This window comes from Mobula birostris, chromosome 13 (genome assembly GCF_030028105.1).
Source record: "Mobula birostris isolate sMobBir1 chromosome 13, sMobBir1.hap1, whole genome shotgun sequence".
NCBI classification, from domain to species: Eukaryota; Metazoa; Chordata; class Chondrichthyes; order Myliobatiformes; family Myliobatidae; genus Mobula; species Mobula birostris.
In genome coordinates, this window is record NC_092382.1 from 80,756,856 (window position 1) to 80,901,034 (window position 144,179).

The 144,179-nt window shown below is 45.4% G+C and overlaps 3 protein-coding genes and 1 long non-coding RNA gene across 7 annotated transcripts; 3 read left to right on the top strand and 1 right to left on the bottom strand.

The window, feature by feature from the left end:
• Nucleotides 1–18,502: 18,502 nt before the first annotated feature.
• On the top strand, nucleotides 18,503–37,701 carry LOC140207039 (uncharacterized). 2 transcript variants are annotated; one of them, XM_072275360.1, is made up of 3 exons: nucleotides 18,503–18,844; nucleotides 19,504–19,722; nucleotides 34,373–37,701. In XM_072275360.1, exon 3 carries the CDS (start codon nucleotides 34,790–34,792, stop codon nucleotides 36,425–36,427), a length of 1,638 nt encoding a protein of 545 aa, XP_072131461.1. In that variant the 5' UTR covers nucleotides 18,503–18,844; nucleotides 19,504–19,722; nucleotides 34,373–34,789; the 3' UTR covers nucleotides 36,428–37,701. The 2 variants fall into 2 exon arrangements, with proteins under 2 accessions (XP_072131461.1, XP_072131462.1); XM_072275361.1 differs by having other exon boundaries at nucleotides 19,507–19,722.
• A 10,857-nt stretch (nucleotides 37,702–48,558) lies between these two features.
• Nucleotides 48,559–50,352, top strand: LOC140207409 (neuropeptides capa receptor-like). The gene is made up of 2 exons (XM_072275938.1): nucleotides 48,559–48,610; nucleotides 49,442–50,352. The coding sequence occupies exons 1-2, from the start codon at nucleotides 48,559–48,561 to the stop codon at nucleotides 50,350–50,352; spliced, it is 963 nt and encodes a 320-aa protein (XP_072132039.1).
• A 16,295-nt stretch (nucleotides 50,353–66,647) lies between these two features.
• Nucleotides 66,648–104,023, bottom strand: LOC140207037 (NACHT, LRR and PYD domains-containing protein 3-like). 3 transcript variants are annotated; one of them, XM_072275357.1, is made up of 12 exons: nucleotides 103,883–104,023; nucleotides 100,114–100,276; nucleotides 95,920–96,016; nucleotides 93,538–93,969; nucleotides 92,802–92,968; nucleotides 89,614–89,785; nucleotides 89,449–89,514; nucleotides 72,063–73,800; nucleotides 71,385–71,471; nucleotides 71,059–71,229; nucleotides 70,736–70,903; nucleotides 66,648–70,571 (listed from the first exon to the last, which is right to left on the bottom strand). In XM_072275357.1, the coding sequence occupies exons 3-12, from the start codon at nucleotides 95,927–95,929 to the stop codon at nucleotides 70,484–70,486; spliced, it is 3,099 nt and encodes a 1,032-aa protein (XP_072131458.1). In that variant the 5' UTR covers nucleotides 95,930–96,016; nucleotides 100,114–100,276; nucleotides 103,883–104,023; the 3' UTR covers nucleotides 66,648–70,483. The 3 variants fall into 3 exon arrangements, with proteins under 3 accessions (XP_072131458.1, XP_072131457.1, XP_072131459.1); XM_072275356.1 differs by having other exon boundaries at nucleotides 100,114–100,280; XM_072275358.1 differs by lacking the exons at nucleotides 93,538–93,969; nucleotides 95,920–96,016; nucleotides 100,114–100,276; nucleotides 103,883–104,023 and adding an exon at nucleotides 93,212–93,332.
• An 8,602-nt stretch (nucleotides 104,024–112,625) lies between these two features.
• Nucleotides 112,626–120,651, top strand: LOC140207042 (uncharacterized). Its single transcript, XR_011888468.1, has 3 exons — nucleotides 112,626–114,077; nucleotides 114,355–114,561; nucleotides 119,289–120,651. It is a non-coding gene; the product is annotated as an uncharacterized lncRNA (long non-coding RNA).
• The last annotated feature ends 23,528 nt before the right edge of the window (nucleotides 120,652–144,179 follow it).

Sequence of the window (144,179 nt, forward strand, 5' to 3'; positions counted from 1 at the left end):
TTACTAAGCCCTTGCCAAAGAATGCTAAGTTGGTGTGGGACGACCCTTGTTATCTGTGTCCGGGATGAAAACCACTGAGAAGTTACACTGATCACAACTCATTAGTGTTTTTGGCCACTATGAAATATGCTAAGTTGGAGCCTGGTCTTAGAGGATTATTAAAATAACACATATAAGAGGAACGAAAAATGTGATTGCTGACTGTCTGTCAAGGGTTGACAACTTAAAGTTCTCTGTATTAGCCAAATAGCTGATGGACATGTATATTTGTGTGTATCTAATAGTGTATTCATGCCTATAATTTTTACCCCAGTAAAAATCCTTTGAAGGGTAGGGGTGTGACACCTGAACTGTTTGAAGTTTGATGGACAGGTGATACCCCAGCAGGGGGATAAAAGGAACAGGTTCGCTCAGGCACGACACACACCACGACACCACGAGATAACGAGACCCTGGAAGTGCATTGTGCCCCCCCCACACAAGTTGGTGGAAGTTTTGGAAGTCTGGTCGAGGGACCGACCATAGACGCACAGGATGGAAAGGTACAATTGGCGGGAACCTGGTGTGTGTGTCCGCCCTTGCCTGGGTGCCAGGTTCACCGCAGAAGAATGATCGTATCCAGAACGGAGGGGTCACAGTCGGTGACCTCAGAAGACATTACAAAGGGCTCGCCCGAAAGCTAACTGCGAGGAATATCAAAGGTCTGTTTGAATCCCATTTGAATATCATCATTCTCTCTCTCTCTCTCTCTCTCTCTCTCTCTCTCTCTCCCTCCCCAATGGCACAACAGCGATTACTGCCAACTGAACTAAACTGAACTGAACTCTGCATCACTTGAGACTGATCATTTTAACCCTAGACTGCGATAGAACTTGATTGATCCTATTATCCTAGTTCTGTGTTCATGTGTGTTTTGTCATTGCTAACCTGTTGCATTTATATCCTTACTATTAGAGTACTGTGTTACTTATTTCTTTAATAGAACTTTCTTAGTTCCAGTAATCCAGACTCCAACTAAGTGGTCCATTTCTGCTGGTTTGGCAACCCAGTTACGGGGTACGTAACACTGATATAGATGACAAACAACAACAGATTCAGCACTGATCCCTGTGGCACACCACTAGTCACAGGCCTCCAGTCAGAGAGGCAACCATCTGCTACCACAGTCTGGCTACTCATCAAATTTACTATCTCATCTTGAATGCTGAGTGACTAAACCTTCTTGACCAACCTCCCATATGTGCCTTGTTCAAGTCCGTGTAGACAACACCCACTGCATTGCCTTCATCCACTTTTCTGGTAACATCAACAAAAAACTCTTTAAGATTGGTTAGACATGACCTAACATGCACAAACCCATGCTGCCTATCCTTAATCAGTCCACATCTATCCAAATACTTATATATCTGGCTCCTGCACATACATTCTAATAACTTTCCCACGACTGATGTCAAGCTCACCAGTGTATAATTTCTTAGCTTATTTTTAAAGCCTTTCTTGAGCAGCGTAACAACATTGGCTGTCCTCCAACCCTCCAGTACCTCACCTGTCACTAAGGATGATTTAAATATCTGTGCTTGGGCCCCGGCAATTTCTGTACTTGTCTTCCGCAGAGTCCTAGGGAGAAACTTGTCAGGCCCTGGGGATTTATCCATGGTAATTTGCCCTAAGACAGTAAACACCTCCACCTCTGTAATCTGTACAGGGTCCATTAACTTGATGCTGCTTTGCCTCACTTCTATAGATTCTGTGTCCATCTCCTGTGTGAATACAGATACAAACATACTACTTAAAATCTCCCCCGTCTACTTTGTCTCCTCATATAGATTACCATTCTGATCTTCCAGAGTGAGCATATTTCTGTACTGACCTTCTCCATGTTTCTGTGACAGAGAAGTTGGCCAAACTTGATTAGAATCGGAAACTGGCAGGAATGACGACAGAGCAGTAATGGCTGGAGTTTCTGGGAGCAATTCCGGACGTGCATGGTAGATACATCCCAAAGAACTGGAAGCATTGTAAAGGCAGGACACAGCCATGGCTGAAATGAGAAGCCAAAGCCAACATAAAAGCCAAAGAGAGGGCAAACAAAAGAGCAAAAACTATTGGGAAGCTTCTAGAAATGAAGACAAGACAACTGAAAAAAATTGTTGGATGAGCTAAGGGCATGGAATTATGATATTGTAGTCATTAATGAGTCTTGGTAGCACCCAACAGTCTGAGGCATTTAGAGGAACAAAATATCCGGGGCCTCGATAGCTCTTGAAAACCAAGGTTCCCTGCCCCAGTTACCTTTCAACTTTTATTTTGGTGGGCACATTCAAAATCTACATCCTCAAAATTTCACTTCTGAAGGCCTCCCACTCACCAAGTACTCATTTGCCAGAAAACAGCCTGTCCCAATCCACACTTGTCAGATCCTTTCTGATGGCATCAAAATTGACCTTTCTCCAATTTAGAATCTCAACCTGTGGTCCAGACCTCTCTTTTTCTGTGTTTACTTGGAATGTCATAGCATTATGATCACTAATTTCTGTCACCAGCCCTGGATCATTTCCTCACAGCTTATTGTACACTTCTATGTGCTGATTAAGGGCACATTTGACAAACTCCACCCCATCTAGTCCTTTTACAGTATGGTAGTTGGGTCAATATATGGAAAATTAAAATCACTTAATATATCAACCTTTGTTTCTTGGCATCATCTGCGATCACTAGAGAAAAAATTGTTCTTCTAAATGCTTCAGACTGTTGGGTGCGACAGTCCCAGTCATGGCTATAATATCATAATTCCTCTCCCTGAGGTCTGAACAACATCTGTGTTGTGTCTAGATAACAATTTCTCCATCATTGTCACAAAAAACAAAGGAGCTGATTGTGGACGGCAGGAGGAATGGAGACAGGCTAACCCCTATGGACATCAATGGATCTGGGGTTAAGAGCATGAACAGCTTTAAGTTTGTGGCATACACATCACCGAAGATCTCACGTGGTCCATACATACTGGCTGTGTGGTCAAAAAAGCACAACAGTGCTTCTTTCACCTCAGACCATTGAAAAGTTTGAAATGGGGACCTAAATCCAAAGAACTTTCTACAGGGTCACAATTGAGAGTATCCTGACTGGCTGTGTCACAGCCTGGTATGGGAACTGTACTTCCTTCAATCGCAGGAATCTGCAGAGAGTGGTGCGGACAGACCAGCACATCTGTACACGTGAACTTCCCACTATTCAGGGCTGTAAAGAGGTCCTGAAGGATCACTGGGGATCCCAGTCAACCGAACCACCAACTGTTTCAGCTGCTACTATCTGGGAAATGGTACCACAGCATAAACACCAGGACCAGCAGGCTCTGGGACAGCTTCTTCCACCAGGCCGTCAAACTGATTAATTCATGCTGATACAATTGTATTTCTATGTTATGTTGACTGTCTGTTGCACATACTGTTTATTATAAATTACCATAAATTGCACATTGCACATTTAGAGACGTAATATAAATATTTCTACTCCTCATGTATGTGAAGTCAATTCAATTCAATTCACCCTCTCCTTTATCTGTTCTGTCATTCTGGCTCCCACCCTCCCTGCAACTTCAGTATAACTCCCCCACTAGCACTAGCAAGCCTTACCACTAGGATATTAGTCCCCTTCTAGTTTTGTTCCCCTAACTATCGAATCCCGTATCACCCCTTTGACTTTCCTCTGCCAGGTAATCCCCCTAACAGTTTCTAAAGTGGTCTACCTGTTATTGTGTGGGATGGCCACAAGAGTACTCTGCGATGGCTATTGAACCTCATTCTCCTTCCTGACTCTCACCCAGTTTCCTGCGTCCTGCACCTCGGTGTAACACACCTCTCTTTATGTCATATCTATCACCCCCTCCAACTGCTGAACGATCCAGAATTCATCCATTTGAAGTTCCAACTCCGTAATGTTGGAGCTGGATGCACATCTTGTATGTGAGGCTGTCGGACACTGGAGGTCTCCCTGCCTTCCCACCAATATCCCCTGTAATTTGTAATGACCAGTGTGCACAAAAATCTTGTGCTGTGCAATTTTTTGCCCAGTGACAACAACATGTGAACACTGAATTTTATGTAGAGAGGTAGTCATTTCAACTGCCAGCAAATGACTGTCAATAAGAACTTTGATCTCCTCTGGGTTTGATCAAGTTCATCTGCACTCTCACACAACCTATGTAACAGGCCTGTAGCGGTACTGAAGGATTTTCTCACCAGTGCTTTTGCACACTGTATATACATTGGCAGGCAAAAGTTTGGGCAGCTCGGTCAAAATTTCTGTTACTCTGAATAGTAAAGCAAGTGGAAGATGAACTGATCTCCAAAAGTCATAAAATTAAAGATGAAACATTCTTTTCAACATTTTAAGCAAGATTAGTGTAGTATTTTTGTTTTGTACAATTTCAAAGTGAAAAAAAGGAAAGGAGCACCATGCAAAAGTTTGGGCACCCCAAGAGTTTTGAGCTCTCAGATAATTTTTACCAACATCTCAGACCTTGATTAGCTTGTTAGGGCTATGGCTTGTTCACAATCTTCGCTAGGAAAGGCCAGGTGTTACAAATTTCAAAGCTTTATAAATACCCTGACTCCTCAAACCTAGTCCCAACAATCAGCAGCCATGGACTGCTGCCTCTAAGCCCCTGCCTAGCACTCTGAAAATTAAAATACATGATGTCCACAAAGCAGGTGAAGGCTATAAGAAGACAGCAAAGCGTTTTCAGGTAGCTGTTTCCTCAGTTCGTAAAGTAACTACGAAATGGCAGTTAACAGGAATGGTTGAGGTCAAGTTGAGGTCTAGAAGGCCAAGAAATCTTTCAGAGAGAACTGTTCATAGGATTGCTAGAAAGGCAAATCAAAATCCCCGTTTGACTGCAAAAGACCTTCAGGAAGATTTAGCAGACTCTGGAGTGGTGGTGCACTGTTCTACTTTGCAGTGGGGCCTGCGCAAATATGACCTTCATGGAAGAGTCATCAGAAGAAAACTTTTCCTGCATCCTCACCACCAAATACAGCATCAGAAGTTTGCAAAGGAACATCTATACAAGCCTCATGCATTTTGGAATCAAGTCCTGTGACTGATGAAGTTAAAATAAAACTTTTTGGCCGCAATGAGCAAAGGTATGTTTGGAGAAAAAAGGGGACAGAATTTCATGAAAAGAACACCTCTCCAACTGTTAAGCACGGGTGTGGATCGATCATGCTTTGGGCTTGTGTTGCAGCCAGTGGCACGGGGAACATTTACTGGTAGAGGGAGGAAAAAATTCAATTAACTACCAGCAAATTCTGGAAGTAAACATCACACCGTCTGCAAAAAAAGCTGAAGATGAAAACAGAATGGCTTCTACAACAGGATAATGATCCTAAACACACCTCAAAATCCACAATGGACTACCTCAGGAGTCGCAAGCTGAAGGTTTTGCCATGGCCCTCACAGACCCCCGACCTAAACATCATTGAAAATCTGTGCATAGACCTCAAAACAGCAGTGCATCAAGACGGCCCAAGAATCTCACAGAACTAGAAGCCTTTTGCAAGGAAGAATGGGCAAAAATCCCCAAACAAGAATTGAAAGTCTCTTAGCTGGCTACAGAAAGCGTTTACAAGCTGTGATACTTGCCAAATGGGTTGTTACTAAGTACTGACCATGCAGGGTGCCCAAACTTTTGCTTCAGACCCTTTTCCTTTTTTTGTTATTTTGAAACTGTAAACGATGGAAAAATGTAATCTTGCATAAAATATTAAAGAATGTGTAATCTTTAACTTTATGCCGTTTGGAAATCAAGTCATCTTTTACTCGCTTAGCTATTCACAGTAACAGAAAATTTGACCAGGGATGCCCAAACTTTTGCATGTCATTGTATGTGATTTTCTTGCTAAATGACGCTTTAAAAAGTCGGATTTCCAAATATCACTCCCCTTCTTCCCACTTGCAAATTCTCCAGCAACTTTTGCATCACCACAATACACACAGTTTTTGTATTTCACATAAATTCTTCCCGTGAACACTCCCCCAGGTGACTGACGGTAGGATGAACTCAGTGATGGCAATGCCAATGAATATGAAGGGAAGGGCAGTAGTCTGTCTCATTGGAGTCTGGCACATTTATGATGAGAAAACTACTTGTCGCCCAGGGCAGAGGTGTTTGATATTATTATGTACCCAGAGAGAATGGGTCAAAACATGTTCTCACCGGAAAAAAAAAACTCCAGAACAAGAGCAGGCAGAACAAGCAACGCACACAAAATGCTGGAGGAACTCAGCAGGCCAGGCAGCATCTATAGAAAAGAGTACTAATGCTGAGTTCCTCCAGCAATTCGTGTGTGTTGCTTGGATTTTCAGCATCTGCAGAATTTCTCTTGCTGCGGTTACAGGTTGAACGAAGGTGATTTTCTCAACAGCTGATAGAAAGATTTTGTTCTCTTTCTCCGAGTTCCTAATCCTTGCATTTAGATAGCTGGAGCTCAGCTCTGTCTGTGAGATCTATCTGCTCCCATTCCCTGACGTGCAGGAAGCTCCTCGGGGCCCGTGTACGAATCGTGGGACAGAGAGAGAGGAAAAAGACCTGCCCTGTCCCGAGTTTGCGGCCACGGTGTCCGGAGCTCACAGCAATTGAACTCAATTAGAGTCGAAACGGCCCTTATCTGTTCCGATGGTGCTGAGGCCGAATGAGTACTGCGCGCATGCGCAATTATCGGAGACTGCGGCAACCATGACGCCTGCGCATTTGATCGGTGCTGCAAGCGACAGCGAAATTTTAAACGCAAGGCTTTATGGGTAATCAAGCTGCCATTAAAGGTTTCTGCAAACACTGGTTCCATGTCCATACCTCAGTTTTTTTTGTGTGTAGAAAACTCAGCAGCTGTTTTAACGCAGAAAGCGGCTCCCATAAACAATACACTAAATATCAACAGGCATTTCGTGTATCTAGTGCCAAAGTACAGTCCTCTTACAAATGCAGATATGAAACACAAGAGATTCTGCTGTTGCTGGAAACACAGTGACGCACACACACAATGCTGAACGAGCTCTGCAGTTCAGGCAGCAACTAAGAAGAGGAGTACACGGTCTAGGCATGCTGAAGGGGGTCGGCTTAAATGCTGTCTACTTATTCCTCTCCACATTTGCTGTCTGATCTGCTGATTACCTGCAATATTTTGTAGAAATTAACCATTTTGTTTTTCAATTAACCAGGTTCCTAATGTTTCTCATTTTTCATTCATGGCCACATCCTGCTGGTCTGGCTCCTCTTCCTCCTCCTGCTCGTAACCTCCAGACCCCATCTCTTTCTGGAGCCCCAAAGCCCTGATTCATGCTGGCAACTCGTTTGTTTCTGACTCTGCTCCATCGAATATTCACTCGCCAGTCTGTTGTCAGACGTTAGAGGTGCATCGCACCAAACCAGCTGTCTGAGGCACAGTCATTTAAATGAGTGAAAATGACCCAAAATGTTGAAAATAGCAGGGACGAAGGAGCTGAACCAACTTAGTCCAGCTCTGGGGAAGCTCAAGTACTCAGTGAGCTCATTCGTCTTCTTTCTGGAGAAAATCATGCAGGAAATTCATGCAGGTGTATAAGATGATGAGAGGTATTGATCGTGTGAATAGTCAGAGGCTTTTTCGCAGGACTGAGATGGCTAACACGAAGGGGCAGAGTTTAAGGTGCTTGGAAGTAGATCAAGGGAGATGTCAGAGGTATTTTTTTACATAGAGAGTGGTGGCTGTGTGGAATGCACTGCCAGCAACGGTGGTAGAGGCAGATACAATAGGGCCTTTTTAAGAGAATCTTAGATAGGCACATGGAGCTTAGAAAATTAGAGGGTTCTGAAGTAGGGTAATTATAGGATAAATGGGCGGCACAACACTGTGGGCCGAAGGAAGGGCCTGTAATGTGCTGTAGATTTCTGTGATTCTGTGAAATTGAAGGGACATCTCTTCTCCCACGAAGTGATGATTAGTTGCAACCTGTTATCACAGGGAGAGAGAGAGAGAGAGAGGTGAACGGCAGCGATAGATCGTAAAATACTGATATGGAACACAACCATGGGCAGGGACCAGATGGGCCGAGTGGCCTCTCTGGTTTACATTATGAGTGTGGTAGAGACAGGGAGTACCCGAGACACGGGATTTGATACAGAACTGATTTACCTTTCACAGACCCACAATATTAAACACCAGTCTAGTTTAAGGCTAACATCAGCAGAACAGACTGCTCCAATGCTCAGTGACTAGGGTTCAGTCCTGGGTGCGATGAGCAGCCGCAATAACTGCAGAATCTGACAGTAACAATCCCTCATGAACCTGCAGCTGCCTTCAGTCACCGCGATGGTTAAATATTTAACACAGAACTTATTTGAACTTCCTCCCTGATGTGAAGTTGCTGGTGTTGCAGCAGCTGGGATGATTGTGTAAAACTCTTTGCTCACTCCGGACAGAAATGTGACCTCTATTTATTGTGAACTCACTGGAGCATCACAAGGTGGGTTAACTGAATGACTCTCTTCGCACACACGGAGCAAGTGAACGGCCGCTTCCCAGTGCGAAGCTGTTGGTGTATCTGCGATGGCCGACTGAATCCCTTCCAAAATGAGAGCCAGTGAATGACATCACACTGCTATCAACGTCATGGCAATGTATCCAATCAGATGACGGACATGGACACGTGATCGGGCTCTCCTTGTAGCGAGTGGGGCGCTGTCTTCTCCAGCATCTCCGCCTCCACATTCAAGGATCGGCGGCATTCAAGCACTGGTGAACTGACAGATACAGCGGAACTAACGTGATGTTGTGTTTGTGATTCCTATACACAAATCCTTGCCCTTTTCTGTTAAAAGTTTGCAAAACACGCTTGATGGACAGCATTTCAAATTAGTTAATTTTAGTCTCCATGGTGACGTCGAGATTGTTACAGCGAGACTCAATTTAGTTTAAAGGAACAAAACCTCATTTTCTAACTGGCCACAGTTCAGGCATTCAGGCACAATATCAAACTCTCTGCTTTCCTTTCTGTATCAGAATGGATCATTTCTGGCCTTCATCAGTCTGCGACTTGGCTCAGTTTCTCTCTCTCCTTCACGTTCTGAGCATGCGCCACACCTACTAAGATCACATTTTATTTACGCGGCTGCTTCTGGAAACTCTCCGTCCATCCTGGCATTGAATTCAGAGTCAGCAATGTTATTGAATCTCAGGAGTAGGTGATTAGGCTTTCTCATTGGAGATTGATAAAGCGGCGGTAGTGTGTGTCTGGACCGGACCACAGTTGTTCACTGTTTTATGGCCTGACGGAAGCAGCGAGACGTGAAATGTCCCAGTCTATTGATGACGCAGAGAGAGTGGAGCTGGGGGAGGGGAGGCTATTCACATGCAATTTCGTAGCTTTGCAATCAGTTCATAGTGCACTGTGGTGCTGCACTGGCGGGGTCCCATTACTGGGATCAGGGCAAAGTCACTGTGGCTATCAGGATTTTGTGAATAAAGCGCCACTCTCCAACTTAGCAACTCGGGCCGCGGAGCAGGCCTATCGTTTGTATAATTACAGTGCAATTCATGGCATCGTGATAACTAAATACTGTAGCCAACCACGGCCACTCTATCCAGGCCTTTCAATATTCGATAGCACTCGTAAATTTGGCCACACGGCCATCAATGCTGTCATCCGATGCATTCACTTAGAACGCGAATAGAAACGTTACCAACACAGACTCCTGTGGAGCAACACGAATCACCGACAGCCAATCAGACAAGGCTCCCTTTATCCCCACCCTTTCTGACAGGTAACAGGTGACAGATGTGTGACAGTCTCGGCCCGAAACGTCGACGCTTTACTCCTCCTCGGAGAGGGTCACTGTCCTGATGAGTTTACCCAGCATTTTGATTGTTACGCCGGATTTCCAGCATCTCCAGGATCTCTGTATTTGGACTTGAACGTGCACATGACACAAATGCATATTCACATCGCTTATACTTTATTGAACGGGACTAGCAAAAAAAAAGATCGACAAAACAGTTGCAGATAAATTAAAATAAATTAAATAGCGGGAGGTTTGCTCTGTGATATAATCGAGTTTAAGCGGGAGTGAGCGTGATGGGGGGGGTGATGATGTCCGCGGGTGGAACGCCCTCTTGAACAGTCCCGTATCTCTATTGGTTGGTGCTCTAGATTGACATTATCTGCTACCAATGGAAACAAAATATCGCGCGTCATATTACGACAGGTTCTTGGTGTCTGGGAGATGACAGGAGCACGGGTTGCCAGCTCGAGCCCCGGACCGCGGTGCTGACGAAGCTCTGTGAGAGGGCGCGTGGTGCAGTGGCCGGGACCGTGTAATGGCGCAAGAGAGCGATGGGGAGTCTGCAGGATGAGTGAAAGGGAACGGGAAGCTCGTCTTCTCTTCCGGACCGTGCTGCCTTGCAACCGTTTGATTCCGCAACCCCTGCTGGGGTCCGGAATTCTCACTGAAAATGGAATATAAATTCATATTTAGAGCAATATTAATGTTATGTACGGGAAACTAAAAGTTCACACATGCCTTCGCAAACACTCATTCGATTGGTTTACTCCAAATCAGTTGCAAACGATTCTCTTGTGAACAGAGCAATGTGCATACGTAGGCCATTCAGCCCCCGAAAACGGCTACTTCACGCAGTAATAAGGTCCAATAAGAATAATTCAAGTACAAGCGGGACGGCCATTCTTTTTGCTTGTGTCACTGTTTAGACTGGCTTTGGCTCATCGGGCTTAGGGGAGATCAGGTTTGGGTGATACATTGTCTTGTAAGTTACTCTCTCTCTGTCCTCACTTGTTCATTCCTCATTTGTTATGGCAGAGCAGATTAGTGTGAATGGCTCCTGGGCAGGGTTCTGTACTATGTGTGGGATGTGGGAAGTCTGGCAGACCTCCAGATCAACACATCTGCGCCAGGTACACCGAGTAGCGCCTCCCGAGAGAAGGTGTTAAGGAACTGGAGCTGCAGCTCGATGACCTTCGACTCACACGGGATAATGAGGAGGTGACAGACAGGAGCTAAAGTGGGGTAGGACTCTTAGGTTGCAGGAGACAGGTAACTGGGTGGCTGTCAGGAGAAGGTGGGGAAATGCACAGCCACTGTGACCGTTCCCTCATGAATAGTACACAAGTTTAGATGCTATTGAGGGCGACGACGTACCCGGGAGGAGCCGCAGTGACCGGCTGTCCGGCACTGAGTCGGGTGTTGTGGCTCAGAATAACCGAGAGATGAAGACAATTGCAGTGTTGATAGGAGATTCCTCAGTCAGAGGGAAAGCGACGATGTTCTGTGGGGGCGATAGAGAGATTCACATGGTATGTTGCCTCCCTGGGGCCAGGATCATGGGTATCTCGGATCGGGTCCGTGGTATTCTCAAGGGCGAGGGTGAGCAGCCCGAAGTCTGGTGAGCATTGGCAGCAATGACATCGGTAGACAAGGTGATAAGATCCTGAAAAGAGGTTTTAGGGAGATAGTTAAAGAGTTGAGAAACAACACTTCCAGGGTAGTAATCTCTGGATTGCTGCCTATGCCACGTGATGGAATGATTTAACAGGTGATGGCGAGACCTCACTTGGAGCATTGGGAGCAGATTCGTCTCCCTTGTCGTAGAAAGGATGCGCTGAAACTGGAGAGGGTTCAAAGGAGGTTCACAAAAATTATTCTTGGTTTGAAAGGCTTGTCTTAAGAGGAGCGTTTCGTGGCTCTGGGCCAGTATTCACTGGAATTCAGAACAATAAGGGGTGAAATTCTTGATAGAGTGGATGTGACGAGGATATTTCCTATGGTGGGAGAGTCTAAGACCAGTTGACACAGCGTCACACATTGACTGGGTCTCCCATACTCAAAAGGCCTAGATTCGATAGTGTTTGTTAAGTGTGTTCAGAAAAGTTTCCTTCATCGGTACATGGAGCTCCCAATGAGAGAGAGCGCGATACTTGATTCCCTGTTAGATACTGAGACACGGCTGGTGACAGATGATTGTGTCTGCGAATTCTTTACATCCAGCGATCACAACGACATTAGTTTAAAAGTAAGTATAGACCAGGTACGGTCTGCCCCGCGGACTGAAATTCTAAATTGGAGAAAGGCCAATTTCGATGATATCTGAAAGGATATGAGAATTGTTCATTGGGACACGCTATTGTCAGGCAAAGGTGTAATTTTGAGAGTAGCAAGCTTGTATGTGCCTGTCAGAATGAAAGGTAAATATAACAGGTTTAGAGAATTTTGGATTCCCAGAGATATTAAGGCATTAATTAAGAAAAAAAAATGGAGTTGGTTAGCAGGTGTCGGCAGGTAGGGAGAACTGAGGTACTTCTGTGATACGGGAGATGCAAGAGAATGCTTAAGACAAGATCAGGAACGTTAAAGAAGACATGAGGTTTCCCAAGGAGACAATGTGATCTGGGATCCCAAGGAGATTCTACAGAAATGCAAAGAGGAAAAGGAATTGCAAGGGACAAAATTGGTCCTCTGGAAGACCAGAATGTTAATCAATGCGTGAAGCCAGTTGAGGTGGGGGAAATCATACAGATTTTGTTCTGCATCTGTATATATTAGGGAGACGGATGCAGAACCTGCACAGAATGTATAGAAGTGGGGCGAAGCAGATCATGGACCACATAGGTATTAAAGAGGCGGACATGTTGCTGCATTGAGGTAAACTCGGTGGAGAGACTCCCAGGGCCTGCCGAGGTGTTCCTTCCGAACTTGTAGGTGGCAAGTGCAGACATTGCTCGGATTCCAGCAGAGATACTTAAATCATCCTTAGCAACCGGCGAGGCACCGGTGAATTGGAGGATGGCGAATGAGACCTTAAGATATAGGAGCAGAATTGGGGAAATTGGACCAGTGAGTCGGCTCCGCCATTTCATTCTGGGTCATCTAATTTCCCTCTCTGAGCGAGTTCACACAACCATAAAATAAAGGATCAGAATTAGGTCACTTGCCCCATCAAGTGCATGGGTAATGTGTACTGTTGTTCCGCTGTTTAGGAAAGGCTCTCTGCTGACATCAGTCGTGGGAAGAATATTGGACAGTAAGGGACAGGGTCTCTGAGTATTTGGACGGGCAGGGACTGATTGGGGATAATCTTTACAGGTCGTGTCCGACGAATATGATAGGGGTTCAAGGGGAATTTGCTGAGAACGTTGATGAAGGCAAGGAAATGGATGTTGTGTGTACAGACATTAGCAAGATATTTGACAAGGTCCCGCATCGGATGCTGGTCAAGAAAGTTCAGACACTTGGCATTCAATGAGCGGTAGTAAATTGTATTAAGTATTGGCTTTGCGAGAGAAGCGTGGTAGCAATTGCCTGTCTGACTGGAGACCTCTGACTGGTGGAGTGCCAAATGGATCCTCCGTTGTTTGCCATCTCCACCATTGATCTAAGTAATAATGTGGTGAACTCGATCCGCACATTTGCGGATGACACCATGATTGGGAGCACAGTGGAAATCGAGGAAGTCTACTGGATTCCTGCAGGATCTGAATCAGCTGTAAAAATGGTAGAAGGATTTTAATACAGACAAGTGCGAGGTGCTGCACTTCAGAAGGACCAACCAGGGTAAGATTTACACAGTGAATGGTACACTGGGGTGTGCTGTAGAACAAAAGGATCTGTGAATACAGACGCATAATTCATTTAAAGTGGCGCACAGGTATATAGGGGTTGAAATGAAAGCATTTGGCAGGCTGGTTTTCATAAATCAAAGTAGTGATCACAGGAGGTAGAATGTAGTGTTGAAGTTGTAAAAGACGCTGTTGAGGCCTAACTGGGAGTATTGTGTACAGGTTTAGTCATCTACTAGGAAGAAAACTATGAATAGGGTTGAAGCAGTCCGGAGGAAATTTACAGGGATCTTCTCGGATCTGGAGAACCTGAGTTAAAATGAAAGATTGGACCGGTTCACACTTTATTACTTGGAGCGTAGAAGATGGAGGGGGATTTGACAGAGGCATAATAAATAATGAGGAGTACATATAGGGTAAATGCACGCAGGCTTTTTCTACGGAGCAACACACACACACAACGCTGGAGGAACTCAGGAGGCCAGAGAGCATCTATAGAAAAGTGTAAACAGTCGACATTTCGGGTCGAGACTCTTCATCTGAACTGAACGTGAAATGTTTCTTTCTTTCTCTCTCTCTCTCTCTCTCTCTCTCTCTCTCTCTCTCTCTCTCTCTCTCTCTCTCCCTTTCTCTCTGTCTCTCTCTGTGTCTCTGTCTCTCTGTCTCTCTCTCTCTCTCTCTCTCTCTCTCTCTCTCTCTCTCTCTCTGGTAGACTATAGCCTGTCAGTTTGTGAATGTGATCTGCGTGCTGGTCTGTACTCCTGTGAACATATTAAAATTGGGAATCATTCCCTTCCTGGCTCCCATTTTCACTACCACACAACTCCCTGGCTGGTTATAATTTTCAATCAATACGTCACTCCCTCCCTGTCAGCCAAGTTAACCGCGGTGTAATATATAAGTTTCTGCGTCTGCCCCTCCCCGACGGCCATTCCAACAACAGTGCATCTCAAGTTCGCGCGTCAGTCCTTCGATAGCGCCCATTTCCAAACAACCTATCACTCCCCACATGGGTACAATTTCTCGCCATTTGGAATGGGCGTCTTTTCAGAAAGATGCATTTCACAAATATTTCAGGCGCCGTGTTAATCAACAACCCGCTGATTAACCAATGGCGAAGGGGTTTCTTGTTGCAAGAATTGCCCGGATGGAAATACAATATTCAGTTGATGCTAATGTCAATAAATGAATAGTTATAAACCTCTCTGAATCGTACATGGGCGAATGGGTTTGGTTTGTTTTCAAGATGAAATTACGTGCCTCAGAACAGAGAGTCATATGAAACTACAGCAAAAAAAAAAAAAACAGGCCCTTCGGCCCGTCTAGTCAAACCCGAAAACAGTTAAACTGCCTACTCTCACCGACCTGCACCGTGACCATAATCCTCCATATCCCTGCTATCCATGTACCTACCTAAGCTTCGATTGAACGTTGAAATTGAGCTCGCATGCACCACTTGCTGTCACGACCCTCTGAGTGAAAAAGCACCCCAACCCCTGGTTCCCCGTAAACTTTTCATTTTTCAGCTTCAACCCATGCCTTCTGATTGTAGTCTATCCAACCTCAATAGAAAGAGCCTGCTTGCATTTACCCGCAGCTATACCCCTCATAATTTTGTATACCACTATTAATCCTCTCTCAATCTTCCACGTTCTAAAGAATACAATTTTACCCTGCTCAATCTTTCCCTATAACTCAGGTCCCTCAGACCCGACAACATTCTTGTTTTTTTTTTTTTTTCTGTTTTCTTTCAACCTTGTTTACAGCTTTTCTGTGGGTAGGTGACCAAAACTACACACAATTCTCCAAATTTTACTTCGCCACTGTGTTATTCAACTTCAACATAATATCCCATCTCCTGGACTCAGTACGTCGATTTATTAAATACCAACGTACCAAAAACTTTCTTTACGATCCTCTCTTCCTGTGGCACAACTTTCAATAGATTATGGACCTGACCTCCCAGATCCCTTTGTTCCATGACAGTCCTTAGTGCCCTACCGTTCACTAAGAGCTTTCCTGATTGGTCGGACAGAAGTGCAAATCATTGCACTTGTCTGCATTAAATTCGATCGGTCATTTTTCAGCCCATCTTTACAGCTGATGCAGATTCTTCTACAAGCCACGTTGTCCACTATACCCTCAAATTTGGGGCTATCCGCAAATCTGCCGATCAGTTAAGCACATCATTCCAACTCATTGATATAGATGACAAACAACAAATGCCAAGCACTGATTTCTGAGGCACACCACTAGTCACAGGCCTCCGGGCAGAGAGTCAACCCTCCACTAGCACTCTTCCAAAGCGGAATCCTGAATACCGAGCGACTGAACGTTCTCGACCAGCCGCCCATGCTGGACTTTGTCAAAGTCTTGTCGGCAACATTTCTTTCATTCACTTTCCTGGTAGCTTCCTGGAAAAACCCTGTAAGATTAGTTAGACATAACCTACCACGCACGAAGCCATCCTTATGAAGATACAATCAGCAGATATTGGAAATCCAAACAACACATACAAAATGCTGGAGAAACTCAAAATATCGGAGAGCATCTGTACAAAAGAGGACAATCGGCGTTTCGTGCCGAGACACTTCATCGGGACTGGACAGTGCAAGTTTGTCCAAATACATATATATCCAGTCCCGTAGAATAGCTTCCAATAATTTTCACACACTGATGTCAGACTCACCGACCAGTAATTTTCTGGTTTGTGTTTACAGCACTTTGTAAACAGTAGAACAATATCCTCCAATCTCCTGGTACCTCACCTGTCGTTAAGGATGTTTTGAATATCTCCGCAAGGGCCCCATCAATTTCTGCACTTGTCTTCCGCAGGGTCCGAGGAAACATCTTGTTTGATCCTGGAGATTTATCCTTTCTGATTTGCCTCAAGGTGGCAAACGCTTCCTCCTCTGTAATCTGTTCATGGTTCATGAAATTGATACCGCTTTGCCTCGCTTCCATAGGCTCTGCTTCCGTGCCCCGATGAAATGCAGATGCAAATAATTCATTTTAGGTGTTCGACAACTCTTTTGGCTCCACAGATGGATTATCACTCTGGTCTTCAAGAGGTCCAATTTTATCCCTTGCGATCCGTTTGCTCTGAACATGCCTGTCGATTCCTCAGTGATTCTCCTTCATCTTATCTACTAGAGGAACTTCTGCCTTCTTGCAGCCTCCCGGATTTCTTTCTTGAGCTTTCTCTTGCACTTGTACTTTCTCTTGCACTACATAAGGACCGCATGTGATCCTACTTGCCATTATCTGCTTTCTTCTTTTAACCTGCGCCTCAATATCTCTTGAAAATCAGGGTTCCTGCACATGTTATCCTTACCTTTTATTCTGATCTGCACTTGCATGTTTGTAGTGTAAACATGTCGTTTTCGAAGGTCTCACAGCTTCCAATTATATTTTTGCCAGAAAGCCACCTGTCGCAATCCATACCTGCCAGATCCTTTCCGATACCATCAAAATTGTTTTTTTTTTTTCAATTTAGAATCTCAAGCCACCTGTCGGATCTAACATTTTACATACTTACTTTGAAATTATGGGCATCATTGTCACTGGCTGCAGAGTGTTCCTATACACAATCTTCTGTCCCCTGCGCTGCCTCATTCTTTAATAGCAGATTCAATATCGCAGGCTCGCTTATTGGAACCTCTGTGTACTGATGAAGGAAACGTTCTTCGACGCGCTTGACAAACTCTATCCCACCTAGTCCATTTACAGTGTGGGATTCCCAGTAATTATTTGGAAGTTAAAATCACCTACTATAACAAATTTAAGTTTCTTGCAAAGGTCTGCAATCTTACAAATGTGTTCCTCTAAATCCCTAAGACTGTTGGGACGTTTGTATTAGAGCCCTGTTAACATGACCACCTTTCTTATTACTGAGTTCCACACATAACCTCCAGGCTGAGTCGCTGGTGAAGAAGGCGAATGCAATGTTGGCTTCATTTCTAGAGGAATAGAGTATAGCAGCAGGGATGTGATGTTGAGGCTCTATAAGGCGCTGGTGAGACCTCACTTGGAGTACTGTGGGCAGTTTTGGTCTCCTTATTTAAGAAAGGATGTGCTGACGTTGGAGAGGGTACAGAGAAGATTCACTAGAATGATTCCGGGAATGAGAGGGTTAACATATGAGGAACGTTTGTCCGCTCTTGGACTGTATTCCTTGGAGTTTAGAGGAATGAGGGGAGACCTCAGAGAAACATTTCGAATGTTGAAAGGCATGGACAGAGTGGATGTGGCAAAGTTGTTTCCCATGATGGGGGAGTCTAGTACGAGAGGGCATGACTTAAGGATTGAAGGGCGCCCATTCAGAACAGAAATGCGAAGAAATTATTTTAGCCAGAGGGTGGTGAATCTATGGAATTTGTTGCCACGGGCGGCAGTGGAGGCCAAGTCATTGGGTGTATTTAAGGCAGAGATTGATAGGTATCTGAGTAGCCAGGGCATCAACGGTTATGGTGAGAAGGCGGAGGAGTGGGACCAAATGGGAGAATGGATCAGCTCATGACAAAATGGCGAAGCAGACTCGATGGACCGAATGACCGACTTCTGCTCCTTTGTCTTATGGTCTTATGGTCTTACAACGCCTCACTAGTGAAGTTCTACAGTCTGTCCTGGCGGAGCACTGCCATGACATTTTCTCGTACTGGTAACGCTGCCCCTCCTATATTAACCCCTCCCGATCTGTCACGTCTTAAATAATTTGATCCCGAAGTAGGTGTAGCTTATTTGATCAAAGTGTTTGAGCTGAAACTCGCCCTGAGCCGGACAGCCCCGTTCATACACAGGGTGGAGCCCTCAACCCGGCTGGATCAAATTCACAGCCTGGGACTGGCTGAATAAAACGGAGAAGCTTCGCCCCGCTGGTTGCGTCAGAAAAATAAGGAGGAAAAGTGAGATCTACACGGAAATCCAGACAGAAACTATTTGGGAACGCGAGGGAACATTCATACAGCCTCTGTAATTCAGTCTGTGTTTGCTGCATTTGTCTTAGTCCTCTCTCCTCTCTCCCGCTGACCGACCTGTACCAGGCTGGGGAGGAGGTGTGGGACCAGAACTGCGGACTGCCTCATTAACCACGGCTCATCCGGACCTGTCTGTCTGTAATGAGCGACGGACACTCTATAACCGAATAGGGTCGGGAGCAGCAGCGCAGACTGAATTCCGGCGCAGGGTCGGCGCATTTCTCATCCGGGACCGCACTGAACTCCCTCCGGTTTCAACATCAGAGGTACTGCAAATGTTGTCTCCGATTCTGCAAATCCGTGAGCGTGTACAGCGGGGTTCGGCTTTTGTCGGGAGCGGGAGGGAATACAAGGGGAGAAGGGAGCTCTGACACCTTCAGCCAATTAATTGTTGACCAACTGCGTTAAAAGAAACTCGCGCACGGATAGTGATATCTAAAATGTCCCACGGGCCAGGGCAGGATCCCTTCTCCTATTTCTCCCTCTCCCTCTCCCCCCACCCCCCCCCCTCTCTCTCTCTCTCTCTCTCTCTCACACACACACACACACACAGTAGGACCCGATGACAACTACAACAGAAGAGCTGAAGGGGACTCAGAATACCAGAGGGACCGTGACATTTTACTGTTTTACTGATCGAGACGTCGCAGTGGAGAATGCCGCTGATCGATTTATTTAATTAAATCCTAACAATGATATTTAAACTGCAAATATGGGAGTTTGAAGTAAAATTAAGTACTGGAATCTCACAAAGTCTGCTAGCAGTTGTAACAAGTAGTCATTCAGATTGTAGACATTGGGGAACTTTCTTTTCTATATCATAGGGAGATCATTTTTTTTCCGTAACAGAAATGCTTAAATACAATATTAAACGAGTTTTGTGCACAGTTGAAGTGGAATGTAGAACTAGTTTGTTTGGTTTCAGCAGAGAAGCCGCTCCCTGCTCCGAGGAATGTCTGCGTGACGGAATCCGCCCTGCGGATAGGGAGCAGTTGGCAAACAGAGAAATCGCGCTGTCAGTCTCACAGAACAGCAACACCGGCCCCTCCCCCACAGCTACTAAATATCCTTCGCTTGGTTTTCTGGTAAGAAATTGGAAGAAAAATATATCCAGACGGAGACAGAACATTCTTGGTGAATTGAGGTGAGACTAATTCAGCTTCTGATCTTTATTTCCGATCAGCACGTTATCTGTGTTTCGGATCAGTGAATAAGAAGTCATCAGATCCATTGTAACGCTCCTCTGGTGGTGGCGGTGTTAGTGATCCTGCAGTTTTCCGTCTGTACGTGTCAGATTTTCCACAGTTTATATCAAGATTAAAAACTCTTCTGCAACCAGCGGTTACAATTTCAAAGCAAGCGTGTGAAAAGCTGTTTAGCCAACACGAGTTCCGTTTCCAAAACTTGTCATTTCAAATGAATTTATGTTGTATTCTCTTTGAAACTGTTTATTGTAGCTGTATCGAGCTGATCTAATCAATGCCATGTAGAAGCAAAGTCTTTGATTCTGTTCAAGGCTTCGATACATGGAGGAATATGTTCAAACAGTAGAGTAGCAGACGGAATTAGGAGTCCTCGTGCAGGACTCCCAAAACATTAATTTCCAGGTCGAGTAAAGAAGGGAAATGCAATGTTGGCATTTATTTCAGGGGGAATAGAATATAAAAGCAAGGAGTTAAAACTGAGCCTTTATAAGACACTAGGCTGGCCGCACTTGGAGTAATGTCAACAGTTTTGGGCCGAATATATTAGAAAGGATGTTTTGTCATTGGAGAGGGTTGACGAGGATGATTCCTGCAATGGCGCTGTTAACATTTAAGCAGCGTTTGGCAGCTATGCACTTGCAGTCACTGGAGTTTATAGCAACGCGTGGAGAATCTTATTGAAACCCACCAAATGTTGAAAGGACTAGACAGGGTGGATGTCTCTTATGGTGGGGTATCCAGAACTAGCAGGCACACCCGCAAAATTGAGGAGTGACTTTTTAGAGCAGAGGTAAGGATGATTTTTATTGAGCCAGAGAGTAGCGAGTCTACTGCGGTGGAGGCCAAGTACGTGGATATATTCTGTACCGGTCCCACCTTTCCTGGAAGAGAGCCCAATGATCGAATCATCTTATGCCCTCCCTCCCACACGAACTCCTTTGCCATGTATTAAACTGTATAATCTTCCTACTCCTGGCCTCACTGTCACGTGGCACGGGTAGAAATCCCGAAGTCACAACCCTGGAGCTCCTGACCTTTAACTTAAGCAACGAACTCCTCACTTGAGAAAATGGCTTATCACCATTGCATAGGAAACCACAACACAGACGCTGTCCCTGTCTGACTTACTCACATCCGCGTACCCTCCGGGCTCACGCTCTTCCTGAACAGCCCTCTTTCTTCAGTCAGTATCTGCAAGATCATAAAATAAACAACTGAAATGATCTGCTAAAGAGTTCCAGTACTGGTGACTATGTTTTCCCAGTTAAAACACTCTCTTCTTATTCCCTACCTGTTAAAAGGGGGACGTTGATGGCGGAAGCGGAGATAAATGCAAGACACAAACAATGAAGTAACAGGACTAGGTTAATCGAGATAGCAAGGTGAGTCAGGAAGAAACGACGCTGGACATTGACACAGGCGCTGGACGAGACTAGGATTCGGGCCCTGGGCTAGGACGTGGACTAGAAACATGGGACCCGGATGGGAAAATAAGAACGAGGAGCCTGGCATAGGAACACGGAACTCCGAAACCAGAGCATGGACAAGGACATGGAATCTGGGTCTTGACTCAGAACCGGAACCCGGGTCCAGGCTAGGACTCGGGACTAGGATCTTGGAAATGACAGGACGTGGCTACAGGACAGGACGTGGTACTCCAGCACAGGACGAGTTACCACAGCAGCGGGCTGGGCGAGGAACTCCTGGGTGGGGCGAGGAAGCGGAACTAGATGAGGACACGAACCTCAGATTTGGACAGGGTTGGAACACGACGTCTGGAATTGATCTTGGAACACAGGAACACAGAGCCTTAGTCTTAAACTGAACGCTCAGAGCCTTGGATGTGGACTGGACACTCAGAGCCTTGGATGTGTACTGGACGAGGTATTTTTGGGCAGGCCGAGGTACTCCAGGGAAGGACGTGGATCTTGGACTAGGTTTGGCTCGGTTCTTGGATTCGGCTTGTTGGGTGCAGAGCCGGGACTCCTCCTTGGAGCGCAAGGCCGGGACTCTTTCTAGGACGTAGGGCCGGGATGCTTTCTAGGACGCGAGGCCAGGATGACGGCCGAGGCCACTTGCCCAGGGAACTGCTGAGGTACTCCTGGACTGGACGAGAGACTCCTGGACTGGACGAGAACACAAAGCCTTGACTTGGACAGGACTGGAACATGGCACCTGGGACGTGGAACACAGGAACACAGAACACAGAGCCGGGACCCCTCCTTGGAAACAGGACTTAGGGCCAGGGCCTTACACAGTGTCAGGATCCCTCCTTAGGAACAGGACCTAGGGCTAGGACTCTTCTTTGACATGGACACTGAAAACGGGGACACAAAGAGATAGTTCCAAACTCAACGGTAGATAGTTTCTTATCTTGGCGTGGCAAGGCTCCTGTCTCACTCCGGCAGTTGAACTTGACAGGCATGCAGGCGAGGCTGCAGAAGGAAGAGGAAGGGAACAGTCCAGCAGGGAAACTTGGTTTGAGAGGTATTTATGTGCCAGCCCAAAACGGGAATCAGGTGCCTCAATTAAGGCACCCAAAGGAACAAGAGAACACAGGGAAACCCAGAATAAGGAATCGAAAGACCGGACCGTGAACCGGAATGCAGACTTCTTGGACCGGACCATGACACTACCCTGCTCACGTTCACTTTGCCAACTCCAGATATTCCGCCAGATCCGAACCCACTGTGAGGACATTTACATCTCACAGGACGCTGTTCAAATCCCTGTCCCACTCTAATGCAGAGGTCACTTATACCCCACCCCACTTCCTAATCTGCAGTCGCAGCCCATGACGGTTACAGCTGTTTCGAGACCTGAGATTCTGGGGCTCTGTAACAAACACAATGTTAATAACAAGATGCGACAGTAATTAAGGTGAAAAGTGAATTGTTGGTTCCTGAAAGGACACATATCCCGTCTGATCCAATGGACTAGATCCTCCCTAGTTTACAACTTAATTTTCCCTAGGTGATGGAACTACCAATCAACTCACATTCTCCCCACCAAAGTCTACAGTCCCACGCCCTTCCCCCAACTTACCTAACACCCAGAAATCCACCCATAACTTCTACCCACACACAGGCAGATCCCCTTCACCCCAAACCACCACCCAGCTCTGGGAACCGCAAGTAACCGATCCCACAGCTCGGGCTCCGTTGCAAAGCTAAAACCGGCCTCTGAACCGGAGAGGCCGGAGCCTAGAGCCTAGAGCCGGTAAATTTGCTGTTGACACAAAGGTTGGGGATGTTGTGGATAGTGTGGAGGGCTATCAGAGGTTACAGTGGGTCATCGATAGGTTGCAAAACTGGGCTGAGAAGTGGCAGATGGCGTTCAACCCAGAGAAGTGTGAGGTACTTCATTTTGGTAGGTGAAATATGATGGCAGAATATAGTATTAATGGTAAGACTCTTGGCAGTGTGGAAGTTCAGAGAGATTTATCTAATAAGACCCCGGACTGGTCCATTCTTGCCCCCCCGTCCAACACCACACCTATCCTCAATTTGTCTGGACCATTGACCCCATCTCCAGCTCAACAGTCTGTCGGTGTTTGCCCCCAATGTGGTGAATCCCTCTGCTCGCCACCACCGTGGGCTCAGACATTTCCACAAATGAGCCCCTCCTGTTCCCACCGTGAGAAACATCCTGTCCGCTCCCTCTCACATCACCGTTATCCTTTCAATAAAATCCACCCCACCCCCCTCTGCTGGGAATCCTCCCTCCCCGGGAAACTGGCATCAATCCAACGGGCGGAGCGGTCTCCTCCTACCTCTCAGCTATACATCATTCTCCGGCCACAGAGACTCATCACAAACGCCCCTAATTTCTCTCAGGGGAAATTGAAATAAATCAAATACCGTGACATTTGCTCTGTGTTTTGTTCCGCTTTAAGGGGGATTTTGGAGCCGAAGCGGGAGACATCGTCAGTGGTGGTAACGCCCTCTCGACTGGCCCACCTCCGCTATTAGGGGTAAAGAAGTGATTGACTTCTATTTGCATCACTGGGAATAACGTAGCTCGTAAATACTCTGTTGACAGCGGCGGAGGGACTGAGCTAAATTGAGTACAGTAGTACAAACCGTTAAACCCGTCTGAGCGCGGGCCGGGCAGCGCGTTTATGACGTAAAATACCGGACTAGTGACGTCAAATCCCGATGTGCGTCCGGGCCTCCACGTCCTCATCCAGGTCATTTATAAATATCACGAAGAGCTGGGACCCAGAACAGATTGATGAGGCACACCACTGGTCACGGACCTCCATGCAGAATATGACACGTTTGCAACCACCCTTTGCCTTCTGTGGGAAAGCTAGTTCTGAATCCACAAAACAATATCCTCTTGGATTCCATGCCTCCTTACTTTCTCAATAAGACTTGCATGGGGTACCTTATCTGATGCCTTGCTGAAATCCATTTACACTATATCTACTTCTCTACCTTCATCAATGTGTTTAGTCACATCCTCAAAAAAAAAATCAATCAGGCCCTAAGGCACGACCTGCCTTTCACAAAACCATGCTGACTATTCCTAATCATATTATGCCTTTCCAAATGTTCTAAGTCCTACTTCTCAGGATCGGTTCCATCAACTTACCAACTACTGGAGTAAGACTCACTGGTTTGTAATTTCCTGGGCTATCTAATATTCAATGACAGGACCGGCTGGAGGGGCCGAGTGGCCTGCTCCTGTTCCTGTTATCTGTGTGTTTAAAGAAGAGGACTAACGGGCCCCTTCTTCGGCCTGCAGGATTTCCCAGCGGGTGTTGTAACCATCGGTGTTTGAGGCCAATTGTTCCCAAACGGTCATCAATTTAGCTGAGAGGGCAAATTCAACATATCCAAGTCTGTTATCGACAAATAATGTAGAATTATGTATCGTTAATGACACAAAACCGATATTTTAATATTGTTGCTGACAGAGAATTTTATAATTGATGTTCCATGTGTTATCTGAATGCACGTGTCTGTGATGCTGCTGCAAGTCAGTGTTTCTCTGTACCTGTACCTTCCCGTACTTGTGCACTTGGCAATAAATTCAACAGGACCTGAGAAAACGTGGATACATAGAAACATAGAAAAGCATACAGCACAATACAGGCCCTTCGGCCCACAAAGCTGTGCCAATCATGTTCCTATCTTAGAAGTACCTAGACTTTACACATAGCCCTCTATTTTCCTCAGCTCCATGCAGCCATCCAGGAGTCTCTTAAAGGACCCTATCGTTTCCGCCTCCACCACCGCCGCCGGCAGCCCATTCCACACATCTCAGTGAGATCTGAGTAGTGATGATCATCTTGGGACCTCGGTAGTTTGAAAAAAATGCAAGACCCTTTGGAGTGTTGATGAGCACGGGGATCTTGGAGCCCCAGTTCATTGTTCCCTGGAAGTGACTACACATATTGACTTTATTATTTACTACGCATGCTTAATTTTATTATTCGAGGCATTGAGTTCAGAAGTCAGGAAGTTGTGTTGCAAATTTATAAAATTCTAGTTAGACCACATCTGGAGTATATCATACAGTTCTGGTCGACCCATTCTGGGAAGCATTTTGAGGCTTTGGAGAGGGTGCAGAAGAGGTTTACCAGGATATTGCCTGGATTAGATGACATGTTCCTATCTCTCAACATTAGCAGAGATAGGAACAGACAAGTTAGAAAAGCGTTTAAGTGGAGTACGGGGAGTATGGGTATAGCATGAGGTGGAGGATAAATCCTGGCTGAGGGATTGGAGCAGGGGGCAGGGTTTCAGATTTCTGGATCATTGGGACCTCTTTTGGGGCAGCTGTGACCTGTACAAAAAGAATGGGTTGCACTTTAATTCCAGTGGTCCAATATCCTGGAGGGGAGGTTTGCTAAGGATACTGAGGAGAGTTTAAACTAGAATTGTTGGGGGGGGGGGCGAGACCGAACTGAAGAGACTGGGGAAGAGGCGGTTGGCTCACAAATGGAGAAAGCTTGGAGACAGTGTGTGAGGGAGGATAGGCAGGTGATAGAGAAGGGACGTGCTCAGACCGATGGTTTGAGATGTATCTATTTTAACGCAAGGAGAATTGTGAACAAAACGGATGAGCTTAGCGCGTGGATCAGTACTTGGAAATATGACGTGGTGACCATTACAGAGACTTGGATGGCTCAGGGACAGGAATGGTTACTTCAAGTGCCGGGTTTTAGATGTTTCAGAAAGGACAGGGAAGGAGGCAAAAGAGGTGGGGACGTGGGACTGTTGATTAGAGATAGTGTCACGGCTGCAGAAAAGGTGGAGAAGTTGGTAAAAGAGGGATTGTCTACGGAGTCTCTGTTGGTGGAGGTTAGGAACAGGAAGAGGTCAATAACTTGACTGGGTGTTTTTAATAAACCGCCCAATAGTAACAGGGATATCGAGGAGCAGATAGGGAAGCAGATCTTGGAAACGTGTAATAATAACAGAGTTGTCGTGATGGGAGAGTATAATTTTCCAAATACCCATTGGCATCTCCCTAGAGCAAGGGGTTTAGATGGGGTAGAGTTTGTTAGGTGTATCCAGGAAGGTTTCGTGACACAATATGTAGAAAAGCCTACAAGAGGAGAGACTGTACTTGATTTGGTATTGGGAAATGAACCTGGTCAGGTGTCAGATCTCTCAGTGGGAGAGCATTTTGGAGATAGTGATCATAATTCTATCTCCTTTACAATAGCATTGGAGAGAGATAGGAACAGACAAGTTATAAAGGCGTTTAATTGGAGTAAGGAGAATTGTGAGGCTATCAGGCAGGAAATTGGAAGCTTAAATTGGGAACAGATGTTCTCAGGGAAAAGTGCGGAAGAAATGTGGCAAATGTTCAGGGGATACAGTAGTTGTGTGGAATTCTGCACAGGTACGCTCCAATGAGACAGGGAAGTTATGTTAGGGTACAGGAACCGTGGTGTACAAAGGCTGTAATAAATCTAGTCAAGAAGAAAAGAAAAGCTGACAAAAGGTTCAGAGACCTATGTACTGTTAGGGATCTAGAAGATTATAAGGCTAACAGGAAGGAGCTTAAGAAGGAAATTAGAGAGCCAGAAGGGGCCATGAGAAGGCCTTGGTGGGCAGGATTAAAGAAAACCGAAAGGCATTCTACAAGTATGTGAAGAGCAAGAGGACAAGACATGAAAGAATAGGACCTATCAACTGTGACAGTGGGAAAGTATGTATGGAACCGGAAGAAATAGCAAAGGTACTTTATGAATACCTTCAGTATTCACTATGGAAAAGGATCTTTGTGATTGTAGTGATGACTTGCAGCAGACTGAAAAACTTGAGCATGTAGATATTAAGAAGGAAGATGTGTTGGAGCTTTTGGTAAGCATCAATAGACAATAGGTGCAGGAGTAGGCCATTCGGCCCTTCGAGCCAGCACCGCTATTCATTGTGATCATGGCTGATCATCCACAATCAGTACCCAGCCCCTGCCTTCTTGCCAAATCCCTTGACTCCACTATCATTAACAGCTCCATCTAACTCTTTCTTGAAAGCATCCAGAGAATTGGCCTCCACTGCTTTCTGAGGCAGAGCATTCCACAGATCCACAGATCTCTGGGTGAAAAAAAAGTTTTCCTCAACTCCGTTCTAAATTGTCTACTCCTTATTCTCAAACTGTGCCATTTGGTTCTGGACTCCCGCAACATCGGGAACATGCTTCCTGCCTCCAGCGTGTCCAAATCCCTTAATAATCTTACATGTTTCAATCAGATCCCCTCTTATCCTTCTACATTCCAGTGTATACAAGCCCAGTCGATCCAATCTTTCAACATATGAAAGTCCCGCCATCCAGGGAATTACACTTGATAACCTACGCTGCAGTCCCTCAGTAACAAGAATGTCCTTCCTCAAATTCGGAGACCGAAACTGTACACAGTACTCCAGGTGTGGTCTCACCAGGGCGCTGTACAACAACAAGAGGATCTCTTCGCTCCTACACTCAACTCCCCTTGTTATGAAGGCCAAGATGCCATTAGCTTTTTTCACAGTAAGCTGTATCTGCATGCTTACTTTCAGTGACTGATGAACAAGGACACTTAGATCTCGTTATGCTTCCCCTTTTTCTAACTTGACACCATTCAGATAGTAATCTGCCTTCCTGTTCTTGCCACCAAAGTGGATAACCTCACATTTATCCATATTAAACTGCATCTGCCTTACATCTGCCCACTCACTTAACCTATCATAACCTCCCCCTCACATTCCACACTGCCACCCAGATTTGTGTTATTTGCAAATTTGCTAATGTTACTTTTAATCCCTTCATCTAAATCATTAATATATATTGTAAATAGCTGCGGTCCCAGCACCGAGACTTGCAGTACCCCACTAGTCACCGCCTGCCATTCTGAAAGGGACCTGTTAATCCCTACTCTTTGTTTCCTGTTAGCCAACCAATTTTCTATCCATGTCAGTAGTCTACACCCAAAACCATGTGATCTAATTTTGCCCACTAATCCCCTATGTGGGACCTTATCAAAGGCTTTCTGAAAGTCCAGGTACTTTACGTCCACTGGCTCTCCCGTGTCCATTTTCACAGTTACATCGTCAGAAAATTCCAGAAGATTAGTGAAGCATAATTTCCCCTTCATAAATCCCTGCCGACTCGGATCGATCCTGTTACCGCTATCCAAATGTGCATAATGCAATGAGATTACACATAAATATGGAAAAGGAGAGCTCTGGACCACGGGGTGAGATTATAAATTGGAAAAAGGTCAATTTGATGGTATCGGAAAGCATCTGACAAGTGTGGATTGGGACAGGCTGTTTTCTGGCAAAGGAGTACTTGGTAAGTGGGAGGTCTTCAGAAGTGAAATTCTGAGGGTGTCAAGTTTGTATGTGCCTGCCAAAATAAAAGTTGAAAGGTAACTGGTGCAGGGAACATTGGTTTTCAAGAGATATTGAGGCCCCGGATATTTTGTTCCTCTAAATGTGTCACAGTTGGGAACAGACCCAAATGCAAGACACAGACGTTGAAGTACAAGGAACAGCACTTGACTAGAGTAGGGACGTGACAGGATACAGGCAAGGAGCAGGGACAAGAATACAGACTTGGGTTTGGACCCCGAGCCAGAGACTGTACAAGGACCCAGAACCTGGGTCGTGCCTCGGGCTCGGGCCCCAGAACCAGGCATGGACATGACATGACTGCAGGACTGGAGGCTGGGGTCTTGAAACCTGAGGCTTGAAGACAGGCTTGGGGACTTGAGGCTTGAGGCTTGGATACAGGCTTGGGGACTTGAGGCTTGAGGCTTGGAGACAGGCTTGATGTCTTGAGGCTTGAACCTGGAGACAGGCTTAGGGTCTTGTGGCTTGAGGCTGGAGTCTTGGTCTTGAGGCTTGAGGCTGGGGTCTTGCTCTTGAGGCTAGGGTACTTCGAGGCTTGGGTATCAACTCCGAGCCAGAGACCGAGCAAGGACCCAGAACCTGGGATTTGACTCAGGCTCGGACTCCAGAACTAGGCGAAGACAAGACGAGGCTACAGGACTGGACATGGCTTGGGTGAGGAACTCCTGGGTAGGGCGAGACACAAGGACAGGTAAAGGCACATGGACAGGACTCGGATAGGACTGGACTAGGCACGCACTGGACGAGGACATTCAGGAGCATGGAGCCTTGGACTAAAAGAGATGGGAGCATGGAGCCTTGGACTAGGGGAGACGAGAGCATGGAACACAGAGCCGGGATCCCTCCTTGGGAACAGGACGAAGGGCTGGGACTCATACACATAACACTGAACACTGAAACAGATTTCCACACAAATTGGCAGCAAATAGCCGGACCCACCTAGCGAAGGCGAGGACACAGAGACAGTTGTCAACACTAAGTAGCGGCAAACGACCGGACCTACCTAGCGAAGGCGTGGACACAGAGAAACATTTCCACACAACGAAATAAAGTGCCTTATCTTGACTTAACAAGGCTCTGGTCTTGTTCCGGCGGTAAAACTTCAGCGATACAGGCGGGGTCTCCAGGCTTGGTGAGCAGGCAGAGAGTCAGGCGAGTTATCCAAGCAGAGAGTCAGGTGAGGTATCCAGGCAGAGAGTCAGGCGAGGAGGGAAAGTCAAGGAGGGGAACAGAACAGTCCAGCAGGGAATTCCTGTTTTGCAGAGGTATTTATGTCTCACTCCCAAAATGAGAATCATGTGCCCACAGCAGGAACTGGGGAAAACCGGAAACCCCGGAACAAGGAACCATAGACCAGACCATGAACCGGAACACGGACTTTATGGACTGGACTATGAGAAAATGCCTCAGTCTGTTGGGTGCAACCAAGACACATTAATGACTACAATATCATAATTCTAAGCTTGAGCTCATCCGACATTTTTAGTTGTCTTCCATTGGTTCCGAAAAGCTTCCAAATGTTTTTTGCTCTTTTATTTGTCCTCTCTTTAGCTTTTATGTTGGCTTTGGCTTCTCATTTTAGCCACAGCTATGTCCTCCTGCCTTTCCAAATCTTCCACCCCTTTGGGATGTATCTATCACTCACTTCCCGCATTGTTCCCAGAAACTCCAGCCATTGCTGCTCCATTGTATTCGTACAAGTTTCCCCTTCCAATCAAGTTTTGGGCAGCTTCTCTGCAATAGAAATATGGAGAAGATCATTACAGAAATATGCCCACTCTGGAAGATCAAAATGGTAATCTATACGAGGAGGCAAGAGAGATGGGAGAGATTTTAAATATTACTTTTGCACCTGTATTTACTCAGGAGACGGTTACAGAGTCTATAGAAGTGAGGCAAAGCAGCATCAACTTCATGGACCCTGTACAGATTACAGAGGTGGAGGTGTTTGCTGTCTTAAGGCAAATTAGCGTGGATAAATCCCCAGAGCCTGACAAGTTGTTCCCTGGGACCCTGCAGAAGACAAGTGCAGAAATTTATGGAGACCAAGCACAGATATTTAAATCAAACTTAGTGACAGGCGAGGGACTGGAGGATTGGAGGATAGCCAATGTTGTTCCGTTGTTCAAGAAACGTTCTAAAAATAAACTACGAAATAGTACATCGGTGAGCTTGACATCAGTAGTTGGAAAGTTATTGGAACATATGAGCAGGAACCGGATATGTAAGTATTTGGATAGATGTGGACTGATTAAGGATAGGCAACATGTCTTTGTGCATGGTAGGTCATGTCTAACCAACTTTATAGAGGTTATCGAGGAAATTATCAGGAAAGTGGATGAAGGCAAGGCAGTTGATGTTTTCTACATGGACTTTAGCAAGGCACTTGGCAAAGTCTCATATGGAAGGTGGGTCAAGAAGGTTCAGTCATTCAGCATTCAAGATGAAATATTAAATTGGGTGAGACACTGAATTTGTGAGAAGCTAGAGTGTGGTTGCAGATGGTTGCCTCTCTGACTGGAGGCCTGTGACTAGTGATGTGACATAGGGATCAGTGCTGTATCTGTTGTTGTTTGTCATCTATGTCAGTAATCTGGTTGATAACATGGTTAACTGGATCAGCAAATTTGTGGGTGAAACCAAGAATGGGGGTTTAGCGTACTGCGAGAAGACTATCTTAACTTGCAGTGCGAACTGGACCAGCTGGAAAAATGGCTTGAGAAATGGAAAATGGAATTTAATGCTTACTAGTGCGAGTTGTTGAACTTTGGTAGGACCTACTAGTGTAGGTCTTACACAGTGATTGGTAGGGCACTGAGGAGTGTTGTTGAAGGAAGAGATCTGGGAATACAGACCTGACGAAGGGTCTCGGCCTGAAACGTCGACTCTATCTCTTCCTAGAGATGCTCCCTGGCCTGCTGCGTTACCCAGTAACTTTGATGTGTGTTGCTTGAATTTCCAGCATCTGCAAAATTCCTCATGTTTATGTCTGGGAATACAGGTCTATATTTCACTCAAAGTGGTATCACAGGTAGATAGAGATGGGAAGAAAGATTTTGGCACATTGGCCTTCATAAACCAAAGTACTAAGTACAGGAGATGGATTTATGTTGATATTGTACAAAACACTGGTGAGGCCTAATTTGTAGTATTGGGTGCAGTTTTGGTCACCAACAAACAGGAAGATGTAAAAGCAGTTGAAAGAGTTCAGAGAAAATTCACAAGGATTTTGCTTTGGTGTGGATACGGAGTGATGCACCCCAGTACAAGCCAACAACACAAAATATCAAACAATGCACAATGTGCGAGTAAATGATTGGACTCTATAGTTATTTCTTAGTGGTGGGTTAGTAGAAACAGATAAAATAAAGGCACCAAATCTGTACATTTATCAGTTTTGTGCCCAAAAGATTTTAATACGGTGGAGCTCACACCACCGGTTCCATCCACAATGACCATCCGAGCCTCCGGCCACCATCTGAAACGCCGAACCCCGATAGCCGCCGTCCTGGGATGCCAGCCGCTGTGCATACATCCGTCCTCTTTGCTCGCCTCCCGAAAAGACCGCGAACTAGCTCAGCTCACACATACAAGATAATATAACAAACACTCTATTGGTTAGTATCCCCCTTATCTGCAGTTATAACGCAAGCATTTCAGTTGCAGTGACCCATTACATCACTAGGTAACATTACAAAGAAGCTATTTCATCACAACGCTACAGAGACGCCATTTTGTCAGCCTTAATTGTTAACATTACAGTTAATAACCCTACATAAGTATTTAGATAGATGTGGACTGATTAAGTTGGCAGCATGGGCTTGTGCATGGTAGTCATGTCTAATCAAACATCGAGTCTCACGAGGATGTTATCAGGAAAGTGGAAGAAGGCAAGTCAGCGGATGTTGTCTACAAGGACTTCAGCAAGGCACTTGACAAAGTCTCATATGGGAGGTCAAGAAGGTTCAGTCACTCAGCATTCAAAATGAGATAGTAAATTGGATGAGTCAGAGGTTTTGGGAGAAGTCGATGCTTGCCTCTCTGACTGGAGACCTGTGACTAGTGGTGTACCACAGGGATCGGTGCTGGATCTGTTGCTGTTTGTCATCTATGTCAGATATCTGGATGATAACATGGTTAACTAGATCAGCACACTTGTGGATGACACCAAGATTGGGGGTGTAGTGGGCAGTGAGGATGACTATCATGGCTTGCAGTGTGATCTGGACCAGCTGGTAAAATGGCCTGAGAAATGGAAGATGGAATTTAAAGCAGACAAGTTCGAGGTTTTGCACATTGCTAGGACCTACCAGTGTAAGTCTAACTCAGTGACTGATAGGGCATGGAGGAGTGTTGTTGAAGAAAGAGATCTGGTAATACATGTCTATAATTCACTCAAAGTAGTGTCACAGTTCGATAGGGACGGCCAGAAAGATTTTGGCACATTGGCCTTCATAAACCAGAGTACTGAGTAAAGGAGATGGATGTTATGTTGACGTTGTACAAGACATTGTTGAGGCCTAATTTGGAGTATTGTGTGCAGTTTTGGTCACGAACCTACAGGAAAGATGTAAAAGAGGTTGAAAGAGTTCAGAAAGAAATTTGCAAGGATTTTGCCAGGTCTGGACTTGAGTTATAAGGAGAGATTGAACTGGACTTTATTCCTCAGACGTAAAAGATTGAGGGGAGATTTGATAGAGGTGTACCAAAATTATGAGGGTTATAGATGAGGTAAATGCAAGCTGGCTTTTACCACAGAGATTGGATGGGACTACAAACAGAGACTATGGGTTAAGAATGAAATGTGAAACGTTGAGGGGAACGTGAGGGGAAGCTTCATCACACAGACGGTCGTGCGAGTGTGGAATGAGCAGCCAGATCAAGTGGTGCATGCGAGCTCGATTTCAATGTTAAGGGTATGTATAGGTACCTGGATGGTAGGGGTCTGGGAGTGGACAGTTTAAATAGTTCAGCACAAACTAGACAGGACAAATTCTGTGACAAGAACCTGAAATAATAGAAATATTCATTCTATTTCCTTTTAACAGCTATGCGGACCAACCATTCATCTCAGCAGGAAATCTTTACATGGCTTTAATATGTGGCATTTTAAATGAACAGTATATAAAAGAAAATCGCAGCTGTAGATTAACAAAGGGTATTTGTGTGAGACTGTGTCAGTTACCGTGGGGCCAGACACCCATGCATCTTAGTGGGGACAGGGAATAATACCAATGGAGAGAGTCAAACTGAGCCAGGTCACAGATTGGAGACGGCAGAAACATAGAAAAGTATCCTACAGCACAAACAGGCCCCTCGGCCCATAAAGCTGTGCCGAACATGTTCTTACCTGAGAAATTACCTGGGGTTACCCATAGCCGTCTAATTTTCTGAGCTCCATATACCTGCCCAGGAGTCTCTTAAAATATCCGATAGCATACACCTCCACCAATATCACCGGTAGCCCATTCCACGCACTCACCACTCTGCGTTAAAAAAAAACTTACCCCTGATACCTCCTCTGCACCCATTCTCACAGAGACAGGAACAGCATCAGAGAAGTTGATGTCCATTCCAGATACCAGCACTATGTCCAGTTAGAAGATAATTTTTCTCTCCAACTTGGGTTGACCCTCGCTGTAACAGTGCGATGTCAGATCACACTTTGGCGATTAAAGTGATCGCATCTGAAATGTTATCCTTCACCCATTGACGGACTTTGTAATTTTTTTTCCAGGTTAAAAACGACAAGCAATTTGTCTACGGGAATCTCGAACACAACACACCAGTTTTGCTGTGTCTGCCCAGATATTTAAAAAGTGGAACGTTGTATTCATGCATTCGTCCTTCCTGCTCAGACTGTGAGGAGGGATTTATTTGTCGATCCTTCTTGTTTAGACTGGGAAGGGACACGCTCGGTCATCTGACCTACTGGCATACTCGTCATTTTACACAGGGTTCATCTGCTCCGACTGTGGGGACAGATTCACTTGGTCATCTCAACTGAAGGTACATCAGCGAGTTCACACTGGGACAAGGCCATTCACCTGTTCTGTGTGTGGGAAGGGATTCACTTGGTCATCCCACTTATGGACACACCAGTAAGGAGAGTCCAGTCACTCTGCTCAATTTGTGGGGCAGCTCATCTGACCTAATGGCACATCAGCGAGTTCACACTGGGGAGAGGCCACTCACCTGCTCAGACTGTGGGAAGAGATTCACTTACTCTTCCAGCCTACAGAGACACCAGTCACTTCACAATGGAATGTGGCCATTCGCCTGCTCAGGCTGTGGGAAGGGATTCACTCGATCATCTCAAATGAAGGAACATCAGAGAGTTCACACTGGGGAGAGACAGTTCACCTGCTCACACTGTGGGAAGGGATTCACTTCGTTCTTTCAGCTGAAAGCACATCAGAGACTTCACACTGGGGAGAGGGTATTCATCTGTTTGTTGTGTGGGAAGGGATTCACTCAGTTATCTAACCTAAAAGCACACAAGTCAGTTCACACCAGGGAGAGGCCTTTCACCTGTTCAGACTATGGGAAGAGATTCACTCGATCATCTCAACTGAAGGTACTTCAGAGAGTTCACACCAAGGGGAAGTTATTCACCTGCTCAGACTGTGGGAAGAGATTCACTCGATCATCTCAACTGAAGGTACATCAGAGAGTTCACACCAAGAAGTCGTTCACCTGCTCAGACTGTGGGAAGGAATTCACTCAGTCATCCCACCTACTGAAACACCAGTCAGTTCATGCTGGGGAGAAGCTGTTCACTTGTTCAGTCTGTGGGAAGAGATTCACTCACTCTTCCAGCCTACAGAGACACCAGTCAGTTCACACTGGAAAGAGGCCGTTCACCTGTTCAGACTGTGGGAAGGGATTCACTGGGTCCTTTCAGCTGAAGGCACATCAGAGAATTCACACTGGGGAGAGACCATTCATCTGTTTGTTGTGTGGGAAGGGATTCACTCGGTTATCTAACCTAAAAGCACACATGTCAGTTCACACAGGGGAGAGGCCGTTTACCTGCTCAGACTGTGGGAAGGGATTCACTCGATCATCTCATCTGAAGGAACATCAGAGAATTCACACTGGGGAGAAGCCGTTCACCTGCTCAGAATGTGGGAAGGGATTTACTCAATCATCATACCTGCAGAGACACAAGCTAGTTCACAGTGGGGAGAGGCTGTTCATCTGTTCCGACTGTGGCAAAGGATTCAATCGATTATACCACTTACAGATGCACCAGCGAATTCACACAGGGGAGAGGCCGTTCAGCTGCTCAGTCTGTGGGAAGGAATTCCATCGATCATCCGACCTTCGGAGACACCAGCGAATTCACACTGGGGAGAGGCCATTCACCTGCTCAGTCTGTGGGAAAGGATTCACTTTGTCATCTCACCTACTGACACACCAGTCAGTTCACACTGGTGAGAGGCCGTTCACCTGCTCAGTCTGTGGGAAGAGATTCACTCAGTCATCCAACCTACTGAGACACCAGAGAGTTCACACTGGGGAGAAGTCATTCACTTGCTCAGACTGTGGAAAAGGTTTCATTCGGTCATCCGAACTGCTGGCACACCAGCGAGTTCACACTGGGAAGAAGCCGTTCACCTGCTCAGCCTGTGGGAAGGGATTCACTCGGTCATCCACCCTACTGGCACACCAGTCAGTTCATACTGGGGGAGGCCGATCATCTGCTCAAACCGTGGGAAGAGATTCTCAGTCAAATCAACTGAATGTGCATCAGCGAGTTGACAATGGGGAGAGGCCGTTCACCTGCTGAGAATGTGGGAAGGGATTCACTCGGACAACTAACCTACCGGGTTCACACTGGGGAGAAAATTTAAATAAGCTGCATGCTGGATATTTGTCCATCACCGTTGCTGAACGCAATTTTGAGAGTGACTGTCAGTGCTGAACCCTGCAATTATTGCTGCTGCTCACCACACCCAGTCCTGCACCCTGGTCACTGGGCATGGGAGGAGTTTCTTCTGCTGCATATTCACCTTTAATGGGACTGGAGTTTAATATTATGGATCTGAGACAAATAAATCAGTTCTATTTTAAACCATCTCAGATACTTAGTGAATTTATAACACACTTAGTGTATAGTCGACAGTCAACTCAGGCCGCCTGGACCCTGCCAGTGATTCTGTTCTACGACAGTCCTTTTAAAGCCTCCCCTGTTGTTCATCTCTCGCTCTCCCTGTGGTGATGTGTTCCAAACAGTCACTACTCTGTGGGTGAAGAGGTATCCCTCGAATTTACTGCAGACAGAAGAAGACGAGCTGACCACAGTTCTGTCTGACATGTTCTTTGCTCCTCAAATCTCTGAGCTGAGGAAGAATGACATTGGTAGTTAAACTCTTTATTCAGGGTTCATTTCCACATTATTGATCATTTCCCCTGCTTCTAAATGGCTGTAAGAAAACATCACTATCCTCTGAAGACTGAAAGCAGAATGGGAAACCATTAGTTGGATGTTCAACGGAGCTGGGTCAGAAACCACAGGCGGGTCCTCACAGGGCAGAGTTTGGGGCTCTGGACGGTGGTCAGGGTAAAAACGTATGATGAGGAGAAGGGAATCAGCGGCAGGGCGTGACAACGGATGACAGAGTAGCAACATTCGGTTGCTGATTGACAGAGAAAAGAATTCGGTTGCCTGACAGATGAGAAACAAACAATGCCTGTTGTGTTGGGAATAGGTATATCTGTTTAGGGAGCTGTTCCTGCTTGTTTATCCTGTAATATTATATCCGGATGGTTATTATGGATTGTCCTATTAGTAGTAATGTATTTTTATATAGGCATCCATTAGTCTCATGTGACTATGGATGTGCGCCTTGGAAAGTTTCCAGGACGCAGACATGGGCAAGGTTGTATGGTAGACCAGCGGTTGCCCATGGTGCAAGTCTCCTGTCTCCACGCCACCGATGTTGTTCAAAGGAGGGGCATTAGGACCCATACAGCTTGGCACCAGTGTTGTCGCAGAGCAATATGTGTTTAAGTGCCTTGCTCAAGGTCACATACGCTGCCTCAGCCAAGGATCGAGCTAGCGACCTTCAAATCACTAGACGAACGCCTTAACCATTTGGTGACGTGCCAACATATTTTTCTAATTTTTCTAATGTATTGATTATCATATAATTTGTAAGATCTTGACTGTAAAACTGGATCAGGCTTAAATTTATGCTGTCTTTATGAAGTTACGGTGGTCATTCATGAGTTGGTATTTTAAAACAAGATTTTGGTGTATGATATTTGCCAATTGAGTAATCCTCTTTCAAGTATCACTAGATTTGGGAATGTTTATGGTGAACTAGAAATTTGCAAATGCCACTCCATTCTTTAAGAGAGGAGAGCAGCATAAGAAAGGAAATTATAGGACAGTTAGTCTGACCTCAGTAGGTGGGAAGATGTTGGAGTCCATTAACGATGAGGTTTCAGGGTACTTGGAGTGCATGATAAAGTACGGCCAAAGTTGGCATGGTTTTCCTCAGGAGAAATCTTGCCTGACAAATCTATTGGAATTCTTTGATGAAATAACAGGCGGAATAGACAAAGGAGAGGCAGTGGATGCTGTTCGTTTGGATTTTCAGATGGTTATTAACAAGGCGCTCAAGAGCACAGCTCATGGTATTTTATGTCTCTGTGCCTGTTCCCGCTGGAGAGTAGAATGATGTGGGGGGGGGGGGGATGTGGTGGGGAGGGGAATTTCCGAAAACTGAAAACCAGAGACAGAGTGGATGTGGAGAGGATGTTTCCCACAGTGCAGAGCCCAGGACCGGAGGCACACCATCAGACTACAGGGAAATCAATTTAGAAGAGAGATGAGGAGGAAATCTTATGATACTATGTTTATTCAACACGTCCGTGTCTGATCTATGCTTTAGTGCCCAGCCCCTCTATCTCCACGTCAAATGTATCCATCCATCCGCCTTCACGCCCTCGGGGCAGCGAACCTAAAAACAAATGTACACTCAGTTAGACAGACAGATAAACACTTCACTGATCCTAAATTAATTTACATGGAAGATTTAGAATTCCAGAAATTTCCATACGACTCTACAGTATTTAAAATAAGTTGCCTTTTACAATCCGTGTCCGTTTCTCTCTCACTGATCGACGGAGATATCAAAGAGCCCGTCCCTTACCCTCGTTTATCTTCCCGCCAAAATCCCTGGTTTCTATCCCAGTTTACCTCCCCATATATTGTCCCTCCCCTATTCCCTCCAATCTCTCTCCTCGGTCATTCTCTCCCACGCCTCTTTCTTCCCCCTCACTCGCTCCCGTTTATTTCTCACCTAAGTCCATCTCATTTCCCGCCATTTTTTCCTCTCAAGCAACAAACATAAAAGTTGCTGATGAACGCAGCAGGTCAGGCAGCATCCACAGGAAGAGGCACAGTCGACGCTTCGGGCCGAGACCCTTCGTCAGGACCCTTTTCTCCTCTCACTGGTTGTCGCCCCCGTCTCGCTCCCCTCTGTTTCAGGCCTCCGCTGCTTACCTCCCATCTCTCCGCAGTCTGTCTCGCTAAAACTCCAACAGCCTCTTCTTGCTCTCTCTAACTCAGTTTCTCTCTCCCTCTCTTTCACTACCACCACTCAGCCTGTTCTCTCTGTCTCTTTCTCCCTCCCCTCTCCTTCCTCCCTCTCCCTCCCTCCTCCTGCCCTCTCCCACTTCTCCTTCTCTCCTGATCCATCTTCCTCTACCTCTGTCTCTTTCTCTCCCTTCTCTGCTTCATCCGACTCCAAATGCCAGTAAGATCAGATGTCCAAACAAAACAAGGCTACTTATCTTGCGGATGTCATCATCGCACATTGAAAGGGACGGGGTGCTGTCCTGGAATGAACACGGATGGAGATTCAGTGTCGGCGTGGGGGGTGTGGTTTCTAGACAGAAACAGGAGAAGGGAAGTGAGAGTGAGAGAAAGTTGGAGTGACTGGATTAAGAGAGGGAGGTGAGGTAGTGGGAAGGGATGTATTAGGATAAGAGTGGAGAGGAGGAGAGGAGGAAAGGGAGAGAAAGAGGAGGAAGAAATAGAGTGGAAATTGATGTCATGGTCCGGTCCACGAAGTCCACATTCCCATTCACAGTCTGGTCCGTCGATTCCTTATTCCGGGTTTTCCTGTTTTCCCTTGTTCCATTGGGTGCCTTAATTGAGGTAACTGATTCTCGTTTTGGAGTGGCACATGAATACCTCTCAAACCAAGGATTCCCTACTGGACTCTTCCCTTCCCCTTCTGCATGAAGCCTCGCCTGATCCCCGTCAAGTTCAGCCGCCGGAGTGAGACAGGAACCTCACCACGCCAAGATAAGGAACTATCTACCATTGAGTTTGGAACTATCTCTTTGTGTCCCCGTGTTTAGTGTCCGTGTCAAAGATTAGTCCCGGTCCTAGGTCCTGTTCCCAAGGAAGGGTCCTGACTCTATGTAATGCCCCGGACCTAAGTCCTTTTCCCAAGGAGGGGTCTTTGTTCTGTGTTCTTGTGTTCCAAGTTCCAGGCACCGCCTTCCAGTCCTGTCCAAGTCAAGGCTTCGTGTTCTCACCCAGCCCGGTGCTGGAGATTCCTCGTCTGTGCTGGATAGTCCCCATCCGAATCCTCGACAGTTTACCTCAGCAGTCATCCCGGCCCTGCGTTCTAGAAAGTGTCCTGGCCCTGCGCCCCAAGGAGGAGTCCCTGATCCGTACCCTAGATCCTAACCAAGCCGAGTCCAAGAGCCGAGCCAAGCCTAGTCCAAGAACGTCGTCCTGTCCAAGTCAAGGCTTTGTGTTCTCGTCCTGTGCAGGAGTTCCACGTTCAGTCCTGTAGCCATGTCTGGTCCTCGCCTAGATCCGGGTTGCAATCCCGAGTCAAGCCGCAAATTCCGGGTCACTGTCCAGTCTTTTGCTCGGAATCCTAGCCCAGGCTCTTAGTTCCAAGTTCATTGTCCAGTTCCCGCTTTCCTAGTCTTAGTCCTAGCCCAGTCTCGGTGTCCTTGTCTCATCCAGGGCCTGTGTCCATGTCCAGTGACGTATCTTCCTGACTCCCCTTGCTTTCTTGATAAACCTTGTCCTGTTCTTAGTACTTCAGTGTCTGTGTCTTGCATTTGGGTCCGTTCCCAATGCCTCCATTATGAGAGTTGAGGAGCGAGGAGGGTGAAGAGTGGGGAGAAATGGAGTGACAGATAAAGTGAGTCCACTATGGAGAGAGGAGGGAGCAAGATGTTGAGGAAGTTGCACACACTCACAGTGTTGAGGGAGGTCCATTCCCTCTGTCCCACTCACAGTAACTCTTCTAAGGATGTATTTGCATCAACGAAAACAGGATTCAACACGTTGTGACCGTATACTATTCCGAGCTGAAAAGAATGTTCAACCCAGAAAGATGAAGAAATTATCACAATAGAACAGTTATTCTCTCTAGGGGCGGTTACTTAGTCTTAGGTTCTCAGTCATACTTTATTAATCCCGGGGGAAATTGGTTTTCGTTATAATTGCTCCATAAATAATAAATAGTAATAGAACCATAAATAGTTAAATAGTAATATGTAAATTATGCCAGTAAATTATGAAATAAGTCCAGGACCAGCCTATTGGCTCAGGATGTCTGACCCTCCAAGGGAGGAGTTGTAAAGTTTGATGGCCACAGGCAGGTATGACTTCCTATGACGCTCTGTGCTGCATCTCAGAGGAATGAGTCTCTGGCTGAATGTACTCCTGTGCCCACCCAGTACATTATGTAGTGGATGGGAGACATTGTCCAAGATGGTATGCAACTTAGACAGCATCCTCTTTTGAGACACCACCGTGAGAGAGTCCAGTTCCATCCCCACACCATCACTGGCCTTACGAGTCCTAAAATGGCCTTAGGAGCAAATGACACTCACCAGGGGGCGGTCAGGATTCTTGGTGGGGCGGTAACTTGAGGCACCAGACCTGACCGACCGTTAGTAGAGCAGGCACTTCCAGAAAAGGGTGTGGCACTGAAACACAGGAAGAACCATAGCTCTGCAGGCTTTGTGCATTCGTCATCACATCGCGTCTGACACTCGGCAATCTCGTCCGACCATACCAACGTAACAGACGTTGCTGGGGATGCATAAATGAGCAACCAGGGTGCTCGGCATTTCAGCCTGACTCGCGGCACTAAAAGGGCTAAAATAGGTTGGGAAACTCTGCTGTAGAAGAAAGAGTTAACCACTGGATCAGCATAATTGTCCATGGATGGGATCCCCAGGATCTGAACAGAGAGGTGTCAACATAAAGCGTCTGACGCCAGGCTAAAGGTTCGAAATCTCTTCCTAGATACTGAGAGGTTCTTTGTGTTAATACAGGACCAGGTGGTTGACACAAAAATAACAGAAATGCACATTAAAAGAGTAACAAATTCAATACGAAGTGTTATGCCTCTCTCAGGCTCTAAAGCAGAATATGCAATTTGAATGCTTACACAGGCGCCATCAAGTGGAAATAATCATTCACCAAAATCTTGCTTTAAGATACAATCATGAAAGATACTACAGATTACTATAAATACAAATCTGATCCAGTTTTAGAGTCGGAGTCAAACAATTATATTACGACCGATCGGTTACTAGAGATAGGACGATACAAGATTCACGTCCGGATATATTATCACAGGATAAACATGCAAATTACATTTACTGACTAGATATGGGCATTCCGACACACACAACACGCAGAAGCCAAAAAGTGAAAAACACCTGAAATATACTGACGTGGAAGAGGAAAATAAAAGTCTGCGATACATGAACAGGGTATACATTGTCCCAATTGTAATATATACGGCTGCTATCATCCCAAAGTGACTACACGATAACATTAAACAATTAAACCTGCAGGGCAATAATGAAGATCACTGCAATAGTCCAAAAAAATTCGTCGTAGTTCAGAAATCAGTTCTTTGCCCATGTCTGTTCCTCAAGTTTTACCGGTTCTACCTGAGAAAAAAGAAAGTAATATTAAACATGCGATTGTACTGCGCTGAATACAGGAGAGATTCATCGTGCAGTTTGCTCGGAAGGAAATTTTTGATAAATCAGAAAGCGAAGTGACATTTGTCCTTGAAGCAGAGTAGGAATTTTGGTGTTCCATGGAATATTGCACAATCCAGGAGTTCTCTAGTGCTAAACATTTCTCCATTACAGGTTTATCGAATACCAAGGATAAGTGCGTGGTTTACTGTGAACTCGTATAGACTGTTGACTCTCTTTTTCATTTCATTCTGATGCAAAAGATTAAAATAACAAATAAGATGCAATTTTGCTGATTAGGACTTGAATGTCCGCGGATCCTCTCCCGCTTTATCATTACCGAAAGGGTTGTGGCAGTGACAGGGGCTGGAATATGATGGGAAATAAACAGAAAATATAGGGCGAGTTTAATAATTGACAGGAGGTGGATGTCGCGGGCTGAAGGTGTGAATGTGTGTTTGCCTGTGCTGTGTTTCTCTCGGGCTCTAAACCAGTTTTATTCTCCCCGCTACCATGTTCTCCGATTACCGTCTGTCTGCAGTGTCCGGATGGAAATCACTAAAACCACCTCTGAGAAGAGGTTATATATTTTGTTTGTTAATTAGTTGAGTAATCTCAGGGTATATTGTCAACCACTTTCACAAGTTGCAATATGAAGAAGTAAGGCACATTATTTAAACAGAACACAACGCCGGTTGTTGTCAGAACCACAGACGCAGTTTTCCCGGTACAATACTTTGTTTTCCATTTCTGACAACAAATGGCGACAAACCAATCAAACGTAAAGCTGACGGTGAACCAGACAGAACAGTCTGTGACTGCCTCTCCCAGGGCAGAGATCACACTGCACACGACGGTGATGTTCAGGAAAGCCCCAGGGAAGTAATAATAACTGACCCGCCACAATATCACCGCAAACACGATGGTCAGTAGATCCGCCGTTCCCACGGCCACCAGGTAGCGAGTGGTGCGGATGGAGAGGCCGCACTTTCCCCGGGACAGGATCACCATCGACACTAAATTCACTGGGGGGGGGGGGGAGGAGAGTAGAAAGATTGAATGAATTATTCTCTCACCGCTCTGTGGGTCTCTGTGCCAAGATCAGCTGTAAAGGCCGAACAATTAAACTTTGCGGGCGCTCATTACTGGAGGTTTAAAACGTGTAAATCGGGTTTCGCAGACGCCTCAAAGGCGCGCAAGCTGGGAGAAAGGTTGCATGCTCGGTACTGCACGAGGAGCGGGATTTGGGAAGGAGGCATTGTCAACTGATAGCAAAGGGTAATTTTCGGCCGATGTGTAAAGTTTGAATACCTCGGCAACTTTCACCGCGATAGTGATTCCCGCGATCCCATCACCTATCTTCTGTCTCTCTTCGCATGTCGCCCAGCCCCACTGCCTCGGACTTTGTCCATTTCCTATGTTCAAATTTCGAAGCAGGTTACTTCCCCTGTTCGCAAGCATTCATCTCCTCCTCGACTTCCCGTTCTGACACCTCCTTATTTTCCCGAAATTATGTTCATGAATTCCCTGATGCTCACCCATTTATCTGTATATTCATTGGTCAGCTTCTCGTTCAATAATTGACTGACACCCGACAGCCAGCCATCTGCCAAATTACAAACAGGACACGCCTTTGTTTTCTTCCGCAGCAGTATCTCGTTGGAAGTTACGATGCCATTCTTCTCATTTATGCTCCGCTGCTTATACGTGGGAGGGGGTAGTTGAGGGTGGGGCTTTGGGGTTCTAACATTTAATTGTCATTCATTCTTTGGGGTACTCCCCTGTTTCCGTGGATATTTGCGAAGAATTTTAGGATGTATATTGTATAAGTTAAATGTACGTGTTGCAACCTATTGAAACTATGGCAGAGGAGAAATCCGCGGAGAGAGAAATAAGTCCGAATGTCGGTGGAATAAGAATTAAAGTGTAATAAAGCAGGGAGCTCGGCATCAATCAAATATTCGCAAATATTCGATAGTCCGAACACCAAATTTCCGTCGTTGTTTCCCTTACCTCTTCTCTATCCATCTATCTATCACTCTGTAATATCGTGGAGTCATCGTTGTAAACGCTCACATCATTGTGAATAATTTAGCTCTGCAGCTAAATCGCTGCGTCAATTACAGACATTGAATTGAAACGAAGAAAGTCAACATCCTACGCCAACGCGCTTAAATTTACATCTCCACTAAATCTATTCACTTCTCATCAGATGCATCTGGCATGGAGAAATGGTATCACCACTGAACGCATGTGCGTCGCTAATAATAATTTAAATCTTCTGTGAGAAGCAACTCTTTCTCCTCCGCTTCAAGGAGATATTGAGAGATTCTGGCGCTGATACAGTATCTGAAATATTCTACTTTCCGTAACTTCCTGATAAAACCCCAGTGCATCGATTCCAATGCAATCACATCCTCTACTGGTGGGGTACTGAAAAAATAAATTGAAGTTCTTTAGTCTGACCAATATTATATACAATTTCATCTTTATTTCTGCCGTCAGTGAAGGCAGGAATTCGGACTGTACTGAACACCATATTATCAGTCTACTATCCTACCTTAATTGAATTTTCAACTTGCATTACTTTGTCCGTCTCTACTTTATCACTCTCGAGAAAATGTCACTCTATGTGAATTCCTTAGCCCTACACATCCATGAACTGTACTCAACACGACATTAATATTGACCCCTATCTGCCCTTCGAGGACGAACTGAAAAAAGGATGAATTTCTTTCCACAACTGACAATCAGTCGGCTTATTTCTACAACGAATGTCTAGAGGCAGCGAACGGCTCCTCCTGTGTTCCATTCAGTTCAGAACATTGAATGCATTAGTACATCGGGCAGCACAACGGGAGAAACAGAACAAACAATGTTGTGTCCTATTTGCAGTGAAAGTGTAGATCAAATTGTCAAGTAAGTAAGTACAACTCTCTATCTCATTGTCAACAACGCTGACACTCTGCAAAACAACTGTCATTGTTGATACAAATATAACAAATGCAGATGCTCCTTCGGTTTAAGCATTTGCACCAATTTGAGTGTCATGTGTACGGTGATTGAATTACTTTGCTTCATACTGGTGAGAACTTGATAGGAGCTGGTTTAATGTGCGAGGGATTGCAACGACATGATACATTCTGTCATAGGCTTCAGGACTTCAGCAGGTCACAGCCATCTATGAAATGAATAAACAGCCGACGTTTCGGGCAGCGATTCCTCACGTGAACGGGGATGGTGCCAGAGTAAAAAGGGTGGGTAAAGGGAATGCGGATAAGCTAGAATCTGATAGGTGCGTAGGTCGGGGGAGGGGGTGTGAAATAACTAACCAGGGAGGTGATAATTGTAAAAGGCAAAGGGCTGGAGAAAAATAACGCTGATGGGACAGGACAGTGGATCATGGAAGAAAGGGAAGGAGGTCGGGGACGAAGAAGAGGGGGTAGGTAGGTGACTGGAAGAGTGAGAGCCCAGAATGGTGAATTGAAGGTGAGGGAATGGAGAGGCATAAAGTCCGGAAGATAGAGATATCCACATTAATGCCACAATATCAGAGCTTACCTAGGCGGACTATAAGGTGCTAGTCCTCCAGTCTGAGACTGGTCTCATCGTAGGGCAAGAGGAGGCCACTGATCGGGAATTGGAAAAGGGAATTACAATGCATGGCCACTGGGAAATAAAGCTTTCTCTTGATGGAACTGAGGTGCTCGACAAAGCGTTAATCGATTTGAAGGTGTCATGGTCCGGCCCGTGAAGTCCACATTCCGATTCACGGTCCGGTCCATGGACTCAGGGCTCCGGGTCTTCCAGCTGTCCCTCATTTGATTGAGTTAAGTATGGGCATCTGATTCCCATCTTGGGGCTTTGAATATAAGTAGCCTTGGGGTTGAGTGTGGGCTGCTGGTTTGTTTTGTCATGATCCCCTAGGAGCAACCTGTTGCTGGAAGGCTAGAGCAACCAATTGCCATCTTTAGGCCGCGTTGGGGAGCCATCACCTCATGGAGCCTTGCTGTCGGTAGTTGGAGCTGTCTTTGCGGTATGGATTCGGCTGTTTCCCGGGCCAGCTGAGGTTGCTGGCCGAACTGAGACTCGAAGCTACCCCGGAGCAGAGATGGAACTGTCTGTCGTTCTTTGGTGTTGTCTCTTCTTGTCCTCCCCTCCGTGGGGTAAGTCAGGCCGTTTTGCCGTTGCCCTGCGGGGGGATCTGTCTTGTCTTGTCCTTGCCTCTGTGGGGTAAGTCAGGCCGTTCTGTTGTTGCCCTGCGGAGGGTCCTGTCTTGTCTTGTCTTGTCCTCGCCTCCGTGGGATAAGTCAGGCCGTTTTGCCGTTGCCCTGCGGGGGGATCTGTCTTGTCTTGTCCTTGCCTCTGTGGGGTAAGTCAGGCCGTTCTGTTGTTGCCCTGCGGAGGGTCCTGTCTTGTCTTGTCCTCGCCTCCGTGGGGTAAGTCAGACCGTTTTCCCGTTGCCCTGCCGGAGGTATCTGTCATGTCTTGTCCTCTCCTCTTTTGGGTAAGTCCGGACGTTCTGCCGTTACCTGACGGTGGGACCTGTCGCACGTTGGAGCGGGGATGAAGCTGAGTCCCGGCTTGTCTTAGCATAAGTCCCGGCTCTATGTCTATGTTCTGTCCTGTCTCATGTTAGTGTCATGTTAAAGATGAGTCCCGGCCTATCGAAGAATAAATCCCGGCTCTATGTTAATGTTCGGTTCCCAGTCTGTCTCTGAGCTGCAAGAACCCAAACCTCGACGATTCCGCAGCCAAGCTCCAAGAACCGAAGCCTCCATGATCCCGCCGCCAAGCTCCAAGAACCCAAGCCTCGAGGATCCCGCAGCCAAGATCCAAGAACCCAAGCCTCGAGGATCCCAAGCCAAGCTCAAGATCCAAGACCCCAGCCTGCAGCCAGGCTAAGACCTAAGACCCCAGCCTGAAGTGATTCTCAAGACCCGAGACCCCAGCCTGAAGCCATGTCATGTGCTTACCTGGTTCTGGGGTCCGGGCCCAAGTTCAGGGTCCTTGTCGAGTCACGGCCTTGGAGTCCAAGCCTTGTCTTGTCTCCAAGCTCAGGCCTCTGGACCCCAGCCACGTCCTGTCCTGAGGCCATGTCATGTCCTTGCCTGGTTCTGGGGTCCGAGCCCGAGGCAAGACCCAGGTTCTGGGTCCTTGTCCAGTCTCGGGCTCGGAGTCGTAGCCTTGTCTCCTAGTCCATGGTTCCTAGTCCTGGTCCCGCTTTCCCTAGCCCAGGTCAGCGTTCTTGTCCCTGCTCCTGGTCTGAATCCTGTCACGTCCCTACTCTAGTCAGATCCTGTTCCTTGTACTTCAGTGTCTGTGTGCTGCATTTGGGTCTGTTCCCAGCACCCCATTGTGACAGAAGAAGTGTCTTGGCCAGAAACGTCGACAGTTTACTCATTTCCATAGATGCGCCCTGATCTGCAGAGTTCCAGCAACATTGCTTTTGTCTTGCAACTAATGTGATCAACGTTTCAAATTTTTCATCTTATTACAGTAATGTTCAAACAATATTTTTGAATACTTTTATTGCAAGATCTATAACGGAGACGATCCCCTCAGTGAAATGTAGCTTTGGAGCTTTGGAAATAGTCTGTGGACTCTTTCAGTTACCGACAGCTTTGTGAAGCCGGTATATCAGTGAGTGCGGTGCAGACATGGTGGCAAACTCGGTGTTCATTCAGGAGTTCTCAGTAACAGTACAGAATGGGAATCACATGATCAGCAATAACTATCATGAAACCGAGAGTTGAGCATTCACTATTTTTAGAGTCGATATTTCCTCATCTTTGAGATTTGCAATTTTGTGTTAAGCGGACCATACCTTATCACAATTGGGATTTGAATGTCATGACGTTTAATTTTACCCCAGCTGTTGAAAGACACGTCAGCCTTGTGTAGTATTGAGTATTCAGTATGCTGAAGCGAGTATAAATGAATAACCTTGGAGATTCCTCAGCTCAGAGTTTCTTCAGCGAGATCGCGGGTAGCTGGAAGACAGGCTGAATCTCACACAGCATGCTTGAAACATTTTACCCTGTGAGGAAGATATATTTCATGAGCATTGGTGTTGTCGCTGTTCCTGGTCAGAACATGAACAGACTAACATTTGCGGTTCTATGTGTGCGGTCTTTGGACTCGTTCAGTTGCCGACAGCGTTGTGATGTCGCTGTATCAGTGAGTGCGGTGCAGACATTGTGGTAAAACCCTGTGTTCATTCAGAAGTTCCCTTGCAGATTAATCCGCGACCTCGGCTAAAAATAAATCAGTAGTTGAAACAGACGTACAGTGGAAGATCGGAGAAATTGATTTATTTTGAGGATTAATGGCAGGAGGTTTTGATTTAACAATGTAAAGCCGCTATCGTCGTTAATCCTTGATGATCGGTCGTCTCCTGTACGTGGTGTTATTCCGTATCGATAGAGCAACATGCTTTACATTTAAATTGAAATTTATGTCAAACAATAGAAAATCAGACGCTGAAAACCGAGCAACACACACAAAATGCTGGAAGAACTCAGCAGGACAGATAGAACATATATAAGAGTCAAGGTTTCAGGCCGAAGCGTCGACTGTACTTATCTCCATAGACGCGGCCGGGCCTGCTGAATTCCTCTAGCATTTTGTGCGCCTTGATAGGTATGGCGCCGTGGTTTAAGAAATGTCTGCATTTGGATAGACTGGGGCAAGCCGATCGCCGGTGGTTTGAAGGGAGAGTATCACTTAAGAGTTAGACTCTGCACCGTCAGCCTATTTCTTCCCTGCGTCACAGGGAGCGTCGAGACAGTGACTAACAGTATTTTTGCTGTTCTCCCAGTGAATTTAGTGGCGATTGTGATCCTGTACTGGGGCAAATGCGGCCCCTCTGCCTGCTCAACTCGCTACCTGGTGGCTACGGCAGTGGCGGATCTACTGACCATCGTGTTTGCGGTGATATTGCGGCGGGTCGGTTATTATTACTTCCCCGGGACTTTCCTGGACATCACCCCCGTGTGCAGTGTGATCGCTGTCCCGGGCGAGGCAGCAACAGACTGTTCTGTCTGGTTCACCGTCACTTTTACATTTGATCGGTTTGTCGCCATTTGTTGCCAGAAGTGGAAAATAAAATATTGCGCCGGGAAAACTGCGGCTGTAGTTCTAACAACAACTGGCGTTCTGCTCTGTTTTATTAACATGCCATACTTATTCATATACCATCCACTGAAAGTGGTTGACAATATACCCTGGGACTGTGTTCGAAAACCAGGTACTTATACCGATCCCGGGTGGGTGGGATACGATCGGCTTTCTACCGTTCTAACGCCATCACTCCCGTTCGTGTTAATACTCCTGTTCAACGCTCTGACAGTCAGACACATTTTAGTGACTAGTCGCGTCCGTAAGGGGCTGAGGGGTCAGAGCAAGGCGGAGAACCGCAGTGACCCGGAGATGGAGAGCAGGAGGAGGTCTGTGATCTTACTTCTCACCATCTCCGGAAGCTTCATCATCCTGTGGTCGGTGAGTGTTGCCCAACTCCTTTATAACACCATTGCTGGACTGGATCAAAATACTTACAATGATTCAGAATACATCTTTCAACACACCGGAGACATGCTGATGATATTAAGTTGCTGCACAAACACGTTTATTTTGGGGGTAACTCAGTCTAAGTTCAGACAGCAGTTCATCAGCGCAGCGAAATATCCGCTCACGTCAATTATTCAGCTAATTAATAAACAAAATACCTAAGCTCTTCTCTGAGTTGTTTACAGTGTTTTCCATCTTGACACTACAGATCTGGAAACTTCGAAGAACATGGCAGCGGCGAGAATCAAACTGGTTTAGTGCCGGAGGGAGATACGGCACGGGACCGGACACTTCGGCAACCACAGCCCGCGACCTCCTGCTGCTACCAATTATTAAACTCACCCTACCTTTCGTTTTTATTTTTTGTCACTATATTCCCGCTCGCGTCACGTGAGCTTCCCTTTCCACGATGATAGAGTGGGTCAGCATCTGAGGACATTCAAGTCAAAATCGGCAGAAATGCATCTCATTCCTTGCATAAGAATGAAATGCAAAAAAAAAAGAACGTCAGTAGCCTACACGATCCTTCATGTTCTTTGCTTTAGATAAACACGTTATGGAAAAATGTGAACAGTACGTTGTATCTCTCAAATAATAACCACTCGTTTATGTAATCGGAATATATTTACAGAAGAGCAGAAAGGTCACCTTAAGGGTATGAGCGTTGTTGTGTATTTAATATTTTCGGAATCTTTGAGTGAACTTGGTTTTATAGTGTTTGATTACGCATTCTATAAGACCATCAGACCATTAGATATAGGAGCAGAAGTACGCCATTCGGTCCGTCGAGTCTGCTCCACCATTCATTCCTGTTGAGTAAAATGAATGATTCCGTGTTATATTGGCTGATTGTTAGGAGGCTGCGATTATGAAAAAAGTGATCCTTTTCTGGTTAGCTGCTAGTCACTACTGGTGTTCTGCAGGGTTGGTGTTTGGAACCGCTTCTTTTTATGCTCTATATGCAGAACTTTGCTGATGGAAAAGATGTTTTTTATTCCTTTGTTTGTTTTTTGTAAGGTTTGCAGACGATACCGAGATAGGTGGAGGGGCAGGTAGTATTGAGGAAACAGGCAGGGTGCAGAAGGACTTAGAAAGATTAGGAGAATAGGCAAGGGAGAGGCAAATGACGTACGCTATTAAAAAATACATAGTTATGCACTTTGGTAGTAGAAATAAAAGTGCAGATTTTTTTTTGAACAGGAGAAAATCCAAAAATCTGAAATGCAAAGGGACTTGGTGATCCTTGTGCAGAACACCCTAAATGTTAACGTGCAGGTAGAGTCGCTGGTGGGGAAGGCAAATGCAATGTTAACATTCAAAGATTCAAGATTCAAAAAAAAACGTAATTGTCATTCTAACCGCACATCAGCTCTGCAGGGCAGAATGAGACAGCGTTTCTCAGGGGCAGTGCAATCATAAGGAACTGAGCGAAATACATGTTAGTAAGGAAGTGGTGTTAGGTAAATTGAAGGGATTGAAGGCAGATAAATCCCCAGGGCCAGATGGTCTGCATCCCAGGGTGCTTAAGGAAGTAGCCCAAGAAATAGTGGATGCATTAGTGATAATTTTTCAAAACTCGTTAGATTCTGGACTAGTTCCTGAGGATTGGAGGGTGGCTAATGTAACTCCACTTTTTAAAAAAAGGAGGGAGAGAGAAACCGGGGAATTATAGACCGGTTAGCCTAACGTCGGTGGTGGGGAAACTGCTGGAGTCAGTTATCAAGGATGTGATAACAGCACAGATGGAAAGCGGTGAAATGATCGGACAAAGTCAGCATGGATTTGTGAAAGGAAAATCATGTCTGACGAATCTCATAGAATTTTTTGAGGATGTAACTAGTAGAGTGGATAGGGGAGAACCAGTGGATGTGGTATATTTGGATTTTCAGAAGGCTTTTGACAAGGTCCCACACAGGAGATTAGTGTGCAAACTTAAAGCACACGGTATTGGGGGTAAGGTATTGGTGTGGGTGGAGAGTTGGTTAGCAGACAGGAAGCAAAGAGTGGGAATAAACGGGACCTTTTCAGAATGGCAGGCGGTGACTAGTGGGGTACCGCAAGGCTCAGTGCTGGGACCCCAGTTGTTTACAATATATATTAATGACTTGGATGAGGGAATTAAATGCAGCATCTCCAAGTTTGCGGATGACACGAAGCTGGGTGGCAGTGTTAGCTGTGAGGAGGATGCTAAGAGGATGCAGGTTGACTTGGATAGGTTGGGTGAGTGGGCAAATTCATGGCAGATGCAATTTAATGTGGATAAATGTGAAGTTATCCACTTTGGTGGCAAAAATAGGAAAACAGGTTATTATCTGAATGGTGGCCGATTGGGAAAAGGGGAGGTGCAACGAGACCTGGGTGTCATTATACACCAGTCATTGAAAGTGGGCATGCAGGTACAGCAGGCGGTGAAAAAGGCGAATGGTATGCTGCCATTTATAGCGAGAGGATTCGAGTACAGGAGCAGGGAGGTACTACTGCAGTTGTACAAGGCCTTGGTGAGACCACACCTGGAGTATTGTGTGCAGTTTTGGTCCCCTAATCTGAGGAAAGACATCCTTGCCATAGAGGGAGTACAGAGAAGGTTCACCAGATTGATTCCTGGGATGGCAGGACTTTCATATGAAGAAAGACTGGATGAACTGGGCTTGTACTCGTTGGAATTTAGAAGATTGAGGGGGGATCTGATTGAAACGTATAAGATCCTAAAGGGATTGGACAGGCTAGATGCAGGAAGATTGTTTCCGATGTTGGGGAAGTCCAGAACGAGGGGTCACAGTTTGAGGATAGAGGGGAAGCCTTTTAGGACCGAGATTAGGAAAAACTTCTTCACACAGAGAGTGGTGAATCTGTGGAATTCTCTGCCACTGGAAACAGTTGAGGCCAGTTCATTGGCTATATTTAAGAGGGAGTTAGATATGGCCCTTGTGGCTACGGGGGTCAGGGGGTATGGAGGGAAGGCTGGGGCGGTGTTCTGAGTTGGATGATCAGCCATGATCATAATAAATGGCGGTGCAGGCTCGAAGGGCCGAATGGCCTACTCCTGCACCTATTTTCTATGATTTCTATAACAAATGCAACACTAAATAATAAACATAACAATAAATAGTAAAACACAACAGCCACATATCAGTTATAAGTGTCCAGTGCACGTTAAAAGTGTTCAAAGTAGAGTCAGGTAGAGCAGCTATTTAGCAGTCTGACTGTCTGTGGGAGGAAGCTGTTTAGTAGCCTTGTGGTTTTAGTTTTGATGCTCCTGTAACGTTTGCCTGATGGCAGAAGAACAAACAGTTCATGGAGAGGGTGTGAGGGGTCTTTAATGATGTATCGTGTCTTCTGGAGGCATCGACTCTGAAAGAGGTCTTGGACAGAAGGTAGGGAGACCCCAATAACCTTCTCTGCACCCCTAACCACCCTCTGCAAGGCTCTTTTGTCGACAGCAGTGCAGCTGGAGTACCAGGTTGTGATGCAAAAGGTCAGCACACTCTCAACCACGCCTCTGTAGAATGTAGTTAAGATGTTAGTGGGGAGTGATGCTTGTTTAAGCTTCCTCAGAAACTGCAATCTCTGCTGGGCCCGTTTCACAATCCCAGTGGTGTTTCTGGACCAGGTGAGATTGTCCGAGATCTGCACCCCAAGGAACTTGATGTTTTCCAGTCTCTCCACTGTAGAGCCGCTGATGCTGAGGGGTGTGTGCTCAGACTGAGACCGTCTGAAATCGACGATTATCTCCTTGGTTTTGGTGACATTAAGCATCAAGTTGTTATCCCTACACCAGCTCTCTAGGTGTTTGACCTCCTCCGTGTACATAGATTCATCATTTTTTCTGATGAACCTCACCACTGTGGTATTATCTGCAAATTTAATGATCAGGTTCTCCTTGTATCTGACTGCACAGTCATGTGTTAGCAGTGTAAATAGCAATGGGCTAAGCACACAGCCTTGTGGGGATCCAGTGCTCAGTGTCATGGAGTCATAGATGTTCCTGCCAACACGGACTGACTGTGGTCTTCCTGTCAAGAAATCGAGAATCCAGCGACACATGGCAGTGCATTTCAAAAGGACAAGAATATAAAAATAGTGATGTGGTGCTGAGGTTTTATTGCCTTATCTTGAGTATTGTGAGCAGTTTCGGGATCCTTATCTAAGAAAATGCGCGATGGCATTGTAGTAGGTTCAGCGGAGGTTAACCAGGCTGAATCCAGGAATAAAATGGATATCATACGAACAATGTTTAATAGCTCTGCGTTTGTACTCGCTCGCATTAAGAAAGATGAGGGGGTATCTCACTGAAGCCTTTTCGATGTTGAAAGGCCTAGACAGAGTAGATGGAACCTAAGGCAAGACGGCAGAACCTCAGGATAGAGGACCGTCCAGTTAAAGCCGAGATGCAGATACGTTTCTGCTGAACTTGTGGAATTTGTTATCACGGGCAGGTGTAGAGGCCAGGTCGTTGGGTGCATTTAAGGCAGAGCTTGTTAGGTTCTTGATTGGACACGATATCAAAGGATATGGGGAGAAGCCGAGGAGTGGGGCTGAGTTGGGAAAGAAAGGATAATCCTTGAGTGAATGACCGAGCAGACTCGAAGGGCCAATGGGCCTAACTCTGCTCCACTCCTATGTCTTATGGTTATGGTCTCTGAATCAGATACAGTATGTCTAACATTGAGGAACACGTGTGGAGGCAGATTAAGGGAAGGTGTACAATTACAGGGTTGTCATCAGAGTCCTTAACTTACTTCATATGAAGGGAAACCTCCTTAGTGCAAGTAGTTTATTTCAGGCAGAATTTGTTACGGCAGAATATGACTATATAGAGGAGGAGTTGGACTCCACTGGTGCAGGTGACTGAATATTCAATGAGTGAACAGTTAGGGAAGAGTGAACTCAACTCCTTCAGTATAACGTTAGATACGGATAAGGATGGACATTGCAGGGGAGCTTAAAGAGGAACAGGGCAAATTACCAGAAGCAGGCAGCAGTAACTCGGGAGAATCAACTGTGGAGGGTGTGAAAGGACCAACAGCGCAGCCTACAGCACAGTTATGTTCCAGTCTGATGGAAGGACAAGAATAACAAGAGAACCGCGAAAATCAAAAAGTCATGAATCCAGTGAAAGAGTAAAAGAAAAATATATGTAAAGTTTAGGAAGGTAGATTCAGACGGAGCTCTGGATGAGTAAAAAGAAGCCAAAGAAGAACTTAAAAAGGGAATTAGGAAAGTCAGGAATGTCTATGAAAAGTCCCTGGCCAGTAGAACTAAAGAGAATTCCAAGGCCTTCTGTAAATAAACAGGATCAAGAAAATAACTAGGTAGAGTGTGGGATACTCAAGGATAAAGGGCCGAACATTTGTTTGGATGCAAAGGATACCGGTGAGGTCCTGAGTGACTACCGTACATCAGCATTTGCCAAGGGGAAGGACGTGGAGAATGGGGAGATGAGTGCCGAATGTGTTAATTTACAAGGGCATTTCTAAGTAAAGGAAGAGGTAATGGTGGGTCTCTTAAAGGTTATTGAGGTGGATAGGCCCACAGAGCCTGATGTGGTATATTCTGCGTTACTGAGAGAGGCAAGGGAAGAGATGGCTGGGACTTTGACCAATAATCTTGCGTCCTCCCTATCCACAGGTAAGGTCATGGGGGACTGGTGAGCAGCCAATGTTGATCCGTTATCCAAGAAGAAAACCAGGGGTAATCTTGGAGACTATTAATTGATGACTCTCATATCAGTGACAGGGAAGTTCAACAGAGAAACATAGAAAACCTACAGCACAATACAGGCCTTTCGGCCCACAGTGTTATGCCGAACATGTCCTTACTTTAGAAATCACTGCCATTACCCAAAACCCTCTATTGTTCTAAGCTCCATGTACCTATCCAGGAGTCTCTTAAAAACCCTATCGTATCCGCCTCCACCACCATTGGCGGCAGCCCATTCCATGCACTCACCGCTCTTTGCCTAAGAAAAAAGAATTACACCAAGTCATCTCCTCTGTACCTATGTCCAAGCTCCTTAAAACTATGCCCTCTCGAGCTAGCCATTTCAACCCTGGGAGAAAGCCTCTGGCTATCCACACGATCAAGGCCTCTCATCATCTTGTACACCTGTATCAGCTTATCTCTCATCCTCCATCGCTCCAAGGAGAAAAAGTCAAGTTCTCTCCATCTATTCTCATATTCCCCAACCTAGGCAAAGTTCTTGTAAATCTCCTCTACAGCCTTTCTCTAGTTTCCACGTCTTTCTTGCAGTAGGGTGACCACAACTGATCACAGTAAATGGGCTTGAGCAGGGTCCTATATAGCTGTAACATTAAATCCCTGCTCCTGAACGCAATCCCACTGTTGATGAAGGCCAAAGCACTGTATGCCTTCTTAACCACATAGTCATTCTGTGCAGCAGCTTTGAGTGTCCTATGGACTCGGACCCCAAGATCCCTCTGATCCTCCACACTACCAAGAGTCTTACCATTAATACTATATTCCGTCGTCATATTTGATCTACCAAATTGAATCACCTCTCACTTATTTGGGTTGAACTCCATCTGCCACTTCTCAGCCCAGTCTTGCATCCTATCTATGTCCCGTTGTAACTTCTGACAGTCCTCTCCACTATCCTCAACACACCCAACCTTTGTGTCATCAGCAAACTTACTAAACCATACTTCTACTTCCTCATCCAGGTCGTTTATAAAAATCACGAAGAGTAAGAGTCCCAGAACAGATCCCAGATGCATACCACTGGTCAACGAACTCCATGCAGAATATGACCTGTCGAGAACCACTCCTTGCCTTCTGTGGGCAAGCCAATCCTGGATCCACAAAGCAAGGTCCCCTTGGATCGCTATAAGCCTTGCATCGTGTACCTTATCAAATGCCTTGCAGAAATCCATATACACTACATCTACTGCTCTACCTTCATCAATGTGTCTGTGTGTTTAGTTTCATCCTCAAAAAATTCAGTCGGGCTCATAAGGCTCGACCTTCCTTTGACAAAGCCATGCTGACTGTTTCTAATCGTATTATGCATCTCCAAATGTTCATAAACCCTGCCTCTCAGGATTTTCTCCATCAACTTACGAACCACTGAAGTAAGACTCGCTGATATATAATTTCCAGGGCTATCTCTACTCCTTTTCTTGCATAAGGAAACAACATCTGGTACCCTCCAATCATCCGGAACCTCTCCCATCCCCATTGATGATGCAAATATCATTCCAGAGGCTCAGAAATCTCCTCCGTTGCCTCCCATAGTAACCTGGGGTGTATCCCGTCCGTCCACGTGACTTATCTATCTTGATGTTTTCCAAAAGCTCCAGCACATCCTCTTTCTTAATGTCTATATGCTCAAGCTTTTCAGTCCGCTGTAAGTCACTCAAACAATTGCTAAGGTCCTTTTCCGAAGTGAATACTGAAGCAAAGGATTCATTAAGTGAACACACACAGATCCGTAAAACAGCACAATCTCAAAGACAATATTGAACTGGTAGAAACTCTGGAAATACTGCTGTGACAAGTGTACGTATGCAAACACCATAGCGCTCCCAGGTTCTGTCCTTAATTCATGATGAGCTCCCGATTCTGTTCCTAGCGAATCGGAGCGCCTGAATTTTTTGGGTCCAAACGGATCATTGCACCCTGAGCAAAGTGCAGTTGATAACCCGCTCGTAAACCTGGACTTCGCCTTAATCAGCAGGCAACTCCACACCCTGCTCCCCGGCGCTTGCATTGAACCACACAAATACCAATTCAATCAAATAGTGCCTAAAGCCTTGCTGATCTTTATTGTTCAGTGTGTCCTACCTGTTAGAGCGGCTACGGATTCTGTTACCACCCCGAACAATGTGACACTGCTCCATGGGCTTTGCAGGCAAGTAAACACTCTCTCTGGTTAAAAATCAGCTCTTGGTGACAATCATTAACTAAATACACAGATTTATCAGCGCGTCTCTCCGTGGTAAGCCACACGTGTCGTGCTTTGTAAACAGAACAGTTGGGACAGGTTACCTCTGTTCATTCTGTGCCAGTGTAAACGAAAATTCTACCATTAACCCTGGGAGCTGCACTTCAGAACAATCACTGTGATTTACCGCTAGTTGCATGATCAAGACGTCGGTTCAGTTACACGTGCCATTACACTTGTCAGAATAGACAATGTTGGTCTGCCCGGTGATTGATTGGGAATCTGCCCAGCAATAGACTGGCTGTCTATGCAGTGATCGACAGACAGTCCGCTCAATGTCTGTCAGAGGTACTTCCTATGAATGACAGATAATCCGCACGGTGATTGACAGGCTGCCCGCCCAGTGATTGACAGGGAATCTGCCCAGTGATTGACAGGGAATGTGAACAACGATTCACAGAGATTCCGCTCAATGATAGACACGATGGCTGCACAGTCATTAAATGAAGACTTGCATAGTGACTGCTAGCAAGTAACACACACAATGCAAACGGACCCCCCCCCCCCCCCCGCGGATCAGGAAATATCTTTACAGGCTGACAAAAGTGATATGTTGGCGATAGTTTTTCAGGGACTTCATCAAGCCTGCCAAGGTAACCTCACCACAGTGACAGGGACGGCATCAATCTGGTTAGCAGCTCCGGTGCCTGCCTAACGCTCACCCGAATTCGACTGTATACCAGTACTAGCCTGATAGAGGGAAACTCCCTAGACTGATAAAACTCACTGCATTTCACCACTGGATGCTCTGCGTCAGGTGAACAGGACAGAGACACCACCGATACGTCTGTGCACAACAGTCATAAGGGTATTCCACCGCCTTTGTCTTTAAAAGACTAAACTGCCCTGTCTTTGCAGATTAAGGTCTAGCCATCAAGCTGTAGTGCTGCGTCCAAAATAGCGGAGGTGAGCCAAGTTATCATGAAGTACACAGCGGTCTCTGATGTCCGTCCAAAACGACCATCTTGTTCTATAGTCTTCAGATATATTTTCTAGAGACCGTACACCCGAAAGCAGAAGATTGAGAGTGGGTCCAGGCCTCTGAGCTTCAATCATATCCGCAGACCAGGTCCGCACCCGCGCTTCCAGTTGTTTACAGCGGATCTGCAGTCGCAACAATGTCTGCAGTGTGGGATTCGCCGATATCGCTATGTTTTATTATCGATAGATTATTTTAAAGTTATACAATGATGTCCTTGCAGCACCTGATTACCTTGTGATCTCTGTCTCGGAACTAAACGTCAGAACATCTTCAAGAGGGTCAGACCCTGATGGCTTACCTGTTTGGGTATTTGAAAGCAGTGCCAACCAACGGGCGGAAGTGCTCAGGGACATTTTCCATCTCTCACTGCTGTAGTCGGAGGCTCTCAGCTGCTTCAATCGAGCGACATCATGCCAATGTCCAAGAAGAGCATGGTGAGCTGCCTTAACAACTGTCATTCAGTTCAACTCAGATACTATGATGGAATGCTTTGAGAAGTCGGTCATGGCGAAAATCAACTCCTGCCTGAGCAAGGACATGGTCCCGCTGTGATCTGCCTACTGCCCTGACAGGTCGGCAGAGGATGCAGTCTTAATGGCTATTCTCTCTCCCTAGAATCACATGGACAAGATCAATACCTACATCATGTTGTTTTTTTATTAATTTCTTTTTATGAACGTTGGATATAATCATACCATCGAGTCAAATAACAAAGTCCAAAACCTGGCTTTCTGTACCTCGCTCAGCAAATGAATCCTTGAGTTACTCACCGGGAGACCACAGACAGTCCGGATCGGAAATAACAAATTCTTTTCGCTGACGATCAACACTGGTGCAGCTCAGGGATGCATCCATAGTCCACGGATCTACTCTCTCTACACCCATGAGCACCAAATATACATTTGCCGATGACACAAATATACTTGACAGATTTTCAGGTGGTGACGAGCAGGTCAGCGAGATAGGTTTAGCTGGCTGAATGATATCGTGACCTTGCGGGCAACGTCAGTAAGACCCAGGGATTCGTAGTGGACTTCACGAAGAAGAAGTCGAGGAAACGTACATCAGTACTTATCTAGGGGCCAGCAATGGAATGGGTGAGCAGTTTCAAGTTCCCGGGTATCAACACCTCTGAAGATCTCTCCTGGCCCCAACATATTCGTGCAATTACAAAGAAGTTTGTGGAAACTTGGTAAGTCACTAAAGACACTCGCTGTTTTCTACAGATGTCCGGTGGAGAGCAATCTAACTGGTTGCATCCACATCTGCTACGGAGGCGAAACTCTACAGGATCGGAACGGTTGCAGACACAGCCACATCGATCATGGGCACTGGCCTTCCCGGCATCGATGGCACTTTCAGAAGGCGATGTCTCCAAAAGCAGATGTCGAGCATTAAGGAACCCTACCTTTCACTCATTGCTCCCATTAGAAGGAGGGACAGGAGGCTGAAGACAAACACACAACTTTTCAGGAACATATTCTTCCCCTCCTCCATCAAATTTCCGAATGAACATTGAACCTAGGAATACTATCTTTTTTTTTTGTTTTCTTTTTGCTTTCTTTTTGTACGATGTAGTTAGTTTTATATACATTTCCTACTGTAAGTTATGGTTTATTTTTCAATACTATGCATTGCAATGTACTGCTGCCGCAAGGTCACACATTTAACGACATACGCCAGTGATATTGAACTGGATTCTGATTCTGTCAGGCACGTTCGTGTCTATCACCCTGTGACCGCACCACCGCCAACCCCCATACAGTTCAGCAAGTGCGTCTCCCCCACCACAACTCCACAGAGGTTCGGTTCCCACGCCTGATTGAGAAATATTTCACACCATATGGAAATATCAATATTTTTCCAATAATGTAGCATTATTCATTTTCTGCTCAATTATTTAAAACTTCATTATAAACAAATGTGAAGGCAAATAATAACTAAATTCAATTGTCAGTACCAATGGAAATCCTTAGAGCACAGAAAAGTACACCACACGAAAATACCTTTCGTCCTACCCTGTCTGTGCTGAACGATGCCAATCCAAGTATTTCATGTGAACATACGAATATAGATATAGGAACACGCAGCAGCATCTATTCAATCAGGACATGGTTGATTTGACCATTACCTCCATTCCCCATTCCCCCACCTCACCATCACCGGCGCCATAGCTCTTCACTCCATATCAAATCAAGAATTCGCAAGCTCCGACATAGCCAGAACTCCACTGGCCTTTGAGGAAGAGAGTTCCAGTTCGAGTTCCGTCTATTGTCATTCAACTGTTCTCATGTATACTAGCAACGGAATCAACACTCCTCCAGAGCAATACAGTCCCAAAAACTCACACACATATCCCATCAAGTAATATTACAACAGATAAGTTAACAGATATTAATATATGCAATGCAAGTTAAAAAGAGAAAAGTATAACACTACTGGCGATTCATATGTGACGAGAACTGCGTGGTGATAGGTGTTTCAATAATTCTACTGTCTGGGGAAGAAGCTGTTGCCTATCCTAACAATCTTGCCTTAATGACACAGTTTCTCCTTCCTGATGGTAGGAGGCCAAGGAATTTGTGGGATAGATGGGAAGGATCATTGTGAATGCTGATGGACCCGCGGACGCAGCGCTCCTGATAAATATCTCTGATGGGTAGAAGAGAGAATCCGATGATTCTCCCAGCAGTCAGCACGATCTTTTGCAGGGACTTGTGGCCAGAAGCCTTTCAATTCCCGTACCAGAAGGCGACGCAGCTGGTCAGGGCGCTCTCGATGTTGCTGTTTTGAACCCTCTACAGTTTCAGCACATCTTTTCTAAGATAAGGGGCCCAACATCGCTCACAACCCTCCAAGTGAGGCCTCGGCAGTGCTTTATAAAGTTTTAACAGAGCATCCTTGTTTTTCTTTTTATTCTACTCATCTAACATTGCACTTGCTTCCTCACCACACACTCAACCTGCAAATCAACATGTAAGAAATTCTGCACAAAGACTCCCAAGGTCCTTTGCACCTCAAATTTTTACCATTCTTCTAATCTGTCTATGTCCCTCTGTAGCCTCTCCTTTCCACCTATGTTCATATTGTCTGCAAAATTAGTTACAAAGCCATCCAAATCATTGACAAAACTCTAAAAGGAATCAGCATCAACACAGACCCTTGTGGAACACCACTAGTCGCCGGCAACCAACCAGAAAAGGCTCCTTTTATTCCCACTCTCATGCCAATGCATGCTAGAATGTTTCCTATAATGCTCGGAGCTTGTTAAGCAGCCTCTGTGGCCTTCTGAAAATCCAAGTACATAACATCATCCGATTCTCCTTTGTCTCTCCTGCCGACTATGTATTTAAAGAATTCCAACAGATTTGTCAGGTAAGATTTTCCTTTGAGGAAACCATGCTGAATACGGCCTATTTTATCACGTGTCTTAAGTACCCTGAGAACTCATTCTTGATAATCGACTCCGACATCTTCCCGACCACTGAGGTCAAATTAACTGGACGGTAGTTTTCTTTCTTCTACCTCTCTCCCTTGTTGAAGAGTAGAGTGACATTTGCAGTTTCCCAGTCTTCTGAAACCATTCCAGAATCTAGTGATCCTTCAAAGATTATTACGAATGCCTCATGATCTCTTCAGCCAACCTTTTTAGAACGCTGGGTTGTCCACGTTACTAACCTACCTTCAGACCTTTCTGTTTCCCAAGAAATGTCATTTCACATTTCATGGCCCCAGAAACTTGGAACTTCCACAATACTGCCAGTGGCTTCCACAGTGAAGACTGATTGAAAATACTTAATGAGTTTGTCCGCTATTTGGATGATGTCCACTTTCGCCTCTCTTTTACGCTTTCTGCATTTGAAGAAACTTTTGGTATCATCTTTAATATTATTGTCTAGGCTTAGTTACTTATTCCATCTTCACCTTCTTAATGACTTTATTGACATGAACAGACTGTGGCCTTTGCATTATGAAGCCCGGGGTATAGTTACGGTGAATGAACGAGAACAGTTTACCCACCAGCTTCTGTGAGATAAAAGCCAAGGTGGAGATGATGAGCAGTGTCCTGGCGTATGTGTTACTAATTCCTGGTGGGACGTGAAGGAGTGGAGGTGCAGAAGCATCAACACCATCGATTTGAGTGATAGGTGACCTAGAAATGTTTCAATAAAGATCGGATTGAATGCCATCCATAATGGGCAGCTAAAAGCAATTCATTTCTTTTTTTCAGAGGTCAGCATCTCTGGACTGCAGTCATTGAGACGTCTTTCCATCGACCTTTTTGGAACCGCAATGATGGTGGCCGCCTAGAAGCCCGAGGGGACAGTGAACTGTTCCAGAGAGATGATGAAGATAGCTCTTAGAACCTGCCAACCGGGCTGCACAGTCCCACAGAATCCTTCCACATAAGTTATCAGGATCCGCAGCTATACATGGGTTGACCTTGGCTTGGGGGTCTTCCTCACATCAGCTGCGGCCAGACAGAGTGTCTGTTCCTTGTGGGTTTTGGGGTGGGGAGGGGTGAGTCATCGTTCCCGACATGTCGTTCCGTGTATCAAACTGAGCATAAAAGACCTGAGAACTGTCTTATTCCGCCAATATGACGGCAGAATCCCAATCTCTCACCGTCAGCCATGATTTGTCTTCACGTTGATATGTTTAATAACGGTGACTTCGTCAATGCCCTTCAGAGATCTGGCATATTCATCGATGTTAATGTGACGGTCGTAGGTAGCCGCCTCTCTGAACGTGATCCAGCCCGTGTTTTCAAAACAGCTCCACAATGCTGAGGTTTCTCCCTCTGGTCAGGTCTGTATCTCCCTCTGAACTCGTTTGACTAGTTTTGTCAGTGGCTGATATGCAGGAATCTCCACAACAGCTAAGATGTCAGAGAGGCAGACTCAGTGCAGAGACCCTCCTCATCTCCAACCTAAATCTTCTCCCCGAATCTTGAGGCAATGTCCCCTAGTTCAAGGGTCCCCACCCTTTTTCGCACTGCGGACCGGTTTCATATTGACAATATTCTTGTGGACCGGCCGACCGGTGGGGCGGGGGGGTCGGGGGTGGTAGGGTTGCCAACGGACTAGAGCAGCAGTGCAGTCAAATACGCTGGGTTTACCCCGAGAAAGACTACAATTACCATGAAGCCGTGCGTGGGCACCAGTGTGCATGCGTGTACGATTTCCACCCCCCCCCCCATCGTTTTTGGCGATTGTCTTCGGAGGAGGGGGGTGGGGGGTGTTAATCACTACCAGAATATTGGTGATAAGTGGCTAATGCACTCAATTTCCTTTCTAAAAGGGTTTATCTAACGAATTTAATATTAAGCACACAGCGCTTATTTTCCTCGCATGAAAATAGTGATAAGTCAATTATCAGGGGAGCTTGAAGTAAGTGTTGAATGAACTTCCGGTAGAAGTGATAGAGGCAGGTTCGATACTATCATTTAAAGAAAAATTGGATAGGTATATGGACAGGAAAGGAATGGAGGGTTATGGGCTGAGTGCAGGTCGGTGGGACTAGGTGAGAGTAGCGTTTGGCACGGACTAGAAGGGGTGAGATCGCCTGTTTCCGTGCTGTAATTGTTATATGGTTATATAAGTCAATAGCATCATAACATTTTAAGTAACGTTTGGATATTAAACACACAGCACATATTTTCCCCGTATGAACATATAAAATCATTGCAACACACCAATATCACTGAATCAGTGGGAGCCCTGGGCTTGTTTTCCTGCAACAAGACGGTCCTATCGAGGGGTGACGGGAGACAGCGATACTCGAAGGAGGTTCCTTATGTCCAGTCTGTTCCGCAATTTAGTTTTTGTTGCATTCATTGCAGAGATTTGATGGAAATGGAAGCAACGTTTTCAGTGCTTCCGTGACTATCTCAGGATTTTTAGCCTTGACTTTGATCCAGAATGCCGGCAGAGATGTTATATCAAGCATACTTTTCAGCCCGTCGTCATTTGCAAGCTGGAGGAGTTGATCTCCTTCCCGCGCTGACATGGATGACGCGCTGTTAATGACCTCGCGTGCGTAATGGCTCCACAGTGGGCGTGACGGGGAATGAGGAAAGGTGCAGCTGACTCATATCGCCAAATCATATCGTTTCCTCGCGGCCCGGTGGCTGGGGACGGCTGCCCCAGTTCTATCTCACCTACCAATGGAAACAAATTTCCTACTTCTATCTTATGTCAGAGAGACAGACTCAGTGCCAGAGACCCGGCCACTGTGACTTTTCTCTATTAGGTCACCGCCTCACAACAGTATCCAAAGTGGTGAGGAGGCTGGCCACAGGGATACTCTGCACTGGCTCCCGAAACCCCTTTTTCTCTTCCTGGTTGTCACCCAGTTTCCCGTGCCCTGTACCTTGGGTGTAACTACCTCTCTATTTGTCTAATCCGCCACCCCTCAGCGTCTCGAATGATCCAGAGTTCATCCAGTTCCAGCCCCAACTCGTTTAACACGGCTTGTAAGAAGCTGCAGCCTCTCGCAGTTGTAGTTGTCAGGGACACTGGAGGTCTCGCTGCCTATCCACATCCCTGAAGAGGAGCATTCAACGATCCTGCCTGGAATCTCTGCTGTCCTAACTGAGCAGATGTAGTTTACCAGGAGATGTTACTTTATTTCTTTTTCTTTCTCTGACTGAAGTCTCTCTTGCTGAAGCCTCGAAGAGCCTCAAGATCACCACTCTCACTCCGTCCACTTAGACAATGGCCACTGCGACAATACACAGTTACTGAATTGATTGTACACACTACTATAGAGTTTTATCAGGTAGCAACGTAGCTTCCTGGCTTTTTCACTCAGTGCCTTGACTAATAAAGGCAACCATGCCATTTGCCTTCTTAAACACCCTTTCAATCTCTGCAGCCACAGTCAGGGAGCTGTGGACTTGGATTCCAATATCCCTCTGTTCATCAACACCATTCAGGGTCTTGCATTTAACAGTGTACTGCCTTTTTACATTTGACCCAGTGAGGTGCCAAGGAGAGGGTCTGATTCCAGGAATGAAAGGGTTATCATACGATGAACGTTTGATGGCTTTGGGTTTGTACTCGCTGCAATTCAGAAGGCTGAGGAGGATCTCACTAAAACCATTCAAATGCTGAAAGGCCTGGACAGAGTAGATGTGGAAAGGACGTTTCCCATGGTGGGAGAGACTAGGATAAAAGTGCACAGACTCAGGATAGAGGGCTGCCCTTTCAAAACAGGGATGCAGATAAATTTCTTCAGCCAAAGGGTGGTGCATTTGTGGAATTTCTTCCACGTGCAGCTGTGGAGGCCATGTCACTGGTGTATTTAAGGCAGAGATTGATAGGTTCTTGCTTGGACATGACAACAAACGTTATGGGGAAAATGCTGGGAACTGGGGTTGAGGAGGAGATAAAAAGGGTTAGCCATAATTGAACGGTGGAGCAGACTCAACCGGCCTGGTGGCCTAATTCTGCTCCGAAGTCTTATAGTCATATGGTCTTATGATCATCACTGCTCAAATCTCATTGTTTTCTCTCAGGTCCTGTTGAATTTATTGCCAAGTGCACAAATATGGGAAGGTACAGGTACAGAGAAACACTGACTTGTAGAAGCGTTATTGGCAAGTACATTCAGATAACACACGGAAAATCAATTATACAAAACTCTGCCAGTAACAATACAGAAATATACATTTTGTGTCATTATCAAGGTATAAATTTTGTGTCACGATCAATATATAACTGTACATTTTGTGTCATTAACAAGGTATAAATATAAATTTTGTGTCATGACCAATATATAATTATACATTTTATATTATTGAGAACATATAAATATTCATTTTGAATCAATAACAGACTCGGAAATGTTGAATTTGGTCCCTCAACCAAATTGTTGACACAGTTTGGGAACAACTGGGCTCCAACAACTGGTCCCTACAACACCGACTGGATCAGCCTGCAGGCCCAACAAGGGTCTGATTATTCCATTTCTTTAAACACACAGACAACAGGAACAGGAGCAGGCCACAGGAGATGGGATGGTGTGGTGGGAGGTTATCTCAATGACTGACCCTGTGTGTGTGTGTGTGATGTGACGCTGTGGAGGGATCTTCACTATGCCTGACACAAGAAATTTGTAATCGGATAGCCCAAAGTGAGACTTTCTCAAGGTCTGACCATGGAGATGTATCGTGGGATGGTGTGGAGGGAATTCGCTGTCTCTCACCCTGTGACTATGTGATGTGAGGGAGCATCACTCTGTGTCTGACACAGGACTTTTGTCATGGTATGGCCCGGTGTAAGCTTTTCCCAATGTCTGACCCTCGGAGTGTATCATGGAATGATGTGGAGGGAATTCTCTGTGTCTGATCCTGTAAGTGTGATGATACTATGTGGAAGGAGATTCATTTTGTGCCTAATCCAGGGATTCTGAGCTGGGATGGTGTGGAGGGAGCATCACTCTGTGTCTGATCCAGGGAGTGTTAACTAATATGTTGTGGTGGGAGATTCACTCAATGTCTGAGCATGTGAGTGGTGATGTGACAATGTGGAGGGAGCTTCACTCTGCGTCTGACACAGGGATATTGTAATTCAACGTCCTGGAGTGAGACTGATGGGACGATACAGACGGAGCTTCACTCTGTCCGACACCCCATGCTGTTTGCTTCTGTTCCATTCTCTTGTTCGCGACCTTTGTGGACGCAGGTCAGATATGACACAGTATATGACCTTCCTATCTCTTTTGTCGTTTTTGTCTGTGAGAGTAAGAGAGCATGGGGGTCAGAATAGTGCTCATATCTGGGGGTGCGAGGAAGCGGTAATCAGCCTGGATGGGGATGAGGAGTGAAGAGATCCTGGGGACCAGACACTATCAGACTGACATCCCTCAGCCTGGAGCTGAGAAGCTGCTGTACCAGTGTGAGGAGCTCAGACCCATTATTGCAGTTCACTGGGTGTGTGGGGGCAGCAGTATCCTCAGGTCACTGTTTCTCCTCGAATGAGACTCGAGTCTGACTCCAAGACAGGAAGTTACAGCGGTTTATTGATTTCATCAGGACAAATGTAAATTAAACAATGTGTGAGCTGCTGACGTGCAGGAATAAATAAGCTGTTCCCGACTCACTGACAGTCACACTGACCCGGGTGACAGATTGAATAATCAGCTACGTTTCTCACTGTCACTCTGCATCGGGGAACTGATGATTATAAAATCACACTTCAGGGCCGTGTCCGGGATCGCTGCAGATCCAGGGTCACTGCCGAGGTATTGGTCAATTTAACATCATTATATTGGCCAGACTGCCGAATACACCGTCCTCAGCAAAGGGAGCAAAAGGATTCTGTCAAACATGAGGAAATCTGCAGATGCTGGAATTTCAAGCAACACACATCGAAGTTGCTGCTGAACGCAGCAGGCCAGGCAGCATCTCTAGGAAGAGGTACAGTCGACGTTTCAGGCCGAGACCCTTCGTCAGGACTAACTGAAGGAAGAGTGAGTAAGAGATTTGAAAGTTGGAGGGGGAGGGGGAGATCCAAAATGATAGGAGAAGACAGGAGGAGCGGGGATGGAGCCAAGAGCTGGACAGGTGATTGGCAAAGGGGATATGAGAGGATCATGGGACAGGAGGTCCGGGAAGAAAGAAAAGGGGGGAAGGGAACCTAGAGGATGGGCAAGGGGTATAGACAGAAGGACAGAGAGAGAAAAAGAATGTATGTATATAAATAAATAAATAAATAAATAAATAGATAAATAACAGATGGGGTACGAGGGGGAGGTGGGGCCTTAGCAGAAGTTAGAGAAGTCGATGTTCATGCCGTCAGGTTGGAGGCTACCCAGACGGAATATAAGGTGTTGTTCCTCCAACCTGAGTGTGGTTTCTCTTTACAGTAGAGGAGGCCGTGGATTGACATATCAGAATGGGAATGGGATGTGGAATTAAAATGTGTGGCCACTGGGAGATCCTGCTTTCTCTGGCGGACAGAGCGTAGGTGTTCAGCAAAACGATCTCCCAGTCTGCGTCGGGTGTCGCCAATATATAGAAGGCCACATCGGGAGCACCGGACGCAGTATATCACCCCAGCCGACTCACAGGTGAAGAAGTGTTGCCTCACCTGGAAGGACTGTCTGGGGCCCTGAATGGTGGTAAGGGAGGAAGTGTAAGGGCATGTGTAGCACTTGTTCCGCTTACAAGGATAAGTGCCAGGAGGGGGATTGGTGGGGACGAATGGACAAGGGAGTCGCATAGGGAGCGATCCCTGCAGAAAGCTGGGGGCAGGGAAAGGTGTGCTTAGTGGTGGGATCTCATTGGAGGTTTTGGAAGTTATGGAGAGTTATAAGTTGGACCCGGAGGCTGGTGGGGTGGTAGGTGAGGGCCAGGTTAACTCTAACTGGTGGGGTGGTGGGAGGATGGAGTGAGAGCAGATGTACGTGAAATGGGGGAGATGTGTTTGAGAGCAGAGTTGATAGTGGAGGAAGGGAAGCCTTTTCCTTTAAAAAAGGAGGACATCTCCCTCCTCCTGGAATGAAAAGCCTCATCCTGAGAGCAGATGTGGCGGAGACGGAGGAATTGCGAGAAGGGGATGGCATTTTTGCAAGAGATGGTGAGAAGAGGAATAGTCCAGATAGCTGTGAGAGTCAGTAGGCTTATAGTAGACATCAGTGGACAAGCTGGCTCCAGAGACAGAGACAGAAAGATCTAGAAAGGAGAGGGATGTGTCGGAAATGGACCAGGTAAACTTGAGGGCAGGATGAAAGTTGGAGGCAAAGTTAATAAAGTCAACGAGCTCAGCATGCGTGCAGGAAGCAGCGCCAATGCAGTCATCAATGTAGCGAAGGAAAAGTGGGGGACAGATACCAGAATAGGTTTGAAACATAAATTGTTCCACAAAGCCAACAAAAAGGCAGGCATAGCTAGGACCCATACGGGTGCCGATAGCTACACCTCTAGTTTGGAGGAAGTGGGAGGTGCCAAAGGAGAAATTATTAAGAGTAAGGACTAATTCTGCTAGATGGAGCAATGTGGTGGTAGAGGGGAACTGGTTAGGTCTCTCCCGGGATAATCCCACCCCGGGACACTGGTGTCCCAGACTGAAACCCGCCATCCTCAGGATCTTCCTGTCTGAGTTATTCCCCGGGGTTTCACGTGGGGGAATCTCGAACCTGCACATCTGGCGGAAGCTGCATCAGCGGACAACAGGTGGAAATAAGACACTGCAGGATCGCTTCCGGTGTCACAGAGCACGAGGCTGGTGTCAGTTCCATTAGAACCGTTGGGAATTACATCAGGCGCGTGGCCATTAAAGGGGAGGGCAGGGAATCGGCCAAAATATCCCCATCCCGCGGGCGGGGAGGTTCACACATTCAGATGTTCACAGGATCACTGTCAGTCCGGGTCTGGGTTCTTGCAGAGATCTCAGCTCCTTCTTCCCGGTCTCACTGAACCGATTCTTCACAAGCCTGAAACAGATCGAAGAATAAAGATGAAATAAACAGATTACACAACAGTGTCAGAAACAGGGGACTGGGGTTAATGTTTCAACAACAATCACAGACAAATATCACTAGAAAACCCGAGGATCCGCTGATATTTTATCACATTGAACATTAACACAAACACTCACTGAATCCGCTTCAGACTCGGTTGGTTCAGTATGAGGCAGCGGAGATCGGGGACAGATCGGTCTGTCAGCAAGTTCCATCCCAGCCTCAACTCCGTCAGCGACAGGTTTGTTCTGAGAGTAGAGACGAGATCCTCAGCACCAGAATCTGTGAGACTGACACTGTCCAACCTGGAGATAAGAGAGAGTGAGGGTGAAGGACACAGAGAGACAGGAGACGGTACAAATCCCCAGTGTTTATCAGTAACACACTTACTGATCACATTTATGTTCAATGTCAGACACCCAGTGACTGTAAACACAAACTCCCACAGTCTGGTACTTACCACAGTTTCTGTATTTTACACTCCGAGTTCCTCAGAGCCGCAGACAAAAGTTTCACTCCTGAATCTCCCAGTTCATTCTCACTCAGGTTCAGCTCCGTCAGTGATGGGTTTGTACTGATAGAGAAGACGAGATCCTCGGCACCAGAATCTGTGAGACCGACTCTCTCCAGCCTGGAAATGAGAGAGAGTGAGGGTGAAGGACACAGAGAGACAGGATTCAGTACAAATCCCCAGTGTTTGTCAGTAACACAATTACTGATCATATTAACGTTCAGTGTCAGACACCCAGTGACTGTAAACACAATCTCCCACAGTCTGGTACTTACCGCAGTTTCTCTATTTTACACACCGGGTTCCTCAGAGCCGCAGAGACCAGTTTCACTCCTGAATCTCTCAGGTCATTCTCCCCAAGTCTAAACACAAACAGACAAATTGATGAACAAAGTAATTCAACCAGAGAGTCTGAGGGAATTTCTCTCACATGGATATTTCAGGGAACATTAAGCCCTTCAGTAAGTCACTGATCGGAGTTCCCATCAGTGTCAATGTCCCTCACTGCCCAGCTCCAGGATGTTCACTGAATGTCAGTAATTTAGTCTGTTGGTGTGACCCTGTAAACTCCACATATTCTGTCTCATTCCCTGATGGTTAGAAAAGTGTTCCTGACTTGAGAGCATCGGAAGGGGCAGGGCCACAGTGAGGAAGATTTATTTATGGGAGATAGTGGACAAGACCCCACCTGAGGAAAGGGATAGGAAGAATGGGGAAGAGAGATCACACAGGAGGACGGGGGATGAGGGAGAGGTCCCAAAGGAGGATACCAATGGGAAAAGATAATCCAATAAGATGAACCCTCCCGTCCTTGGGAATTACTGACCGATCCTCTGGTCATTTGTCCCAATTCTTCACAATCTGATTTACTACAGTTTCACCCAAATTCTTTTACGTTGAAACAACACAATGGAACAGTTTCAGAGTTCAGAGTGAGAGATAAATAAAGTTACCTCAACTCCTGGCACTTGTGCAGCCCAGGTCCCAGCCGCTGAATTCCTTCACATTGAATGTGGCAGTTGTTCAGTTCAAGCTGTTTTATTGTGTCACAGAGTCCGATGGCATGAGACAGAACCGCGCAGTCAATCGGGGTCAGTGTCATTCCATCGAATGAAAGTGTTTCCACAGATCCCAGTGCGGCCTGAGCCAGCCCACGATTCTGAGACTCAAACAGGTAGTGCAATGTGTTCAGGAGGCTCCTTTTACCGGCTTCACTCCACGTGTTTCCACTCTGGCGTTTAACCTCCTCCTTCACCCAGTCAATCACCCGGCAGGTTGTTTGATGAGGAAATGGACCCAGAAACTCCTCCAGGCCTCGAGCTGTCATTGGGGAAGAGAGACCAGCAACAAAACGGAGAAATATCTCAAATCGCCCATCTGTCGTGTTGTGGGCTTTAGTGAGGAATTTGAGGATATTCCCAGGATGTGGATTCAGGAATTGTGCGACTGCAGCTACAAACTCTTGGATGGTGAGGTGTGGGAATGTGTACACCACACATCGGGCAGAATTCTCTCTCTCCAAAAGCTCCATCAAAAACCCGGACAGGAACTGGGAAGGCTGCAGATTGTAGTTGATCAAATCTCCATCTGTAAACACAATCTTCTTCTCGGACACTCCTCTGTAGGCCATCTGACCAACCCTGAGTAACACATCACGGGGGTTCTCAATCTCACGGCCGTGGTTTTTCAGGATGTTGTAAATATAGTAGGAGAACAGTTGGGTGATGGTCTTGGGAACTCGCTGCGGGTCCCTGACTCTTTGTGTGAAGAAGGGTCCCAGTGCCAGAGCGAGGATCCAGCAGTAGGAGGGGTTGTAGCTCATGGTGTACAGGATCTCGTTCTCCTTCACATGTTTGAAAACAGCTACTGCCACTGCCTGATCTTCAAAATGCCTGATGAAATATTCCTTCCGTTCCTCACCAACAAATCCCAGGATTTCAGCACAGACACTGATCTCTGCCTTTTCCAGTAAATGTAATGCAGTGGGGCGGGTGGTCACCAGCACCGAACACCCTGGGAGCAGTTTGTGCTGGATTAAACTGTACACAATGTCAGACACCCTGCATTTGAATTCAGGATCTGGGCACTGGTGCTTGGGTTCTGTATCTCTCCGACCGTCAGCAAAATCGATTCTGTGCTTGAATTCATCCAAACCATCGAATATAAACAGCAATCCCTCTGGGTTCTTCCAGACCTCTCTCAGGAAATTCCCAAAGTAAGGATACTGATCCAAAATCAGTTCCCTCAGGTTTACTCTGCAGTTAATGGAGTTTAAATCCCTGAATTTGAAACTGAAGACAAACTGGAATTGTTGGTATATTTTCCCTGTGGCCCAGTCATAAACAATCTTTTGTACCATTGTTGTTTTCCCGATCCCCGCGACTCCGGCCACTGCTGCTGAACTCCCAGATTTGGATTTACTCCGGGAAAAGCTGCTCTGGAATAACTGATCAGTCCGGATTTTTTCCAGCTCTCCGCGGAGATGTTTCTCTCTCCACTCCTCGTGGTCTCTGCCTCTTGCTAGCAGCTCATGTTCCACTAATCGTCGATCTCGAACAGTAGAAATGACCGTGAGCTCAGCGTATCGATCAACCAGCTGGAAAACCTTCACCTTCTCCCTCATCAGGATCGTGTTCACTCTCAGTGTCTCAGTTTGTGCCCGCAGAGTCTCCTTGTGTTTCTGTTGAACATCTTCCATGGGAACAGAGAACATTGTCAAAGTGTTAAATGGCTCATCTGACAAAGAATTTTATAAATTCAACATTCAGTGCTTGAGATTACATGAAGTAATTGAATGCTTCCATGGATATTGGGATAGAAAGTAAAACTCTGTTCACGGACACCAGAACTGACAGCGATGGATATCCCAGAAAATGCCCAACCCTCATATTCTGGTACTACTGACTTGTGAAGCTGAGCATCCCCCTGATATCCTATTGCACTTCTATTACAACAACATTTCACTACATTTAAAGCGTTGTTTGTAACATTAACAGACGATGTTAATGTTGATCTGGTGTGGAAATATGGAGAGCAGGACACTGTGCGTTTTGGCAAATCTGTACACTGGGGAGTCACAGGTGTCCACTGCTCTTGTATCTAAACAGGAGCAGAATATGCGGGAAATACTCAAGTCGGGCAGCATCTGTGGAGAGAATCACAGTGAGGTTTCGGATCGACAGCTCATCGGAAAGACAAGAAAGAAAATTGTTTACTTTCGATTTCAAAGATGGAGGAGCGGTGGACAGATGGAGTCTCTGTGAATGGAAGAGACAACAAATGTGTCAGTGATGTACGTCGTGTTTCTGGGAGAGGGCGGTGAAGTCTTGGCAACTGCTACTGATCAGTCTGGCAGTGGGGTGTGTGGAACTGTCTTATGAGGTCTCCGCCTGTCAGGGTCGACCATGGATGTTACCTCCCAGCTGACTCGATACGGGAGCCAGGACACTGCGATATGGAGAGCCAGCTGTTGCCCATGTAGCGTTCTCCCCTCTTCCATGCATCTGATGAAGACAAAGGAACGGCAGAGACTGATACAGCTTGGGACCAGAAGCATCACAGGAGTAGCCAGTTTGCGCTGATCACAACATAAGTCTGCCTTAGGAGCTCCAGCTCTAGGTTTTTGCCTGTGGGTTTACTCCCATGAGGGATAGAGTTGCAAGGCAGTGGAGGATTGAGATCAGAGTTTTCCTTCCCCTGGATGAGATGCCAATCGTGTCTGACGAAACCCAGCTGCCCGAAGCGACTAGTTGTAAGGCCCAGTAACCCGCCTTTGCCCTGTCTGCTCTCGGATGAAATGCTTCCACCGGGCTTAGTAGCTAAGCCACACATGAAGGCCAGGAGCTGGACTTGGTTGACAGGGGGTATTTGATTCGGACGCTATTGGGAGAATTTAATAGGTCATGGGGGCTTATCCCCATCACCACCCCACGGTATAACAATCTGAAGCAATCAAGGGTCACTGCATAATTGACAACAATAAATCGGTAAATTGATTTATTATTGTCAAATGTACCGAGGTACAATGGTAACTTTTCTGCATGCGATCCAAATAGATCATTTCATCACATCAGTGCATAGAGGTTGCACAAGGCAAAACAGAACAGGATAGTTCAGGGAAACAGTATTGCAGTTGCCAAGGAAATGCAGTGCAGGCAGACAATAAGGCCAAAGGATCTTCAGGGAAGGGTTCAAGAGCTTAATCCGGAAGTGTATTGAGGGTGTTGTTCCCCAGATATCAGTCACGGTCCACCCAAACCAGAAACCCTGGATTAACAGTTCCGTGCGAACAGCACTTAACACGCGGCAGACAGCTTACATTGCCGGTAATTAGAAGGAGCTCAAGAAATGCAGCAAAATCATCAAAATGCAGCAGGGAGCCCTTGGAGTGAGCTGTACTTTGGCATTGCTCCATACCCTTTACTTTTTTACACGTAACCACTCTTACTTACTTCAACTATTCCCACACTAAACGATTTATGTCACATTTATGTCATTGAACTGTGACTTTCACTCACTGAAAATGAATACCAGAGCACGAGAAGTTAAAGAAGGGAAAGGTCCCGGCAGGAACGGGAAGAAAAATGGTGATCCTGGAACATCGAAGGAAGTTCCGATAACTACGGAAGTAATGAAGGAACTTCCAGATGAAACAGTTAATCAAAGACTCACCCTAATTGAAGGAGTGTTGAAGTTGATGCAGGAAGATTCCAGATTACTCAGACGTGAAATCGATCAACAACAAGTTAGGATCTCTGAACTAGATCAAGATGGCTGCAAAAGGGATCGAAAAATTGAAGCTCTTGAAAAATGGTTAACTTCGGTAACTCAGCAGCTGGAACGTCATCAAGCTAAGACTATTGATCTTGAAAATTGCTCCCGACGACAGAATTTGCGAATAATCGGTTTTCCTGAAGATGTTGAGTCGGGAGATCCTACCAAAGATTTTTCTAAGTTGCTAATGGAAGTGTTTGGTTCCGATATATTGGAGGAGCCCCCACTACTAGATCGTGTGCATCGTACTTTTCATTTTAATCCGGAGAATTTGGCCAGACCGAGACCAATCATCATTCGGTTTCAATATGTTCATGACAAGGAATGAATTATTCGAGCTGCTCGAAAGAAAGGTATGATCCAATTTCAAGAATTCAAGTTCAGGATTGTCGATTACAGCCAAGATGTACTGAAAAAACGGATGGCTTTTAAACCACAGATGGCAGAACTTTATCGTCGGGTCTATAAAATAGCGCTACTGTTTCCAGCCCGTTTGAGAGTGGTTATGCTGGACAACTCGCACCGCCTGTTTAAAAATCCGATGGAAGCCCAAAGTTTTCTCAACAATCTGCCGCCCTCTGCGGAGAATTAATTAATGTATCATTTTTTTTCTCTCTCGTCTTTGATTTGTATAGTTCGAGGGTTTTTCCCCTTGATCTTGCAGTGTAGGTACACTTTATACTGTTAAATGATATTATGCTTTTCTGTTAGTGATCTTGTATATCTTACTCTATAATTTTTTGAAAGTTATTTAATTACAATTTTAAGGCTTGTTTTCTTTCTGAAATGTTACTGGAGTATTATATTTTAAGATGGTGGATTGTTTTCTTCTTCTTCCCAGAATCCTTTCTGTTTCTAACGTCACTTCCAATCATTTATATATGGAGAATTAATATAGTAATATGATCTGACATTTGATGTTCTTTGAAATATGAGTAAGAAGGAACTATTCGATGCTTCTAATCGCTGTAAGCTTTTTCTTACCGTTATGGCTATTTTTTTTAAAACTTTTTTTGAATATGGGTGGTATTTCTTTTGATAAACATATTTCTCTTGGGTTGCCTTCTGGAAAAATGGGGTTAGGATTAGCTTTAGATTTAGCACTGGCCACTGTCTGGCTTTTTTCTGAGTTTTTGTGGGAGGAGGGTGGTATTCTTGTTTTTATTTTTAATTCATTTTTGCTTTTTAAACAGGCTGACCTGAAACTACTAAAATGTCCGAAACGCCGTAACTTCCGGTTCCTCTTTGGACCTTTTTCCCTCTTCCGGGGTCATGAGTCTGTACTCTGGTCAACCCTTTACATACCTTGTGCTCAAGCTCGTTACGATGGATAAGATTATTAATTTGGTTTCTTGGAACACAAGTGGTTTAAACCACCCAATTAAACGGAAGAAAATGTTTTAAGTATTCCATAGGATGAATGCTCATATTATTTTTGTACAAGAAACTCATGTCCGGAAAGAGGATAATCAGCGTTTTTTTAGATTCTGGAAGGACCAACAGTATTAATCGAATTCACAGGCTAAAGTAAAAGGCATTTCTATTTTTATAGATCCGTCAATTTCGTTTCTGCACTATGAGACGATTTCAGATCCGAATGGCAGATTTTTGTAAATTACTGGTTTGTTATTTAACAAAACAGTTGTTATGCTTAATGTTTATGCCCCAAATGTTGACTTTCCTGATTTTTTAAGAATCTCTTCACATCGCTTCCTAATTTAAATGACAATATGCTGATTATGGGTGGAGATTTCAATTGTTGTTTAAATCCTTTGATGGATAGATCCAAGTGCAATCAAGTACTTCCGAACAAATTGGCTACCCTTATTAACTCTTTTATGACCGACTCTGGTATCTCAGAAATTTGGAGATTCTTACATCCAAATGAGAAAGAGTTCTCATATTTTTCACATGTATATCAGCATTATTCAAGAATTGACTATTTTTTTTAAATCGACTCTCGACTAATTTCTCGTTACTGGTTGCGAATATGATTCTATTGCTGTTTCTGACCATGCACCGTTGAAATTATTTATTAACTTAAGGGATACATTTACTAATTCTAGATAATAGCGATTTAATACCACTTTACTTCAAGACTCGGATTTTGTCAAGTTTATTGAGGAACAGATTATTTTTTTCTTTACAATGAATTCTACGGAGGATATTTCCAGTGGGACATTATGGGATACTTTTAAAGCATATATTTGTGGACAAATCATTTCATATACTGCTGGATTAAAAAGGTGAACTAATAATGAAATACTTAAACTGGTTGACAAGATTAAAGAAATTGACAAGAAATATTCTATAGCCCCTAATCAGGAACTTTATAAACAGAGAGCTGAACTTCAAATGGAACATAATCTCTTATCATCATCTTTAATTGAAAGTCAATTAATCAAAACTAAGAGTCAATTCTATATACATGGTGATAAAACTGGGAAACTATTGGCTGATCAATTGAAATCAGTCTCGGTTAAATGACAGATTCTTAAGATTTGTAAACAAGATGGCACTTTGACAGTTGACCATGACTAGATTAATAAATCCTTTCAAGAATTTTATACCTCCTTATATCAATCAGAATTTCCTGATGACTCTACTATAATGCATGGATTTTTTAAGAAATTGAATATTCCAAAATTATCATCTAATGAACGGTCAAAACTAGATGTACCTATTACAGTAGAGGAAATAAAGAACACTATTTTTTTGATGAACTCAGGTAAAGCACCTGACCCAGATGGATATACAGTAGAATTTTTAAAAAAAATTCTCTACTATACTGACTCCTTGGCTATGTAGAGTTTTTAGGGATGCAGTATCTATAGGTAAATTACCACAATCTTTTTATCGAGCTTCTATTTCCCTAATTCTTAAAAAAGATAAGGATCCTACTGAATGTGCATCTTATAGGCCTATATCCTTGCTGAATGTGGATTCTAACATTTTTTCCTAAAATATTGGCAATGAGATTGGAGAATGTATTACCTCAAATTATTTCTGCTGATCAGACTGCATTTATTTAAAATCCTTACTCTTCTTTTAATATTAGGAGATTAATGAATATTGTTTATACGCCTTCACCCAGAATTCCAGAATGTGTTATCTGATTGGATGCTGAGAAAGCTTTTGACAGAGTTGAATGGAGATATTTATTTAACACCCTTGAGAATTTTAATTTTAGTTCTATATTTATATCTTGAATTAAACTAATATATTTCACCCCTTTGGCTTCAGTATTTACTAATAATCAAAGATTCACTCTTTTTCATCTATTCCGTGGTACTAGGCAGGGTTGCCCTCTTAGTCCACTACTATTTGATATCGCTTTGGAACCGCTAGCTATTGCTATTCGTGACTCCCCTAATATATTTGGCATTACCCGTGGAAATGAGACTCATAAATTATCACAATATGCAGATGATCTACCGTAATATATTTCTAACCCAGGAAAATCTATTCCGGCAGTATTAACTTTACTTGCTCAGTTTAGTAGTTTTTCTGGTTAGAAACTGAACCTAGGTGAGAGTGAACTTTTCCATTAAATATGCAGGTTCCCATTTACAGAAATTCTCCATTTAGAGTGACCACTGACTATTTTACTTATCTAGGAGTTAAAATTACTAAGAGACATAAGGATCTATTCCATTTCAACCTTTCACCATTAATTAATCAGGTTAAACAACTGATCACTAAGTGGTCCCCATTGTCTCTATCATTGATTGGCTGAATCAATGCTATTAAAATGATTATTTTACCTAAGTTTTTATATTTATTTCAAACGATACCAATTTTTATTCCTAAATCCTTTTTTGATACTATTGATTCTAAAATTTCCTCTTACATATGGCAAAACAAAAGTCCCAGATTACGTAAAAAATACTTCCAGAAATCCAAGAAAGAGGGTGGTTTGGCATTGTCCAACCTAAGATTTTATTATTGGGCAATTAATATTCGATATTTAATATTTTGGACGCAAGATTGGAATACAACTCCAAGCCCACATTGGGTAAACCTTGAAGGCCACTCCGTACAAGGGTTCTCTTTAGCTTCCATTTTAGGAACTTCACTTCCTTTTCTACCATCTAAATTGAATAAACAAATGTTTAACCCTATAATTAAACATACATTGAGAATATGGTTTCAATTTCGTAAATTTTTTGGCCTGAATGAATTTATGTTATCAAGTCCTATTGTATCTAATTTCTTTTTTCAACCCTCAGTTTTGGACCAAGCCTTTTTGATATGGAAAACGAAAGGTATAATATGCTTTTGTGACTTATTTCTGGATAGCTGTTTTATATCTTTTGAGCAGTTATCTAAGAAATTTGATTTGCTTAGATTCCATTTTCTTAGATACTTACAAATAAGAAATGTTTTAAATACTACGTTGCCTACCTTTCCGACTTCAAATCCTACTGATATTATTGATAAAATTTTAGGTTTAAATCCTTTTCAGAAGGGATTAGTAGCTATTATCTATGATATAGTTATGAAATTACAGCCAGGTATATCTGATAAAATTAAAAATGAATGGGAAAGAGAACTTCAACTTTGTCTACCTATAGAGAAAAGGGATAAAATTTTTCAATTAGTTAGCACTTCTTCTATACATAATACATAAACATACATTAACACAATTTAAAGTAGTACATAGAGCCCATATGTCCAAAGATAAATTAGCCCATTTTCATTCCCATATAAACCCTACTTGTGATAGATGTCACTCTGAGATGGCTTCTTTAATTCATATGTTTTGGTCCTGTCGTCTTTTGGAAAAATATTGGAAAGATATTTTTGATATTATTTCTACAGTTCTATGTTTTGATTTAAAACCCCACCCTATTACGGCAATTTTTGGATTGCCAATGTTAGAACATAGATGTTTGTCTTCTTCAGCCTGTCGGGTGATAGCATTTGTTACGTTAATGGCCAGATGGTCTATTTTGTTGAACTGGAAGGAAACCAATGCTCCTACTACATTCCAATGGTTCGCTCAAACTATATTAAGTTTAAATTTAGAAAAAATTAGAAGTGATATTTTTGATCCTTCGGTTAAATTTGAAGAAACTTGGAAACCTTATATGCAACATTTTCATATGATGTAATTTGACCTTTCTGAATTTTTTTTTATTAACTTAAATTATATGAATAGAGGAGCGGAGTTGATGACATTACTGAACGTGTCTGATTCAAGATACAGGTGTCCCCCGCTTTTCGAACGTCCGCTTTACGAAACCTCACTGTTACGAAAGACCTACATTAGTACCCTATTTTCGCTTTCAGAAGGTGTTTTCACTGTTACGAAAAAAAATTCAGCGCGCAAAAAAATCAGTGCACGATAAAAGGCAGCGCGCCCCGAGCAGCTGCTCTCCCCTGGATTCTCGCCGGCATTGCTTAAACACGAGCCTGTGAGCAGCTGTTTGCAAGATGAGTTCTATGGTATCGGAAAAGCCTGAAAGAACTCGTAAGGGTGTTACATACGGTAAAACTAGACATAATTAAGCGTTTTGATCGTGGTGAATGAAATAAGGACAACGTGAGTTTGGCTTGTGGAAGTTGACAAAGATGATGTTGAAGACGTTTTGGCATCCCATCACCAAGAACTGACAAATGAAGAGCTGATACAATTGGAAGAAAAAAGGATAACAGTTGAAACCGAATGAGTAATGATAAAGTACAACTTTAATTTTGAAAGGGTACGTCGGTTTAGGGGATATTTGCAGGATGGTTTGAGTCCTTATTAAAGAACTGTGTGATAGAAAAATACGCAAGGCTCAGCAGTCAAGCAAGCCTCTACATCAGCCACAGCAGACGACGAACCTTGATCTTCGACATCGAGGCAGGCAGTCATAGGAGAAGATGTGCTGCCTGCTCTAATGGAAACAGGCAACGAGATGACACCCCAGTGTCCCACCACCCCAACCCCCAGGCCACCGACAGATACCGACTCATGGAAAATGCAACGGTAGCCGGGAGGCACACAGCACATCTTTAAGAAAAAAGCCGAAATAAACATGCTAATTAATTAGGTGCCGACGACACGTAATTGTCGGCCCAGATCAGAGACGACGCAATCGGAAATTGGCACTGATCTGGGCCGACAATTACGGATGGCACCTAATTAATTAGCAAGTTTGTTTTGGCTTTTTTCTTAAAGATATGCTGTGTACCTCCTGGCTACCGCTGGACCCCTGCGTTCTTCGCGGCAATGTATCGCTCAGCGGCCTGGAGGGTGGGGGGGGGGGGGCCACTGCACCACCCAAACTCCAACGACTCAGTCTAACACCATCATCAGTCTGCTCGGCGCTGAACCAATTCTGGTAAGTGATACTACACTGTACATACATTATTTCTACTTTATATAGGCTGTGTATTTATCATATCATTCCTGCTTTTACTATATGTTACTATTATTTTAGGTTTTATGTGTTATATGGCATGATTTGGTAGGTTATTTTTGGGTCTGCGAACGCTCACAAAATTTTCCCATATAAATAAACGGTAATTGCTTCTTCGCTTTACAACATCTCGGCTTGTGAACCATTTCATAGGAACGCTCTACCTTCGGATGGCGGGGCAAACCTGTACTGGTCTAGCTCTGTTCCTTTTTGTTTTTTTTCTTTTTCTTTTGGGTTTTTTTTCTTTTTTTCTTTATGACTAATTTCATTATGAGTTTGGAAGTCTATTATACCTATGTTACTTAAATCCTTTTTGTATATGCTTATTAAGATTATTCCAATCTCTTTGTATGAACTTTGTTACTGTGTTTATAATTTTGAAAATTAATAAAAAGATTTAAAAAGAAAAGAAAATCATCGAGGCAGCGAAACGACAATACAGGCACAACTCTCCAGCAAGAACACACGCCGCAAGGTCTGTACACCACTGCAGACTTAAAAGCTAAGCGCAGTGGTGTTGCCAACATTGCTGCCTCTCTCCCAGAGCAGCTAGATCTTTTTTACGCTCGGTTTGATATCGCCAACACTGAACCTCCGAGGAGAGCCTCCAAAGCGACCTGCACCTTGGTTATCTCTGAGGCTGAAGTTCACAGGTGTTTCCAATGAGTGGACAGTTGCAAGACTGCGGGACCAGACGGCATCCCGGGGCAGGTACTCAGGATGTGCACGGCAGAACTGGCAGGTGTGTTTACAGATATTTTTTATCTCTCCCTCTCCCAGTGTAGAATGTCCTCCTGCTTCAAATCATCCCCCATTGTCCCTACCTAAAAGACCAAGGTAACATGTCTACTGACGTCCGGTGGCACTCACCTCAATAATAAGCAAATGCTTTGAGAGCCCGGTCAAGGACTACATCTGAAGCTTGCTACTACCCACACTGGACCCTCCACAATTCATCTACCGACACAACCGATCAAAAGATGATGCAATAACCACAGCTCTACACACAGTCCTTACACATCTGGAGAAGAATGATGCTTATGTCCTTGAACCTCAGTTCAGCATTCAACACCATCATTCCCTCCAGGCTTGACAAGAAGCTCAGAGTCCTTACCTTGTGCAGCTGGATCGCGAACTTCCCGTCAGATTGCCGGCAGGTGGTAAGAGTGGGCTCCCTCACCTCTGACCCTAAACACAGATGCCCCTCAGGGCTGTGTCCTAATCCCCCTCCTTTACTGTCTGTATACCCATGACTGTGCTGCCACCCACAGCTGCAATCTTTTGGTGACACTACATTGATTAGTCTAAACTCAAATAATAAAAAGGCAGCCTATAGAGAAGTCATCACCCTGACCTGGTTGTGGACGACAGGAGGAATGGAGACAGGCTGACTCTTATTGACATCAATGGATCTGGGGTTGAGAGAGTGAACAGATTTAAGTTCCTCAGCACACACATCACCGAGAATCTCACGTGGTCTGTACTTACCGGCTGTGTGGTGAAAAAGGCACAACAGAACCCCTTTCACCTCAGATGATTGAGGAAGTTCGGGAGGGGTCTCCAAATCCTAAGGACTTTCTGCAGGGGCACAATTGAGAGTATTCTGACTGTCTGCATCACTGCCTGGTATGGGAACTGTACTTCCCTCAATTGTAGGACCCTGCAGAGAGTGGTGTGGACCGCCCAGTGGATTTGAAGTTGTGAACTTCCCAGTATTCAGGTCATTTACAGAGACAGGAGTGTAAAAAGGGCCCAAAGGATCATTGGGGACACAAGTCACTCCAACCACAAACTGTTCCAGGTGCAACCATCCGGGAAGCGGTACCGCAGCATAAAAGTCAGGACCAACAGGCTCCGTGACAGCTTCTTCCACCAGGCCATCAGACTGATTAATTCTCTTTCTACAATTGTATACATATATACACGCTCACCACACACACCATACTGTAATTGTGCAGACAATTTTCCCAATATTTGTCAGTGATATTAAAACCTGATTCTGAGAACTTTTATCTGACTGTTCTGTAATTTTTTTTTAGATCTCTTATTCTTCTTCCTCATAGTGTCCTAGTTTGGGTTAATCTAAGTGCACTCGAGTGCACATGGTATTTTCTAAAAATTGCTATTTAAGTTCTTATTTTTTTTTCCCCATATTTTCCAGATCTGTTTCAGACCAGGATATTATACCAAAAGACTTATCAATATGGGCATAGGGAGTGTTTAGTACCTTTGTTATAGTTTTACTGTTCAGCTCTGTTTGGCAGATTTTCTTGAGCCTTGAAGTAAATTGTGTTGAAAGATTTTCTTTTATCACACGATGATCTCTTTTCTTTGCTTGTAGATATCCTAAATATATGTTTCACATTCATCCTTCGGTTGTATTGCATCCTGATGCTCTGTTTTATATTCTACTGGTTCTATTGCATATTCCTTTATGTTATTTTTCTGTACTTTTCAAGTCTACAGTTCATGTTTTTTTCTTGGGAAGTTAGTGCCATTATTTGAATTGATTGTTTTAGCTTTACTGATGCAAGAGTAACTAATTTCAAATCATTCCTGTATAGCTGTGACAAGGTATAATTAGTTTTTTTTGTTCTGATTTGATACCCGATTGTTGTCCACTTCACTAAATTACAGTGGGTTTAAAGCCAGACTCTGGAAAATGGCTCCATTTATTTTGATAATGGTGTTTGCTCCTTTGTGGTTGTTAATGGGGAGATTATTGTACGTCACTGTCTCATTAGATGTTGCAGAGATTGCATGCATCTTGTATGTATTAGGAACTTCTCTTAACCTTGCAAGAGATAGAATGAAATGGTTTTTGATAGGCAATATAACATTGAAAGAATTCTGCTTTCCCCAGGGCTTGCTATAGAATTACGTAATCTATTATCAGTTGTTCCTTAAATCCGTTCATACCCTAACGGTATCTTTCCACTCTTCTGTCAGCATATTGTGGTTATCTAAGTGAGTGGTCATTAGCTATGAGATGCACGATGCTACAATTTTATATATAAGGTTGCAGAGTGGTGGTGGGGGAAGGGGAGACGGGAGTCGACTCCAGCCCTGAACTCCAGGCCAGGTCTTTATGTGCTGCTGTTGTGACTCCCGTCTCCCCTTCTCCCACCACCACTCCGCAGCCCCGTCTTCCTCAGATCCCACCGTCAACTCCTGGGCCCTCGGAGGCTCCATCTTCCTCTCACCCCAACCCTCCCCTCTCCATTGACACCCCCAGCCTCCCCCCTCCCCCCTCTGATCCCAGCTCTCATCCGTGCCGGGTCTTTACCATCCCCTCCGACCTTCAACTGTCGGAGGCAGAACGCTCTGTTCTCAGTAAGGGCCTCACCTTTGTCCCCCTTCGCCCACACCTCAGCGAGTTCCGTGTTCGCCACGATGCGGAACTTTTCTTCCGCCGTCTCCGTCTCCGAGCCTACTTCTTCAGCAAGACTCTTCCACTCCCACCGATGACCCCTTCTCCCGTCTTCAAACCTCCTCCTCTTCATGGACACCCCGCTCTGGTCTTCTGCCTGCTCTGGATCTCTTTATTGCTAACTGCCGATGGGACATCAACCATCTCGACTTCACCGCACCTTGTCCCCATTCCGACCTCACTCCTTCCGAACGCTCTGCTGTCCACTCCCTCCGCACTAATCCTAACCTTATTATTAAACCCGCCGATAAGGGGGGTGCTGTTGTAGTCTGGCGTACTGACCTCTACCTTGCCGAGGCACAGCGACAACTCGCAGATACCTCCTCTTATTTACCCCTCAATCATGACCCCACTAAGGAGCACCAGGCCATTGTCTCCCATACCATCACCGACTTTATCCGCTCAGGGGATCTCCCATCCACTGCTCCCAACCTTATAGTTCCCACACCCCGCACTTCCCGTTTCTACCTCCTACCCAAGATCCACAAACCTGCCTGTCCTGGCCGACCTATTGTCTCAGCTTGCTCCTGCCCCACCGAACTCATTTCTGCATACCTCGACACTGTTTTATCACCCCTTGTTCAATCCCTTCCTACCTATGTTCGTGACACTTCTCACGCTCTTAAACTTTTCGATGATTTTAAGTTCCCTGGCCCCCACCACTTCATTTTCACCATGGATGTCCAGTCTCTATATACTTCCATCCCCCATCAGGCAGGTCTCAATGCTCTCCGCTTCTTCTTGGATTCCAGACCTAATCAGTTCCCCTCTACCACCACTCTGCTCCGTCTAGCGGAATTAGTCCTTACTCTTAATAATTTCTCCTTTGGCTCCTCCCACTTCCTCCAAACTAAAGGTGTAGCTATGGGCACTCGTATGGGTCCTAGCTATGCCTGCCTTTTTGTTGGGTTTGTGGAACAATCTATGTTCCGTGACTATTCTGGTATCTGTCCTCCACTTTTCCTTCGCTACATCGACGACTGCATTGGCGCTGCTTCCTGCACGCATGCTGAGCTCGTTGACTTCATTAACTTTGCCTCCAACTTTCACCCTGCCCTCAAGTTTACCTGGTCCATTTCCGACACCTCCCTCCCCTTTCTAGATCTCTCTGTCTCTACCTCTGGAGACAGCTTATCCACTGATGTCTGCTATAAGCCTACTGACTCTCACAGCTATCTGGACTATTCCTCTTCTCACCCTGTCTCTTGCAAAAATGCCATCCCCTTTTCGCAATTCCTCCGTCTCCGCTGCATCTCCTGTCAGGATGAGGCTTTTCATTCTGAGACGAGGGAGATGTCCTCCTTTTTTAAAGAAAGGGGCTTCCCTTCCTCCACCATCAACTCTGCTCTCAAACGCATCTCCCCTATTTCACGCACATCTGCTCTCACTCCATCCTTCTGCCACCCCACTAGGAATAGGGTTCCCCTGGTCCTCACCTACCACCCCACCAGCCTCTGGGCCCAACATATTATTCTCCGTAACTTCCGCCACCTCCAACGGGATCCCACCACTAAGCACATCTTTCCCTCCCCGCCCTCTCTGCTTTCCGCAGGGATCACTCCCTACGCAACTCCCTTGTCCATTCGTCCCCCCCATCCCTCCCCACTGATCTCCCTACTGGCACTTATCCTTCTAAGTGGAACAAGTGCTACACATGCCCTTACACTTCCTCCCTCTCTACCATTCAGGGCCCCAGACAGTCCTTCCAGGTGAGGCGACACTTCACCTGTGAGTCGGCTGGGGTGATATACTGCGTCCGGTGCTCCCGATGTGGCCTTCTATATATTGGCGAGACCCGACACAGACTAGGAGACCGCTTTGCTGAACACCTACGCTCTGTTCGCCAGAGAAAGCAGGATCTCCCAGTGGCCACACATTTTAATTCTACATCCCATTCCCATTCTGACATGTCTATCCACGGCCTCCTCTACTGTAAAGATGAAGCCACACTCAGGTTGGAGGAACAACACCTTATATTCCGTCTGGGTAGCCTCCAACCTGATGGCATGAACATTGATTTCTCAAACTTCTGCTAATGCCCCACCTTCCCCTCGTACCCCATCCATTATTTATTTATATACACACATTCTTTCTCTCACTCTCCTTTTTCTCCCTCTGTCCCTCTGAATATACCCCTTGCCCATCCTCTGGGTTTTCCCCCCTCCCCCTTTTCCTTCTCCCTGGGCCTCCTGTCCCATGATTCTCTCATATCCCTTTTGCCAATCACCTGTCCAGCTCTTCGCTCCATCCCTCCCGCTCCTGTCTTCTCCTATCATTTTGGATCTCCCCCTGCCCCTCCCACTTCCAAATCTCTTACTAACTTTTCCTTCAGTTCATCCTGACGAAGGGTCTCGGCTCGAAACATCGACTGTACCTCTTCCTAGAGATGCTGCCTGGCCTGCTGCGTTCGCCAGCAACTTTGATGTGTGTTTCTTGCTAACTTGATTGAGTTCTTCCAGGTGTGATAGATGAAATTACACATTGATATTGTCTACTTGGATATTAGTCAGGTGTTGACAACGTCCCACATGGGAGGCTTATACAGAAAATTAACATGCTTGGGAACTGTGGTGAATTGTCCTGGCTGGCGGGGACTCACACTGGGAGAAATTTCTTCCACTGGCGGGTGGTGAATCTGTGAAATTATTGTCATAGACAGCTGATGAAGACAAGTCATTGGGTATATTTAAAATGTTCCTGATTAGGAAAATGGTCAACGTTTACTGGGAGAAGGCTGCATAATGGGGTTGAGAGGAATTGTGGAGCAAATTCACTGAGTCGAATGGTTTAATTCTGTTCCTAAGTCTTAGGGTGCATCAGGAGTATTGTATTCACTTCTGATTGTCCAGCTCTAGCAATGATTGGAGAGGGTGCAGAACAGTTTCATCAAGACGTTGCCTGGATTCGGTGGCATGTGAGACAAGTGAAGTTTGATAGACTTAGTTTCTTTACTCTGGGGTTAGAATAGAGATCTGACAGAGGTGTACAAGTTTGAGAGATAAGAGTTTGGGTAGATGGCCTGTATTTTGTTTTTTTTCCCACATATGACTGGTGTCTAATACCAGAGGGCATTTGGTTAAGGTGAGATGGGGTAAATTTACAGCACTTGTGGGTAGCTTTTCACAGAGTGGTGCGTGCCTGGAATTCACTGCCTGGGTCGTGTCGGAGGCAACTATGATATATATTGTCCTGGATATAAATGAATGTCCAAGAAATGGAAGGATATGGTCAATAATACAGGAGAGGATAACAATTTTTTTTTTCCCCAGATATATAAAGAGTAAGGAAAATGGAAAGTGTTGATATAGGACCACTGAAAAATGATGTCTATGCAGTAATGGGTGAAACGGAAATGCCAGGCAATCTCTATGGAAGTCACTAGCGGAATTACAAAATGAAAAGAGCATCCGTGAACAGAATTGAATGGACTGCAAGTACGAAGGAGGTGCTTCAGGATCTGAAAGGTCTGAAGATAGAAAAGTCACCTGGACTGAATGATACAGTGTATCAGGAGCCTGCCTGGGGTGTGTGGGGATTCCCAGAGCAGCAGGGCCTGGAGTGAAGGCTTCAGCAAAATCAACAGCTGGATTAGTGGGAAAAATTTATTCTCTGAATTGTAACCTAAATCCATAGACCAGCAAGTGATTTATGGTAAATGTTCATTACCAGGTTCTGCCAAGTCAGTGTAACATTTGAGATGTGGTTTGAACTTAGCATTTCATCACTCACCTATCAGATGAGTGGGTAACTCAGATAAGCCTTGGGCGATGTTCATGTATTCCCATGGACCAGGACCTGTTTAAATCAAAAATACGTCAATGAAAACAGAGCTAAAGTAATTTAAACTGTTTATTTCAATATGGCTTTGTGTTCACTGCGTGTTTTTTAACGTACCGAGCTCCTGTATTTCCTTCAATATTCTGTCCAACTTTGGTAACTCAGTCCTCCACGTCACAAAGGATTCCCACATCGCCCTCCGGGCCCTGGAGCCTTTGCCCATCACCAAACGGAGGAAGAGTGTGGAACTCTCTGTCCGGTTTCCCTTCTCTGTCAGTTCAGTGACTTTCTATAAAAGGAAACAATGAATTTATTGTGGAGCAGACAGACAGACATGGAGAATGTGGAGGAAAATATCTGTTCATGGCCCCAGTAGCTTCAGAACTGATGCAGTCACTGGGCTGCTGCCTCATCCTCCCTGTGTTCAGTCATTAACAGAGAAACAGTAACTGAAGGAAATTTTAAATGAATAGTGTGAAAGAATAAAGATTTACTGACACCCTGCAGTCGATGCAACGTGCTTAATTTCCTCAATCCGTCAATGTGCAACATTACATCAAAAAGATGTAACAAAAAGAATGGAAAGATTGAGATTGAGAGAGTGAAAAATGGATGGTGGGCATCACTGAATCGTGACTGAAAGAAGATCCTAGTTGGGTGTTTACATCCAAGGATAAATATTTAATCGAAAGGATAGGCAGGTAGGTGAAGGATTGCATTGACTCTGTTGTCATAAAAGGAAAAGTACTTAGAAAGAGGTAATATCGGATTGGATGATGTAGATGTTAAGAAAACGCATAGGTAAAATGAACCTGATGGAAATTATGTACAGGCCTCTTAACAGTAGCTAGGATGTGGGCTACTAATTCCAATGGGAGAGAGAAGAGGCATGTAAAAAGGTCAATGTTAAAACAGTCATGGGGAATCTCAATATGCAGGTAGATTTTGGAAAATCAGGTCAGTGCTGAATCCCAAGTGAAGGAATGTATAGAATGCCTATGAGATGGCTTTTTGAGAGAAGGTTATGGTTGAGCCCACTATAGGAAAGGTGGATCTGGATTCTGTGTTGTGTATTAAACCAGATTTGATTAGGGAACTTAAGATAAATAAACCCTTAAGAGGCAGTGATCATAAAATAATAGAACTCACGCTACGGTTTGAAAGGGAGAAGGGAAAGTTAGATGTGTCAATGTTACAATGGAATAAAGGAATTACAGAGGCATGAGAGATGAGCTGGGCAAAAATAAACTTGAAAATGGCACTAGCAAGGACAATGGCAGAGTAGGAATGGCTGCAGTTTCTGGAGAAATTTGGAAGGCACCGGATAGATAATCCCAAAGATGAAAAATTATTCCAAAGGATGGTGGACAGTGTCTGACGAGGAAGTCATTGCAGCACAAAAGCAAAGGAGAGGGCATAGAGTATAGCAAAATATCATGGAAAGCTGGAGGACTGGGAAGCTTTTACTAACCAACAGAAGGCAACTAAAAAAACCACAAGTAGAGAAGATATGAAATATGAAGGTAATCTAGCTAATAATGTAAAAGAGCTCACCAAAAGGTTCGCCTGATATATATGCTCTTTTAGGACAACCTATTGATTTTTGGGGTCATGAGATAACAGCTTTGTGCGTGGTAGTTCATGTCTAACCAATCTTAAAGCTTTTCCAGGAAGATACCAGGGAACTTGATGAATGGATGGAAGTGGGTGTTGTCTACATGAACCTCAGCACGGCATTTGACAAGGCACCACAAAGGAGGCTGGGCAAGAAAGTTCAGCTGCTCAGCAGTCAAGGTAAACTGGTAAATTGGAAAATTGGATTGGACAATGGCTTTCTGGAAGACGACAGAGAGTGGTTATAGACCATTACATCTCTGACTGGGAGTTTATAACTCGTGCGGTGCCACAGGGATCGGTGCTGGGTCCATTGTTGATTGTCATCTATATCGATGATCTGGATGAAAATGTGGTTATCTCGATCAGCAAATTTGCGGATGACGTCAAGAGTGAGGACGTGTAGCGGACAGTGAGGAAGACTACCAAAGCTTGCAGTGGTGTCTAAAGCAGCTGAGAAATGCGCTGAAAAATGGCAGATGCAATTTAATGCAGGCAAGTGCAACGTGTTGCACTTTGGAAGGGTCAATCTTATACAGTGACCGATAGGGCACTGAGGAGTGTGGTAGAACAAAGTGATCTGGGAATACAGATCCATAATCCATTAAAAGTGGCAGCAAAGGTAGACAGATCAGAAAGAAAGTATTTGTCACACAAGCCATAAATGAAAATATTGAGTACAGGAGGTGAGTTATGATGTTGAACGTGTATAAGACGTTGGTGAGGCTTAATTTTGAGTACTGTGTGCAGTTCCAGTCACCTACTAATAGTACAGATGTAAAGAAGGTTGAAAAAATACAGAGAAAATTTACAAGGATTTTTCCAGCACTGGAAGATCTGAGTTAGAAGAAAGAATTGAACAGGTTAGGTCTTCATGCCTTCAAACAGGGAAGACTGAGGGGATTTGATAGAGATATACAAATTACGAGAGGGAAAGATAGGGTAAATGCAGGCAGGCATTTTGCACTGAGGTTCAGGGGTACAACAACAAGAGGTCAGTAAAGGATGCAAGGTGAAAAGTTCAAGGGGCACGTGAGGGGAAACTTCACTCAGAGGGTGGTGAGTGTGTGGAACAAGCAAGTGGTACAAGCGGTTAACAGAAGTCTGGATAGATACATGAATGATAAGGGTATAGAGCACCATGACCCAGTGCAGGTCAATGGGAATAGACGTTTTAAATAATCCGGCATGGAATAGATGGGCCAGAGGGCCTGTTTCTGTGCTGTACTTTTCTATGACTCTGACAAGTCAGCTACTCATTGTTCAGGAACTCAGATGGAGACCAGACCAGCTGTGGTTGGCAGGTTTCCCTCCTGCAAGTACCGCAGTGAAGCCAGATGGCCCAATTTTAATATTCATCCTGGATTAGTGAGCTGAGGTGAATTTGACCGACGATCCCGATAAGATGTGAAATTAGTTTTAGACTGAATGTCTGTTCAACGGCCCAGATATGCAGCCACTGCTCGTATATCACACTGATAAATACAGCAGGCGTGAGAGGAAAAGGTGACGCTGAACCTGTCGTTCCCAGTGCTCCCCACCTTAACAGCTGAAACCAGATCTGCGAGAGACAAGCTTGAGCTAAAAGTCTCCACTGTCATGTACAACTCCTAGAACGTGCAGCAGATTAATATTGATCACTATTCCCTCTGATACCAGCAGTTTGGTGACAATACACTAAATACACTCACCTCATTTTCTTCTCTACTGAAGTGTCCCTCCTTTGTCAACATCCAACCGAGTCTTTCAACCTTTTCTTCAATCGCTTGTTCCAGTCTGTCCCTGTAGAACTTTGTCAGCTGGTACAGTCGATATTCACCCCCCTGCGCCAGGAGGTCAGAGATCGTAAACGCTGGCGCTGTGAATATAAAAAGAGAATGTAGACACAAACTCAAATATCGCTTGTCTCCACCGCTCTCACCCAACTTAAACCAATCATGTCTTGAACCTCAGTATTCACCTGCCTTCAGCTGGAAACAGAGATTTTATCCTAATCTCTGACACTGGCCTTAAAACCGACCCAACACCGCTCTGGGCATTATGTTACCAGAAGGACCACATTTACGAGAAACCTGTCTCTCCCACCATCCCACCCACTCACCTATTTCAGTTTAAGATGGGCAATAAATGTTCGGACTGTCAATAATTGTCACTTCCCAGAGATACTCCCTACATCCTGGTGAATACATTTCCCGTCATTCACCTCCTGGAAATATTCCCTTATCTGGAACACTGCATTTCCTCCAATACACAGCCTGGAAAACAGAGCAGGTAGTACATGCCTAGTAGTGGGTTAACAGGTGCCTCAGTAAGCCAGTTGTACCACACCCATACATTTCCCCTCTCTAGTAACCCTCCAACAAGGCCTCACATTTACCCTCCTCCCTGCCGCATTCTGTGAACACATCATGCTCATATTTCACTCACCTGCTCCTGGTTGGGGACTTGACAATTCCGTGTTTAATGAGTTTCCGAGCTGACAGACAGTCGCCTCACTTGTACCGGTTCCAGGGTCCCGATCAGTGTCTCTGACGTCACTGTCTCTGGGCTGACAGACAGTCGCCTCACTTGTTCGGGTTCCAGGGTCCCGATCAGTGTTCCTGACGTCACCGTCTCTGGGCTGACAGACAGTCGCCTCACTTGTACCGGTTCCAGGGTCCGGATCGGTGTCTCTGACGTCACTGTCTCTGGGCTGACTTTGCTCTCCCTCCTCTGCAGCCGGACCACATTCTATCGGGACATTGCTCTCAATCTGACCCTGCTTTGGTACCTTGCTCCCCGTGTCCCGATCATCTTTCCTTGGTGAGCTGCCTGGTAAAAACCTCTTGAGTACTTTCCGTACATGATTTAATTTCCCACCTGAAATATGTGATGAATTGCAGGTTATACTAGAGTGATTTAGAACTGAGAAGAACTGATTGACAATGGGTGTCTGCAATGGAGCCGAAACTCTGGCTGACCTGATTTGGACTGGGACTGTGCTGGTGAATGTGAACCACACTTCTTGCTAGCTGACCCTCCCGATAAGCTGCTGACCAGACACATCCACTCCCAGAAAACAAACGGGGTAGACACAGTAATACTGATCTCCAATACACAGTAGTTGAACGCACTGATGACCAGGACATCTTAGTGGAACCAGGAGATATCACTGCAATTATCTTCCACAAGCTAAAATCTCCTAGGGCCACTTACTGTCCAGACATCTGTGTCACACACAGACCAGCAACGGGATTACACATGGTCCGATCTGCTGGATCACACTTTCTCCAATCGCCTTGTCACATGATGTCCAGTCCCCTTGGTCACTGACTGACCATTGGCTTAAGATGCACATTGTCAGGTCTCCTGGGTCACAGACTGACCATTACCTTGAAATCTATGCTGTCCAATGCCCTGGTTCCCTTTCTATCCCCTGCAGGATGATCGTCATGTAACAATTTTGCAGGTCATTGGCAAAGTCTCCCTTAGAGAGCTCTGTGTGTAGTATCAGTTGCTAATCTATAGGATGGAAATGATTATGCTGGAAAGAGTGTAGTGGAGAATGACCAGTATGGTACTGGACTAGGGTGTTGGGTTTTCTGTTATGTGGATCGGCTGGGACAGTTTGCCCTGGAGCACAGGAGCTTGAAGGGTGACTTCACTCAATTACATAAAATAATCAAGGGTGCAGATACAGTTGATGGTCACAGTCTATTTCCCAGGGTAGGGGAGTCTCGGACTCGAGGGAAGAGATTTGAAAGGGACCAAAGGGGCATTTCTGTATGTGCAGGGTGATGGGTATAAATTACGTGCAGCCAGATGAGCCTGCTAACACTAATAAAATTACATTTTTAAGAAGATGTTGCTGGAAAAAGGATAGAAGTCAACTCCGAGGATAATTTGAGGAAAAACTGCATGAAATGGGGCAAGCTCGAACATTTAGATCAGCATGAATTAGTTGGGCCAAAGGACCCGTTTCCAGGCTATAATCTCTGTTTTATTCCAGCTGGAATCACAGAATTGAGCACAATCACAATGCCTACGGGAGACAAAGACAGTTGGTTATTGGTTATACTGGGTTTCCCATCAGAGATCCTGGGAATTTAAATCCAGGTAGCAGATCATCTCCATAGGGAAATATTGAGAAATCACGTTCACTATTTGTCCACAGCCCAGGCATTCATTGGGGTATTAAAAATCTGAAGCAGACCACATGTTTATCGACAGTGAGCTGAGCATCTGAAGCTCAGCTTTTCCCAACACTGGCAATGTTCTCGGCTCAGCTACAGAAAACAGATTTTGGAAACTCCCCTCCTCACCATTGCGCAGCAGACAAGGAAACCAGGGGATTGATACCTGTTCTTCCAAAATCTGAAATGTTGTGTTATCACACAATCTCTCATATCCTGGAAATGCTCCAATCATCAGGCATTGAGCTTTTAGAATAAAAGCTGGAGATGTCTTACACATCAGGGCCTGTCTGGATGTGAAACAGACCCTGATCCTGGACATTTACATAACCCACAAGACTGCTGTGACATTCCTGTCTGTGTTTCACTCACAACCAGCTGATTCAGGACCTCCTGGTCCTTTCACTTAACTTAAGCTTTGCAAGGTGAGTGGAATGAGTGATTTGACCATTATCGGTGTCAGGTCCCTGCACTGGAACTGTTAGATTATCAATTACTCAAGGCCGCTTTACCAGTGGGATCAATGACCCTGACGAAACTTCTCTGTGCCCTGTTAGCACCTGTGTAAGTTTCTTCATCTGATCTACTGTGGACAAACACAACAGAAGTTTAATTATAAATATCCCAGTGAACATACCTGTAGCCATTCTGATTCTGACTAACAATTGTTGATTGTCGTCTTCTTGCTTACATTTTGGTCCCGGTGCAGAAAAGCTCCGCCTGCTGGTGATGCCCTGAATTACACACAACAAGCAGACAGTGAGTCAGGGAGAGTAAAATTACCTTGCAAATGTGACAGTATCGCCATCTGCTGTATCAGAGCAACATTCCAAACATTCCTCGTTGCCATCAACTTAAACACTATGTCTGTATGTCTATCCAGTGATACCTAACACATCCTACTGATAGAGACACAGAGCAATACAGCAGATACAGACGCTCAGTCCGACAAGAAAATGCTGACGATATTGCCCACAGAGATGGTCCTAATTTCCTGTGTTCCATTTCCTTCTTGGCATTTTCATTCCATCTACACATCACAACTGCTTCTGGAATTATACAATTGTGCCTGCCTCGTCCACTTCCTCTGGCAGTTGTATCAACATCATCACCAACCTCTGCATGAAACCATTGCTGATTGTGTCGGTTTTGCAATCTATTTACTACTCCTCTGCACATTTAGATCCCCTATAAGCTATGATAATCTTCATCATTAGCACCATCTACTAATTTTGTGTCATCTGCAAGCTTACTAGTCAAGTCTTGTGCATTCGCATCCAGATCATTGCTATCAAATAGGAAGAAACCTTCAGCCACCACTCTTCGCTTGCTGCTTTCAAGGTAATGTTTGAATCCATCTAACTTTCTCTCTCTGTACCGCATGGGGCCTTATCTTCCAGACCAAGCTGTCATGTGGCATCTTGTCAAAGGCTTTACTGTAGTCCAATGTACAACATCCACTCACCCACCCTCATTGACAACCATCTTCAAACATCTTAAAAATGTATTGTTGAACACAACTTTCCATGCACAATGCCATGGTCACTCCTGATCAGACTCAGCAGATCCAAATGTTGGTAGATATTCTGTGTGTGACTGGTCCACATTGTGGAAAATTTTCTCTGTCATCTCCCCTTCCATTCTCTCTACTCATCAACAAATAGCCAAAGTGGCAACCTATAGTAAGATATTGTTTCTCCAAATGCTCAAAATTTCCTTTCCAAGCGTTTTCCGATGACTGATGTAACACTCACTGGATTTTCCCTTTTCCCTTTATAGAATGATGGAACAAAAGATGCCATCCTCCAATCCTGTGTTACTGCTTCTCTGGCCGGAGAGGACACAAAGATCATTGTCAATACCTCTGAAAACTCCTTACTTCCTGTCGTAATGTGCTGTACATTGGGAGCTTCATCAACACCTCTTTCTTAACATTGCTGTGCTCCTATGCTAACGTCACAATCACAGTCTATCTCATTGGTAACTTTGAAGCAAAGCATTCATTAAGCACCTCACCTATCACCTCATTCCATCTTTGCTCATGAGCAGTCCTACCCTCAATCCTTCTGTACTTCACCCATGTGGTGAAACGCCATGGGGCCTTCCTTAATCCTACTCACCAAGAATGTCAAGTCCCCTTTGAACTCTCAATCCCTTCTTAATCTCCTTGCTGGCTACATTATAATTCTCCAGAGCCTTGCTTGAATGTTGCTTCCTAAAACTGAATAATACTTCATTTTTCCTAAAGGTCCGCATCTCTTGTGAACCATGGTTCGTTTATATGAACATTCTTTCCCTGTCTGTGGGACGAATCTATCCAGAACCCCATATCAGTGTTCCAGAAACAACTTCCCAGTTCCATTGTGCAATGCCCTGACAAAATGTTTTTTCCAGTTTATCCTCCCAAGTTGCTATGACTACCATTGTAATTATCCATCATTAAATACTGTCCCATATCATCTGCTACCATCCTTGTCCATGATCATTATAAAAGTTGGGGTGTTGTGGTCACCCATCTGACCAGCATCATTGCCTAGTACTAAACACAGTATGGCATCTTCTCCAGTTGGCCCATCCACAGACTATGACAGGAATCATTCCTGGACACACAACACAATCTGCCCCATTGACACACTTTGAAATGACAATTCTGTTGGAATACTTTATCCTGCTTGGTTATTTCTTCAAAGGAGAATTGGTTGATATTGTGCACCCGGATTTTCAGAAGGTGTTTGACAAGGTGCCACACATGAGGCTCCTTAACAAGCTATGAGCCCATGGTGTTGCAGGAAAGATCCAAATATGGATAAGGCAGTGGCTGATTGGCAGGAGGAAAAAAAGGAGATACGGGCAGCCTTCACTGACTGACCCCCGGTTGCTAGTGGTGCTGGGACCGATTTGTATATGCCAATGATTTGGATGATGGAAATGAAGGCTTTGAATGAAGAAAGGCCTTGATCGAGTGGATGTGGAAAGGATGTTTCCTATATTGGATGAGTTTATAGACTGGCCTCAGAAGAGGGGCATCCTCTTAGAAAGGAGATGAGGGGTTTTTTTTTGGCCGGAGAGTGGTGAATCTGAGGAATTCTTTGCCACAGGCAGCCGTGGATATTTAAGGCAGAGGTTGCTAGATCCTTGACTGGTCAGGGCATGAAGGGATACAGGGAGAAGGAAGGAGACTGGGACTGAGAAAATTGGAACAGCCATGATAAAATTGAAGAGCAGATGTGTTGGGCCCAATGCTGCTCCAATAACTTATGGATTTAGGTGGGGCGCCAGAGTGATGTCACATGTGGGTGAGAGCTGTTTAATGGATGTTTTAAATTTCAGCAGGACAACGAAGGAAACAACGGGTTTCATCACTGAATCCAATGTTTTGTGATTTAAAGTCCCCTGCCAGGTGCCCTGCTCTACCATGTTGTCCGTAGAGTGGGCAGTGTGACCTATCTCTCGAGCTGGGTCACAAAGCCCCAATGTTTCTGAGGAGGACTTTCCAGAGTGATCTGGTCTGGGGTGGTTCAGTCAGTGCAGTGTCTCGTTGTTTAGTATTTTCAGAAACAACAGTTTTACTAATATACACCGGAATTGCCAGCAGGGTAAAGACATGTTCATATCAGTTAACTGAAGACCTCTCGTCCCTGTGGTCCTTGTCTCCCGGCAATCTAAACACCCCAACAGTGTAGGTACCCCTTCATCTAAAAATGAGTGAATCATTCAGTTAGCTGATCCCTGAGAGGAATTATATTTGTTGGTGGTTAAAGTTGGTCCAGATTTGGCTGGATGGAGTTAATGCAGAGTTCGGGGGTGTCACAGTGAAAGAACCGAACAGCCAGATCCTCTACGTTGTCCCTCCGACCTCCGGCCACTGGTGGCGCCGCGGGGACCTCCTGCAAATCACAGCACAGGGCCAACCCCAGCTGTTGCTGGCGGATCTCCTGGTTGGGCAGCGATGAGGAAGGGAATGATCTCGGGTTTGTGTAAATCGAGGGGCGGATGCAGTGGGAAAGGGCCAGGACGGAGCCAGCCAGCTGGACAGTCTGGGCCGGGGATGTAGGATCAGTTCGTTCTGGCTCCCCAAGCTGTAAGAGTGGATTTGTTTATGTGTATGGGTGTGGGATAAATGGTGGGAAAGTTGTGGGGCTACTGGCAAGGTGGAGGGAGGTTGGGGATGTGGGTTATCGGACACAGTGTGACCCGGGAGGATGGGTCCTTGGCCAGATTAAGTTGTAAACAAGGGAGGATCTGGTCCATTGTGTCAGGCAGCTTTCTGGAAGCAACAAATCTCCCTTTATATCACTGTCTAATCTTGCTGCTAACATTGTGTTTGTCACAGAGCCCAGAGTCTGGGAACAGCAAGATGGTAGGAAGCAGATGGTGATGATGGGAGGCTGTTTATTGGAGTCAAGGCCCGTGCCTCGTGGAGTTCCCCAGGGTTACACCCATTGCTACTTGTCATCTATGTCAATAATCTGGTTGATAATGTACAGGGTATGGATCGTGAGTGTGCAACAAGTAATTTCAAACAATTACTTCTTTTTGAAAGATGGTAAATATAAACAGCCCTCTTTCCCTCTCCACACTCAGAACCGACCAAAAGCTACTTCAGAAGATGCAAGTTCTTCAAATGAGCAAACACTGAGGGAACGTGTGTGAGTTTAAAGAGCTGGGATACTGACAGTACATTACCAGACCTGGAGTGATTGCAACTGGGTCTGACAGATGCATAACTTGTATTTCTGGGCACATTCAGTCTCACCACAACTATTCCCTGCCTTACTCTGTACAGTTATGTAATGTCTAAAGGACCAGTGTTTGAGTAAATGAGACTCACCAAACTTTCTCCTGATGAATCACTGGATTCTCCGAGTCAGATGGGTTCTCTCCAGTTGATGCTCTCAATCCTCAGGCTGGTTCACTTGTTGCTGTTCCCTCGTCTTCAGTCGTGGTTTGCTTCCAGTTGGGGTTTTTCTTCCAATAAATCTCTCAACGCAGGTCTAACTTTAACATGAAAGATAATGAAGTACGTTAACAATACAAAGGAGAACAAATATTTCTGCTCACTGAAATCTAAACATTGAAGACAAATATAATGATCTCAGTGAACAAATCTGTAATTGTCCCTGACACCTCACAAAACCTGATAAGGAATAGGAAGGAGTCATCATTCAGTCATGGTAAGACATGAGATGTAGGAACAGAATAAGGTGATTCGATCCATCGAGTCTGCTCCACCACTCAACCATGGCGGAGATTTATTCCAACACCGTATTCTTGCCTTCCTCCTGTAACCCTGAAGCTACTTAGCAATCACAAATATATTAATCTCTGTCATAAATATACCCAACTAACAGTCTCAACCAACCTCTGTGGCAACAAATTCCACAGATCAGCCATCTTTTGGCTGAAGAAATTTTTCTCATCTCAGTTTTAAAGGGAAGCATCTTTATTCTGAGTGTGTTGTCAGATCACAGACTCTCCGTCGAATGGAAACATCTTCTCCATGTCCACTGTATCCAGGCTTTTCAGCATTCAGTAGGTTTACTTAACCACCTCCCCTTTCACCACCCCGCCTGACCTCCATTGAGCACAGCCCCATAACCATCAAATGCTCCTCATTCATAAAGCCGATCATTCCTGAGATTATTCATGTGAATCTTGTTAGCAACAACTACACTGAACACATTCCCAAGTATAACAGACAATCAGGAAATGTAAACCATTCCAGTGTGAATGTAATAAAAATAAACTGGAATCACCAGAATCACTCAACAGGTAAGGAACTGCTGTGGGCAGAGCAACAAATTTAACGATTCAGGTTCACAATCTTTTGTCAGAATGGGTTCACAATTTCCCATTTTTAGTGCAGATCTCCAGCAACTTGAATTTCTGTTTGATTTCCACTGCCTGACAGACAGGTGACAGCAAGGAGGAATTTCCAAACACAGTTCAAACACTGAACCCCCAGGTCTATTTTGACTGGTGCTGTGACGCCAAACCAAGTTATCAGATGATTGAAGCTAATGAGAGAGATAAGGGAGACAATGAAGAAACGTTCAAAATGTTAATGAGAGAGGAGAGAGACATTAACAGAAAAGAGACACAATTCAGAATATTGACAGACCGGTTGCTATGAACCTGAACTGTTTGAAGTTTGATGGACAGGCGATACCTCTGCAGGGGTATAAAAAGAACAGGTTCGCTAAGGCACAGGACACACCACGAGATCATGAGATAACGAGACCCTGGAAGAGCGGTGTGCCCCCATAAGTTGGTGGGAGATTTGGAGGTCTGATCGCGGGAACCGACCATAGACTCACAGGGTGTAAATGTACGATCGGTGGGAGCCTGGTGTGAATGTCCGCACTTGCCTGGGTGCCGGGATCACCACGGAAGAACGGTCGTATCCGGAACGGAGCGGTCACAGTCGGTGACCACAGCGGGATAGAAGACATAAAAGGGTCTGCTCGAAACCAACTGCGAAGAACATCAAAGGTCTGCCTGAATCAAATTTGCATCCCCCCCCTTCTCTCTCTCTCTCCAACGGCACAACAGCGATTACTGCGAACTGCACTAAGCTCAACTGAACTCTGCGCCACTTAAGACTGATCATTTTACCCCTAGACTGCGATAGAGCTTGGTTTGATTCCTATTACCCTAATTCTGTGTACATGTGTGTATTATCATTGCTAACCTGTTGCATTTATGTCCTTACGATTAGAGTACTGTGTTACTTATTTCTTTAAAACTTTATTAGTTCCTAGTAACCCAGACTCCAATGAGTGGTCCAATTCTGCTGGTTTGGCAACCCAGTTACAGGGTACGTAACGGTACAAACACAGAACAGCCCATTTAATCACAGCCTCTCCTCGTGAGGGATGGAATACAAACTCATTCTCTCCTCAGATTAACAGCCATTGCTTCCAAAGGAACTCCAGAGACAAACATCTGATCCCAGGCCAGGAATATTCACTCAACACCTCATAAACCCTGGCAGCTTGATCCCCAGGTCCATTTTACTTTGATCTAAAACTGTGATATCCCAGGACCCAACCTCACAGAGTCACACAGCTGAATCTGCCACTTACCCACCCTGAGAGTCTCACACATCGTTCCCGCATCTCACACTGGGTGGTGCAATCCGGGATTTCCCCACAACCAATGTCCAGCTGCTCGAAATTTCTGCTTCATTGCAGCAGGATGAACATCCAGCCCCACCTGTAGAAGCACTAACCAAAGTCAAAGCCAAAACACCAACAGTTCCATATCACAGGATTATTGTCCAAGCACCAACTCTCCCAGTGCTGTTTGCTGCCAGTAAAAATGCTGCAGTGTGTCAGCCAGTCACAATTCAATAACTAGCATCTCCACACCAATACACAACAGAACTGGTAACTGATGACCCTCTGGCATTCCAGCTAACAAAAACTGATTCTGGAAATAACTCAGCGAGGCCAAAGGTGTAAATGAACACTTCACAATGAAGACAAGGTTAGAAGAAAGATTGCTGATATATAATACTGAGGTGGTAGGATACAGGGTGGACTGAGGTTAACCCAGATGGCTGATGTATATTGCTGAACCAGGGGAGGTGGGGTTAGGAGACTGGACAGAGGTTGAACAAGATGGGCAGGGATGAGCAGATGGAATCAGGTGGGAGAAGGGATCAAGGACAATCACTGATGGTCCTCCAGCAATACACAGATACTGAATGAATAGTACACACTACTGTATAAAAGATAGCAAAATAACAAAGTTAGAACAAACAACAAGAACTTAGTCATATATACTTTGACCCTCACCAAATTTTTATCAACACACCATAGAAAATTTCCCATCCGGACACTTATCATTTTTGCATGGTAACTACTCTGCCCGTGTCTGTGAGGAACTGCACAGACCTTTGGATACAGATCTTGTCTTGTGCATACTGCACCAACCACCGTCGCTGGGCCCTTAACGTGCAGGAGCAATGTGTGGTTAAGTGCCTTGCTCACGGACACAACACTCTGCTTGGACTGAGGCTCGAACTCACGACCTTCAGATTGCTAGTTCAACAGGTTAACCACTTGGCCGTGTGCACATCACAGAAACCATTCTCCCCTCTAGAGTTCCCAGTCTGTCAGTGAAATCAAAGATCCCCACAATTTGGGATGTTCTCCTTTTTCACCCACCCCAAACAGGTAGAAGACACGACAGCCATGAAGCTCAATGACAAATGCGAGGAGCCTCAGGAAGCGAGGCGAGTTGGGGGAAGTTAATGGGACTCAGTGGCCAACATCAGATTTTACAACACAACATGGAGAAATATCATCACCCATCCGGGGATTCGGAGCACACACCACGTGATATTGCGTCACAAAGCGGAAGGCGGGCAGAACTGCGGCACACAGCCTCACGTGACCTGTTGGCGGGACTTCCATTCAATTCTGCGGAAATAGACAGCCTGGGATCCTGGTTTGGATCGTTCAATGCAGATTAAGTGAAGTCTGCACATTTCTGACGAGCCCATCTAACTGGAAAATAAATGAGTAATTGGCCCTCAGTTTGGGGCTCATGGCCAACATCGGATCTCCCCGCTCAGGATCGGTCTCAATACTCACCGTTGGGAAAGTGATATCTTCGGCCCGCAGACAGTGATCCCGACCCAAGAGGCGAGGAGCCTTTGCCGATCGCGTAGACGATTCGTTTCAGCACTGAGCAGAAAAAAAACCGACCACCCGGACACAGTGAGCATGCGCGAAGTGATTGTTGCATCATCCAGAGGGCGGGGCCTAGGCTGCCCATCTGCGGTTAAACAGGTGGGACAAACGGGATCACGTGACTGGTGGGTGTCTCCCACCCCAGGCAGAGACTCCAGCTACCCACCACTCCGCAGAAAGAAACAAACTTGCCGCTCACATCTCCTCTCACCTTAAATGTATTAGACATTTCAACCCCCAGGAAAAATATATCTTCTGTCCACTCTGTCTCTACCTCTCATCATCTTACAAACGTCTATCCAGTCTCACACCAGCCTGCGCCGCTCTGGAGAAAATAACCCCCGGTTTGTGAAACCTCTCGTTATAACTCATGCCCTCTAAAACAGGCAGTATCCTGGTAAACCTCTTCTGCGCCCTCTCCAAAGCCCCGACATCCTTCCGAGAATGGGGGCGACAAGAACTGTACGAGACACTCCAGATGTGGTCTAACTAGTTTTATAAAGCTGTGTTACGAACTGTAACGTTTTAGAAACGATCCAGCAGCAACAGAGTTCACACTGGAATCTGGTTTTGATGTTAAAACCACTATCTTTATTAGTATCTACTAAAAATATAGTAACAACGAAATAAAGAAAAGTTAACAGTATTGTGTAAATATTGCTCCCAAACTATCGAGCCCGAGGGAGCAAAGTTTAGAGTCTTGAGAAGGTAAAGTAGGAAAATTCAGTAATCCATGGAATAAATGATGGGAGAGAGATATTTGTAATCCAGGGTGAAACGTAGAGAAAAGGCCGTTACATCAAAATAACCGTCGTCGAAGTTCTTATCCGTTGAATCCGTCCACATACGAGTTATCAGCGAAAGTGACCTGTCACAGGAATACCGTCTTCCAGGGGTTACCACACAAGCGGTCCCCCAAGATATTCCAAAATCCACTCCTATGGATTATACGAAGTGATAGCCACACACATTCGTTGTGGTTCCCTGTACCGATGATCAAGAGCATAGGAGATTTCCGAGCCTCAGCTGCGACAAACTGAAGCTATCAGCTTTTCCAGTCTCTCTCTCTCTCTCTCTTTAGACTGGCCGACTGCCTGTCTGCAGATCGCTCTCTCTCTCTTATGGTTAAATCCACAGTTAGCGCCGTCAGCCTGTGACTGACGTCATAGTCCCGCCTCCTCACTCCGGCGCTCTTAAAGACACAGTCACAGTCCGACCGCAGGCTCGCAACAGCCACAACACAACTTCCCGACTTTTCAACTCAGTGCTTCAACTAATAAAGACAACCACGCCATTTGCCTTCTTAACCACCCGATCAATCTGTGCAGTCTCTTTCAGGGAGGGATGAACCTGGAGTCTAAGATCCCTCTGATCATCAACACCGTTCAGGGTTTTGCATTTAACAGTGTACCGTCTCATACATTCGACCAACCGAGCTGCCAAGATCATCATCACTAATCAAATCTCACTGAGATTTCTCAGGTCCCGTTGAATTTATTGCCAAGTGTACAAGTACGGGAAGGTACAGGTACAGAGAAACACTGACTTGTGGCAGCATCACAGGCGAGTACATTCAGATAACACACGGAACACAAATTATACGATCTCTGTCAGTAACAATCTATAAATATGTTTTATGTCATTAACAATGTATAAAATACATTGTGTCGTGATCAATATTAAAATGTGCATTTCGTGTCAATAACAGACTTGGAAATGTTGAATTTTGGTCCCTGTCTCCATTCCTCCTGCAGTCCACAACCAGCTCCTTTGTTTTTGTCACCATGAGGGAGAAGTTGTTTTCTTAACGCCACCGTGTCGGGGTGATGACTTCTTCTCTGTAGGCTGCCTCGTTATTATTTGAGATTAGGCCAATCAATGTCGTGTGGTCAGCGAATTTAATTAGCAGATTGGAGCTGTGGGTGACGACACAAGTCATGGGTGCACAGAGAGTAAAGTAGGGGGCCAAGGAGACAACCCTGTGGGGTATGTGTGCTGAGAGTCAGAGAGACAGAGGTGAGGGAGCCCACTCTTACCACCTGCCGGCGATCTGACATGAAGTCCAGGATCCAGCTACACAAGGCAGGGTGAAGGCCGAGGTCTCTGAGCTTCTTGTCGATACTTCACGCCTTCGTATGGCTACTGCTCTGCCCATGACTGCAAGGAACTGCAGAGAACTTTGGAGAGCAGAGAACATCAGAGAAACAAACCTCCCCTCCATGGACTCTTCCTGCACTTCCCCTGTCTCGGAAAAGCAGGCCATGTACTCAAAGATCCTCACAACCTGGACATTCTTGCTGCAAACCCACTCCCCTATCGGGGAAGAGATACAAAAGCCTTAAAGCGCGTACCACCAGGCTCAAGGACGGCTTCCTGTCTGCGGTTATAAGCCAAATGAATGATAAAATGGACTCGACCCTACAATGTAAATCAACGTGACCCTGTACCATATGTCTATCTGCACTGCACTTTCTCTGCAGTCATAATGCTTTGTTACAGTTATTGTTTTGTCGCATATCAGGTCACTGTACTGTTGCAATGTATAGATCTGGTGACTGAAGGCAGATGCAGGTTCATGAGGGACTGTTACTGTCAGATTCTGCAGTTCTTGCAGTTGCTCATCGCACCCAGGACTGACCCCTGGTCACTGAGCATTGGAGGAGTCTGTTCTGCTGATGTTAGCCTTAAACTAGACTGGTGTTTAATATTGTGGATCTGTGAAAGATAAATCAGTTCTGTATCAAATCCCGTGTCTCAGGTACATACTGTCTTTACTACACTCACAATGTACACTAGAGAGGCCACTCGGCCCATCTGGTCCTCGCCCATATTTCCGTTCCATATCAGTATATCAAAATCTATCCCTGCTGCTCCGCTGTCACTGTCCCTGTGATGACAGGTTGCAACTCCGTGGGATAGGAGATTCCCCTTGAATTTCATAGAATCATAGAAATCTACAGCACATTACAGACCCTTTGGCCCACAATGTTGTGACAACCATGTAACTTACTCTTGAAACTGCCTAGAATTACCCTACCTATTTTCCTAATCTCCATGTATCTATCTAAGAGTCTCTTAAAAGACCCGATTGCATCCGCCTCTATCACCGTTGCTGGCAGTGCATTCCACACACACACCACTCTTTGTGTAAAAATTTAGCTCTGACATCTCCTCTGTACCGACTACCAAGGAGCTTCAATCTATGCACCCTCGTGTTAGGCATTTCAGCCCTGGGAAAAAGCCTCTCCACACGACCAATGCCTCTCATCATCCTGTACACCTGCATGAATTTCCTGCAGGCGAGGACCGCTCCGTCTGCAAATGGAGCAGCAGTAATTTTGTGCTGCTCTTAGTTTTCTTTCTCTTCGCCTAGTTTAAACTTTGAATTTAAAAATTTTATTTGCTGATTCTTGAGGGGGAAACAATATGTCTATGTCTACAAAAAGTGGGAAGAATTTACCTGAACCTAGTGATAAAGGTAATGGGAAAGGAAAGGTGCAAAAGCAAAGATCTGATGAAATGCCATCGTGGGCTGAAGATATCGTTCGGACACTGAATTCAATTAAGAATCAGAATGGATGATTTAAAGATCCACTGGAAAAGAATAGTAATGAAATGAAGTCATTTCTGGGAAAACATAAAGACCTGGAAACTCAAGTTATTACACATGAAGAGGAATTGAAGATAACTAAGCAGAAGTTGCCTGAAGCTACAACTCATTTGCAAAGATAACAAAATAAGATTATAGACCTGGAAACTAGGGCTCGCCGAAAGAATATACGAACTGTTGGGCTGCAGGAAGAAGCTGAAGATGGAGATTTAACTGCTTACTTTGGTAAGCTTTTCCACACTTTATTTCCTACCATTCTATCAAAGCCGCCTGCTATAGAAAGGGCACACAAGGCATTTACTTCGAAATTGAAGGATTCTCATAAACCAAGATCTGTTCTGGTTTGCTTTCATCACTTTAAAATTAAAGATCAAATAATGCGACAGGCAAGAAAACAGAGAGTTTTTAGATTTATGGAAACTGATCTCCGCTTTTACGAAGATTACCCAAGAGAGATAATGGAGCAAAGATCAAAATCTCACCTGGAAGGATGTTTGGATAACGGGGAGAGTTCGGCCGTCCGGCCCTTTCACTGTGACCCCCGAACTCCACATCAAATCCGTCCAAACGAATCTGGGTGAACTTTAATGACCAATAAATATAATTCCTCTCTTTGATCACTGTCTGAATGATCCCCTGACTCTGAGAGGAAGGGGTGTCTATGATCCACATTGTCGGGGTGTTGAGTTTACCAGGAGACAGAGACTGCAGGGACGGGAGGTTTTCTGGTCACTAATACACTGTGTGTGGACCCCGCTGGCAATTCTGGTGTTGTGACCCGAATCGAGACAAACACCACGCTGCCCACTCCACCAACAACACGGCACAGCCGGACACATAACAGGGGACTTTACATCTCACAACACTGGATTCAGTGATGAAACCCGTGATTAATGTTGTTGTCCCACTGAAATCATAAGAAACGTCCATTCAGGTGTTTTTAAATACAAGCGCTCTCCCACAGGTGAAGTCACACAGGCGCACCCACGCGCCTGACGTCACACATGCCCCCCCCCACACCGGGATCTGCCCTCACTTGCGCGGTGTCTTACGTCACCCACGCGCTGGTGAGCACGAGCTCTACCGGTTTAACGGCTGGGCTACTAATCACGTGACCAGTCCCTCCCCCACCGCTGTCAACAGAGGATTCAGGAGCTGCGCTATTCCCATTGGTGCGAAGCGATGTCAATCACCGGTTACAGCCAGTCGCGGAGGCGGACCAGCCGAGAGGGCGTTACCCTCGCTGACTCCGTCGTCCCCACCGTCAACTCCTCCATCAGAGCGGAACAAAATCCCAAAGTAAATGTCCGCTTTTTGATTTATTTCCATTTCCCTCCGAGGGAAGTTGGGGCGTTTGTGAAGCGTCTCCTGCGGCCGGAGTCTGAGGTATCGCTGAGAGGTAGGAGGAGACCGCTCGGCCCGTCGGTTTGATGCCGGTTCCCCGGGGAGGGAGAGGATGAAGACGGTGAGAGAGGGGGCGGACAGGATGTTTGTCCCGGTGGGGACAGGAGGGGCTCATCTGTGGAAATGTCTGAGCCCACGGTGGTGGCGATTCACCACATTGGGGGGCAAACACCGGCAGACTGTTGCCCTGCAAGCGGGGCCAATGGTCCGGGCAAAGTGACAATTATTTGTGTTTTGTTGAGATTGTACCGGGAATATGGTGTAAAATCCCGCTCCCCACACTAACACGGGTTATACAGACCAAAGAACAAACTGCCGGAGGAACTCAGTGGGTCGGGCAGCATCTGTGGAGGGAAATGGACCGTCAACATTTCGGGCCGAGACCCTCCCTCTGGACTGAGAGTGGACGGGAAATAGTCCGAGAAAAGAGGTGAGGGGTGGGGATGGGGCAAGAGCTGGGGAGTGAGAGGTGGGTCCAGGTGAGGGGGAGGTGGGAAGGTGGAAATAGTGACAGGGGTGGGAGGTGAGTGGTTGGGGCAACACGGGGCTGCAGAAGATGGAAATTAATTCCATGATGGAGGATCGAGCAGAAACATGCGGTTGAGAGGGGAGAGTTGTGAATGTGAAATAATGAGGGAAATGTTGCCGGTGGGTCAGGCAGTCACCGGGTCACGTGGGAGACCCTCTGCCGTCACGTGATCCCGTTTTATCGCAGATCGGCAGCATCTGCAGGTTGTATTCGAGGCCCGGTTTGTCCGCTCTGATGACGCAATAAGCACATTGCGCATGCTCGCAGTCCCGGGACTGGGGGCGATGTTTTTTCCCGTCTTTGTCCGGAGCGGCTGATCGTCTGCGGGATCCGGATCGGGTGAGGGTCCTCGCCCCCTCGGGCGGGCAGCCGGATGGACGGATCATTTTCTGCGGAGCGAGAGCGACAAGATCCATGCGGTGAGTATTGAGTCGGTCCCGAGCGATGTTCGGCAGTGAGTCCCGTTAACTTTCCCGAACTCGCGGTCTCACCCCGCTTCCTGGACAAAACCTGCCGGGGTGGGTCCGGGTTGTGAGACCTTCACACCGAACCTTGGAATACTTTCCATGCTGTGTTGATAAAAGTTGGTTAGGGGAGAAGGGTAAATGCCAAAGTTGCTGTTGTTCTGTTTTTGTCATTTTCATTCATGGTAGTATGTAGTGTTAATTCAGTATCTGTGTATTGCTGGAGGACTATCAGTGATCGTCCTTGATCTCTTCTCCCATTTGGTTCTATCTGCTCATCCCCTGCCCATGTTGTTCAACCTCTGTCCAGCCTGTATCCCACCACCTCAATCATATGTATCAATCATCTTGTTCAAACTCTGTCCAGCCTGTATCCCACCACCTCAATCATATGTATCAATCATCTTGTTCAGCCTCTGTCCAGCCTGTATCCTACCAATGATTATAAATCAACAATCTCTCTTCTACTGTTGCCTTCACTGTGAAGTGTTTTGCCTCACTGAGTGATTTGTGTTTGTTACCTGGAATGACCAGGGGATTTATTTAATGCAGAATGGGGAAGGATAAAGACAGTCACCACAATTTTAGTTTCAAAGTTAGCAAATGGTTGCTATGTTAATCTTTGATAACAGAAGACTCTCCACATTTAAAGTTGAGTCTGTTATTTCCTGTTTTGGTCTTTTTTGGAGAGGCAATTTCCCGGTTGCCAGGAGCAGCCGCAAGATCTGCAGGGAGTGGTGCACATTTTTACAGCACTCTGGTCACTTCCCCTCATTGAGAGTTAGTGGCCTTGGGAGCAGATGGGACAGATTGATAGAGGGGTGGGGAGGATGTTGTGAGCATTGACTGTGTTAACCCTGTGTTGGAATGAAGAGAAAATTAATGAATGTGGTCATTATATTTGTTCAACATTATTCAGGCCATCACAAACATCTTGTGATCAGTCAATAGTTGTGCGTCATTTAAGGTAAAAAGAGAAAATGCTGGAAGTGTTCTGCAGATCGTGCAACATCAGTTCTGATACTCAGTTTTCCACATTTACTCTTTCCACACCCCCAATCTGATGTACCGAGTTTCCAGCACTTAATTTCAATTTGAAATGAAAAGCCTGTTCATCCTGTTAGCCTACAGAAAATGTAATGGCCAATTGTGCTGGGCAAAATCTCATTTAACAATAAGATAATGATAAAATGTGTTCATTTTAGCTGCTGGAGACCCACACCCAGGTTTTCCAGCCCAATATCTGGCCCAGTCAGACGATTATCAGGTTCCCGTTCTACCACAGGTTGATGCAGGAGTGTCAGTTTTTCAACTCTGAATGGTCGATACACTGCAGCATGTTACCGGCAACAAGGGAGTCCTGGGAAAATTGGTGCTTGGGCTGTAATCCTGGGATGCAGACTCCAGGCATATGGAACTGTTAGTATTTGGGATTTGACCCAAGTCAGTACTTCTGTAGATGAGGCTGAATGTTCCTCCTTCCACAATGATTCAGAAGACTCAGGTTGCTGGACATTGGTTGTGGGGAAATTCCTAATGTGGGGACGATGTGCGAGGATTCTGGGGTTGGTAAGTGGCATGTTCAGCTGCGTGACCCTATCACAGATTTTCACGAAGGTAAAATGGATTTGGGGATCAAACTGCTTGGATTTATGAGTGAGTATTTCTGGTCTGGGATCAGATGTTTGTTTCTGGAGATCCTTTGGAAGCAATGATTGCTGATCTGAGGAGAGAGTAAGGTCACATTCCATCCCTCACAGGGAGAGGCTGTGATTAAATGTTTGGAAAGGTAGAATTGGATCCAGGGGTTCAGAGTTCAAACCATGTTTGGAAATTCCCCCTCACTGTCACCTGTCTGTTAGTCAGTGGTTCTGGGCCTGTGCTGAATGGAGTTCAGAGAGATGCTTGTTTAAGTAAACCTACCAAATGTTGAAAAGCCTGGATACAGTGGACATGGAGAGGATGTTTCCATTAGACGGAGAGCCTGGGATCTGACAGCACAGTCTCAGAATAAAGAAGCTTCCCCATAAAATTGATCTGAAGAGAATATCTTAAGTAAAGGGTGGCTTATTTGTGGAATTTGTTGCCACAGAGTGTGGTTGAGGCTGTCATTTGTGTATATTTGTGGCAGAGGTTAACATATCTGTGATTGCTAGGTAGCTTCAGGGTTACAGGAGGAAGGCAAGAATATGGTGTTGGAATAAAAATCAGCCATGGTTGAATGGTGGAGCAGACTCGATGGATCGAATCGCCTAATTCTGCTCCTACATCTCATGTCTTACCATGACTGAACGATGACTCCTTCCTATCCCTTATCAGGTTTTATGACGTGTCAGCGATATTTACAGATTTGTTCACTGACAGCATTACATTTGTCTTCAATGCTTAAATTTCAGTGAGTTTTATTTTTAGGAACATTGAACAGAATTGTTTTGTTCTCCTTTGCATTGTTAACGTGCTTCATTATCTTTCATGTTAAAGTTAGACCTGCAGTGAGAGGTTTATTGGAGGAAAAGCCCATAACTGTAAGCGAACCACAGCTGAAGATGAGGGAACAGCAACAAGTGAACCTGCCAAAGGACTGAGAGCGTCAGCTGGAGAGAACCCAATGTTGCCTTGGGCTTGAGTGGGTATTGCAGAAGGGATGGGAGAGTCTGTCCTTCTTTCACGGTGATCTGGACAGTGGGGCAGTGGTACGGCCGACTTCATGGCTTCAAATTGCCCAGAGATGGGGAACAACATCTTGGGTTCGGTCAATATTAAAAGAATGTCTTACCAGATGTCCCGTCTTCACCTCAGACTCCTTCCAGTATTGGAGTTGGCCCACCACCAAGTCTTGCCAGTCTCCCTCTGTGTTGGAGGCTTGTTTCATCAAGGTGTAGGCAAGGAACCCTAGGCTCTTTGGCTTGAATCCAGGGCAAACCCTAACGGTGGTATGGGGAACCACCAGTCCTGTCTGTCGCCAAAGGAAATCTGGAACTTTGGCCAGAAATGCACTGCCCTCTCTTCCTTTCACCTCTCCAATCACCGTGACTGGGAACTTCTGTCCCTCGAGGAGTGTATAATATTGGCTTTCCTCAGCTGAGCACCCCGTAGGCTCATAGCACAGAGTCACACGAGAGTCAACCGCTGGCAGAAGGGGTTCAAACGCAGTGGAGTCCAGGTTAAGTGCCCACCACTGGGGGTCGGTAACTGGGGAAACTGCCGGTTGTTCACTGGTCCCAGGGTCGTACCCTTGTCTGAGCATAGAATCTCGGCTTCCAAGGTACATAGCAAGTCTCCCCCTGCGAGATTACACCCCAGTCTGGTGGTGGCTGTAAATGAAACATCACACTGGTTCCCCTGGAATTCCACCTGCACGTGAGTACATGCGTTGCGTGCTTTGGTTCCCATTTCTGATCCCCAGATGTAGCCTGCTTGTGTCGTTCTTCCCGCTGAACATATTCACCTTTGATATTACTTCCCTTCGGGGTTCGTCAGGATTCAAAAGCCGGGTCCCAGTAATATGTCAAAGCTCATCGCATTCGATTTTGTTCATAGTCAGGCCAATCCATATTACTTGTTTTAATCATGTTGGCTAACTTAGTTGGTAAGCATTGGAGCAGTAAGGCATTTAACTGGGGGGGACAAATTTCCATCATTAAAGGCTTGGTCTCCTGAGAAAGTGCCATAGCAGCCCACAATTTGCTCCCAATACTCTGGTCCCAATTCTCCAGGCTTAGGTTTGCATTCAAGTACTTTAATGATGTTTACAGATTGCTGGAGAGTCCTTCCAAGACTTGAATAATCTGGTCTGTCTGTTCATTCCCATTATGTCATTCCGTCTGTAACTCCTGATAGGTTTGGTATCTCAATTCGGCCTTCCATTTCCACCCCTCATCAGCTGAGAGAATCATGCAGCAGAGACTGAATAAATCTTGCAGGGTTGCATTAAACATTTGTTTAGTACTGCGGACATACTGAGCAAACTGTGCTGTTTTTTCTTTTCTATGTGGGGCCTGATTCATGATCATTATCATTTCCTGAGGCTTCAAGGGTGAATCACTGAGGGCTGTCCCCCCTCCTGCTCGTGGATTGGGCAGCATTCAGGTGGGCAATGGTCTTTGTGGAGCCATTAACTCTGCGGTTTTATTGGATTCTTCCCTCCCTGTCTCCGAATAATCCTCGGTATTCCCTTTCTGGATCTCAGGGTATAGAGTGCCTCCCCTCCCCTGCCGCCACTGTTTTACCTGAGTGGCCACCGTACCTGAGTACTGGGAGGATTGGGGTACGGGAGCACTGGGTGCACTTAGCCCCTGGTAAACTGGGGGGGAGGGAGGGGTACGGTGGGTGCCCACTCCTCATCACAGTTATTGTCCTCAAACAGGTTCGGTATGCCAGACATGGGTTCGGGATCCCTTGTTTCCTTATCAGTTTGAACTTTAGACTTGCGTTCCTGCCCTTCTCTCCTATCTACAAGATGTGTATCCAGCTACAGCTTGTAACCCTGCACTTTAAAGAACTGGAACTTGAAATGGATGAATTCTGGATCATCCAGAAGATGGAGGGGTTGATAGACATGACATGAAGAAAGGTGAGTTACACCTAAGGTGCAGGACACGGGAAACTGGGTGAGAGTCAGGAAGGGGAATGAGGTTCAATAGCCATGGCAGAGTACTCTTGTGGCCGACCCCCACAACAACAAGTGGGCCTCTTTACAAATTGTTGGGGGGATTATCTAGTTAGGGCAACAGAACAAGAGGGGACTAATATCCTAGTGGTAAGGCTTGCTAGTGCCAGTGTGTGGGGGAGGGGTGATATGGTTAAAATAGGTTGCAGGGAGAATGGGAGCCAGGATGACAGAACAGAGAGTGGAGATGGTGAATTGAATTGAATTGACTTTATCACATACATCCTTCATATACACGAGGAGTAGAAATCTTTACGTTACATCTCCATCTAAATGTGCAATGTGTAATTTATAGTAATTTATAATAGATAGTTTATACACCTGTCAGTCAATATAACATAGAAATGCATTTGTATCAGCATGAATTAATCAGTCTGATGGCCTGGTAGAAGATGATGTCCCAGAGCCTGTTGGTCCTTTGCTGTGGTACCGTTTCCTGGATGGTAGCAGCAGGAACAGTTTGTGGTTGTGGTGAATGGGGTCGCCAATATCCTTTGGGCCCTTATTACACACCTGTCGCTGTAAATGTCCTGAATAGTGGGAGGTTCACATCTACAGGTGCTCTGGGCTGTCCGCACCACTCTCTGCAGGTTCCTGCAATTAAGGGAAGTACAGCTCCCATACCAGGCAATGATGCAGCCAGTCAGGATGCTCTCAATTGTGTCCCTGTAGAAAATTCTTAGGATTTGGGGCCCCATCCCAGACTTCTTCAACCGACTGATATGAAAGAGGTGCTGCTGTGTTCTTTTCACAACACAGCCGGTAAGAACAGACCATGTGAGATCCTCGGTGATGTTTATGCTGAGGAACTGAAAGCTGTTCACCCTTTCAACCCCAGATCCATTGATGTCAGTAGGGGTTAGACTGTCTCCATTCCTCCTGTTGTCCACAATCAGCTCCTTTGTTTTTGTGACAATCAGAGAGAATTTGTTTTCTTGACACCAGTCAGATGTTGTTCAGGACACAGAGAGAGTCAGCAATCAAATGGCTGAGCATGGTGCGATGAATGTGCTGAGCTGTACATATCACATCGTAGGAAAGCCAGATGAGCTGAGGACAGGGAATTATGATATTGTAGCCATTATTAGGACTTGGTTGCACCCAACATTCAGAAAGGTTTAGAGGAACAAATTTGTGAAGAGTTTGCAGACCATGCCATGAAACAAAGCTTAATTCATTAAGCGATTTTAAGTTTCCATATATTGACTGAGACTCCCGTACTGTTAAAGGACTAGATGGGGTAGAGTTTGACAAATGTGCCCTTAATTAGTACGTAGAATTCCTGACATAAAAGAGTGCAATAAGCTGTTAGGAAATGATCCAGGGCTGGTGACAGAAATTAGTGATCATAATTCCATAAGATTCAAAGTAAAAAAAATGAAAAAAGTGAGGTCTGGACCATGGGTTGAGATTCTAAATTGGAGAAAGGTCAATTTTGATGGTACCAGAAAGGATCTGACAAGTGTGGCTTGGGACAGGCTGTTTTCTGGCAAAGGAGTACTTAGTGAGTGGGAGGCCTTAAGAGGTGAAATTTTGAGTGTGTAGAGTTTGTATGTGCCTCCAAAAATAAAAGTTGAAAGGTAACTGGTGCAGGGAACTTTGGTTTTCAAGAGATATTGAGGCCTGGGATATTTTGTTCCTCTAAATGCCTCAGAATTTTGAGTGCTACCAAGACTTATTAATGACTGCAATATCATAATTACACCCCCGAGCTCATGTGACTTTTTTTTTAGTCGTCTGCTGTTGGTTTCTAAAAGCTTCTCAATAGTTTTTGCTCTATATTTTGCCCTCTCTTTGGCCTTTATATTGGCTTTGGCTTCTCATTTCAGCCACAGTTGTCTCCTCCTGCCCATCCAATGCTTTCACTTCTTTGAGATGTATCTATCACTTAGCTCCCGAATTGCTCCCAGAAACTCCAGCCGTTGCTGCTCCATTGTTACTCCTACCTTTTCCCTTCTGAACAAGTTTGGCCAGCTTCTCTGTCACAGAAACATAGAAACATGGTTCAGTATGGAAACAGGCTATCTGGCCCATCTAGTCAATGCTGAAAATACATTTAAGCTGTCTAATGCAACTACCTGCACTGGGACCATTGCCCTCCATACCCCTACCATCCAGGTACCTATCAAACTTCTTTTAAATGGTGAAACCAAGCTTATATTCACCACTTGTGCTGGCATCTCATTCCTCACTCCAACGCCCATTTTAGTAAAGAACTTTTCCACTTGTTCCTGTTAAGTTTCTCCTTCCCTACTTACCCAGGACATCTGGTTGTCGTCCCACCCAACCTCAGTGGAAAAAGCTGCTTGCATTTACCCTATCTATACCCTCATAATTTTGTATACTTCTAACAAATCCTCAAAGCAATGTATAATTTCTTTGTTTATGTTTAGAGCCTTTTTTAGGTGAATAGGATGATGAGGGGCATTGACGTGTGGATAGCCAGAGGTTTTTTTCCCAGGGCTGAAATAATGAACACGAGGGGCATAGTTTTAAGGTGCCTGAAATAGATACCGAGGGAGATCGATGACCTGCGGATCATTCGGGAGAATGCGGATATTATAGATCGTAGCTACAGGGAGGTAGTTACGCCAAAGGAGCAGAGGACAGGAAATTGGGTCACTGTCAGGCGAGGGAAGGGGAAAGGGCAGGCAGAGCAGGGTTCTCCTGTGGCCATTCCCCTCAACAACAAGTATACCGCATTGGATACTGTTGGGGGGGATGACTTACCTGGGACTAGCTGCAGTAGCTGGATCTCTGGCACTGAGTCTGGCTCTGCAGTGCAGAAGGGAGGGGGGAAAAGAGGAGAGCAGTAGTGATAGGGGACTCGATAGTTAGAGGTGCAGATAGGAGGTTCTGTGGTCGTGACAGAGAATCCAGGATGGTTTGTTGCCTCCCGGGTGCCAGGGTCAAGGATGTCTCTGATCGATTGCATGACATTCTGAAGTGGGAGGGTGACCAGCCAGATGTTGTGATGCACATCGGTACCAATGACATAGCAAGAAAGAGTGAGGAGGTCCTGGAGAGTGAGTATAGAGAGCTTGGTAGGAAGTTGAAAAGCAGGACATCAAGGGTGGTAATCTTAGGATTGCTACCTGTGCCAGGTGCCAGTGAGGGTAGGAATATGATGCTCTGGAGGAGGAACAAGTGGCTGAGAAACTGGTGTAGGGGGCAGGGTTTCAGATTTCAGGATCATTGGGACCTCTTCTGGGGCAGGTGGGACCTGTACAAGAGAGACGGGTTACACTTGAACTACAGGGGGACCAATATCGTTTCAGGGAGGTTTGTTAGTGCTATTGGGGAGGCTTTAAACTAGATTTGCAGGGGGATGGGAACCAGAGTGCCCGAGCTGACAGTGTGGCTGGGGTGAAAATAAATGATGTTGAAAGTTTAAGCAAATCAACTGATAGAAAGGTTGTGAGTGGTGGTAAAAATCATCTGAGGTGTATATATTTCAATGCTAGGAGTATTGCGGGGAAGGCAGATGAGTTGAGGACGTGGATTGACACATGGAATTACGATGTTATAGCAATTAGTGAAACTTGGCTACAGGAGGGGCAGGACTGGCAGCTTAATATTCCAGGGTTCCAATGTTTCAGATGTGATCGAGGCAGAGGAATGAAAGGTGGGGGAGTAGCATTGCTTGTTAGGGAAATTATTACAGCAGTGCTCAGGCAGGACAGATTAGAAGACTTGTCTACTGAGTCCTTATGGGTGGAGCTGAGAAACAGGAAAGGTATGGCCACATTAGTGGGATTGTATTACAGACCACCCAATAGTCAACGAGACTTGGAAGAGCAAATCTGCAGAGAGATAGCAGGCAACTGCAGAAAACATAAAGTTGTGTTGGTAGGGGATTTTAATTTTCCATACATTGATTGGGACTCCCATACTGTTAGGGGTCTAGATGGTTTGGAGTTTGTAAAATATGTTCAGGAAAGTTTTCTAAATCAATATATAGAGGGACCAACTAGAGGGGATGCAATATTGGATCTCCTGTTAGGAAATGAGTTAGGAGAAGTGATGGAAGTCTGTGTAGGGGAGCACTTTGGTTCCAGTGATCATAACACCATTAGTTTCAATTTGATCATGGGCAAGGATAGATCTGGTCCTAGGGTTGAGGTTCTGAACTGGAAGAAGGCCAAATTTGAAGAAATGAGAAAGGATCTTAAAAAGCATGGATTGGGACAGGTTGTTCTCTGGCAAAGATGTGATTGGTAGGTAGGAAGCCTTCAAAGGGGAAATTTTAAGAGTGCAGAGTTTGTATGTTCCTGTCAGGATTAAGGGCAAAGTGAATAGGAATAAGGAACCTTGGTTCTCAAGGGATATTGCAACTCTGATAAAGAAGAAGAGGGAGTTGTTTGACATGTATAGGAAACAGGGAGTAAATAAGGTGCTTGAGGAGCATAAGTGCAAGAAAATACTTAAGAAAGAAACCAGGAGGGCTAAAAGAAGACATGAGGTTGCCTTGGCAGTGAAAGTGAAGGATAATCCAAAGAGCTTTTGCAGGTATATTAAGAGTAAAAGGATTGTTAGGGATAAAATTGGTCCTCTTGAAGATCAGAGTGGTCGGCTATGTGCGGAACCAAAGGAAATGGGGGAGATCTTAAATAGCTTTTTTTTTTACTAAGGAAACGGGCATGAAGTCTCTGGAACTAAGGGAAACAAGGAGTGACATCATGGAAACTATACAGATTGAAAAGGAGGAGGTGCTTGCTGTCTTAAGGAAAATTAAAATGGATAAATCCCCGGGACCTGACAGGGTGTTCCCTCGGACCCTGAAGGAGACTAGTGTTGAAATTGCAAGGGCCCTGGCAGAAATATTTAAAATGTCGCTGTCTACAGGTGAGGTGCCGGAGGATTGGGGAGTCGCTCATATTGTTCCGTTGTTTTAAAAAGGATCAAAAAGTAATCCGCGAAATTATAGGCGGGTAAGTTTAACGTCGGTAGTAGGTAAGTTATTGGAGGAAGTACTAAGAGACAGAATCTACAAGCATTTGGATAGACAGGGACTTATTAGGGAGAGTCAACATGGCTTTGTGCTTGGTAGTCATGTTTGACCAATCTATTGGAGTTTTTCGAGGAGATTACCAGGAAAGTGGATGAAGGGAAGGCAGTGGATATTGTCTGCATGGACCTCAGTAAGGCCTTTGTCAAGGTCCCGCATGGGAGATTAGTTAGGAAAATGCAGTCGCTAGGTATACATGAAGAGCTGGTAAATTAGATTAGACATTGGCCCAACGGAAGAAGCCTCAGAGTGGTAGTAGAGAATTGCTTCTCCGAGTGGAGGCCTGTGACTAGTGGTGTGCCACAGGGATCAGTGCTGGGTCCATTGTTATTTGTCATCTATATCAATGATCTCGATGGTAATGTGGTAAATTGGATCAGCAAATTTTCCGATGATACAAAGATTGGAGGTGTAGTAGACAGTGAGGAAGGTTTTTCAGAACGTGCAGAAGGACTTGGACCAGCTTGAAAAATGGGCTGAAAAATGGCAGATGGAGTTTAAAACAGACAAGTGTGAGGTATTGCACGTTGGAAGGACAAACGAAGGTAGAATATACAGGCACTGAGGAGTGCAGTAGAACAGAGGGATCGGGGAATACAGATACAAAATTCCCTAAAAGTGGTGTCACAGGTAGATAGGGTCATAACGAGAGCTTTTGGTACATTGGCCTTTATTAATCAAAGTATTGAGTATAAGAGCTGAAATGTTATGATGAGGTTGTATAAGACATTGGTGAGGCCGAATCTGGAGTATCGTGTTCAGTTTTGGTCACCAAATTACAGGAAGGATATAAATAAGGTTGAAATAGTGCAGAGAAGGTTTACAAGGATTTTGCCGGGACTTGAGAAACTCAGTTACAGAGAAAGATTGAATAGGTTAGGACTTTATTCCCTGGAGCGTAGAAGAATGAGGGGAGATTTGATAGAAGTATATAAAATTATGATGGGAAAAGATAGCGTGAATGCAAGCAGGCTTTTTCCACTGAGGCAGGGGGAAAAAAAAAGGAGGACATGGGTTAAGGGTGAGGGGGGGGGAAGTTTAAAGGGAACATTGGAGGGGCGTCTTCACACAGAGAGTGGTGGGAGTATGGAATGAGCTGCCAGACGAGGTGGTAAATGCGGGTTCTTTCTTAACATTTAAGAATAAATTGGACAGATACATGGATGTGAGGTGTATGGAAGGATATGGTCCGTGTGCAGGTCAGTGGGACTAGGCAGAAAATGGTTCGGCACAGCCAATAAGGGCCAAAAGGCCTGACCCTGTGCTGTAGTTTTTCTATGGTTTTCTATGGTTCGAAAAGAAGGAAGGTTGTGCAGTGTCTATTCTCCAGAGGAAAAGGTCAGTTCCTTGAACCCGTTTTATTTCTGTCGTCGTGAATCCTATGGACAAGGCAGGTTCCTACTGCGATCAGCAGTAACGTCAGGTCTTCGAGGAGATCTTTACTTCAGGAAAGTCTCTCCTAATTGACTGTGTAAACTCTTGGACTTTCGAATTTACAATTTTAAGACCGTGTTCGCATTTACCACTTTAAGAAGTATTCCAGAGTTTGATGGTTGGCTAAATTGCCGTATAGCTGCTGACTTCCGTTTAAGTTAGTCGTTTGTTTATTTTTCACTATCGCTGAGCAGTGTTTAATAAATGTTATATGTTTGTTTGTATAATACTGACTAAAATTCTATATTCCTTGCTGCCTAACACCATAGCACTTCACATACTTGTAGAATTGCTTGGCGTTTTCCTTAATCCTGCCCACCAAGTTCAGTATTCTCCAGTCAGACGGACATTTGTGAGGAGAGCGTTAAACGGGCCGATGTACGACGACATATTGAGGTTGAAAGAGAGGATGCACTGGAACTTCTGAAAAATAGAAACTTTAGGACAGATAAGTCAGTTTGTGTGGTAGGGAGAAACCCTGGGAGACTGCGGGAAGCGGTGAGTCCTACATCAGTGATGGGCAGATTATCGGAGAACATTCTTAGAAACAGGATTTACGAGAATTTGGAGAAGCATTACTTGATTTTGGAGAATTAGTATGGCTTTGAGAGTGGCAGATAATGTCTCACAGGCCTGCTTTAATTCTGTGATACAGAGGATAGTTGGGATGGACCGTTTTCTCTCTGGATTCTGGTGCCAGTCGAGTCCTGCAAAGATTTGCTCTGAGCCCCCGGATTTTTGTGCTTTAAGATGATGTGAACAAGGAAGTGAAACGGTGGGGTATTGTATTTGCATTGATGTGGAAGTTCGTGGAATTATGGATAGTAGAGAATGTAGCCACAGATTAAAACAGGACGCAGAGCAGCACTGCAAAGTTACAGAGGGAGTTCAAACCGGAACTTTACGGAGTGAGTCACTTTGGAAGGATGAACTTGAAGGCAGAGGTGATACTCTCGAGTCAACCGAGGGCGGCACATTTGTTAGAGTTCCACAATGGAAAGAGAGTGATGAGACTCTCTCCAGTAAGCGGAGGGCCGCTCATCGGTACGAGAACCACAATAGGGACGGAGTGTTGCACTGCAGGAGCAGGAAGAAGTGTGATTGAAAGGTGAGCTGGAACCCATCCGCTGTTCTGCACATATTTATAATGATGCTCAAAAGGCAATATACTTGAAAGCAAATCAGGAGAAAAGAAAGAAAACTTAATGGCAAATAATAGAACAGCCTGGGATAGTTCACAGATTTCCCTTTCTACTTTTGTTCAAACAGAGAATGGATGGAGAAATAGCGGTAGAATTGTGGCAGTTTTGAGAATAACTTTAAAGTTAAATAGACTGTAACGCTCCTCAAGGGTATGGGGAGTCAAGCCATTGACTGGAAGTGGTCAGAGTCCTGCCAAACGGCCCATGTGTGCGCTGGAAAACATTGCTCTTCAAACCGACTACAGCCCTCGCTAATCTCCCGAGGACACGTTCCCTTTTTGATCACAGATCTCTGGAATATCGCTGTGGATCTTTTAAAGTGTTTGGAGGAATATGTGCAGTGTATTTTATTGTAACGTATGTCAGCTGTCACTATGATTTCCAACAATCAAAGCGCCCGGAATGAATGGAACGAATGAAAGAGAAGAATGAACGAATGTTCCCCTTTAATAAAGAAGTGTTCTCCAGTTCACTTGCCAGAACAAACTTCTTCCCTCAATTTCAGAAGCGAATGTTCTCCGTGAAGTGTTACAAAATAAATCGACTTCAATATAAATGCCAACTTTAACAGCAGCACAGATATGAACATATACTATTTAAATAGCTGAAGCCAGGTATAATGGAAAGTAACGTGGAAAATTTGCATCATATTTTGTTTTAAAGTAAATAGATTGCAATATCCCTTGAGGAGTCAAATTCAAGACACGGGAACAGTGCGTAAAATTAGTTTAACGTAAGTGTTTATGCAGTTGTTTTTCACTAATGTCTCTGACGCTAATTGCCTCAGTGGAATTGCTCTCACCGCAATAAAAGTCTGCTAAACTGATCAGCAGTCCATCTGAGCAGCTGAAACGTTCCGTACAACTGAACGCTGCTTCTGACGGAATATGGGATATTCGATGATTTACTGCCTCGCAGCCGTTTACTATCCCACACTTGTAGCGGTTGGTGTCCCCGGTAAGATGCCGGAGCTGGTCACTTTACGTACGGTACCGTAGTCTTGCTGTCACTCTGCTGCGGTATCCACACTGTTACTGAGCACAAATGCTGCCATCGGCTGTAACGTGTTTCAGGAAAGGAGGAAACAGGCATCTAATGGTTTTACTTCTATCTTCCATACTTCCATCACAGTGTTTCTTCTTTTGTCAATTAAGTTGGTGCCAATATTGTCACTTTCATAATTTCACCTCGTTTGGCTTTCTGAAGTGACGTTAGGCTCTGCTTTTCTAGGTCCGAGTCTCTATCAGTGCAGACACTTCGACCTTATAACAACTTGGCAGCTTATTTAAATGACGGTCCAGTCTATTTTCGACATGTAGGGCTCTTCTTCTGTAAGTCAGGAAATGGGAACTCGTGCTTTATATCTCCTTGAATCCACTTTGTCACCGCTATAAACAATCCCTTCAGCTATTTCACCTGTAATAATGGAAATGGTGTTGCTTACAGGAGTGATCAACTGCTCGCCAGTACGTGAGTCGTGGAACTCGGATGCCTCGCTCTAAGCTGTGGGAAGGTCGCCAATCCACGGACACTCACATCCGTCATTGTCCTCCAGCCGGAGCGCAGCGACGGAGACTGCACACACTGGGTTTTCGCTTTCCACTTCCAAACAGACCATACCCTCCATAGCATCGGTAGAATCGGGGCATTCAGAGAGCTGACCATATTTCTATTTTGTTTCCAAATTTCTTGCAGTTAACCTAACGACGATTGTGACCCTTTCTCGGGGTAAATGCGGAATCTCCAAATGCATCACCCGTTACCTGGTTGGAATGGCAACAGCGGATCTGATGGTAGATGTCGTTGTTGCTTTAGTGGAACAGACCAACAATATCTACATTTATTCCAGATCCCTTCTCATCACTCCTGTATGCGCTCTGACACTTATATTTCGGGTTGTAAAGACCGACTGTTCTGTTTGGTTTACGGTCAGTTTTACCTTCGATCGCTTCATCGCTGAATGTTGCCAAAAGCTGCGGAAACGATACTGCACGGAGTGAAGAGCAACGGTGGTTATCGTGACCGTGGTTATACTGAGCTGCGGAAAATGTGTCCCGATTTACCTTGCCCTTGAACCTTACGTCATCATTGACAACACGCCGTGGCGGTGCACCCGCACACATGAATACGCTGCTTCACCCGTGTGGAGAGGATACACATTACTGGGGAGTATTTTAAAACCATTGCTACCAAGCGGCGTAATCCTGGTGTTTAACGGGTTAACCGTAAGACATCGTTGTGGCAAATAGAGTCCGCAGAAGGCTTCGGCACAGCAGCGACAATCAGAAAGATGCCGAGGAGGAAAAACGCAGAAAATCGATGATTTTCTTGTTTTCTATATCAGCTAATTTCATATTATTTTGGATGCCCTATGTAGCTCGTTCCCTGAAATAGCAAGCACAAAACTATTTAATCAAGACAGATATTTGTGTTCCCCGGTATACATCCTACAGCAATTTGGGTTCATTTTGCAAACACTCAGCATGTGCACCAATACTTGCATCTATACAGTGACAACGAGGAAATTCAGAGAAGAGCTGAGGAATGTAATGACATATGTGTTTACATTAAATGGCCATCTGTATAGATAACACCCGCGTCTAATGACACATTCAGCGGAGTTTTCAATAAAAGCCTTTTTACAATGACAAATATGTCATAAATTCAAATAATCATATGCCTGGTTATCCGGAAATTGCAGAATTGGCGGAAGATTGCTGACTTCATACAGTTCTGAAAAGTAGCAATACAAACATTCAATGCTGCTGGCGTGATTCTTACGTTGGTTGAAGTATCTTCCAAACTATCACAGACACTCGACTGTCACAAGGGCAGGAATGGCTTCAGGACTTTCCGTGTTTCAGGCAGGGTCCCGTAAAAGTGTGTAAAGGGAGTACGATGGCAAATCAGGGATAGTATAGCAGCTACAGAAAGGGAGAACAACATAAAGCTTTCATTTGTTAATAGACTGTGAGACTAACACAGAAACTTGAAGGGAGAGATCGCCTCATTTGGAGTATTCTATACAGCCGCCCACCAGATTAACAAAAACAAACGCAACGGAAACAATCTGGAACCGATCCGGAAGCGGAGCTTGGACATTTTCCATATGTCGACACGGGCAGCGGAAACTTCCCGAATATACTTCGGCACCTCCCCAGGGTAAAAGGTTTAGGTATGGCATAATTTCCCAGTTGTGTCCAGGAAGGATTCATGTCACTATAAGAAGAGAGGCAGACTAGTGAACAGTCCAGACCGGATCTAATATTTAAAAAGGAAACGGATCAGGTGACAGATCTCTCCGTGAGTCAGCATTTCAGAGCGATATGGCAGAACTCCCCGATATTTGTCTTGCACCGGAATAGGACCACGGAGCATAGGATGTATTTAACTGGGGGGTCTGCGATGAATGGTGCTACCTGGCAGGAACTTGAGAACGTACATTGGGAAATGATGTGCGCAGGCAAATGCGCAATAGATATGTGGAGATTGTTTAGGGAGCAGTGACATGGGGTTCAGTATAGGCTTGTCTCACTGATGCAGGGAAAGGATGACAGAGTAAAGTAACCCTGGACGAGAAGAAAATTGGAACAAATCGTCAAGAAGAAGAAAGAAAAGTACTTAATGTTTAGGAACAAAGGATAAGTTAGGGCTTTGGGGAGTTACAATGTAGACAGGAAAGAACTTAACAATTGAATTAGAAGAGGTAGAAAGGGACTTGAGAATGCCTTGGCGAGTTGCACTCAGGTAAGTGAAGAACGGGAGGATGACTAGAGAGATTGTGGGTAAATGAGAGGTGAAAGAGGAAAACTTGTGTCTGTAGTTCAAGGAGGCAGTGAAGCTCCTCACTGAATACATTCATGAATGTGAACATAGGGTGAACAGGCAGGTATGCTAAGCAAGAGGATGCGCTGGAAATTTGGAAAATATTATGATAGGTGATTACCCAGTTCCCAGAAGGGATATAGTCCAGGTAATTTGGGAAAGCGAGCAAAGGTATTGCTAAGCTTCTGGACAGGATATTTGAGTCTTCGGTGGGCACGGAAGTAGAACAAGAAAATTGAAAGATGGGAAATGTTATTTTTTTTGTTGACGAAAGTTAATAAGGACACTGCTTGGAATTACAGACCAGTGAGTCAAACTATTGGAGAAGATGATTGCAGACGGCATTTATGAGCATTTGGAGAAACGTACTCTGGCTAAGGAGAGTCAACAAGGCTTTCTGAGGAGCATGCTGTCCTTTATTAGACAGATTTAATTATCTGAAAAAGTGAAAACAAAACCAACAGATGAATCAGGATAGTGGATCTAGGTGTATTAATTTTGGTCAGGCGCTTGATCAGTTCCCCACAGTAGACTCATTCAGAAAGTCAAGAGGCATGGGATCTGGGGAAATCTGGCTGCATTGATTCAGAATTGGTTTCCTAACAGAAGGCAGATTATATAGTTGGTAGAGTGAATTCTGGCTGGAAGACAGCGGGCAGCCCTGTTCCGCACGGAGGGTTGAAATTCTGGTACACTTTACAACTCTATTTGGACTCTGCAGTTACAATGCTTCAAGAAATAGGGCTGAGGGAAATGACCGATTTAACCCGACCACCCAGCAGCAGCTGAATAACTTATATGATTAGGGCTAAGGATCTAAGCAAATCGCTGAGCTACTGACTGCACCGCCACGTTTTCTAAACTGACCTGCCATTTACATATAACGGGGAAGATGCTACAACGACCTCAAAACAATCTTTTCCAATGGAACCCTACAACTTAAAAACAGCATTTCAAAGTGTTCAGCAGCAGCTTTTTCTGCTCATTAAAATAAGCAACCTTCCAAAATGCCAATTCCAAATTCCCAGTTCAAGTACGCGCCAATTTATCTCTGAAATGTTGTTTATTCGTATCGGGTGTAGATACGCTAATATTTCGATCCATGTAACCCTGAATCCACATGACCGGTGTGGAGTCTGTGTCTCCCTCTGAAATCAATAATAAATGAAACATACAAAACGACACAAACTGAAACGCAGCGCGAGCAAAGCAACATCCGGGCTCACACTTGTCGTCCTTCCGAACCATCGCAGGCAATTGGAGAATACAGAATAAACAACTGCCAAAGCAAAAGGCCTCAGCACGTATTCTAAAGAACTTAGGAGAGTGAGATATGGGGAGCTGAGGCTCACATACACTAACACTTTATAGAATTTCAGAAAGATACGCAGCCTCCGAATTTCGCATCAGTTCCTGGAAATCACTTCTCGCAAGGAGACACAATATTTCTGCCACATGTACAGTGAAAAAGATGATTAATTCAAACATCCCCGCAACACGAACTAAAGAAACACACGACTCCCATAAAGTTATTCATGGCCGTAATTTTCCTCTTTCTCTTTCAATTGAACACGCTTATGTTCACACCTTGTGCAATGCATTAAATCCGCAATGCATTCATATATTTAAAATATCGCAGAAAACAGCATGCTCTTCTTTGTTCAACCGTTAACAAACATCTGTAATTGCAATAATACATTTAATAAAGCCCTTCGACTCCAAGACAGAGAGACGCAAAAAGTAATGTATAGTGCACGAATTAATATTCAACACAATTAAGATATGACATCTCCACAACTCCAAGCATCCAACGACTGCCAGGATTTCTCACCTCCAATTTCTGACCAAGGATAGGATTCGTATTAAATGACCGCTTTGCTGTATACTATTGGGGCCAGTCATCCCCATTACCACCGCTGAAGCATCAGATTTGTTCACCGTACTGGAGCCAATGTCACACCCATCTCCAGCCGAGAACTATTGTCTTTATAGCCTTACCGAAGGAGTGAAGGTATTTTCCTGTATACTCCCTTTATTAGCTCACACCTGCACTTCCATCTTCTAATGCTATAACCATCCATTTTACTCAGTCTTCAAGCTGCAGTGTGTGCAAGGACAGAAGGATTGAAAGGTATCAACGATTGGTCGGTGCTTTGAGACACTAAAGTTCTAACCTAGACTTGCAGTCAGACAGCCACAGGAAACCACTGCACAGAAACAGGGTCTCCAGCCCGTCAGGAGAGTGTGAAAATATTTAAACCGCCTACTTCCATCGAACTGTACCCGGACCGTTGCCATCCATCTCTCTCTCTCATCTCTGTACTTATCCAATCACCTCTTAAACGTTGACATCGAAATCTCAATTACTATTTGCGTTGGCAGCACTGTCTACACTCTGACGACCCTCTGGGTCAAGTAGTTTCCCATCATGTTTCCCTTAAACATTTCACATTTCACCCTTCACCCATGATTTATAGTTGTATTCTCGCCCGACATCAGTGGAGAAAGCCCGCTTGCATTTACAGTCTCCATACGCCTCATCATGTTGTATACCTCAATCAAATCGTTATGCAATAGTTCAGCAAAACTGTTCACATTTTTTTTTCCAAATTAGGCCGCAATAAAGTCTTAACATCAACATAACATCCCAACTCATGTACACAATATTTTGGTCTGTGAAGGCCAATGTGCGAAAAACCGTTTTTTTTAATGACACTGTCTAACTGTGCAGCGACTTTCATTGAATAACGGATCTGCATTTTCAGATTCGTTTGTCCTATCGTACTCCTCAGTGCCCTATGTCTCATTGTGTCAGACCAACCCTGGTTGGTCCTCCCAAAGTGCAACAACTAACAGTTGTCTGCTTTAAATCCGTTTCTCCATTTTCAGCCGATGTCTTCAACTGGACCAGACCCCGTTGCATGCTCCGGTATTTTTCCTCGATGTCCTCTACACCGGTATTGTCGTCGTCATCGGCAAATCCAGTTACCGACATTATTATCCAGATCGTTGCTATAGATCACAAACAATGGACACAACAACGATCCGTGCGGCACTCCACTCGTCACAGGTCCCCACTCAGAGAGACAACCATCTATTACCACACTCTACTGTCCCCAACATAGCCAATGGCGAATCCAATTTACTACTTCATTGTGAAAGCCAAGCGACTAAACCATCTCGAGCATCCTCCCATACGGAACCTTGACAAATTCTTGATTTACTCCCAGTAGACGGCCACCGCTGCCTTGCCTTCAACGCCATTTCTGGTAACTACCTCGTAAAGCTCTGTAAGATTAGACAGACATGACTTACAATGCACTGGCCCAGACTGACTATCGCTAATGTTCCTGTTTGTCCAGATACATCCCTTCACACCCCATGATTAGCTTAGTCTGAACATCGAGGGCAACTCCTCATTAGGTAGCACTTGAGTGGTCCCTTCCAAACAAAGCTATAGGTATCATCCAGCGGCCATCACTGATATTTATGGCCTATTGTTGTTAAATTCTCCCGCAGTATTATCACGGAGATTGAGAGTAGTCTGGAAAAACAAGGCGTTGTTGCTTTAAATAATTAATCGACTGGACTTAAATAGTAAGATATGGTGCACTAGTAGAGAGCATTACAGCAAGTATCCTTCGTCTCACAGGGGTCCGATAGCCTTTCAACTAATTTTAAGTTCAATCAAACAGATCAACACCCCCTCCCACACATCTGAATAAGAACCAGAACCAGATTTAATATCACACGCATACATCATGAAATTTGTTAACTTCATGGCAGCACTACTGTACACCGAAATACAGGATAAATAAATGTAGAGAAAATATACTGAGTTACAGGTGGCGGAGGGAAAGAAGCTGTTTCTGCATCGCTGAGCCTGAGCTTCCAGGCTTCTGTATCTCCCACCCGATGGTAACGCTGTGTCAAGGGCCTGTCCTGTTGGTGGGAAACTTTAATGATGGACGCCACTGTTACAAGAATCGCCACTTGTAATAATGATCAGTGAGGCACAGGGAATCGTTTTTTACCAACAAGTAACTTTTGTTATTTCAACTAAAAACTCGTAGGTTCACATGCGATCTAACTGTATGCACCCCACTAAAACCCCTGACACTCCCTGAACAGTCAATGAAGAGAAAAGTTATTACCCGGGAAAGGAGTCGATGCTGGCCAGAGAGACGGGAGAGGCAGACTGGGGAGAAAGAAACGGGGGCAGAGACTGGTGAGGTAGCGAGAGAAAGTGGAGGGTTGAGAAAGACCACGGGGAGAGACGCCCGGGAAGTTGAGGGATCTGGTATGTGTAAAGAGATCTGGGATTGGGGTAAAGTTTCAGATGGGGAGAGAGATCGGAGTCGAGAGTTTGGTGTCGGTTAAAAGCGGGAGGGGGATAGCCGGGAAAATGAGTGAGAAACGCGGAGGGAGAGGGAGATGGGAAAGAGATATTATGCAGAGAGACAGGAGGCCTAAGGAGTGACTGGATGAGAAACAGAATGGCGGAGAGAACGTACGGAGGAGGGCGAGGGTTTGGCGTGTGTAGAGAGAGAGAGAGAGACAAAGCCGGGATTTTGGAGAGACGGGGTGGAGAAACTGTGAGAGATGCGTGGGAGGAGAAACAGACTGGGGAATGTAGAGAGACGGCGGCGAGAGTCTGAGAAGAGAAGGACGAGAGAGAGACACACACACACAGAGCCGAGAATCTCGGAGAGTGGAGAGAGTAGAGGGAGAGGGAACCGGAGGGAGACAGAGTGGGATCGGGGTAGGGGGAGAATTTTATGATTGATCTAGGGTAGAAAGATGGAGGAGAAACTTGGAGAGAAAGCGGTGAAGTAGAGAGAGACCAAGAGGTTAGAGTAATACCAGGGAGAGGGAGGGCGGGGATGGGGAAAGATCGGTGTCAGGAGGGAGATTGGAAGTGAACTTGGAAGGGGAGAGCCTGAGACGTGGTGGGAGTGGGGGATAGGGGAGGAGTGACGGCGGAAAGGGAGAACAATTTATGGGAGGGAGACACAGGGATTGGGGAGTGAATCTGGGAAGAGAGAGGTAGGGTTAGGTAACGGTGACCGGGGGTTTGGAGAGACTGGTGGATACATAGACGGGAGGTTCAAAGACTTGCGGGGGGAAATAGACACTGGGGGTTGAGAGGCAGAGAGAGACTGGGATGAGGTAGGGAAGAGTGAGTCAGAGCACACTGTTCCTGAATGCACTGAGCGATGAGACGACTTTCCTTCCTGCAGGGCATTTTGGGATTACAGCGGTTTCATTCCGAAACAAGCAACCTGTGCAATCTCGCTGACGTATCCGGGAACTCCCTTTCCTCAACTGGTTTTGGCGATCTTCAACCCCGTCTCTATGACCACATCACACTGCTCCTGTAACGAGCGCACGGAGTAGTATAATGAACCCCTTATACTGAGTCATGTTATGTAATGGGACACTCTGGGCAATTTAGCGTGGGAGCTACGAACCCACCCGAGACGAAAAATACGGATATTGTAAAGCCCGCGCGGAGACAGCGCTTGTTACGCGCAAGAGGCACACCTGCCACTTTGTCGCAATCGATCTGATAGACAGGTTCACATCCTTCCGCTGCACTTTTTTCTATCTTCGCGACACCATATCTGCCCTCCGACCTGACCCTCGCTCCCTCTCTCCACAGAAATCACCCTTGCTGCATCTGAACCCAGCTCTTTTCAGACGCTACTGTCTCCCTGCCTATCGGCGGGAGGCGAAAGTTCCCCAGGAGGATCAAGCCGGGGACATGGTCAGCATCCTGTTCATCCGAAATCGCAGATGGTGTTCAGTGCACCCTGGAGCCGGCACGGAATGGAGCTCGGGGATGGTCCTTTATCGAGGTTCTGACCTGGGTCGTGGTCGATCATCCCCTGGAGCACCCCAACCTCTTCCGTTCCCATCTACCTCTCTTCGACAGGGAGATCCGCCGGTGCTTAGTCTCATTTCCAGGCCCAAAACTTCCCAGCCTTCTGTGTGGCCTTTCGGAGCTACCGCAGGCTTCTTTCTCAGGCGCTGAGGGAGCGGGAGGAGGGGGGCACCTAACGAGACGGTGCACGGAGAGGCTTCGCAACCCTTTCGGACCCATGAGGGGTAGGCGGCGAGTTTCGCGTATTTATCTCGGCTTCAGTTTCCCGGGAGGAGGCGGAGTCTTTTACCGGACGGCGTGCGACCATCCAGACGGCCGGAAGGGTCATGGCAGGCTCCTCCTCCCGCTGCCCCGGCGAGGGGTAGCAGCTGATAGGTTGACATGGTCCTGAGACTGGCGAACGAAGGGGATGGAAGGTTGGAGATTTATCTGACCACTGTGGGGATGATGCAGGGAGCCAGCAGCGGCAGAGAAAGTGGGGGGGGGGGGGGTTGGGAGGGGAGCCCCGGATTCCCGGCACTTGCGGGGTGGGCGGTGCTCCTGGGCTCTGTAGTCCGTGGTCTTGAGCTCAAAGGAAGTGTGGAGTGACAGTGCGGTAATGCGGCGCTGGGTCGTGAGGGGGAGCCCCTCGATGGAAAGGAAGGAGTTCCCTGCATGGTCTTAAATTAGCTCAACAGATCACTTTAAATACTTATGGAATAACACAAACAGAGGACTTGTGTAGAATATAATAATATTAATATTGTATTGTGATTCACTCTGTTCCAGCAGCCTCCATGCATGAACAGGGAACACACATTAATCCCACAACCCTGCGTCAGTCCTCAAAATAATCCGCTATAAACGCGTCAGATCCGAAGTATTCCCAATGCACCACGATTGTCCCACAGCCTCGTGTCAGTCTCCAAACTAAAACTACCGCCCTGCTCATTACCCACAGGCTTGTGTCAGTCCCCAAATTAATCGCACTATCCCACTCTCTCCCCACAGTCCGTATCAGTTCTCGAACTAATCGCACCGTCCCACTCTCTCCCAGGGCCCGAGTCAATCCCCAAACTAATCAGACTTTCCCACTCTCTCTCTCTCCACAGCCAGTGTCAGTCCCAAAATTAATCACTCTGTACCACTCTTTCCCCATAGCCCGTGTCAGTTCCCGAACTAATCACACTATCGAACTCTATCGCCATAGCTCGGGGCAGTCTCTAAGCTAATCACAGTGTCACACTGTCTCCCCAGAGTCCGTGTCTGCCTCCGAACCAATCACACTGTCACACTCTCTCCGCACAGTCCACGTCAGTCCCTAGACTAATGACACTGTCACACTCTCTCCCCACAGCCCGTGGCAATGCCCAGATTAATGCCACGGCCCAGTTCTCTTCCCACAAGCCCACATCAGTCCCCAAACTAATTCCATTGCCACAGTCCCTCAACTCATCCCGCCCTTGTCAATCTCCAAATTAATCACACTGCCCCATGACCTCCCCACAGCCCCTGTCAGTCCTCAGATCATGCGGACCCACTATCTCCCCGCTGCTCTGTTTCAATTCCTAAAATAATTAGTTGTGGAAAGTGAAATTACGATGCTATATTATGATGCTTTAAATCGGGAACGGTTGTGCTCTGGGAAATGCACAACAGAAATGGGGAGTTATTTTAGGCAGCACTTGCATGGGGTTCTGGATAGTTTGTCTGATTGAAGCAGGGAAAGGATGGTCGGGTGAAAGAACCATGGTTGCCATGAGAAACATGCGCCTGGAGACGGGGGCGGTAGGGTAAATCCTTAATGAAGACTTTACTTCAGTATTCACCAGTGAGAGAGATCTTAATGTTTGTGAGGGCGTTAACTGGGCTGAAGTGCTGGAACATATCCAGCTGAAGAGAGAGAATGTGCTGGAAATTACACGAGCCTGCTTGAAGCCTCTGATGTGACAAAGCATATGATAAAAATAGAGAGTTTGATCTGGTGATATTTAATAAGATATTTGATAAGGTTTACCATGGTTGTGTCCTTCAGAAAGTAAGTAGGCGTGGTCTTCTGGGAATGATAGCTGCAGGATTCAGAATAAGTTTTGACCATAGAAGACAAGGGATGATTACACACAGAGGTGGTGTTCTGAAGAGATCTGGTCTCGGACCACCCCCACCCCCTCCACTTTTGTGATATTTATAAATGATTTGAATCAGGAAGTGGAAGGGAGGAATTAGTAAATTGGCGGATGATATGCCAGGTTGGTAGAGTTGTGGACAGTGTTACAGATTGTCATAGGTTACAACAGGACATGGACAGAATGCAGAGCAGAGCTGAGAAGTGATTCACCATGGAAGGACAAATTTGAAAGCAGAGCACAGTGTTAATGACAGGAATGTTAGCCGTGTGGTGGAACAGAACAATGATAGGGTCCAGATCCAATGATCACTCAAAGCTTCTTAGCAAGTTGATAGGGTGATTAAGCAGGGATATTGGGAGTTGCCTTCATTTGTCAGGGGCTTGAGTTTAAGAGCCACAATCTACTGTTGTAACTCTGAAATCCTGGTTAGATCACACTTGGATTATTGTCTTCAGTTCTGAACGCCTCGTTATAGAAAGGATATGGAATCTTTATACAGGTTGCATGGGATGTTTACCATGACGCTGCCTGGATAAGACATTCTGTACATTCTCTTTGGAACAAAGGAGGTTGAGAGTTGACTCGATAGATTTGTACAAGATACGTCTCTACCGAATCAGGGCCATGTGAAGCTGTGGAAGAATGTGGTGGATGGTAGCATGAGCAATCAACGCAGGTCTCACGTTGTGTTTATGTGATCACTGACACTGGGCGGACAACATCTGAAGAGCATTGATCATGGCTGGAGTCATTTGCCTTGTAAAGATAATCTCTGGGAGAAGGCAATAGAAAAGCGCTCCTGTCGAAAAAAAAGTTGCCAAACAATGAGCGTCATGGAAAGACCATGATCACCGATATCACAGCAAAGAAAGGAAGGTAAGCTGGGACATTGTTAGTACAAGTGGTTTAGAGGCGGCATCCAGGTGGGTTTATCAAATTAGTATGTATATTGTCCAACAGGAGCAGAAGCTGTACTGGATCTGACGTTGGGTAATGAACCTGGCCATTTCAGACCAAACAGCTACCACATCTCCTTAAATTGTACGATAGCAACAGATAAGGATAAACATGGAGTTTGTGAAAGGATGTTAAAATGGAGCAAGTTACATTACGAGAGCTCCGTGCAGTACCTAGGGAGAGTTAATTGGGAACAGCTGCATTTGAGCAAGTCCACAACCAAATGTGGAAGGTAACTAATGTCTAACTACACAGACTACAGGACAGGTATGTTCCAGTCAGAAGGAAGGACATGGATGGCAGGGTAAGAGAACCGTGGATGTCGAGAGAGGTCATGCGTGTAGTCCAGAATAAAAATGAAAAATAGGTAAAGCTGAGGAAGCTAGAATCAAAGGGTGTCTTGGAGGATTATAAAGAAGCCAGAAAATAACTTAGGAGGGGAGTTGGGAAAGCTAGGATGGACAATGAAATGCCCTTGGTATGCTCTATATACATCAGGGGCAAGAGATAACAAGGGAGAGGGTGGGAAACACACAACGATAAAGTGAGAGGGTGGGGGGAGCATTTGCTTGAGTTCAAAGGATGTGGGTGAGGTCCAGAATGAGTATTTTACATCAATATTTACCAAAAAGAAGGACGTGGAGGATGCGGAGATCATTGCCAAGAGTACTATTATGCTGGGGCTTTTTGAAGTATAGGAGGAGACAGTGCTCGGTATCTTAAATAGCAATAAGTTGGATAGGTTCCGAGTGCCTGATGGGATATACCTCAGGTAATTGAGAGGAAAATGAAGAGATTGCTGGGGCCTTGACAAAATATACTTCTGTCCTCCGTAGCCACAGGCCAGGTCCTGGAGGACTGATGAGAATTTCATGTTGCTCCATTATTCAAGAAGGACATCAGGGATAATCATGGAAACTATAGACCGGCAAGTCTCACCTCAGTGGCAGGGAAGGTACGGGAGTATTGTGACAGATAGGATTCATGAGTATTTGGAAAACCTGATTAGGGAGAGTTAGCATGACCTTTCGTTTGGCAAATTGTGTCTTACTACCTTGATTGATTTTGTTGATAAGGTGACGAGGATGATTGATAAAGGTAGAACTATGGTTGCTATTTCACCTCATTTCAGAAAGGCGTTTCACAAGGTCCCACATGGGAGGCTCATCCAGAAGATTAAGATGCATGGCATCAGTGGTGATTTGGCCATTATTGAATTCAGAATTAGTTTGCCCTTTGAAGACAGAGGGTGGTGAATGAATGGACCTATTCTAGCTGGAGCTCCATGATTACTGGTGTTCTGCAGGGATCGGTACTGTGACCTCTGCAGTTTATGATGTATATAACTGACCTGGCTGAAAATGTACAGGGGTATGGATAGCACAGATGACTGGCAAAGAATAGAGTGGGATGTACTGCACATCAGTTGCAGACATGGACAGAGAAATGGCAGATGGGGCATAACCCAGGCAAATATGAGTTCTTGCACCTCGATATGTCAAATGTAAACATACAATACACTGTTAAGTACAAGACGCTGACTAGGTGTTAATGAACAGAACGATCTGGGATTGAAATTCAAACCTCCCTGAAATTGGCTATGCAGGTTGATTATTTGGTTAAGAAGGCATTTGTCATACTTGACTTTCTTACTCGAGACACTGAGTCCAAAAGTCAGGAAGTTATGTGCACCTGATAAAACTCTAGTCAGGCCATATCTGGAGTATTGCGAACCATTGCGGTTGCCTCACTCTTGGAAAGATTCTGAGGCCTTGGAGAGAGTGCAGAAGAGGTTTACCAGGCTATTAGCCCGATTACAGGGCATGTGGTTGGACAAACGTATTGTTTTCTCTGGAGCGGTGGAGTGTGAGGAGCAGCATGATAGAGGTTTATAAGATTATGAGAGGTATATATATATAGTAGGTCGACTCACTTCACCTGTGAGTCGGCTGGGGTGATATTCTGCGTCCGGTGCTCCCGATGTGGCCTTCTATATATTGGCGAGACCCGGCGCAGACTCGGAGCCTGTTTCGCTGAACACCTACGCTCTGTCCGCCAGAGAAAGCAGGATCTCCCAGTGGCCAGGCATTTTAATTCCACGTCCCGTTTCCATTCTGATATGTCTATCCACGGCCTCCTCTACTGTCCGGATTAAATATATATATATACTTTCTCACTCTCTCCTTTTTCTCCCTCTGTCCCTCTGACTATACCCCTTGCCCATCCTCTGGGCTCCCCTCCTCCCCCTTTCTCTTCTCCCTGGGCCACCTGTCCCATGATCCTCTCATATCCTTTTTGCCAATCACCATCCAGCTCTTGGCTCCATCCTTCCCGCTCCTGTCCTCTCCTATCATTTTGGATCTCCCCCTCCCCCTACCACTTTCAAATCTCTTACTAGCTCTTCCTTCAGTTAGTCCTGGCGAAGGGTCTCGGCCTGAAACGTCGACTATATCTCTTCCTAGAGATGCTGCCTGGCCTGCTGTGTTCACCATCAACATTTATGTGAGTTGCTTGAAATTCCAGCATCTGCAGATTTCCTCGTGTGAGACGGTATCTTTGTTGAGATGTTGAAATGTCTAATACCAAAGGATCTGCATTTAATGTGAGAGGTCGTACGTTCAAAGAAGAAAGGAAACCCTTGCGTGAAAGGCAAGCTCGTTTACACAGTTTCGGAGTGCCGAGGATGAGAGCCGAGTGTTTTGGTGGAACCATATACAGTAGAGACTTTAAAGAGACTCTTAGATCGGAACATGACTGTGAGGAAAATGGAAGGAGATGGATTTTTTGAAAGAATAATGGATTAGTATCCATAGCCGTTGGATTACAGATTTACTTGGCCACTTCCAGGGAACTATAAACATTGTGGGCCGAAGGGCCTGTTTCTGTGCTATACTGTTCTATGTTCTATGTCTATGTTCTATAACATTGTTCAGTCTACAATGTTTCAATGCAATTTTCATTTCAGTGTGTTACACACCGAGCTCGAGAACTTCTTTTATCATTTTGTCCATCCTTACCAAGGCATTCCTCATTTCCACAAAAAATTCCCACATCACTCCCTGGGACTGGGAAACTTTCTCCATTACCAGACTGAGAAAGTGTGGGTTCCTTTCTCTGTCAGTTCTGTGACTTGCTGTAGGCAATGAACTTGTTCCGTTACAGACTGAGAGAAAACGACTGGAGAAGACAATATCTTTACCGTGAAGAGACGTCCCAATAACATTGAACACAGGACTAGTCACTGCGCAACCTCTTCACCCATTCTGACATTTCTGGGTTCAGTCATCAGCAGTAAAGCACTGACTGTGGAAATTACAAATCAGAATACTATTAGGTTAACAGAGCCCAGCAGCACTGAAACAGGCCCTTCAGCCCTTCTAGTCCCTGCTGACCTGTTTTTATCTTGCTGTTTCGATCCGCTGCATCATCTCCTCCACAAATCTCCCATCCTGTACCGATCAAATTTCTGCTAAATATTGAAATCCAGCCCCAATCAATCACTTCTGCTGGCAGCTCGTTCCCAAATGTCACCATCCTCTGAGTGAATCGCCCCTCAGTTTCCCTTAAAAATTTCACCGTTCACCCCAAATCTGGGAACTCTGAAGGACAGAGAGGGACAGATGGAGTGGAGAGAGAAGACAGGTGGTATGTGGGGTGGAGACAGAAGGCGGGAGGGGAAGGGGGAGGCTAAGTGGGGAGAAGGAAACGGAAGGGAGTGTTTATACTTATTAGCTTTCAAAAAAAGTAATTGTTGGAACTTACTTGCTGCAAACTCACTACTCATACCCTGTACATTCACAACCAAGTTATTGATATAGTTGACAAGTTGCAATTGGCGTAACAGTGGGGACCAGCACTGGGCACTGGCCTCGAGTCCAATAAAGATCCTGCCGCCATCACTCTCTGCTTGCTACCATCAAGTCAAATGAGCATCCTGTTAGTCAGCTTTCCCTGGATCCATTGTGATCTAACTCTCCGCGGGAAATTAACATGCTGAACCTTATCAAAAGCCTCACTGATGCACATATAGGCCATGTTCCTGGAACAGGTGGGTCAAAGATCATATGGCACAGATTTAAGCAGAGCAAGAAGAGGTATTGAGGGACCTGAAGAAGAGATTTTTCACACAGAGGGTAGCTGAAATCTGGAACACACTGTCCGAGGTGGTGGTGGAGGCAGGTCCCTTCACAACATTATGAAGTGGATGAGCATTGAAACTGCCGAGATACAGTCGGATATGAACCGAGTGCTGATAAATGGGACCAGTGTAGACAGTGAGTGGATGGTCAGAACAGGTATGGCCGGCCAAAGGCCTGTTTCCGTGCTGTGTGATCCACCACTCCGGACATGCTTGATTGACGATGGTGGCACCGCAAAGCATTGATTTCACAACCCCTCACCCCTCTCCAACCTGAAATAAACCAGATGGCATCCCTTTGTCGCCATTGCGAATATCTGTTTTGTCAAGATAACGTACAGGTTGATCATTTCTGCTAAACAACTGTTAATTGATGACGCTTCCGTGTCTTCTTCCATTAACATCGCTTCCTTACAGCAAATCAACCCTCTCACTGTGTCAGAATCAGTGATTAAACCGGGCCCAAAACACTGTGCTTTCATTCCTGTACATTGTAACTTGAAGCATCTCACTGGGGGTCTGATGGAGACGTACTGCCTACACACGCAATTACATCTGCCCTGCTTCTGACATATCAACCACCCTCGGATTTTTTTTTCTGATTCAGTCTGAAGGCGACGGATTATTCAGCTCGTTATAACAGCAACTCACATCATTGTCGCACTCAACGTTCAGAGTTCAAATTAATGTGTCATCACCACACACCAACCTGAGATTCTTTTTTTTTACTTGCGTGCTTACTCAATAAATCTATTATAGAATAATTTATCAATGAAAAAACACGCCATCGAGGGCGTACAACCAATGTAGAAAAGTCAACAAGCTGTAATAATAATAATAATAATAATAATAATGATAAATATTCAGAACATAAGCTGAGGGACTCCTGAAAGTGAGTCCATTGGTTGTAGGAAATTTTCAATGATGAGGCAAGAGAAGTTAAGTGAAGTTTCTGCATTTGGTTCAAAAGCCTGATGTTTGAGGAGTAATAACTGTTCCTGAATCTGCTAGTTTGAGACCTGAGGCTTGTATACTTTCCTCCTGATGCTATAGCAAGTGGAGAGCGTGGACTGTATGGCGGAGTTCTCTGATGATGGATGATGCTTTTCATGTAGATCTGCCCAGTGGTGAGAACGACTTTATTCCTGATGGATGGGGCCGTATCCAGTTCTTTTCATGTGACTTTCCGTTCAATGGCACTGGTGTTTCTATAACAGGTTGTGTTGTATCCAGCCAATGTGCTGTCCACTACACATCTATAAAAGTTTGTCAGTTTTAGATGTCATGCCAAATCTCCGCAAACTACTCAGGAAGTAGAGACACTGGCATGCGTCCTAGGTAACTGCATTTACATTCTGGGCCCAGTCCAGGCCTTCCAAATAATAACGTTAAGGAGCTCATGGACCTCTGGTTTCCTCCTCTTGAATTTATAAGCAGCTCCTTGGTCTTGCTACTTGGTCAATCTCCTTCCCGTATGCTGATTCGTTACCGCTTTGGATATAATAAGCCTATTTAGTGCAATGTTAATTTTCTCTTCAACCTACGAACAATTGGCATGTGTCATTGATTTCCTTCTGCACATACTAATGCGCATAGGCCACTCACGCTACTCCTGGCGGTAAACTGATTTAAACTTTGCTTGTCAGATTCCCACATCCAGCACGCCCGCTCCATAGAGCTCTTCACCCCCACGTTTATCGATCATCTGGCCCTTGAATGTAATCGAAAACTTTGCTTCCATTGGCCATTGTGAGATATTACAAACGCTCACAATCTACCCAGAATATATATTCATGTACTCATCTGAAATGAGATGTTTTCAAAATCTAGCGGGCGTTGGCTATTGCCCAAGAATATTCTGACATTGTCGATGTTTTCAAGTCGTGGATTTCAACTCGCCCGGCTCACTGCCCCACAGGAGTCCTATCGGGGTTATTTTGCAACCACGGCAATACATAGTATACTGTAAGAATTCAGTAGGTCAGGCAGCATCCATGCATGCAAGTGAACAGTCGATGTTTCAATCCGATAGCTTTCGTGAGGACTGGAAATGAAGAGGGAAGAAGGAGAATTGACTGATTTTTAAGGTGCAGGTTGTTGTTCTGTAAGACTCGGAGTTCAGGTTCTCTCGTAAGCAGCTGCGTGTTGTAGCACATTTCTGAGAACAGGGTGCGGCTTTCCGACTGAAATCATGTCTCATCCGTTCCTCAAAACACTCACCTTCAGATGTGAGCAAAGTCGCTTTAATATTGTAATTAACCATTTCTGCTGCAGGGACTAACACTTCATACTCTAACATACATTTTGTTTAAAACGAGTCTTTAATTGATGTTAGACTCCAATTTTCTCAACAAAATATTCTTCACGATTCTTTTTGGTTAATCAGCCCATTGCGTCTCAACAACAACATTCTTTAATATATAAAAAAAACAACAACATTATCTGGAGAATGGAACAGTTAAAATTTCCACTTACATTTTCAATGCTCTATATGTAAGTGTGAGGGTGGGTGTGAGGAAAAGGGAGAGAGTGAGGGTGAGCATTGGGCTACAGTTTATGATGAGGCGAGAGCGAAGGTCGGAGTGAGTGTGGGGGGCTGTGGTAGTGAGAGTAAGAGTGAGTGTGGGGGGAGGGTGACGACTTTGAGGATGAGGTTTAAGCTGAGGTTTAGAGTTAGCGGTGAGAGAGAGAGAGGGCGATGGGGAGTGTAAGCGGAGGGTGAGGCGGAAGGAGTGGAAAAGTGAATCTAAGAACGGTCTCTAGGGGCAAAGGAGGGACGAGGAGAAAGTTGACGGGATAGGTATGTGGAAAGTTGATGCGGTTGATGACATTATGGTGAGAGGGAGAGTGGGGAAAAGAGGGAGTGAGGGTGGGAGTGGGTGGTGAGTGTGAGTGTTTGAGGAAGCGAGGAGAAAGGAATGGTGAAGATCGGTACAGAGGAGGGATGGATGAAAGGGAAGTGAGGAGTGGAAGAACGGTGACAGATTTGGTAGGGCAATGAGGCAGTCGGTGTGAGGGAGACGAGCGTGAGGCAGAAGGAGTGAAGGAGTGGGGTAAGGACGAAGGGCTGAGCATGCGCGATCGGTGAGTGAGAAGAGCAGGTAGAGGAAGGAAGGAAACTTGGGCGAGATAGGAGGGGTGAGTTGAGAGGAATGGAGAAGAGGGATGGGTGAGAAGGGGCAATGAGGAGAGACGGCTGGGAGAGAGAGGCAGCAAGCAAGGAGGGATGAATATGGCGAGGAAGGGGAGGTGATGGCAAAGGGCAGGTGGAGGGAGGTCTGGCCAGTATTGTTAGACTAACTATTTATTCATTCCACAGCGAGAATGAAGTTATTCCCCGTTGTTCAGAAGTCACCGAACAAGTTCACAGTGAGATTATATTTCCTTGTCTCTGTATCGCAAACCCGGGGGTTTGCCACGCACTGTTCCCTTTCTCCATGTCCCACATCGATAGTTTTACCTCACACGATTACCAGTCTCTGTAACCCACCACACACCATTTCCAGTCTCCGCATGCTACATGGGAGTTTTACTGCGCATAATTCCCAATCTGCCACCCTGAGAGGTTTAATGTGCACGGTTGCAGATCTCCGTGCCGAACCGTTAAACTACCGAGACCCATTACTTGGTCTCCCTACTCCTCCCATCCCACTACATATCCAAGTTTCTCAAACAGATGTTAATATCTCTGACATGTCGGGAATGAAAAGATTAAGTTTGGTACGACTAATATTCTGAGCTGCGTGCATTCCATTCCAAGAAGTATTGCATAAAAGGGTATGGGGAGAAAGGGACGTAGAAAGAGTGGGTGGAGGAGAGGGGGGCGGGAGAATGAGAAGGTTGGAGGAGTGGTATGAGACAGATGGAGAGGTGGGGAGGTGGAGGGAGGAGAAAGGGCGAGCGGTTTAACAGAGAGAATATGAAAGGAAAGAAAAAGGAAGGAGAGAGGCGAGAAAAAAGGAAGGGGAGAGACGATCTACAGATGAGAGAGCAAGGATTATCGCGAAGGCATAGACCGAGGGTGCTGAGAGAGAGATAGAGAGAGTGGCATTGAGCGGTACGGCGAGGGAGAGAGGGAAGACACAGAGCTTGAAGGACGGTTTATTATCTTCTTTACCTCTGTCCTCCCTTTTGTTGGCAAAATCCCTCACTTATCTCTGAACACTACCACTCTCTCCCCACACCTGTGTCCCTACAAAAGATAATGGGGCTCCATGCTGTCCAGCTCGCAATCGACACCTCGTCTCTATTTGTCCAGCAATTCTGAATCCCACTGCCGCCTTTGCTGGCCAATTTGACAACATCCTTCCCGCTTCACAGCCTGGAGCTGTCCGGTCCTATCCTCTGAGAGGGCGGGAAATCTCGGGACGGGGTTTGGAGACGAGATAGGGAGGGGGCAGCTCCTCCTCATAGCAAACTTCTTCCACGCGCGTTCCACAATTTGAGTACACCATGGCGTGAGTCGCACACAACCTCACCATCCCGTCAGTTATAACTTCCTCCCTCGGTAAAACTTCGGTCCAATTGGAATAGGCGGCTTTTAGCAGCGACAGACACCACAAATGTTTCTGGCGGGATGTGGATCAGCAACCATTGCTCGTGAAATGAAACTCGTTTTTCAGCGTGGGCGAGGGAATTCAGGTGGCAACAGCTGCCCGGATGGAAAAGCAAAAATCTCTGAATGTTAGTGTTAACAAAATAATATTAATAAATTGTCCTAAATCGAGAAGCTCACTGAAAATCTATGACAAAAGTTGTTCAGATTTCCTCTGGGGGCAAATTGTCGAACGTGTTTGGTTTTGATTTCAGCAGAAAGGCGACTCCCTGTACCGGGGTAGGTGAGGGATGTTCCAGCTGAAACTCGTTCTGCACTGGGAAGCTCTGTTCTCACACAGGGTGGAGTTCAGAACCTTCCAGAACCCAGGATGGATCAAATCCACAGCCTGTGATTCGCTGAATTAAATAA

Coding starts and splice junctions, on each gene's coding strand:
- LOC140207037 (XM_072275357.1), bottom strand. Junction 89,786..92,801: donor TCAGTAGAGAAGAAAATGAG/GTGAGTGTATTT, acceptor TTCCTTTTATAG/AAAGTCACTGAACTGACAGA. Junction 71,472..72,062: donor CACAAGTGCCAGGAGTTGAG/GTAACTTTATTT, acceptor GTTTGTGTTTAG/ACTTGGGGAGAATGACCTGA.
- LOC140207409 (XM_072275938.1), top strand. CDS start 48,559: ATGAATAACCTTGGAGATTCCTCAGCTCAGAGTTTCTTCAGCGAGATC. Junction 48,611..49,441: donor TTTCTTCAGCGAGATCGCGG/GTAGCTGGAAGA, acceptor CTGTTCTCCCAG/TGAATTTAGTGGCGATTGTG.
- LOC140207039 (XM_072275360.1), top strand. CDS start 34,790: ATGGCACATCAGCGAGTTCACACTGGGGAGAGGCCACTCACCTGCTCA.